Here is a 144,179-nt window from a genome sequence, read left to right on the forward strand (position 1 = left end):
GTTTCGGCAAAACTACCCTCGCGTGGTTTGGTTTTGGATTTTTAGAAAAAATCCTAAAATATGCTAAAAAACACATAATTTTGCTCTTTTTTTGTTCCTACATTATTATTAACCTCAATAACACTAATTTCAAGTAATTTGCAGTCAATTTAGACCACCTCACAGGTCACAAAATTATTTTCATACACTTTCGGATAAATACTGCAGCGATCTGGCTGGATGCTAAGCGACAGAGCAATGACACAAACACACGGCAGTTCATAGCACATCTAGGACACATTAGCACACAGCAGTGACAGAAAAGAAAAATGGGGGTCCGCCCTCCCACCCCTCGCTATGTTGGATCTTAAAAAGGAATTCAAAACTCGCAAGATCCGAGATCTGACGACAGCACAATGACGTTTTGCCTCGTTTTCGATTTCGAGGGCGTGCGACAGGGCCTACTAAGTTCGGGTGTGTTCGGTTTTCCAGGAACCGAGCCTGAGCATCTCTAGTGCACACACGTATTTATCGGTTATACTTTGTTATATTTTGCTATTAAATCTCTTTGTGCGTTGGAACCACATTGATCGCATCGGACAATCTTTATTGGTGACGACAGTTACAGACAATTATTTACATCTGCCCTTTTCAAGTGCATTAGCTAAAAATGGGAGGTTTGAGATAGTTCTATAGCTAGCCAAAGACTGTGGGTCCAGAAAATACATTTTTAGGAAGGGTTTATTGGCTCTTTTCATTGGTGATTCAAGGAAAGTTGTTGGCAGAGAGCAGTGAGCTATTTTGTGATGCGCTGGGGTGCTGTGATCAATGCTCTACACTAATAGCCAGCTGGACCTGAATCCAGACCACAGGAAATTTGCTGAGGCCTTGAATGATTTTTACAAATTATTCCTTGCCCTCCTAGTCACAGTTTGTCCATTAATGCATGGATTTATTATATTTGAGGTAACATCTAATTAGAGCATTAAAGTTTGTTTAAAAAAAAAAAAAACACAGGTAATGTTGACTACTGGAGTAACTCACACAAAAGCTCTATTAAGAACAGAGCAGAACATGTTTTGTTTGTTTAAAATGACATTTGCATTATGAATAGTATTAAATAACATATATGTAGTGATGACAGATTTAGCATGATGTTGTTTCAGTCACAACAGTCCTGGATGTATATATTTACATGTCCACAAAGCGTCATTTCCTCGTCCACGTCTTAGACCACACTATTAAAACCCTGAACATGTAGCTACATAAGTTAGCATTTTAATTTGTATCCACAACACGAGCATAGATTCATTTTCCAATGATTAAAATTAAAAGAAATAAAACAATTCATGCAACGGTGCATAAAAAGAAGAAATAAAAGAGTGAAAAAAGAAAAAGGAACGAATAAAATGTATTTTAAATACTCCCGGACCACAAAACTTGATTGTGTTCTGAAAATTCCATATTCATTAATAGAATTAACCACGGGCTGATAAATACAGTTATAATAAGTGAATGGCATCACTTATATGGATGATATAAGGACTGCAATCTTCATAAAAATGTTCCCAAACAAGGGGGAAGTGTTAAAGTACAGCAGCAATTTTCAATTTCTGTAGTATTATTGTGCTACATGCAGTGGGCAAACAAATTACAAAGAATGGCCATTTTGTGCCCCATTAATTGTTGAAAAAAAGCTTTTATAACTTGTTCACAACAGTGAGGCATTCACCTTGGAAAAAGAGCCCTTTCATTTGCCTTCAGTAATGATAGACTCTTTTACATACAATGAACTACTTCCAGCGTTATGAAACTTTATACACCTTCCTCACACACAAATCACAGTGAACTGCACTTCCTGCAGACACACATGTAAGCATAAGTATCTCATATCAAATAATATTGTTCTTTCCTCTTTAAAGGGATGGAGCCAATATCTTGATACTACAGGCTGAGATAACTTGTCTAAAGGGTCAGAGGTCTGTTCATTGGACACATCTACAAATGTCCATGTCTTGTCTACAATAGCCAGACAAACTGAATAACACAGTGTGGTCTAAACTATTGATACAGAGCATTAACTGCATCTTAATTTATTATCTTTTATGTATCATTCGTCAATTGGTTACACAAGTGATTTGCCTTATGAGTCCTATATTTGCTAGAGGCTTGTTCATATTTAATAATTTACTGCACATTGTACATATGTATTCTGTACTGGAGTCTGGGCTGTCCACAGGGATCTATTAGTGTATGTTCTGTTCCCACACCCAAACACATAGCAAATCATCTCCCATCTCTCCTAAAACTATCCCACCCTAACAACCACTTTCTTTATATGGAGGCTTATAAAGAAAGTAATTAACAAATGATTGTTCTCAACTTCACAGTTACAAAAGTGATTGGTTGAGACCACTTCTATGTTTAGGCACATACAAAAACTTACAATAAAAGCACTACATATATATATATATATATATATATATATATATATATATATATATATATATATATGAAAAATGTGAGATTTTGGTGCTTTCCTACGGACGTCACACACAAGGCTCTTCTAATAAGAATAGTTTAGTATAAGCTAAAGCAGATATCTAGTATCTAGTACTGACTCTATTCCATAGATTTCTAATTTTCATCTCTTGTTACTATGGCTCTAAGCATGCCCAACTCTTTCTCTATGCTGAATAATAGGTAGACAGAAGATACTGTAGTATACATACTTGTCTCTATTCCCTATTGGAATTTCGGGGCAAAGCAGCGTCGACGGCTGATGCAGTCAAACCACATCCTTTTTGACCCAATTCACAACATTTTGTATGGTTAAAATGGAACAGTGAAGATTTGCATAAATAATGTGATCTTTCTCAAATACACATAGAAACATCAAGTCTTGTGCTCAAATTATGGTAATATAGCTTTCCATGCAAAGCAAAAAAAAATAGAAGATATTATTTATAACAATATACACAACGGATGCATTAAAGTGGACCTCTCACATAAGGGACATTGGGATTTTAATTTATTTTTTTGCAAGTGTTTAAATATATTTTTATAAAGTCTGAGGATTAGTCCCCCAGCCGATATCACTGACGTTAATACGTCTAATATGCAAGTATGAAAATTGGGCAATTTTATAATTTCCAGCACTGCCTCCACTACTGTCAGACACAAAGTCAACTATCTAGAAATATAATATATATATATATATATATATATATATATATAGTGCTGCCTCTGTTCACTGTATATTACACAGATAAAAAAGAATGACCACAAAAACCCTTTCAAACTGGTCCAATATCATAGATTCAATCCTATGGAGAAAGGAAATCTGAATGATGTCAATATTCCTATTTATGTCTCTGCTACATCATAATATTCCTTCCGTGCCATTTGCTGGGTTCACTTATTAAGCTGAAATGTGATGATTCTCATCCTAATCTGTTTTACTATCCTATCAGGGCACAGGAAATGAATCCAAACAAATTACAAATAGCACACGGAAAGCTGCCAAAGTCATTTCTAATTTGTGCTAATCCTTTGCAGACTTTGAGGGCATCTCACTGAATAGTGGAAACATGCCACGGGAAATGATTGAGAAACATGACAATTGACAAGATGGCCAGACGGGCATGAGCAATATCAGCTGTGCGAGAGAAAACAAAGACTATCTTGCCCTCCTCTTAATGTTCAAAGCAATTAAAAATTGGATGCATCCAATGCCTCGCCTACAAGTCTAGGATGAAGGTGTTTTTTATTGACAAAAGCCTGTCGTTTTATTTTTGGTGCAAATAGTAATCTAGTAATAAAATGCATAATATGACCAAATGAGAAGAAAATGTCACGTTTTATTTCAAACTGCACTCTATGGTGGACATAAGACTTTATTGACTAATGTAAAAATCTAATTGTATGAAATGTGAAAATTATGCTTGGGCAATGTAGGTTTGTAACATCATGGATTTATTCTGCTATACTGAGAATAATTGTAGAGAATAGAAAAATATGCTAAAATGCTGGAACAGTAGCATTGTTCCCTCCTGGGCTGGTGTTATACAGACAAACCCCGGCAGAAAAATGCAACTTTTTAAAGCTCCCATACTGACACCTAGCAGGGAATGAGAAATATGGTTTCTCTGTCACACGAGGAGTTTTCCAGCTGTCAGCATTCTGCATGCAGCATTTTAACAGCTAAAGTGTTCTCATGTTGCGGAGAAACTTCTCCCATTCACTGCTGTCTGTCATTATAGGAGCTTTAGAATGCTGTGCCCGTGTGACACCAACCTGAGCTTTCTCACACAAGTATAACTAGCATTCATACATATACACTGGGGAGCAATATTTTTATTTTATTTTACCTTGCTGGAAAATCTTTATCTTCTTAAACTGATGGCACTTGAGACTTTTCTGTTTTCCAGCTGCCATCATTTTGAGCTTTTGGATAAGAGAATTACAATAAATTCTTAATCAAGGGTTAAAAGGTTTAGTGTAAACCAGACTGAAGCTAACCAATCACATATCGTCTTCCAGACAAGATGCCCCACCACCTTTCAAATCTTCTGTGGCCTGATTGCTCTCATGAAACAATGAGTCAAGGGAGGCCCATGCTATCCCTTTGACTTGTAGCCCCCCTGCACCTAAATGTGGATTATAATAGGGTGTTTTTCCCCATCCACCCCATACGTGGTGAGCATCCTCAGTGTCTCCTAGTCAGAGATGAGCCCTAACCCCCTCAAATGATTAAAGCCAGGGATTCTTCCTCATCATGTGCCTACCGCAAGTGGCCAGTGTGGGAAAATGATTGTGGTTGTTATTTTATATTTAATAAAATGAACAAGGGTTTTATGGACCTGTGACATTATACTAGATTGGCAACGCTGCCATTCCAGGAGTTCAAATCTTGTTAATTATTCCAGCATCCAAAGCCCTGAGACCACCTGGCCATGAATTATAGTTTCACATGAATTTTCTCTGTTCACCTCTAAGCTGCTTCAATGCACACATGCAAAAGCTGCTTCCCTGACTTCCATATATCAAATGACAACAATGATCAAGGTGGTGCCTATTATAAGGGAAACTGAGGCTTTTGTTACAGGAAACAGTTTTGGGGGAGGGGTTTGGGGGTTAACAAAAAATGTAGTGAAGTATGTTAAAACTCTTCTATTCTTGCTTCAAAAATCAAAATTAGTTGTGGCTGACTTCTTTAATTTCTTGGTGGGAAAAATAATGACTAATGACAATATTATACACAAGTGATGCTAATATATGTATAAACTCCTGGAAATAATATCTATATAAACGGTGAGTTCAAATGTCACTTGTCTTTATTTGGACATAATGTGCATTATAAGGACTAACATGCTCCCTACAGTAGATTATTATGCATATTAGGAGTTACCTTGGAAATCTGAGACCAGCATAAAAATGACTTGGTCTGCCACCTTGTGCTTTTATAAGGCCACGGAATTCCTCATTGACTTATAATATTGGGCAGCACAGTGGCTAAGTGGTTAGCACTTCTGCCTTACAGCACTGGGGTCATGAGTTCAATTCCTGACCATGGCCTTATCTGTGTGGAGTTTGTATGTTCTCCCCGTGTTTGCCTGGGTTTCCTCCGGGTGCTCCGGTTTCCTCCCACACTCCAAAAACATACTGGTAGGTTAATTGGCTGCTATCAAATTGACCCTAGTCTGTGTGTGTGTGTGTGTGTTAGGGAACTTAGACTGTAAGCCCCAATGGGGCAGGGACTGATGTGAGTGAGTTCTCTGTACAGAGCTGCGGAATTAGTGGCGCTATATAAATAGCTGATGATGATAATAGTCTTATAATTTACAGTAGGGTGTACATTGTCACATATCGCTCTCATTTATAGCATACCCCAACACATATACATACTGCACTGCAATGAAAGCTTTTGTAATGGAAACAAAACTGCTGATGTCAGGAGCTCACACAGATGTGTTGTGGGTCTTACATTCACAGTGTTTATCATTGTCAGGACGTTTTCCAATAAAGATGGATTCAAACAGGAAGACTTGTCTTATTAATCACTATTCATCTTCAGAGAGGGATTAGCAACCACAAACCTGGTACTTAGGTATCTCCAGCATCTTAGAAACCATAGTACAACTGGATTGTTTGCTCAGGAAAGTATAAACAGGGTCCAAGAGTCAGCCCTCAGGGAATCCTGCTTTTCCCATTTACATTCACAGACTCTGTTTTCTAAAGGAACATGAAGGAGAGCCTTGAGGGCAGCTGAAGGAATGCCATAGACACCTGAACATCCATACAGTATGCACACGACATTTACTAAAACACGGGTCCCTGGTGAATTCCCCTCATGAATTTCCATGTTGATAGAGATGAAAAGCAATGTATTATTTGAGAGTAGTTAGTAATACACAAGTGACATGAAAATATGTAAAATATGTCTGTACAATTGTTGAGTAGTGATATCATCACTTATAAATGGGGAGTAGTGATGTCACTTCCACAAAATATAAATTCTATGTGGAGAGTAGTCACGTGCTTTGTGTCACATGACTCACTTGGAAGTGTTCCATAATTGAATACATAACTTTCAGTGAAGATAAAATACACCTGAATACATGGATCACCTTATACAAATTGAAACTTATGTACTATAAGGAATAATGTACTTCTTTAGTGTTAAATAGAAATGCTATTAGAAGTCAACTTGGCGTTCTATGACCCCCACTGCAGACTCATGCGCTTTATGCTTTTATATAGTCATTAAACTCCCCTGCAGCTTATGTTCTATATTTTATAGAATTGAGTAAATTAGCCCCATTGCAATGTTTGATTAGCTGCAAACTGATAACCTGATTCCAAGTGAGATGAACCCAAGTTTGTGTAGTGTACCTTTCCATTTTTTACACGGTGCATGCGCAGAAAGTGATTGGCAGATGCTTATTGAGACAATTATGTTGCTAACATAAAATAAAAGGGTTTGTACATGTTTGCAAGCTAGTTGTAAGTTTCTAAGGGGTGTGACTGTGGTGAAATGGACGCATCTGTTGCTCATTCAGACCTGAATCCTCTCTCCAGCCGAAGGCAGACCTTTTTGTAGTTGCTAGTATCAACCTGTTCTAATCTAATCTCCCAGATTAATTGGAAGCTCACTAGGGAAGGGGCTTGATAATGAAGCTAACATAGCAGTCCTTTAAATGTTTTCCATAAAGACATATCCAGTGTTTGCATTAGAGTTAAAAAAATATATATTTGAAGTCAAATTATAATCGATGAATAGTGAAATTTAATCTTCTGTATTAGGAACACTTGTATTATAAGGAAAAATGCATTTTTTCCATAACAAGAATATTTTGGCTAATATTATCACTGAGGGCTTTAGCAACTGCCCAGGGGCAGATGCCCCCCCCCCTTGCCCTTGGGCTTGGGGCAGGAGCGGCATCTCTCCTCCAGGCCGGTTCCATAGTGTGCTACCTAGGGCTGGATCACCTAGCTACCTGCATTTTCTTTCCTTTAAAATATTCCTAATAGGCTGCTGAGACGAGCCTGACCCCTGGGCTAAAATTTGATAGACAGCCCCTGAGTTGAATATATAAGTTGGTGGCTTCCGTCTTGTGTCCATTCCCTTGACCATATCACGACACTGCTCCTGTCATTAACATAATCCCATGAGTGTAAAGGTCATTACAAGAGAGGGATGATCATCAGCCTGAAGGAGAATAAAAGGTTGAGGTTTGAGAACAAGTCTGGTAAAGGCTTATACCCATTAACGGGTTAAGGGAAGGGGGCATGACAGGATGCTCGGATACTCCCATGGTGTGTCACAGTGGGAGTTGCTTAGCTGGCACGGATATAGATATCCTGCTGAACTTCTGACCTTCCTCTTTGTTCCTGTGCAATTTTCCCGCTCTCTTATCCCCATTTTGTTGTCTCCTGGTGTGGTGGCTTTTGTGGTTGCCCCGGTCATTTCGGTTGTCTGCTGGTCGCTGAGCACTTTGAGTCCTAATGCTCAGTTGTGGTAGATGGTGAGTGCTGTCGCTCAAGCCGGTTGGACCTTGTGTTGCAGCGGTTGCAAGTTGTTTTTGTAGGCTGACAAGCATTGGCAGCCAGAGGCCAGTACCTGATGGGCGCACGGTTATTTAGCTAAAGAGTCCACATCCCTTCGAAGTGTCAGGCTTTGGGTTCGGTTTCAGTCACCGCTCTCGGGGGCGGGTTTGTTGTTGCATTACATCAGCCTAGGAGGAGATGCGGGTCCTCTAATACCTTGTTGTTTTAAGGGTGCGCTCCTGGGACAATTTATATCGAGAGGGTGGGTAACCCCCATTGGGCTATTTTGGTATTGGATCTCACTGGCTGATCATGCTTTCTCCTCCACCATATGATTTTATATTAATAAAACTGACTTTTCCTTTGCCAAAACTTGGTGTCTGTGTATTTATTTTATGTTATGGGGAATTATGATTGCGGGAGTCATGGCATGGTTAAGTATCAACCATTAAGCCTTTTATTGTCTTCCGCAGCATCACACTCATTTTCCTGAAAACACTATGCTGCTGTGAATATTACAATGAACTTATGGGCTACAGGTTGCTCTATATCCACCTACTTTAAAACAGGGCAATCCAAATGAGCAAGCAATGAAAACTGATATAAAATTCACCTCGTTTTACAATGAATAATGTAGCATTACTTTGAATTACAGTATATTTAAAGCCACCTGTGAGTTATATTATCACAGAAAAATGATGTGACCTCTAATACCCTTAGATTTCACAGTAGGTTGTGCGTTATTCCATATATAGCTTTTATAAAAATCTGTGTCACATTTCAGTCAAATTACTAAAGACAATTTATAATGCCGCAAGAATCTCAGTGCCGATAGATCCATGCTCTGACAAGTTGTCAAGAGATCCCCTGGTGGACCCCAATCAGGAATTAGCATAAATAGCATAGTTGAAAAAAAGGAAACATGATGCCTCTGATAAAGAACCAAAATAGGTCTATGATGTTGATCACTGTATTTGGAATATAACTAGGAACTCGGTCAGCCCGGTTATTGGATTTGGAATTGGAATTGAAATATGCGTTGGGTATGAGGGACCAAAGGGGCTTTTTTTGCGCATGTGCAAACTCCGTTGGGCACTGGACATGCCAGCGCCAGCCCTGAAAATAACATACATGTGCTACATAAAATATTTTTTTTCAACTCTACTGCAAACACTGGATGCAAAGCAATTAGTAAGTGACTGCTTTGCTAGCTTCATTATCAGGGCCCCTCCCCAGTGAGCTTCCTATTACTCAGGGAAGCTCATTGTAGAAGGGCCTTGACAATATAAAAAAAAAAATTCTGCCTTGAGCTGGAGAGAGGATCTCCTGCTCGGACCCTTACAACCATCACTTGACCCTCCAGAACAGGGGATTGGTGTAAAGCTGATATTTCTGATTTATGAGCATATATTTTAATGTGATATGAAGGCACACTAGTAACAATTGTTAAAGGTAAATCCTCTTTGTATAGAAATACATTGTGTGGGATTCTAGCACAGGGAACCGTTTGAAAGACATATTAGATGGTCTTCCACAATTGTATAAAAATGGGATATTAAGAACCTCACTTTAACTTCATATATAGTGCTACATATAGTGCTTCTTTCCCCTTCCCTGCCTCCGTCCCTCTACTCTCCCTCTCTCCCCTGTGTTTCTCCGTCTGTCCACCCCTCCCCTTAGATTGTACGCTCCTCTGAGCAGGGCCATCTCTCCTCCTGTTTCCACCACTTCTAACTCTGCTCTCCAGCTACTTTGCCCTCCTCCTCGAGGGCCCTCCTCCCCCCTCTAGGGGTCTCCCTGTCTTCCGCGCCCTCCTTTTGGGCCCCGTCATTTGCGGATACTCCCCCCGCCCTCACTAGCTGTGCATTGAGCTTACTGAGTTACTGTGCTTTATGTTTACTGTACTGTGCTGTCTCACCTTGTATTGTAATTCGTTTTTGTCCCTGTACGGCGCCACGGACACCTTGTGGCGCCCTATAAACAAAAATTAATAATAATAATAATAATAATACATAGCAATGTACAGTATTTATATACTGTATATCATATTTCATCCCTTATCTTTTTATATCTATCCTCTCACTGCAATGTAGCACATTTTCTTATATTAAAATTAATAGGACTGTGTGAATTATGTGAACCAATCCCCATCCTTAATTTTCAGACATATTTCGGTGTTATTTTCTAACTGTACAATTTTTACAGTTTCTAGCTAAATAAGATCCATGTATCTAGTATAGATGTTTTATTACACCAACTACTTTCTTTACTTTTTCCCATAACGACTCCCCATATAGCCTATAATGACCGTTGCTAATATTACTCTTTATCAATCAGATGACATCCAATTCTTTGATTTTCCTCCTTTGATGAAACTATTAGTCATTTTTTTAACATTATACAAGGTCTTGTTTTGTCTGTCTTGTGCATAACACACATTTAATTAATGGTTACGACAACTCCTCCTTAAGCAAAAAACAGTCCTTTTTCTGTAAAGAAAAAACAGTATTGTTTTGTAGTGATCTATAGTGAACAACATTACTGTGGATAATTAAATCAAACTTGTTAACCATTATTAAAAGTTATATGAGCAATGTTACTGCATATATTGTGGACAAGTGCCCTGTAGTAAAGAGGGCTAATCACATTACACAGGTATAGCTTTTTCTGTCAAAATATATTGATGCCAAATTATTAGTGAGAGAGGATGGTCCCTAAATCTAGCTGCTGTCTTAGCTGTGCATTCTAAAATCTGATTACCCTTTGTATGAAAAATGTATTCTTACCCCAAATCTAAACAGCTCCATTACCTGATTTAGTTTATGTCTTATGTTCTATGATCTGTGTCATGCTTGAACAAGTCCTAATTTGTTTCCCTGTATAGTTCACTTATATGTCTATGGATCATAAACATGCCCTTATTGAACTCTCTTTTTCACGGCACGCTCAAAGCCTGAATGTTTCCGTATTTATTGTTTCTTTACTGCCACTTACAGGGTTCAACTCGTATTTCTCTGTTGTCAACATTGTTGTTTTCTTTTAGGTTTTTATTTGTTTGCTTTTAGTATGTGTCTACGGTAATTATGGTCTGGTGTTGTAGAATACAGGAGATGACGTGTAGTGTGATATTTTCTACCCAGCACGTAAGGGCCATATATATGAGCATATCTCCTGTGCTAGATGTTTATTTCTGTATGTATTAATTTGAATTGTTTTCCTTTATATAAGAGATACAAATGTTCTTTTATGTAAAATTCTGCATGGTAACATTGACAAAGATATCTTTTAAAGATTTTATACTTAGAATTTAAGATAGAAGACAGTTTTGCTTTTGAACTGTTGTAGCTTGACACCATATGAATTTAAATAGTATATCAGCTTTTTAATTTGAATGCATGTTCGTCACTATTCACATTATGGGGGACAATACAATTCGGCGAGAGGTGTCTCCGGATCGTCCGTGGAGACACCTCCCAACAAAGTTCTGGCTGGAATCTACGATCATTTTTCCTTGCACCCCAAAGAGGTGTAAGAGGTGCAGTGCGATGTCCACACGTAACGTCGTCAGCAATTGAATCTCCTCCTATAAGCGATAAACAGTTTTGCCTTCACATTCCTAGGGGTAAATGTATTAACATGCGGGTTCTTCAACACCCACGAGTTTGGCGTCTTCAGCGCTTACATTTAAAGCGGCGCTGCCTTGTAAAGGGAAACTTCCCTTTACAAGGCAGCGCCGCTTTAAATTTAAGCGCTGAAGACGCCGAACTCGCGAGTGTTGAAGAACCCGCATGTTAATACATTTACCCCCTAGTATTTATTGTGCATGTGCTAATCAGTGAACAGCATGGTGACGTAGTTCAAACTAATATATTTATCCATAAATACTTACAGTAGCTTGATAAATATTATGTATCTGATAAACTGAACATTCTATTTGAATGAATGGGAAGCTCACAGGACAAGGCGCTTCGACAACACCAATGTTTGCAAAAGGGCTTTAATAGTCAAAAGGATAGAAGCATCCAACCGCTGGAGCTTTGAACTGTGTAAATGTTGGACAGTGGATAAATAGAACTCTTTATTTTGTCATAACTCAAAAAAAAATCCACCCAATACTTAAAATTCTTTATCTTCCACTGTTGGAGACAATAACACCTACTGTCAAAAAGGGTAAAAATGGTCCGTTTAACAGGTTATGGAATGGCAAGAAACTGGGAGAGGGGGTTGCATTTATAAGATCCAGTTGAAGATATGTATCATGAAATTATGTAAAATATTAGACTTCTTCACTTACAGGTATATTTACTAAATTGCGAGTTTGAAAAAGTGGAGATGTTGTCTAGAGCAACCAATTGAATTCTAGCTCTCATTTTGTAAAATGTACTAAATAAATGATAACTAATTTCTGATTGGTTGCTATAGGCAACATCTTCACTGTTTCAAACTCACAGTTTAGTAAATATACCCCTTACTATTATATCTTAAATTGGAACCAAAAAATGCAGATGCAGTTTCAATGTCAAGAAAATAAAAACTTATGAAAAAAATTATCCTATCCATGGTTGGATTCTTCCTATCTTTGGTTGGATTCTTCCTATCCATGGTTGGATTCTTCCTATCCATGGTTGGATTCTTCCTATCTTTGGTTGGATTCTTCCTCTCCATAGTTGGATTCTTCCTATCTTTGGTTGGATTCTTCCTATCTTTGGTTGGATTCTTCCTATCCATGGTTGGATTCTTCCTCTCCATAGTTGGATTCTTCCTATCCATGGTTGGATTCTTCCTCTCCATAGTTGGATTCTTCCTATCTTTGGTTGGATTCTTCCTATCTTTGGTTGGATTATTCCTATCCATGGTTGGATTCTTCCAATCTTTGGTTGGATTCTTTCTATCTTTGGTTGGATTCTTCCTTTCTTTGTTTGATAGAAAGCTGCATACTGTAAAGAAATGCTAATAAAATGTAATAATCCAGATTAAGCTGAACAGAAGATCTCTCCAAATCTCTATTGTTAGTTTTCTTTTTTGAGACCTTTAAAGGTCTTTTAGTATGAAGATATTTGTGAGTTCTAACTTGACAACCTTATCAAAGGGTGAATTGTTTGTTTTCCATACAACAATCAGAGATTACGCCTATACTAGATGCATTTATTTGGATTTAGTTTTTAAGTACATTTCATTAGGGTATGAGAACCTATTGCTTTATTTTTTTTCTGTTTCCTGCCTGTATGTGAGCCAGCTTGAATTGGAGGGTGGGGCTAGAACTGACCTGTAGCCAATCAGACTATTAGAACAAATAAGAGTTACAATAAGTGAACTCACAAATAGTGAGAATGATTGTTGACACTATTCAGTGAACAAAAATGAAAAGCATGTGTGTCTTTGTCATTCTATATATATCACGTTCATCCAACTTGTTTTCAACCTCGCCAACAATGTACATTTTGTAACAAATAAAAAAGTCTCTTTCATTCACGTAAAGTATGCACAATGAAGCAAAGAATAGTTAGAAGTTTTGTAAGACACTCTGATGATAGGTACTTAACCTCTAACCACAGGCAAGAGTATCCTCCATGACTACAAAACTAGTGTTTAGAGTAATTGAGGTTTCCAAGCAATCCGTACAGATAAAATAAGATGAAATAAAACGCACAGAGATCCTTGTGTGTGTTTTTATTATTATTATTTCTGATTAAAGAGGAATTCATTTCATCTCTGCCTCCTGCCAGGGGCTGAGGTGCCACCATTGAGGTTAACGGTGCGGAAGAATACAAAAAAATTTCATTGAGGAGGATTATAAAACTTACTAGCTGGAACATTAACAGAAGAGTAACTTGTAAAAAATGCAATATTACAATATTCACAAGGACTGTAGAGCGTGGTGGAGCTATAAAATTCAACATTAAAATCTTCTGCAGCCTGGATAACCTAGTTAACAAATATTGTGTGGGGGGACTACTTTTCTACACAGCTGGGGGAGCAGCACTGGAAGTAGTTCTGTAACGTCAGGACACTACAGGCTGCTATGGATAAGTAAAGAGAAAGTCATGTTTAGTTTGCAATTCTTTTTCCCCGTTGTTCTTTATAATCTAATCACATATTTTTCTTCATTCTCATTTGTAAGACGTACAGCTTGAATAAAAATGTGCCACCTGTTACCTTCATACTTTTTGCAGCTGTCTGAAAATGTAACTACAGGTACAAAGGGAACATCTTTTTTGCAGTAACATTATTTATTTATTTTAAACAATATCCTATATTCTCTTTGTTTATATTACTAAGAAAGTTTTCAGAACACTGTGCAGCAGAGGTGGTTTAAAAACATAAACCGCAGTATGTTTGTCACTGCGGTGCTCATGACAGCACTCTGCACGTGTGGCGCTAAAGCCATATGTGAATAAAACAAGTGGCTTTACTATGCAGTTTATTTTTAAAATAAGTAATTAAACAAACCCCCAACCTCGACACCCCCCATAAAATCATAATCCACAGTGGTAGACAGCCTGGACTGGTTTCCATTATAAAAAGGAGACCGTAAACATTGGAGCCCCTATATCCTAGTGGAAAACAGTCCCAGCCTGCTCAGTGCAGGGATCAGCAGCCTCTATGAGAAATGGGGCCTCATAAAAGCAGTGTGTCCCCAATGCTGACTCCCTGGGCTGTGGCACCTGGATAGCTAACAAGATTGGGGCCCCTTGGTATAGAAAGTTTGCCAACCCAGCGATCCCAGAAATATGTACAGGAGTCCCTAAAACCCATTATTCTTATGCCAAAGATGTAAGAAATAAATATAGTATACAAAAATTGTAAAACAAAGATTATTTGAATAAGACACTCCCCATAAATAAGGTGATCTTTTTTTGCTCTGGATCTGATGTAATCCAATGCCTTAAAGAATACTCCACTTGAAGACCAAAGTCACCAATCACTACGGACCCCCGCCAGTAAACGAATATGACAGAGAGTAACCTGGACACCCTTTAGTCGCCAGCCAAAAATTTTGCATTTTTTAATAAATAGTAATGATTGCAGCTTCTGTCTTTAATATTTCTAATACAGACTTTACACTATCCTCTCATCTCAAGGTACTGCTATAAAGTTTTAGGATTAGTGAGGCTCTTCTGTAAAGGTCTATTTAACATAGACACCTGTAGTGCATCTAACGATCAGGAGGTGGTTACTAACGATGAAACTTTCCCCTGATTGGTAGAAATCAGGTGTGAAAAAAGATTGGACAGGATGGAGGTGAATTTGTATCTGTCAAGTTGTCAACGTTGCAGTCCTTAGTAAAACACCCATTAAGAGATATCTGTAGAAATAACACTGTTTTGCTGTATCGCAATGTTGTACTTATGATATAAGTGTGTTACTAAGTCTGTTACTATACCATTTGGTGGTAACTGTTTGGGAAAAGTTAGCTGGGAGTGCTGCTTGTTCACCACTATCACTATAAAATTGCATCTGGTGTTCAGCTGGGGTTGCAAGATAGACGTCAGAGCCCAGACAAAAATGGCTGCATAGAGCAGCCCTACAGTGAGGGGAGCTCATATCCTACCCTGATATTTCCTCTTTGGCCTGTTACACTCAACTGCTGCTGGACTACTTTATAACAAGAGTCACCTTTAATGTTCACGCTGATACTAGGGTTCATAGCAATGTATGACTTATCCTGGCTTTCAATCATTTGCTGTATTTTGACAATCATGTTAATAAAATATTCTTGCAAAGATAAATGTAATTGAGCACTGCATTATACTTAACTAGAAAATAAATTTGCTTAGTTTTTATTATCTTTAGTGTTTTGTTTTGATGCTCCTGCTCTTTAAAGCTTGGTCTGACCACCAGAATGGAACAGTAGTCTAATTGGGCTACTGTAATTTTATATATTTTTATATATATATATATACTACAACATAGGGAAAGAAACTTTGTTGCTCTCTAACTCTGGATACACCCCTATTCAATCATACTTCAGATGCAATGTCTCTAATGGTTTCACCAACGACTGAAAGTCCCAATGAGTATGGCGATTCATGCATATACACCTACACGATTTACATTCAGATATGTGAGCTTTGTCTCTCATAACCATCATTAACATGACTTCATCCATCGTTGATCGTGATTTTTAGGAAGTTTATAGAACCAAATAATCAGATGCAATGTGTTTATGGGAGAGTACACTCCTGCAATATCTGACCAAAGATGGCTATTTAAATTGAAAGTAATCTAAATCTATATACCAAGAGTGTAACTATATGGTAATAGATGTCCCTATGTCACCCGCCACCTTCGTCCCTCATACCCAATGTGTGCAGATGTGTTCACCAGTGGCACATGGTCATTTATTTGTTTAGGGAACTCAGCGCTATAACTGTTGCCAGAGTTCACAGAGTGAATTTGTGTACATGAGTGATGAACTCAGTAGTTAATTTGCCTGAGGAAAACACACCATGTACGTTGTTAGAAATTTAGAAGTGGTGGTATGGATAATGTAAGTGACTAGCATTTAAAAGTTTTACAATCAAAGCAGCAGAAGAAGTGGTGGTAGGGCATAACACTGTATATCGCCCCACATTGGCCACTGTCTACAGGCCTGAATTTCGCTACAACTCTAGAGCATCCAAACCACATGGGTTTTCACAGCTATTGTTGCACTCATGATACATAAATAGACATATTTTAACATAAAACGTCCTGATACAACATGGATTCCACTCACTTATAACCTTATAGCATTTGAACATCAATCCATACAAGCAAATGTTTCTTATTGTCAAACCTTCCACTGCACGGGTGTGGGTTTACAGTGGGACAAATGCCCCTTGAGCCGCATTTGTTTTTGTTCATTTGGATAGGTAGGTTAGATATCTGAGAAAAAGCTGTGAATCTGTGGAATGATTTTTTTACCTATGCACAAGATACATTTTGCCTTTAAAAGAAACTTGGTTGAAAAACTTTTATTGAAAATCCATATTTCCCAGTTGGCAATAGTGTGATTTTCAAATTATTGTTGATAAATTTTCTGATGCCTTCTGGTAGCAAAATAAATATATACATATTTATGTTTGTCCTAAGCAGTTAGCCTGTGACCTAGAGAGTTCATCTTTAGCTGGGATATCTGTAATGATTGAATGTCCCGATGAACATGCCAATTTATTCACCTACACAACTTTTCTTTAATCCATCTCATAATTATTACCTGAAGTATCCGTAACTGTCTTGGCATTTTCTTTTTCCTTGTTCCATACATTCGGGCAAGATCCAAACCCTGTTTGCTTTCATTATTTTTAATAGATCCAAAATTCCATTTTTAAATCCTTTCCTGTATCTATATTGTCTCTTTTCACCATCAGACATCCTGAATTTATTGGTTTACTGACTTTTACCAAATATATTTCTTTCTGGCTTCCTTTTGTAACTTTCACCAAGACATTAACATCTATTTAACAGCACTGTTACATAAGACGTAGCTGAGTTTAGCTCTGTGCATTGGATACAATTGTTTCCATAGAGCAGTTTTGCATCATGTCCAAAAGCAATTAATATAAACAAATATATTTGGTAGATAAAGGCCTTTTAGCAAAAGGAAAAAGCCACAAAGTCAGAGCCATGTATCTGTTAAAAGTTACAGGGGACATATATTAATAAATAAATTAAAATTATAGGTGAAAGTCCCTTTAACTCCTGCTCCGACGTAACCTGCTAATCTGACCCTCTATTCCTTCTTTATGGCATACGTGTCCTCCATTCTGGTGCATTGTGCAGGGGGAAATAGCCATCGGTGATCCCTGTGGTACAAAGCCTGTATACACAGTACTTTATCAGAAGATGTATAGCAGGTTAGTATGGTGACACCTTAAAGCCGCTGCCCTGTGACATCCCAGCAGTCCATCTGCCATTCTTTGATGTGTGGTGTGTGCATCTGTCCATGCTATGTGCAACACTCTACATGGTCAGGACTTTGCACCAATATGATATAAGCACAGATCATGATCATATTACAATTCTATTACACTCTATGTAAATATAGGACATTGTACCCACGTAACAGGATACAACCACTGGCCATGATCACAATGCAATTCTACTGCACTCTCTATAGTTGTAGAGCATTACACCTACCCCAGGACATACACATAATACAATTCTCTCATATCCTAGACAAGAATTCAACACTATATGTATCCACAACATGATATGACCATTGGACATAATAATAATACGATTATATTATATTGTAAACAGACATTGTACATTACCCATTACACCCAGCATGTCCTGACTACTGAGCATCATTGTAATGCAATACTATAACACTGTATAACGACATAGGAAACTATACCTGCCCAATGTAAGTCAACCTCTTAACATCATTATAATGCAATTCTGTAACTGTCTATACAGAGGTAATACACTATACCTACCCATCATGACCTAATCACTGGATATCTCCAAAATACAATTCTATTACACTGTATACAGACATAGGAAGCTATACCTGCCCAATGTAAGTCAACCTCTTAACATCATTATAATGCAATTCTATAACTGTCTATGCAGAGGTAATACTCTATACCTACCCATCATGACCTAATCACTGGACATCACTATAATACAATTTTAGTACACTGTTTACAGACATAGGAAGCTATACCTGCAAAATGCAACTGGGCAACTGAACATAATAGTAATTTAATTATTAATACTCTATACAGACCTACCCAGCATGACTGGACCACTGAACATGATAGCAATACAATTCTTTTACACTCTACAGAGACATAGTAAACTACACCTACCCAACATGACCGAACCATGGGATATAGTCATACTATATTTCTACTATACTGATTACAGATCTAGGACACTACACCTAAATGGTATTGCCTGACATAATCATAATACAAATCTATTGCACCCTCTACAAACATCATACACTACACTCAACTATCATGACACAGCCATTGGACAAAATAATAATATAAATGTATTATATACAGACATATTACACTTCACAGAGCAATGTCAGCCTATAGAGGTGGGTCATGAAATTGCATACATCTTTTCTGGAGAAAATGTCCAAAGCTTCTTATACAGTAGGTCCAAAGTAAATAAACACTTAAATTTTTTTTATTTGAAAACATTATTATTCTAATAAATATAAACTGGTGGAATAGATTTCTTTTTGTATAGACAATTGTTATAGACAGACACTATAGACTGTCTTTTTCTTCCAGGCTGGGGCAGTGGGAAGCAGCGAGTGTGAAAGGGACAGCGAGGGAAGGAAGAGTGATTTTCAGGCAGTAACAGATCTCAGTGAATTCCTCCACTCCCCGGGGACTCTGTAGACACTTTGCAGAGATGTTACTCTGGAGTTCCAGACTATGATAAATATGATAATTTGTATAAAATTTGAATGGGTTCTTGTTTTCAGGGAGAATGGCTCAGATGATGAATGATCATGATTTTCAGATAGATGGCTGATAAAAAAGTGTATTGAATTGTTGAAAGCGATTTTAATTTTAATTCTCTACCTGCAGATGTCTGATAATAATAATGTCTTCTAATAAAACAAGAAGGTGTCAGTTTAAAAAGCAGTATCTCGCTTCACTTCACGCCTCTCATCCCTAAAGTGTAGCAGCATTAACCTCTTCTGGGAAAAAAAAAATCACATTACATTATTATACTTATTAATTTAATTAAAAAAATCTGGAAATGAAACATTTAGAATTGAAGATTATCTGTTTGTTTGTTTGTTTGTTTGTTTTTTAATAACTGTCTGTTATTAACCTATTTCTAAAGCATAATAGATTTCAAAAATTATTTCGCTTTTTTGCATATAACAGAATAGTGTTTAAAACACAAAAAGCTGTAAATTGTGTGATTGTTCAATTATTTACATGATGTATGGAACCAACCCTCACATATATTGTTACGTGCCAAAATAACTCACTCATCCAGATAAAATACAGTTTCATCGGCCACCTGCAAATTTAATTCTTTAAATATCAACAGTTCAAAAGAGATATTCATGTTAGTAGTTATATATGTGTTCCCTACCACTTGTTATATATGCAGTGTTCCCTACCACTTGTTATATACCCAGTGTTCCCTACCACTTGTTATATACCCAATGTCCCCTACCACTTGTTATATACCCAGTGTTCCCTACCACTTGCTATATACCCAATGTCCCCTACCACTTGTTATATACCCAATGTCCCCTACCACTTGTTATATACCCAGTGTTCCCTACCAATTGTATTTTCCTAGAAGCAGTTGCCAGAGAAACTGAAGGAGGACGTCGTGAGTCAAGTACCACTTGAGCTGTCAGCCTGCTGACCAGGAGCTCATTGCATCTCTTGAGATCTGGGTCAGTTGGAAAGAAAGAAAAGACATAGCTCTTAAACATAGGATCAAGCACAGTTGTCAAAATGTAGTGATCCGATTTCATAATGTTGATAACTCTTGGATCCTGGTGAAGCATATTAAGTACTTAAGCTACAATTCCAATATAGTTAGCGGATTTGCATTGTTTCATTTCCTCCTTCAATATCTCTAGCTGCTTCTCAAAAAATCTAATTAGGGGAATCACTTAACTCAAGCTAAGAGTGTCTGTACTCTCTTCACACGGGACTACTTCGCTGGACTAAAGTACATTCCCCCTCAAATTCTATTCTTCTTGTAGCTTCTGCATTCTCCTACATGCTGTTGCAGAATCCCAAAAATCACCCTAAATATTTCGGGACACAGACAGCATCTCCTGCATGTCATTGTCATTTTTTAAAAAGTTCTGTTCCACCAAGTTGATTGTGTGAGCAAAACAGGAAATGTGATGGAATTCTCCCAGCTGTAATGCTCTAACAATATTGATGGCGTTATCACATATCCTCAGGAGAGTCCAAGCATAACAAGCCATGTTGCAATGACATCCCTTAGTTTTTCAAACAGGTTGTCAGCAGTATTACCTTTGACGTGCGCCTTGTCTCGTCTCTGATAACCACCTCTCATTCCTGCCTTCAAGACTTCTCCCATGCTGCTCCCCACTAATGACATTCCCTACCACGCTCAATCAGACTTTCCCACAGCCTTCAAATCTTTAAATGCTCTTTGAAAACCCATCTCTTTTTCAGTGGTGACCTTATCCTTGATAACACTATTCACACTAATGCACCCTCACAACTATCCCAATCTACACTATGAGCCACAATCGCTCCTCTTGTTTCAGCTGTGCCCTCTTCCCTTTAGAATGTAAGCTCTCTAATGAGCAGGGTCCTCCATACCCTTTGTTTTCATAACTCCATTCATTTTGTTTCCCTTGTCTGTTCATGTTTTAACGTATATCTTGTTCTATATATGCCCTTGTCTTCCCTACTGTGCGGCGATGTGAAGCACTGTGGTGCCTTACAAATCTACAATAATAATAATAATATGCCTCTTAGTGAAGCAGATGATACACCGAGTAGTCAGCCTGTGACGTATTTGGGCACATGCTGCTGTTGTTCCTGCTGGTGAAGGCGAATCCCCAACCCAGTGGGCTGTCATAGTCATATAATCTTCAGTTTGCCCAGTTCCACTTGTCCACATATCTGTGGTAAAGTGTACAGTGGGTAGAATGGCATTTTGTAACCCAATAATTACATTTTTACAAACCTTCTGGTAGAGGTGAAGAATAGCTTTTCTAGTAAAATGGTGTCTTGATGGAATTTGGTAACAGGGACACCAGACCTCAAGTAATTGCCTGACACCAGCTGCATTAATAGTGGATATTGGACGCAGATCTATTGCTAGCAAAGTCGTCATGGCGTCTGCGATCCGCTTTGCGTCTGGGTGACAGCTTTCATACTTGCGTCCTCTTGCAAAGGATTGTTTAAAAGTCAATTGTTGTAAACTACTAGTAGTCCTCTTCTTAGTCTGCTTCTGGTTTTTAGATCCACTACCAGCAGCACATAAGTTAAATACTGACTGTTTTTTCATGTAGCACACAAATACTTGATAGCTTATTTGTACACTGAAATTTAAAGTTGATATTTGTGTCAGGCCCCAGAAGTGGATTTTTTGGTCTTATGCCCAGGCATGACAATGGTCTTCTTCTTATCACGTGCCAGAACTGCTTCCACCGACGCAAGACTTGTACAAACAACATCATACTCATCAACATCCTCATTAGCGCCCTAGTCGGCTACACAAATATCCCCCTCATCCTGTTGTTGTTGTCCCTCAATTGGTGTGTCACGGCTACACTTGGGCTGTTCAGGCACACATCTGCAGAAATGCTGAAAGGGGCCATCCAGGGCCATCTTAACAACATTAAGGGCCCCTGGGCAAAGCAGTGCACCGGGGCCCCTATATATATATATATATATATATATATATATATATATATATATATATAGATAGATATATATAGATATATATATGTATAGAGATACAGATATAGATATATAGAGATAGAGATAGATAGATGTACTTGCTCAGTGACCCTTGAAGGTTTTTTATGCAGGTTTTGTTTTTGCAGGATTATTTATTCTAATTTAGAGCCCTGCCTATGGGGCCTCCTTGCCCGTGGGGCTCCCGGGCACCAACCCATCGTGCCCAATGGAAAAGATGGCCCTGGGGCCTTCTTTATGATTACACTATCAGAATGGTCAGGATTGCACATAGCAATCGTGGATAGACTCTTCTGAGGGATTTGTGCATTTCTGAATCTGAATATACATTTTCCTCTAATGCCTTACTTCTGGAGTCCAAATGAAAGGTCTTGCTTGGCCACGACTGACCTTACAGGAAGATGCCTCTGTGACAGTTGCAGAACTCGCATTCATAGAGAAAGGCGAAGGCCTCATTCTTTCTTTGCCACTGCGTGTGTAGAAAGGCATGTTGGCAATTTTATTTTTTTCTACAGATAACTTTGCCTGAATTACAGGCCTTTTTTTCTTGACCAAGGTAAAAGGTGTTTTTTTACATTTTTATTTCCCTAACTTAAAAACACTATGCACTTTTACATAGGCTTTACCAGATAACGGGATTACTATCACTATCATCATGTCTGGTGGCAGCAGCTGCTTGGTACTCCTGCTCTTCTGTGTACTGATGTGAATCCATTTTGATAACACAGTACACTTTGACTGCAAATTCAGAAGAAAAGCCTGCCAGCCCTAGTATTTGTATTTCAGCAATGACAATTAGCAATGGAGCAATGGAGCTGTCCTGAATGTCACTGTAGACTTTGAAGAACAGTGCTGCCCCCTCCTCTTTCTATTCTAGCTATGTTGCTGCCTAACTGCTCTACAGACTGTGCTACCCCTTCTGTGTCCCTTTGTGAAATGGCGCTGGATCACTGTGGAGGAATCCAAAACTCACAAGATGTGACGGCGTAAAGTCAGAAGAAAAGCCTGCCAGCCCTAATATTTGCATTTCAGCAATGACAGATAGCAATGAAGCAATGGAGTTCTCCTCTTTGTGTGTAACCTATATAACACTCTACAATTTGACTGCAAAGTCAGAAGAAAAGCCTGACAGCCCTAGTATTTGTATTTCAGCAATGACAATAAGCAATGGAGCAATGGAACTCTCCTCTTTGTGTGTTAACTATATAACACTGTACATTATGGGACTGCAGATTTAGAAGACCAAGCCTGCCCTATTAATTCTATTTCAGCAATGACAATTAGCAATGGAGCAATGGAGCTCTCCTCTTTGTGTGCTACCTATATAACACTGTACATTATGGGACTGCAGATTTAGAAGACCAAGCCTGCCCTATTAATTCTATTTCAGCAATGACAATTAGCAATGGAGCAATGGAGTTCTCCTGAATGTCACTGTAGACTTTAAAGAACACTGCTACCCCCTCCTCTTTCTTTTCTACCTATGTTGCTGCCCTACTGCTCTACAGACTATGCCACTCCTCATCAGAAAGAATTTTATTCTGAGCAGATCTAATCCTCTCGAGAACACCTGAGATTACAATATGGCATAGAACACAGAAATAGTTTTATATCACCCTACAGATCGTGATATATTTTTAATTGGAGAATCTGACATGTGAAGCAAACCTTCAGGAAATTGGGCATTCAGTGCATGTCTCAGCTGTAGATCCTGGGAGAATTGTTTGTTGGGTAATGGGAAGGTTGCTCTCAATTGTTCATATGTAGCTAGTTGACTGTCTATATAAATTTGACTAATGGTATGAATTTCCACATTCTTCCACATCATTGAACCCTCCAGCCCCACCAGCTTCCTAAAAACAGTATTAAACCACAAGGGAGTGTCCAGTCAAACCCTTCACCTACCATAAAAGCATGTGATATTGTCCAAATCATTGATGCGGTCATATTATAGGAGCCGTTTCACTAGGTCTGTGCTTAGATAACAAAACCTGTAAAGATCCAAGGGAGGGGTCCGTCTGCTCACCCAAGAAGTCTCCGAGAGTCGTTTACTGCGTAACATCTAACTAGGAGACCAAATGTGTAAGCTGGGAAGCAAGATAATACATTTTATGATTGGGTAGGACCAGTCCTCCTGAATTTTTGTTTCTACATAATATGTTAAAACACACCCTAGCGCTCTTACCGCTCCAGATCAGAGAAATGAGAAACCTTCAATGATAGATACACCGGGGAGTGTTGGAGTGGGTATAAGTACTTCGGTTGGATCACCATTTTAATTAGGTTGATCCTACCAGTGACTGTGAGAGGGAGCTTACACCATGTGTGGCTTTTGGTCTTTAGATATTCTGTTATTGGGTCAATATTTAAAGCAACACATTCTGATGCATGGGCTGTAATTCAGATACCTAAATATTTAAACCTGTTGGTCCACAGAAGTGTTTGACAGTACACAGCACCTGGCGGAGGTTGTCACCCCATCGGAAAAAACACAGTTTTGTCCCAGTTGATCTTGATTCCTGAACCACCTCTAAAAGGTAAGGCACAGACCCATCAGTCTCCTCAAGGAAGACCAACATGTCATCTGTGTAAAGTGCTATGTTGTCAGTGACTCCTCCCAACTCTGCCTCTAATGTGCTCATGGAAGGAGTGTATCTCATGATGGGTTCAGAGGCGTATGAAGGGGAGGAGTTGGTGAAGGCTCTGTAGGTGAGGGTGAATTGAATTCTGAAAGTAATGTGGAGCCACTGTAGGGTGCAACGGATGTAGAGAGGCAAGATAGTCTCACCATGGCACTATGGAAGGTTTGTAGAGAAGAAAGATAGGTAAATAAAAGGCCAGATAGCAGGAGTTTGCAGTAGTCAAGGTGGGATATAATCAGAGAATGGATAAGAGTTTTGGTAAAGTCTTGACTGATATCTGGAGAGTGAGAGGAGTGAGAGTGAGTGATAACTGGAGATGCAGATTAGTCTTAATTTTATTTGTGTATTCAATAAACATTAATGTATATAGCTAAAGAATAGAGACATAGGGAGAACTGATCCATGGTACAAAACAAGAGATTGAAAGTAGAGAGTTTTTTATATATACACAATAAGAAATTATATTGTTACGTCCGTAACTATCGTCTGTAATAAAGATTCTCCAATGCAATCGTTGTGGTTCCAAAGCACCAAGGCTTTATTAGCAAAGAATAATAAGGTAAAGTTTGACATACATACGCAGGCACTCGTTGGCACCAACACAAGCTTCAATCAGAGCGCTTTGGGGTCCAAAACACAGAGTTCAACAATTTATACACTGTGCAGTTGTAAATGTAATGACATCACAGTGACACACAGCTTTAGTTGTAAGGTCTTCATTCTTTGGTGAAGGATCTTGTGTCAGGCGCCGTCCCCACATATTCACTCTGTGCCATAGACAGAAGCCTGCTTTCCTGTCTGCCCAGCGCATCCCGTTGCAAGGCAACAGGATGGATGACGTCCTTCCACTTCGGCCGCCGGGCGCGTGTCTCTGTTGCTAGGCAACAGAACGCTTGTCAGTCAGCTGCTCGCTGACCATCCACTGCCACCAATGGGATCACTGCTGTAACTATCTAAGGGAGACTACTGGTGCCAGAGTATCAAGGTCTTTATGTCTTTTCTGCTCCTGCGTTTTCTTGTGCTTCCCAGCATCCACACTGAGTCATTGGCTTCTGACTCAGCTTTCCCTGACCTTCCTTGTGGATCTCCCTTTGGTATGTACTGCTTTCCTGGTTTGACCTCCGGCTTCCTGACTACCCTTCTGCCTGATCCTATTGTACCTCAATTCCAGCACAGCCTGACCTTGGATTGCTTGACTACGCTATTTCACCTATTACTTCACTGGTGGCTAATTTGGAGGGCCGTGACCTGCATGTCTCTGCAGCTAACTCCAAACTCCCTTGTGGGAGTCCCTGACGAAGACCAGGGGCACGTTTAAACTCCACGCCTCCCTGTTAGCAGTGCAAATGCCAGAAAGAAGACCTCAGTTATTTGATAACGTGACATCTTGCACTCTCAGATACTCGATGCAGCATTGGTGAATTTCGCTGGTCATTGTTCTTAGGAATGCCAGGTGTCCTTACAACAGATTTCCGCCTCTAGACCTGTTTGAACTGGTTCCTTATGATCCTTGTGAGCTAGCTGTTAGTGTTTAAAAAAGTGATATTATTCATAACTAGCGTTCGCAAAGTGCGACAGCTTCATAAATGGCACCGGCAACATTCTCATGCAATTGCAAACTAATACATACCAAACTTAATTTAATTACTTATTATTATATAATCCAACTATTACATATTAGTTAGGTTGTGTATTCATATCGAAATTTACCACATTCATTCAATTATTTTACTTTAACAATACTCAGGGGCTAATTCAATTTGGCCACGTTATTCTAGGAATAACGTGGCCTGCGCACTATTACCACTAGGTATTACCGTTAGTACGGTAATTTTAACGCTGATTTTTGCTCGCACCTCTCGGGGCCACAAGTAAAAATCCGGGTTAAAATTACCATATTAAAGATAATAGTACTAACGCCGCGTTAATCCTAGACTAATGTGGCCCAATTGATTCTGCCCCTCAGAGTTACGCCCAGCATACAGAACAAGAGAAATGGCTCTATACAGATAAATAAGGATGTTTGTGAGGGATACATTGGATATATGTAAACATTTTATGGCAGGCACAGAGTAAATATAAAGCTGATATAATTTGATTATTATTAATATAGTACTATATATTTGAGTCTCAATTTAGCCTACAATTGCTTTACTCTTGTGCACATTGTGCACTGTGCTGCACAAACCGTACAGGAGCAATAGGCAACATCCTACTTGCAAACCAAGCACCAACTTGCTCAATGATGTGTTAACATTAGTTTTAATTACAATCCTGCATGTTTAGATTTATAAAGTTGGTTTTCAAAAAGTGAAGTACAGCCTAATTTTCAATATGGGCACAGATGTGCAGATTTGTTTAGCCAGTTTGGTTACTTTCATCAGATTGGAAAACCATTGTATACAGCATGAGTCCACATCCTTAACAATCAAGGGGCGTGCAAGTGTATGGGAAATACAATAAGGGCTTATTCAAGTAAATGGCCTGATGGACGCAGACGCAGATACACCTGATAGGAAACGTATCTGTTGCAGAAGCTCTACCCCTGGTGTGAAATCTTTCCATACATTTTTTTGGTGTTGATGAGTTGTCAAATTTCTACTAAACCAAATTGTAAAGTAATAGATTCTTATCATAGCATCAGAAAAACAAATAGGGCCTGATTCATTAAGGGACGTAAACAGCGATTTAGTGCGTATAAGCCGCACAATTACTCTGCGCATGCCCAGAAACGGACAATACACCACTGAATGCAGCAATTTTCCAGTGCAATGGACACTTACTACAATTTCTGGGAGGGAACAGGGTAGGGAAGAGGCGTATGCCTGTAGTAAATGTACAGTAAGGACATGCCGATCTCAAACACACACAGCAGCATCCGATTCAATCTTTGGGCAATCACAGGTACTTGTTTTTTTAGCCATATTTCTTGCTTCAGCTACAGGTCTAGTGCTGATTACTAGTGATGACGGCTGTGTATGCATGCTATGACATGTGTGTGCAATAAGGAGTAACTGTAAAATATATTTTATGTACAATAGACATTCAGAACCTACTAATAAATGTATTCATGGAAAAAAAAAAAATCTATATTGTATCATTAACGCTTATATTATTAACAGGTGATATTAATTGAATAGGGTTTATTTTCCTGTCCGTTCTTTTGTGAATTTATATTCCACATATGTATTGGACGTATCCTGCTGTGTCAGGTCTAGTAGAGCAAAGCAGACCTACACCCGTATTCATCACCACATGTATCTTGTTGAATTCGGGTGCACATATACCCGATTTACCTGCGTTTTAAAGTAAATGCATATTGCACTCAGTAACTTGACATGCTGAATGAGAATTTTATATACTATAGCTACAGTGGCGCACGCAGGGGGGATTTCTGAGTCTCCAGAAACCCCCCCCTGCGCTAACTAAGTGGCCGCTATAGCTGCCCTGTCCTATACAGCAGCCGCGGCGCTGTCAAAGAAGCGTCCGCGGCGGCGCTGTAGTGTATACAGCACCGCCGCGGACGCTTTCTAGACAGCGCTGCGGCTGCTGTATAGGACAGCGCTGAAGAAACGGAGCTGCTGCGCATGCTGCTCTCGCGGGGGGTGTTTTTTTTTGGGGGGGGGTCGGGGAAACCCCCCCCCCCCCCCCCGACATTTCTCCGTTCGCCCCTGAGCTACTTAGCCTGTTCAGGGCATAGAGTTGCAGTGTGAAGCCATTGGTGTCAGGTATTAGGGCAGCTTGAGTGGGTATGATGGAATCAGGGACAATAAACTATTGTAAGATGAAAATATGACTAGAAGCACATAATATATAACACATGTTCGCCTTGTTATAGTAATTTATAATACTTTACAGACAGAATTCATCCATTGACGTTCTGCGATGAAGAGGTTAAAGTATGATCAGGGTTCTCTAGAAATGATTACTGATGTGAAAGCTGGGTATTAAGATTTAGGTCATAGATTTATTGTATTGTGTCAGTGAGGTTTTATAAAGAAATTACAAGTTAAGAGATTGATTGAGGAAGGGTGAGGGAGAGATATTAGAATGAGGAGATGTGAGTAATGACACCTAGGAAGAGGAAACAGTGTATGCTTGGCAATACGGAATGTACTGTTCACAGAGGTCCGAGACAACTTTATGACTTAATACACGATCCTGGGGGGCATCTCACTTATAGAGCTCAAATAGGAAAAAAAAACAGCCGTCTATCTTTAATCACTGACTTCAGGGCACATTGAACATCTTCTCTGAAATCTGCATATTTTATGAACTGGTCAAAACGTGTGCTGTGTGGCTAATTTTTATTCCTTATAGCATTAAACTGAGTAATGAGATATCCAAGGAGACTTAACCCTTTGTGTCATGCAACATTTCAGAGTTCTCAATCAGACAGTAGTTTTGTCTGCACAGCAAGTTGTTCAGTTTTCTTGTGTTATGTTTTCTGTCTGCGTGTTCTCTTTTTAACCCCACTACACCTCCAATTTATTGAAATGTTTTTAATGTCATTTTAAGATATCAGTATCTGTCCTGCTTACAATCAAAACTTTGAAATCATAACCCCTGTGAGATAAACCAGACTGGGGCAGCATGGTGGCTTAGTGGTTAGCACTTCTGCCTCACAGCACTGGGGTCATGAGTTCAATTCCGGACCATGGCCTTACCTGTGTGGAGTTTCTATCCGGAGTTCTCTGAACAGAGCTGCAGAATTAGTGGCGCTATATAAATGGCTGATGATATTAGCTTATATGTATACCAGTTGATTTGGCCAGGTGAAAGTTGACATGTCATGCCTGTAGTTATTAGTAGGCGGTCATACTAATTGACTGTAGGCCAATCTAACTTGTACTGGCAAATCACTTCATAACAATACTTTAAAATGTTTATTACTTAATTTTAACATTATCACCAAGCAAAATGTATCAAACTGGATCATCCATTTCTGACACAAACCACACAAACTGCGATAAAGCCAACCCAATAAGAGTTGCTCTGATAATTTTCTCAAAAGTAATTGGTTCCAAAAATACATTCAGAGGGGGATATTCTATTAGATTGGAGGAAACAGAAAATTGGGTAAAATTGCATTTAAAATGGTGTTAAATTAAGTTAATTTATCACTCTTTGAAAGACAATTTACCACTGTACCTCTACTTTCTGCCTCCTCCACTATTACAGAACTCTCAGACTATGCATATACATGCATACCCATAGATTGTAAGCCTGCGAGCAGGGTCTTCTTACCTCTGTCTGTATTACCCAGTATTGTTTTATTACTGTGTCTGTTCCCAATTGTAAAGCACTACGGAATTTGCTGACGCTATATAAGTAAATGTTCATTTTAATGATGATTCTAGATTCCTTCCTGAGCATGTATACTGGGCCTGATTCATGTTCAGACAGAAGTCCGTCTGCGTGCTGTATCTTATGTGATATAGCTCTGCTCGTGCTCAAAAATGGAACTTATGAATGAATGCAATTGCACGCAATTCATGTTCGACTGCCTACGACTTGAAGGGCGGAACATGTTTGGTATGGGTTGCATGGACGTAGGCAATGTACAGTAAGGGCGTGCCAATGTGTGCCAACGCAGATGCGGGCGATTCCAATTCTGGGCTTTTCATAAGTACGCCTGTTTTCAGACAAAATCATTTCCACCAGCTACAGGCCAGGTAAGTGCTCACTGATACTGATGACTGACATGGCATAGTCTTTGTTTGGTAAAGTACAAGTATGTGTGCCACTAGTTAGCACAGAGCATGCAGTAAGTAAGATAGACTATAAAATTGCATTGTATGCACAGTACACATTAAGAACATTTTTTTTTTTTTGTATTTTTTTTTTTTTTTGTATTTTTTTTTTTTACTGCTTATAACATCACAAGGGAAATAATGTGGAAAAAAAACAGACCAAACAAAGGGCAAGTAATTTCATGCAGAACAATATACAGGATCAAGAATAATCTGGACCTTGGAACATACATGAATAAAATTGATTTCTGTTATAATGTAAAATAAAATCTAAAAAATATTTTTTTTAAACCAAACACATTTTATTACTGATTATACTGTTTACAGTTGTTCAGTTTGATTTTTTAATATAAATCTGATTGTATGCTTTCCGATGTGACCTTATATTGCACATATGCTTGTGTGTATACATGCATATGCACTCTGTGTGTATACATGCATATGCACTCTGTTCTGTCTGCTAGTGCTATCATCAGCAAGTACTGTGCAGGCAGAGCGTACTTACACACAGATTGAAATAGAAACACATCTTGAGATCCGCTTGGATTTGAGTGTGGTCGTAACTACACTAATGTTCAGTGCTCTTTTTTAGCCGCAACTTGCATGGCAGTTGCTTTGCTTTTTTAATCAGGCCCACTATGCTTAAGCATACTTGCCAACTCTCCCGGAATGTCCGGGAGACTTCCGAAATCTGGATCAGTCTCCTGGACTCCCGGGAGAGCAGGCATTTGGCAAATACCTGGCCAAAATAATGCAATTCATTTTGTCCCTGCCCCCTGCATCAAAACATAATTTTTGCCGTGGGGGCGGGCCCAAAATGACACGTTTGGCCATGCCCGCCCCTCCCACCCTCTAGTCACGCCCCCTTTCCGGGATCTCCCGTACTTAAGTGCCGAAAAGTAGGCAAGTATGTGTTTAAGTAAATCATGAGTTCATATGAATACCACTATAGAACCAAATTACATAGCTACCTCAACCCTGTATCACTTATCATATACCGTTCAAATAAACCTACCAACATGGAAGTAAAAGTACAAATTTGTAATAATATAATGCAGTATATTATAAATCTTTAGCCTTTGTCTATATTTATCACTCTTATTGTGTGTACCCAGACCAGAGTTTTATTGAAGAACCTTGAATAAAAATTGTCAAGTATTTGCTTCTCTTTGCACTTAAATATTTAGTCCATAAGAGGTCAGTCCTTTCTGCTGCAAAGACTGTGCAGCCTAGGTCCATGATTTATTAAAATTCCCCTTGTCTGGGCATAAGTTTAAATTGCAAATGAACGCAAGTTGCTAGTTAATGATTTGAAGGGACCTTAGACATGAAACTGCTATAAGTGGAGTTTGCTTTCAGCTCATTGTTTACTTTATAAGTTGCCACAAACATAGCTTTTTTAGTGTTTTTTTCTACTATTAAACTACACATTTGCTTTATTGCTTTATCCTAATCCTACATTAATTGTGTGTAAATTATTTTAATAAACCTTTTTTAGATGTTTATAAAAAGCCAAGAGATCAGAGATTGTTTATGGATGTTTAAATGTATTTTCCTTTTTTCATGAATGTCTTGAATAATTATTGGGTTGTGAAATTACTGTGTAGGTAATGGTATGGGGGTTTGCTAGAAAAGGGGTTTATCCATAATTTTGAACACCATGACTAAAGTATCCTAAAGTACATTTTAAAACTAAAATTTAAAATGACCACTGCTTCTGACATTTCCCTCCTCATTAACTTGTTTTGCAATGCTCTTCACAGTGGTTGTAGAAGGAGGCAGTTAATAATCAAGTCTCTGTGTATGACATTATCACTATTAAGCTGGGCTGCCATATATGCTGGTGGCTTGTTTATGTAAGATCTTGGTGATCCTGTGCCTGCTTGTTCATGTGTATCACTACACACTTTCCAGGTAAACAAAGGACAAAAGACTCCAGTCTCCTTACTACTTTTCAGCAAAAGCATTGTCTCACCAAATCTGTAGTTGTGCAGATTTGTTTATATTCATTGCCCTGGATGTCTGCTGCCCTCTCTGCTTTGGGTATAATGGTATACAGAGAGCAGGTTTGGAGAACGGAAATAAAGACTTCTCTCGACGATATATAAATACATGGCTTAAAAAAGACAGAAAAGAATCAATTAGTAACTTGCGCTAGTGATCGAGCACCCACAAGTTTCCCGTCTCCTGCCAGGCAGATATGTGTCTGAGGGGTATATTTGCTAAACTGAGGGTTTGAAAAAGTAGAGATGTTGCCTATAGCAACCAATCAAATTCTGATTGATTCATTTTATAGAATGTACTAAATAAATGACAGCTAGAATCTGAGTGGTTGCTATAGGCAACATCTCCACTTTCTCACACCCGCAGTTTAATATATATACCCCTGAGTCTCAGTCTACATTGGCATTTGCTCTAACATGCCTTACCTGCCCCCTTCTTGTCCTGTACAACCTCTTCAATCATAGGGGGCCCCAAGTGGCCTTGAGCACAAGATGCCACATATGGCCGCAAACGTAACTAGTGCTTTGTGGGCATTCGCAGAAGTAAAGAAGTGTATAATAAACTGAAAATGCAGTTTGTGTCTACAACTCTACATGCACCCCGCATAGCAGAGCAGCTGTGAAAGGAAGACACCCCCCAATGTCCCTGCCCACGGGAGAAACATGTCCCCAGCAGGACAGCAGGACAGAGCTCTAAAATTGTAACTGTCCCAACGAAATCAGGCCAGTTGACAGGTATGGAACTGTGCTACCTGAATGAATATATAGTAGTCCATCATTTCTTCATCATCATAATCATCTATTTATTTATATAGCGCCAATAATTCCGCAGACATACGTTTTGCTGTAAACCCTGAAATACATAATTATTTTCACCAATAACTTTGGCACTAAATATTCAGTTTTATCCTGGGAATAGGAACACATATATTCATCGGGGTCCATCCAGCATTTGGAGGAAACGCAGGGAGGATATTTAAATGGGCAGCATAGTGGCTCAGTGGTTAGCACTGCTGCCTCATAGAGCTGAGGTCATGGGTTCCAACCTCAGCCATCTGCGTGGAGCTTGTATGTTCTCTCTGTGTTTGCGTGGGTTTCCTCTGAGTGCTTTTGTTTCCTCCAAGAACACACTGGTAATTTAATTGGTTTCTGACAAAAATGAAACCTTGTTTGTGTGTGTAGCAGGGTAATTATACTGTAAGACCTAACGGTGCAGGAACTGATGATAATGATTAAATATTCTCTGCTGTTAATTATGATTGGCACTTTATAAATAAACACTAATAATAAAGTGTCCCTGTGATCAATAGAATACTATCTGGCTGTAAATCATACTTGCCGACTCTTCATTTTTTACCTCCGGGAGATCCTGGAAGAGGGGGCCGTGGATGGAGGGCGAAAGGAGGCAGGACATGCCGATTGCATCATTTGGCCCTGCCCCCGCAACATAATTGACATTTTGTTGCGGGGGCGGGGCCAAAATGATGCAATTCCCCGCAAATCGGGTCATTGAGGCTTATCCTGCCCACTTCCTACCTACCCGGAATTGGAAAGTCTCCTGGAGATTCCAGGAGAGTAGGCAAGTATGCTGTAAATACAATCCCTAAGACAGCTGGCTCTGTTTGCCTTATAGCAGACATACCCTGAATAGCCCCATGAAACAGTTACATCTAATGTTTTTAAGTGAGGACTGTGTGCAATACATGAGAGTTTCATGTCGTATATAAGTTTCAAAAAGTTGTCTTAATCTCCTTTCTGTTATTTTGCATTGCATTCCTCATTTATGTCACGAAAACTCTGACGAACGAACTTTATTGGTGACTTAAGTAGTATTTCTCTTCTATAGCGTTTTTATGATGCTAATTATAAACATTACACCATTTAGTTTAACTGTGCACTAGGACAGCTTAAATCAAATCATAAAAAAACAGGAATAAATGGAACAGCAAATAAATGCCAGTGTTGTCTTTCTCTCCATGTATTCTCTAGGGAAGTTTGCTTTGTAAAGTTAACTATTAACTTGTGGCAGGCAGTCAATTTTCTCGGGAATGCAGGTAATTTCCCTGTGTACAGTGAGTGAACGTGGAGGGCCGTAGAAGAGGGTAGACTGATAGATGGATGGTCTTATAGCTGGAGATAGATTGATCGGTCGTATTAAATAGACCAGCACAGGCCAGGACATATTTAAATGAAATTGAAACATGCATAACATTTCAGACACTATCAGTCTTACTTAATAAAGTGTCTTTGTGCAAAACTGGTGCAAGTAAAATTTGCAACTGACCGGCCTGTCTAGTAAAGGGTGTAATGTGCTACTCCAACAACAACAAAATAATACATAAAAATAAAATCTTTCAAATAGTACAACATTTGTACCTGATGTGTCCTAAAAACACAAAGAAGTTATGTCATTATGAATTAATCTGTAAGTATTTTTGTAGTTATTGGAAAATTCAAACATTACTAAAGCAACATTACAAAGCAACCCATGTCTCATAGGTACATCTAAGTCTGGCTGCACGTTGATTTATTAATTTAATAGTTAGTGATGCAATAAAGAATGTATATAACGCTTAGGCTTGTCCGTCAAATTGCATTGTTGGGTATTGTTTTGGGATGAATGAAGATCTTAGCGACTGGATGGGTTAGTAGGATACATTTTTGCAATTGAGCTCAGTGATTTCTAGTTATCCCTATAAAGCTATCTGTAAATTAGACTAATCAGCAGTGTCAGAACTGTAAATTAGACTACTCAGCAGTGTCAGGTCAGGATATATATACGACTTCCCAGTAGATCCAGTTACAAGAGAAAACTCTAGAATCAAAAATAATATTTTATGTAGCACATATATTTTATACTATAAATAGATAAAAAACAATATATATATTGAATAAATGGTTTATTGATATGAAAGAGAAATAAATTAACTTTTCATAAGTTTTTGTTGCATTAAGTTGGCTACTGAATCTCATTTGCTTAGTGGCTCTCCTAGTATCTTTAATGCCCAGTCAGAGCTTGACTCACAGCCCCTCAATAAAGCAAATTATATTTTATGCAAAAGAGGTGGAAGAGACAGATCCAGCAAGATATAAATAGTTTTAAAAGAAATATAAACTTTGCATTTCTGACTGTGGTTGGAGGAATGGAAATGTAATTACATTAGTTTATTAACTGGTTTTACATGGCTATGACCTAAACACTTAAAATAAACGTGGCAATATGCAATGTAAACTTTAATTTAAAGTAGATGTTGTATATGTGTGTGTTACCTCGCTTCCTGTGGTTTAAAATGCGTATGCAATACATGTATGTAAACAGATTTTTATGGCCATACCAGAAGAATTAAGAAATATTGAATTAAATCACTTATGGCAGTTTTTGTTATTTTTTTTATTATCTACCTTATCATTGTGGAAAAATAAAACTATAACGTATACTTATGTTGTAAGGTTTTCTTGTCTCATGATACTGAGAATGAGAGAATTATGACACTCACCTAGGTACTGAAAACAAAAAAAATAAATTTTGCTGGTAATGTATCAATACAACCTCAAATACTTAGGGGGTATGGGGCAAATGGAAGGTTGTGCCATGTACTGTAATCAACCAGATATTAGCTATCATTTTATAACATTGCATAGAAAAATGACAACCTTATTCTGATTGGCTGCTATGGGTTAGATTTGGGGATGTTTAATTACATTTTGTATTGAATATGTGACTTTTGCATTTATTTGTAACTGTCAAGACACTAATCTCTCTTGTGTATATGACACTTCATTACATTACTGTTTCGCATACAATTAGGGTAATGTGACTTTAGCACAATTAGCATATTTAGATATCAAGGCGTATATCTATGCCATCATTAGTTTTAAGCATACACACGTGTTTGCTACAAATACTACTATTTTTGACCTGAATGCATCCTGAGAAATGACTGACTAAACAATCATGTATATGTATGCTTTTTGCTGCATTTGTCCCTTTTTGCATATGTTTGGAGAACAAATGTGTCCAATTCTAAATGAGCTCCTTGGTGCATAAAAATAACTATGAAAAGTCTTGGAAAAGTTCTTTTTTTCTGTATATAATTTGCAGAAAATAAAAAGATACCTAGTCCACGATGCTGCTAAAAGAATGCCCTCTCCGTGAGAACAAACAAAACAATATAAAAAGCACTTGTGTAGACTAAGAAATAATTAAGTATTTCCCATGAAATGGAGACATCACCAAAACATGAAAATTGTTCTGGTTATAAAAGGGTGAAAACTAACCAGTCATGAAATAGTTAAATAATTCTCATGTGTATGTGATATTGTCATCATATTTTCATGGAAGTATTAGAGATGTGAAGATTGACATTGTTTTTATAATGTCAAAGTCTTCCAAGTGTCTTCTTCCCATAATAACCTCTTACTTACCACAACTATTTCAAAGTTTGTTTTTACTATATTTAGGTAAAGGGACCTATGCCTAACCTTATACAACTGTGATATAAAAGGTACTTAGTAGACATGCTTGTATGTGCTGTACTAATGCAACCTGTTTCATTACTGCTGCTGCCTGCATCCAGGCCGAGCCAACATGGTGTGGACCATTTTTCTTGTTGTGCCCATATAATGCTTGCTTATCTGTCTGTCTTCTCCAAAGTATTAATGAGGAACAACCATACAAGGAGAGGATGGGGAGCTAACATGAACAAAAAAGAAAAAAAACCTTTTGAATCAAGTGGCGGGTGTTCTATGTACTTTTATTCATAAAATATTAATTTTAAAAAATAAGTCCAAGTGAGAACTGGACCAAGAAATATTACCAGAACAACTAGTTGTGGCTGTCAATTATAAAGTTGTAATGGTACCAAGATTTGGGACCTCATTTAGAGTCGGAAGCAAAGTCAGTTTAAGAAGTGTAGGAGTGGGAGTGTGCTGCAGCTTGGTAGGGTATTATGAGTGGCAAGCAACCCCAGCTGCGTTCCATTCTTAAAACCCTATCGAGCTGCGAGCAGTTCCTGCAGCTAGCTAACGCTTGCGCCACATAATTCCTGCCGCACAGCTTTAGCCCTTTTTTGACGTGTGTTGCGTCTGCGCCTCACTGTGCCTAGGATGTATTTACATGGTCACGCCTTCACAAATCCGTGTTCCTCCCATTCTCTCGTAGTGAGTCGCAAGCTGTCACAAGTGTTAATTACGTCCAAGATGCAGGCGGATTTGGTGCTTTCTGCACATGCGTGGTAGTGTTTTTTTGCTGGATGCGCCTAAAACGGACTTTGCGTCCGACTCTAAATGAGGTTCTTGATGTCCAACAAATCTGCTTCAAACTGGACTCTCAATGATTGGCACACTTCTCAGGTTTGATATCTGTTATGTTACCAATTCATCAGGGCTGGAATACCGCTTCTTGTTTCATTACATAGCAACATTGTTTGCCTTGTGGCATCTTATATTCCAGCAGGCAATTTGTAATTAACAATATTTTATTGGTTCTTAATTTGCTTCCCTGCTTATTATATATGTATCTGTAGTTCAATTAAAGTGGGAGGAGCTGGTGTGTTGGGGCACATGTCTGCCCACATAAACAGTATGCACTTTTAATTACTGTTAGAACACATTTCTCTAATACAGATGGGACATGTTAGAGGTTGGGGCATAGACACAGCTATAGTGTGCTTTGCAATTGTGGTATAGGGGGAAGAAGTCATTGAAATCTAGTCCCACTGGATGTGTGTATCAAATGGAAAGCAGAAAGCAAAACAGGAAAGTAACAAAGGGGGTCATGTACACAGTTGGATGCAATTTCTGTCTAAAATGCAGATGTAAATTGCACCCAAAAAAAAGACACATATTGGGCCTCATTTACACAATTTACACTGAAATCATAAGTGTAAATTGCATCCTGTAATTTACACAGTATTTAGAGTGGCAGGGATCTATAGATCTATAGATGCTGAAAGCACCCGCAAAAGATACGTCTCTTAGAGACCAATCTGCAGCTGCTTTCAACTCAGCATAGCAAGTGCAGAGCGTGAACACGCCTCTGCATTACTAGGCTCGCCCATTTCCTCCCCCGTTCCACCTCTTTAAGCAGGGTGCACGGGGTAATCTGTCTCAGTCGGAGTGCAAACAGAGACTGATCTTTGGCCAAAATTGCTTTTTGCGCCGAAGAAAAGGACTTGTGTCCAACTCTATATCAGGCCCATTATGTGGATATGTTGAGCCAGACACATCTAAGCTGATCATCATCATGATCAGCTTGTAACGTATACCAGTGGATCACGCACCTGCAAGTTTCCCATCTCCTGGCAGGAGGGTATGTCTCTGCGTATCAGTCTACATAAGGAGCATTTGCACCAACATGCCCATACTGAATTTTGCTTTTTTGACCTTCAATTGTAAGATGCCGCCAGTGGTTGTGAGAGCTACATGTGACCCAGTGAATTCTTCATGGAAGGCAGATGTGCAATGGATTCAGTAAGTGATTGAACAAGTGCCACAAACATCCAACCACAAGGTGCATTCACATCCACCCTCCAATCTATAGATGGATAGACTCTCTCACCCTGTCCAGTCCTTTATGTAGAGTTGGATTAAATCTCTGTATAAAATGCTATGGTAACTTGCAACCCCCAAAAAAGACACATTCTACAAAGTATGATGAGCGGGAGGCATCACAGCTGTCATCATTATCACTGCATAGCTTACACCAGGGGTAGACCACCCATAACCCAGGGGTAACATACCCTGACAGGCCTATCCGAGTCTGTGCCCAGGTCAGAGGTCTTCATCAGTCCATTTAGTTATACACATCCTAATTGCACTTTGCCTACGCTTGCATGGCCCTTGCCTCCCCCAATTCCTATTTATAAGGGCAAAGACTAGTTTACTCAGGATACATACAGACTCAGGTGTCAGTCTTTTTGTGAGCATGCACAGTAGTGAAATCTGTATTTTACCCTATGCAAATGCACTTCTGTCCAACTCTACATGAGGACCTCAGTGCTTAAGTCTCTCCATTCATCCTTCCTGGAAATGGTATAGACTGGTGGCGAGTGTCGTGTAACAATGGGAATCACAATAAAACATTGATCCAACCATATTTACTTTAAAGATAAACTTTAATGCTGTTTCATATCTATTCTCGTTTTTTATGTTAAATAATAAATGTATTTTTCAAAAATGATGAAACAGAATATATATTTTTGCATTTACAAAGCATTAGGAATGGGTGGAGGTTTATTGGGCCCCCCATTCTGCTGCCTGTGTATAGGACATCTTCTATAAACATCCTTATGCTGGAAGTTATCTGACCTCATAGACAGCAAATACACCTCTGTGGATAAGCCCTTAATCCACCAGTATTGATTACATTAATTAGTCAACATCAGCATTTACAACTCTTTTGGTTGTATTTCCATATGTAATCTCCTCGGCACACATACTCTCTCTGTATGTTTTCTTCATTCTCACCTGTATGTATTGTATTATTTTCACTTTCCTCATTTTAACTTTTTAGTGTAGATAACATTGCAGCGATCAAAAGCACAAATACGGTGTACGAACACAGCCAAAGTAGTGAATAACTTAATGACACACATCTTGCTGTTGTATTTGTTGGAAAGGGTCGTACGTTTGGTTTTATGGGCGTCTGCAACCTGAATTGCCTTTTCCTCTTTAATTTATGACAACCATTTAGATACTACAGCACAGGTAGACTCAGTGCAATTAATGTGTATTGTTACTGTTATAAAATCCAACCACGCCTCCGTCTGCTAATTAGGACACATTTCTTTATCAATTTAGCTAAATAATATAACGACTTGTTCGGGATGATGCGGATTTTCTTTCCCAGGTGAACAATAACATCTCCAGCAACTTCAGATACTACAGTCGTGTCATTTACCCCTTTCCTGTCTCCTGCTCTCATCCTCCCCCAGTGAATTTCACCTGTCTCCTGGTCAGTGATAATAGTTTATAAACTTCTAACTGGTCTACACCAGGAAGATCTCCCTCCGTGTTATCTACTCTCCCATGACCGATTATACATCAACTGGTTGAATAAAAATTAATATCAACTTCTAATGTCATGTTGTTTATAGCTAATGAACTGATTAGGGGATAAACACATCAGCAAGACATTTTTGCTCTCTGTCTTCTGCCAGAAAGATGGTTAAATTGGATTAGAAATCTCTCTATGTCCTTTTTAACTCATTAGTAACCTGCTCTGTCTATATAATTCGTAAAATGCACACGAATTTATAATATAGTATAAACGTGTTTATTACTTCTACTAATGCTATCACTAAACATTTGCATATTAAAGTAAGGGTATAGGTATTATACCTATGCTATCCGGTGTTAATTAAATATTAAATAAAATTCACATTTAAGATAAACTCTGCAAAAGCAGTTTACCACAGTAGCACACAAACGTAACTTTGAATTTTGGTCGCAAACGCTTACAATTCTGCCCCTGTAACCTAGTCTGCAGAGAAGAAAAATAATGTAGGCTTACAAAATAGTAAAATAAATTATGTATTTTTATTTATTTTACTTTTTGCACTAAAATATAGTAGATGTCAATTTTTTTTTTTCTTTAGCAAAGACTTTTAGGTAAATTGAATACATACATTTATAAAAATGAATAAATAAATAAACAAATTACTGCTGCACAAAAGAGGTTGATGTGGTTTGTAGATACTTTGATCGCGTGTTAAAAAAAACTATTTTTAGGAATGCAGGTCATTTTACTGGAAACTTTTATTTTTTTATATTAACAATGAAAATAAATAATTGGCTGTTAATGATTACAGTTTAAGTATCATCGTCCAACTTAATGTGTATGCATATTCAGCTTAATACAACTCCAACCTGTAAGCAATGCTTGCCCAGAAGCTGCAGGTCTGACAATAAACTTAAAGCGCAAATAGGCTTTTTAAACCAATTTAGCAAATGCATAAATGCAATTTTAATGAAGAATCAATGTGGAAATAGTTCATTTTTCTTAAGAATCCATTTGTGAACCTGACACAGATTCTAATATCGTTAAATCAATAAAAAAAATCTTTAGGTAGTGGAGAAGCAGATTGTCCTGGTGTGTTTTAGGTCTGGAGATTTGTCATCCCTCTTGTGTGCTGTTTTTAGCATAGAGATGGCCTGCTGAAGTCATGGATATTTATGTCTAGTCTAGTATTTAATACTATGGTCTTTTTAACGACGTGGCTGGAAAAGACTGTTGTGGCAAGTAAGTGGCCAACAGTGAGTACTGTGTATGTGTCCGTTCTACCGACTTCGTCTTCTCCAGCAAACAGGCGAACTCCCGCGACTTCCTTAAGAATCTGCCAAACTTTCACCGTCAAAACTTTTTCATTTTTCTAGAATTATCCCAGTTCCTAAAATAAACGTTTAAACAAGAGAGAACATACAAACAAACCAGCAAGTAACAAGGCTTCGCTAGCAACTCGTAAAGTATTTAAAGCATCTCCAGTGTGAGAGGTCCAAGTACATAGGTAGCAGGGATTGCTCCCATAGTCTTATACCTTTTGAAACGGTTTATTTATCTTGATTGTTATTTATCTCCCCCTTTTGCCTTTATTAAGTCGCACTCCAGTAGAACAGCTTTTTTTTTTTCTTTGACTTTTCTAGTTATCTAAACCGTTTAGTTGTGGATGGTTGCTTCTAGTCCTTAAAAAACAGCTGGAAAACCAGTGCACCCAGCTGAGAGGAGAACGCGGGAGGCTGGACATACCTATTGGTCTGATACTGTGTGAGAGACGGGCCATTAACCAGAAGGTGTATGGCTCAGAGCACAAAATACTCAGGTAAGAGCCACACAGGATCCCTGACCATGCTCTCTAGCCTGGCAGGGCTAAGTCTTTATACTTGGTGTAGGAGACGGACACTTGCGCAAGGGCAAGACAGAAATTGTATGGTCCCTAGACTACCATTAGGGTCACAATGTTGGTTTAGCCTTTCCAAACTTCCCTACATGTTGGAAGTGAGTGATAAACATATCTTTTATGAGGGTTGCTTTCCCTCTCTCTTTTCCTTTGTAAGCTACAACCTTTAAAAGCAAACAGAATGTAATAGGTTGAAGGGTGTACCCCTTCCAGTACATTTTGCACTCTTCAGTAATCTTTAGTTGTTCCTTTTTTCCCAATTTTCTTCTTTTTATTTTTCTCTCAGCCAAACGTTCGTTTTGCGATCATAAGTTATTAAGATGATAAATAGTGCTTTATTTATTGCTGCTAGTGCAAAAAATATTGTACCCCCGTTTACCATCCCTTTACACAAACACACATATACACACACACTCACATACACACTCACATACACGCACACTCACATACATACACACACACACACACGCACTTAGCCTCCTTATATCTGTCTATCTACAATATGTAAAAAAAAAAGTTTACAATAAGTTTTGTCTGCGCGCAGATCATTGATGGTGGTGATTATGTTATCTTGTTCTTACTAGCAGCTGTTATGGTGAATGGAGGTTAAATTTCTATTTTATTCATGTAGTAAGAAAATAATATTTTTACGCAAAACTTCAAATCTAAATTTATCTAAAGCCTATCCCGATATGTGTGTTAGTATATTACAGTTTAAATGTTTTGTTTGGGGATATATATGAAATTATTTTTAGTACTTCAATGTGTATATGTATTTATTTATTGTTTACTTCATTGTGCAATTTTGTTATTTGCTTACTTGAGGGATCAAGCGATCTTCATACTGCAACATAAATAAATATACCATTGTGTCAGAATATTACCAAGAAACATGCCCAGTCGGTGTAAAGAAAATATTGTGAGAAATGCTAATTGTTTTGTCAACGCTTGGTCCAGCTAAACTTTCTAAATATCCCCTCCCTCTGTTAGGATCTGGTGAAATTCCCTTTGCATTTCAGCTTTAAATAGGGAGATCAATAGAAAACAGTTGTAATGATACAATTAATTATGGCAAAATTAAAAGCGAGTAGAAAATCAATCTCTGATGGTGTTGAAGATGAAATTAAATTGATAGTCCATCTGTTCACCCCGCAGACCGTATAAATATGCAACCCAAGGACAGAGTTAATGGGATCAGCCTGCCTAGGACTCCTCACAGCTCCCCCTTTTCCTCTCCTCCTCTTTGGAGTGCAAAAGGAAATTTTTACTATGCTGCTTTTTGTCCGTTTTCTTCTGTTTATCTATTGTTTCCTCTATTTATTTAAACCTTAATGGGAGTTCCTGAGACCATACACCTTGAAACAAAATGAAAATGAATTATGTATACACACACAAAGCGGAGCCTACATTTATATCCCATCGCTTATTTAAACCTACTTTGCTATACCTTGAAACAATATTTTATAGGTATTGTGTTTTTTTTTTTTTGTTTTCTCTGTATGAATTTCATACTCATAAGATGACCACATCAAGCCCTGTATTGCATTAACCCCATCGTTGAAAGAATGGGGATCTGCTTTGGATTTGGGTGCCATGGTGGTGGGGGTCAATGTTGTGTATACTGCTTGTATTTTCTGGGTTTGTTTTGATTTCCATGAGAGGGATACGAGCTGTCTCCTCTTTCTTTTGGCTCTAGTGACATGCTGTGGAAGAGCTATACAGATACAGTACAGCCAAACTCTTTATCGCTGTATGAAACTTATAGGAACATAGAGCGGCTGGGGCTATTAACTTGTTCATTGCTGGGTAGACTGCCAATGTCGCCTATTTTCTAAAATGGCAATTTCTACTATATCAAATGAAAATGTATCGATATATAGATACTGAATATATTCATACATACACATATAGGGGGAATAAATAAACAACTTCAGACAAAAAAGTCGTGCTCTTAAATAAAAGAGGAGAGGAAAAGCAATATCGCATTTGTATTATTATTAAGTATTAAAATGAAATCCCGAACTTTCTTTAATACACAGAAGTTTTACACGAGTGTATGTGAGTCACCTGTCCAGCGACACCCGCTGATTAGTGATGTAACTCTTGTTAACACTGACTAGTAACGTAACACTTTTAAACACCATATAATATGGACCCCGTTTAAATCCGACATCCAATATGCCTTTTATTCTTTAAGTGGTTTGTTGTCAGGATTTTAGGATAAAGAATTGGCAACTGATCCGTTTGACCCCCTCTCCTGCCTCCTTTCACATACAGGGAGCCCGGGGCCACAAAAACTTAACACCAATTGGGTATATTAATTGACGTATTAAAATGAGTTGATTGTATACTATATATGCTTGAATTACGTGAACCTGTTTAGAGCCCTTTCCACAATAATATAAAACGAAAAACACAACACCGTCAAGGCCAACATTGTAAACATATGCTATTTATTATTATTTTACACTTACACTATTTCACACGCTATATACATAAATAGAAATTAAAACAAAAATGAGCAATGGATAAAAAATACAGAGATTAGTTAATTGGCTTTAACAAACGAACCAAAATTCAATTTCACTGCCTCGCAAAGTAAATGTTATAGTAATGTCTCACTATATGGAAAGTTGCAGCTACGAATTGATCTGATGAAAGCGAATAAACCCGAATATATATATATATATATATATATATATATATATATATATATATATATATATATATGTGTGTGTGTGTATATATATCCACGAACACGAATACGATTTTGTGTATTTTATATTTATCTATCTATCTATCTATATATATATATATATATATATATATATATATATATATATATATATATATAAATGGATAAATATAAAATACACAAAATCGTGTTCGTGGACATTTTTCCTAGATGCAGGTATTGTGTGGACGTGGAAAGATACGGAGGAAATGCTTGGATGTTAGACTTACAGAAGTGGTGGATAAGTGATAGGAGACCGGTCAGCAGGGAAGACTTTTATTGACTGGTGACATAGGAAGACCTGTAAGGGACATAGAGTTTCATGGAATGACAATCAATAGTGATATGGAGATAGACAGCATAGGGGGAAGAAGCTGAAACAAATCTTATATAGAGGTTAAAGCAAACCTTAGTAGATCAGTGAGCAGATCTCTCTCCGAGATTCCCTGTGTGTGGATGTTGTGTCCACCTGCCTCTTTCAGAGTCTTCATCAGGCTCAGCGTGCTGGGAAAGGACAGGGCTGGGAGGATATGATGGCTGATCACAGTACACGTACTCCCTCCCCTCCTCTCACTCACATCCCCACATCGACTTTAACTCACTGTCCCTTCAATGTTTCTCTGATAAACCATTGGAATATTTCATAGTACTTTACTCCAGTAATATTCTACCCACACTTCAAATAAACTGCATTTCCCCCCATTATTCCCCCCTATTTTCGGCTCAGTCTTTCTCCATCTCTCCCCACCCTGCTCTCTTCTCTCTTTCAATAAACCCAGAGGCCATTAACAGCTGATGTTGGAGATGAATGACTCCCTGCCATTCTAACAAACCCCTTTTAATTACACGTCAAACTTAGTCTTTTTCACTTTCAAAGGGGGTTAATCATTATTAAAAAAAATCTCCTAAATAGCTTTTACTGCTACACTAGGGGGAAAAAAATAACTAGATCCAAAAAAAAATAAAAAAATCAATATACATATATATATATATATATATATATATATATATATATATATATATATATATAAAAATTACATATAAATATACACACATATATATATATATATATATATATATATATATATATATATATATATATATATATATATATACAATATATATATATATATATATAAATATATATATATATATATATATATATATATATATATATATATATATATATATATATATATACACATAAATATAGCTTGCGGACTAGTAAGTAAATAGCGAAATTCGCCTTACAAAAATGTATTTCGCAATCAACACTTGTTCTGCTATTGAGTTCTAGATCATCTTATCTGAGTTCTAGATCTAGATTAGCGGTCACCGACCGGCCTGTCGTCTGTCTCTCTCTCTCTAAGTATATAGTATATATATATATATATATATATATATATATATATATATTTATTTATTTATACTCTGTATTCCACTCTTCATATATTATATTCCTGTATACAATGTGTAGTGGTATTTTTCTCTTCCTTGTCTCCACAACTCTGCCCCGTGTTTCCCTGTGAGGTTATATAAATGTTATTTTTGTGTGTGTCTGTGAACATTTGTGGCAGGGCCTGCGGCGATGTAACCTTGGAAGGGCAGAGAGGGATACAGGAGGAGGATCCTTCATTACTGCTGATTAAAAGGGGGCTTTTAATAAGGCGGATAATTCACTCATTTGCACTTTTATGGAGAAAATGTATAGAGACGTAAACACTGGTTCTTTCCAACGCTGTAGATTATAATTGGAGACAGTGAAAAATCCTTTATATTTTTAAGGCCTCAATTGCGGTCAACGATCAATATATTTTCAGTTTACATTTATTTATTTTCTTGTGTATTCAAGTTTAGTGTATTTAATGCACAATTATTTTATAGATTCTCACTCTTTGGTTTACAGCGAAACTATCACTATAGTCAATTTTTAATAAAACCGCACCATAGTATATAGCTGATGTAATGGTTGAACAAACTTGTGGTTAATGATTAAATTGTGTGTTGAGAATGTGTTTTCTAGTGTAATGTTGTGTCTGTGTGTTTTTGTACTTTTAGTAGCTGTGTGCGAGTTGTGTGCTGTCTTTGTTGGTCCAGGAAAGTCCTTTCCTTGTCACACTGTTGTCTCTTGTGTTAGTGGGGCTGTAAAGGACTCTCCTTCTTGTCTGTATTTGTAGAAATGTCTCGTGTAAAGGCGAGAGGTTAAAGTGTCGGGTTCTACATAAAGAGACGTACACGTGGCCCATTTGCCATTCAGGGCATAGAAGTACACACAAACAAAGCCTGGCTCTCTTGATGATCTAAACGCTAGCCTGGTCCAGTTTTCATGTATGCGATGTATCTAGCAATACCTGCGTCCTGCATGAGACACTGGGATCAAATAGGCAGTGGCATTAAAAGCAAGCAAAAGGAGAGGAAATAGGGGGTCTTGGATGAGAGAGGGAAGGGATAGCTTTAGGGTAATTGTGCTGTGGAGTGTGAAATTGCAGCCTGTGGTGTTCCGTATTGTACCAGAAGCTCAACAAAAATTCATCCTTCCAGAGGGTCTCACACCAGCTTTTCCATTTTTTTCTTTGCCACAAATGTATGGTTATAAATGAATGGGGCGACATAAATAGTAATGATCTTTTCCATACACCTATTTTATGCGTGTGTGTGTCTAAGAACTGCTCTCGATTGGAGACATTATGATATCCTCTAATCACATCAAATCATTAATAGCAAAATACTTTATCCCATTCTGATGGCTTATTATAAAATGAGCAAAAAAAAACAACTTTCTCTTGAATCTAAATACAGGACAAATACTTTAGAATTACTATGTGGAAACTTTATTTTTTGCCCAAAAAAAAAAATCTGTTGATTTCATACTTTTAAAATTCATATTTTATTTGTTTCAAATTTAAATCTTATTAGACGTGTATAAGTACAATTCGTAGTTTTCTATACAATCTCATTATAACTCTGATGAGATCACTGTCATGATAATATACTAACCATACCACACCATTTGCCAGAAAGGCCCTTTCTGTCATTGCAACATATAGTATCAAATGAATTATTGAGATAATAGCATTAATATTGTGTGTATCGTAATAGAAATGTTCATATTATCATATTAAATAGCCCTGAAGTTTTTAATTTATTTAAATGAGAATTGAGGTTTTTTTTTTAGTAATATTACAATGCATTAAACCATATCAGACCTAAAAGTTATCATGCTTGTAGGGTACTACTGAAAGCGCCTATATCGCAGTTTTCTTAAATGTGTTTTTTCCCTATGAAATGGGGATATTTGCATTAAATAAGACCAACAAATTGTGTATTTTCACAGTATATGTCGTTTTGCTATACAGGGGCATGAAATCAATGACAGTTAAGATAAGATCATCATTGTAAAGATAAGTCAAAGCCAAACACTAATACTTGCTTCCGAAACACATTTAGCAGCCAGGACAGAGAAAGAAACCTTTTCTAACTCTCTTAGCCAAAAAAACAAGGGAGGGGAGGGGGAAACATTGTTGAAGTCATGATTTTTATTGGAATCAACAGATATAATTTATTGGATTGATGGCAGAAAGAAAGCTAATGAAGCGAATCCTGAGATCAGTATCTTGTATTCTCTGGGAAAAAGTTTATTTTTTTCCCTTTAAATTTCCGCAGTGAGGCGGGGAACCTTTTTGAAGTGTAAATTTTTTTGAAACAAGTGACTGAAAAGTTCTCTGTAGAGCGAGAGAGAGAGAGAGAGAGAGAAAAAGGTTAATTTAAAGTCTGGTGCTAGGAACTAAGAAAACCAATCAACCTTAACTAGAAAAAAGGAAACTGGATTTTTAAAGAACAACATAAATCATTCATAAGGTGGAACGTTTCACCAATATTTACCAATACTGATATCGTCAGACATCCAGTTTGTATTACTGTGGACAGCATTGTTACTTAGTATATTGTGATCGAGCTGGAGATATTATAAATAAACATACCTATGATGGACCTATAAACTTACACTTTATTATTAGCAGAATAGTGTAATTCATGTGGATCTAGCCCCCTGGAGCTACGAATAACTGAGGCCGCCTTCAAAGACCTTTCAGGCAAAAGTCTGCATCTGTGTGAAAAATCCCACATTTAACCTAAATGAGGATTTGTATTTCAGTGTAATGTGTTTTCCTTTCACACACAATCAATAGGTATAAAGTTGTTTGTAAGGTTGTGAGGCTGCGTTCAAATGCTGGTGATGTTTGTCTATACATCCATACATATGTACGCACTCATTAAAGACAGATATGTCTTTTGCTATATAATAAACATGTCGAAATATATATACAGTACTTTTTTAAAGTACATGAATTGAGTATATATATAAATATATATATATATATATATATATATATATATATATATATATATATATATATATATATATAGTTCGTGTCAAGTTTATATGGTCGACTTATGATATGTGCCAGTGTGTAATTTGGAGTGAGACACTGAAAATTAATTTAGACAGGATGCTACAATATGCTTAAACATTGATGTGAGTTGTACACAAACAAATATAATAGCAAATTTACAAAGAAAGACAGATGAATTATTAGTATATTCCGAAGAAATTCGACACCCAACGCTCTTTATTAATACAAAGAACTTATTAAAGCGGAAATGTACACCTTTTAAATTAAATTAAGATTTAGGTAATACATAAAAGAACAAACCTGAAATTAGTGCCAATGCATGTTTATCATCATCATCACCATTTATTTATATAGCACCACTGATTCCGCAGCGCTGTACAGAGAACTCATTCACATCAGTCCCTGCCCCATTGGAGCTTACAGTCTAAATTCCCAAACACACACACAGGCAGACAGAGAGACTAGGGTCAATTTTTGATAACAGCCAATTAACCTACTAGTATGTTTTTGGAGTGTTTACTGGTGGAAATTCCTGACACTGATGGTTCATTCTTACATTGTCGAGCTTTTTCCATGCTGCTGAACTGGGTGAAAAAGGTGCTCTAAAAACTTTTTCCTTTTTAAAACTAGACCTGAGAGCGCCATCTACAGATAATCTTGATACAACATCAGATAAGGCTGCGCAGGTTGGTCACACTCGTCTTAACTGAAGCTGGCATTTAAACCACTTGCTAGCCACTTAAATCTATTTACTGGAGACTGAACAAGGCCAAGAATGATATACAGTATATCAACAGGAGGAGGAAAAACATACGCAGGGAGAAACATATCAGATTTGTATTGTATCAGTATCGTGATCTCAGCTTGGAGAGAGGGGAGTCTGCATGTTAAGGGTGACTGCTCAAAGGAGAGTTTAGTGTGGACAAGCAACATGCACCAATGGCTCTGTATGAGTCTTCAAATGACTAATAAGTACGTTGTCTAAAGGGAACTGGACATGTAATAATGTTTCATTAGAAAACGACTATGTGATGGGGAAATATAGACCTCTGCTTGGTGACTCCACTGAAAATTATACTGCTTCAGAAATAAGAGTACACGGCTATTATTAATGAAAACACTAATCTCACTTTTCACACATACACATACACGCATACACATATATTTTTTATATGTACATACACTCTTTGCACACACACACACACACACATATATATATATATATATATATATATATATATATATATATATATATATATATATATATATATATATAAATATACACACACACACACACATATATATATATATATATATATATATACACACACACATATATATATATATATTTATATATATATATATATATATATATATATATATATACAAACACACACACACACACACACACATATCATCGTCATCATCTTCATTTTTATATATATATATATATATATATATATATATATACACACACATTTCAGCCTCCACCTGCATTCAGAGATTGGGATGGCATTAGCACAACTTTGAGATATATATATATATATATATATATATATATATATATATATATATATTCTAGTAGTACTGTTAGTGGCATCTTTATCGAAATTACATGTTCAGTTTGTCTTCTGCCTATAGTGAGTGTGTATTTATTTTGGTAATTCAAAAATGTATACAAATACAAAACCACATATTGTCACAAAACAAGTAACTATTATATATATATATATATATATATATATATATATATATATATATATATATATACATATATTACACACACAAACACTCACACGCATGTACCATGGAATACCATGAGCGCTACACGCATTTTAATCTGATACCTGTGCCAGCTACTGTAAAACTTTGTACAGTTTGCAGCATCCAGCAGCTACCCCCTGTTGTGCTTATTACTAATGAAAGAAAATAGACATGCACTTTCACTTCTTCTATGCATTTGTTATTGATCCCTGCACAATAATGATAAATCGATATCATATCCACCGCAGGGAATAAATAATTTAGTTTTACAATGAGCTCAGAGAAATATGAACTTTTTTTTGTAGCAATGCCAGACATTATTTTTAACAAGAGCATAGTTATAGAAAGGAAGCCCTTTGTCATTGTAATGTGTTTGTAGACAGTAAATGAAAGTGTTAAGCAATAGAAACTATATTATCAGTGTTAAACAAATAGCCCGGATGGTACATGAATATCCATTTGTCACATCCTCGCTTTACTCTTATCTAAGGGTTATCTTATCTGCTAGTTTTCTTTTCTGTGTAGTTTTATTCCTAAACTCTCTCCCTCTCTCATCATTCTGTGCCCCCCCCCCTCTCTGCACCCCCCCCCCCCCTTTGCTTTGCTTGGAGTGACAGGGTAATGCCAGGGACCTCCTTACTAGAGCTCCAGTTTTTTTGCGCTGGCGAATCACCGAGTGGTGGAATCTATTCCCTTTGTCTGACAAGTCATCCATCTCCCAGCTAAAGGGGGAGGGCAGTATGTGTGAGAGTGTGTATGTGTAGAGGGGGGGGGGATCTGGAGGGGGCTTTGCAGCTTTTAGAGAGACACACACAGGGAGAGGAGGCTCCATTCTCCAGCCAAACCTCCTAGCACACACATCCCACCTTAAAGTGACAACTTCTGCCAGTGTCTCCATTTTAGAGAGATTGTTCTACCCCCCGAAAATTTTACACACACCCTTGGATTTTTTTTTCTCTCCTGTTTAACTTTGCTTTGAACTCAGAAAACTCTAGCCAAAGACTTGGAGGAAAGCAAACTCTTACTTCACTGCATCCACCTTTCATCATCTGCTGCACACAAGTGTCTTGTAATCTTCCTTCTCTGCAACACTGGTCCAGTGAGCTCCCAGACTCCAGCCAGCAGCAGCAGCCATGAGAAGTACATGCTGCCCTGAGATTTGCTCCTCTTCCCAGGAAATCTGAAGGACTCTACCTACCGCGAGTTTATTCATCCAGTGCTTCTCCAGCCAGCTCCTGCCCAGCTGCGGCTTGTCATCAAAACTGCCGCCGTCCCTTGGTTCCTGCTCCCAGCCTTCAGCAGAGGGGGGAGTGGGGACGCAGCTGAAGCCTGTAAACAAGTGCAGCTTATTTTCTTTAAGTCTTGAAGTTCAGTCCAGAGGCGAAACGGCGACTACAGCCGAATACCTCCCTTTCATTTGCCTCCCCATGGATATGCATTGCAAGGCAGACCCCTTCTCGGCTATGCACCGTGAGTACCGGAGCCCGGCTCCTAATAATTCCATTGCATCCTGCATACCCTCAAACCAACCTTTCACCCCCTATCCCGACCCATCTACACACAGCGCATGCTGTTTACCTATAATCTAGGCAGCTTCTAGGACCTAAAATCCAACACAATGCTAGGTTTTTATTTCTATTAAGTTAATTTCATACAATTCTGGCAATATCAATTCCGACAGTTGTTCTACAACTGAACTAAAATAATTGGCGTCATATTATGTATATATCGGCAGCTGTATGATTTAATATTAATGTTGTAACCTCAGCGTTGTTCTTTAATGCATATTAATACTATGCCTTAAATTCCAGCAATATTTAATTTGATACAATAATACAGATTTGCAACCGTAAGTGAATGAGTGTTACCAAGAAATAATATTTGGTTGCTAGAAATAGAGATCCAAAATATTGCTACAAGTGGTAGTTGTCCAATAACAATATAATATTTCAAGCTATGAAAAAAATATTTAGGCAAGTACCTACTCGTATATTATATTGTATTATATCATATGATATATATATATATATATATATATATATATATATATATATATATATATAGAACTTGGTTGTCTAGTTTAAGTGAAATTCATATGATAAAATGCAGGATAAAATATTAGCAGTGTTTTATACTGACTGGCCGATACTGATTTACCTTACAGTGGAGTTCAATATTATACCATTGTGTTGTGTCTTTAATAAAATTGTACACCGCAAAAGTAAAGTGAGCGTAATTACGATTTGATTCACAAAGAGAATTATGCCAAATGAAATAGACTTTTAATCTAGGCAGCTCCACAAAGTTTTTCATGCCTTGTTTAATTTAATGGCATAAAGAAAATAACAATATGCCTACACAACGCTAATTTAATTGTGCAGTTACACCTGTGCAGCTCACGTTAATACGACTTGATACATATGCTAAGTGGATCACTTTGGGGTAGATTGGAGAATGTAGAACAGGAATAAAACATTTTCGAGAAGCAGAATAAAGCGGGTATTATAGGGCCACAAATGTGATACACACACACACACACACACACACACACACACACACACACACACACACATATATATATATATATATATATATATATATATATATATATATATATATATATATTCATTCTACAAAAACAACACCACAAAGGATGCATTGAATCCAATATTTAAATTATTAATTTCTAATCTTTTTTGCATCTGTTGCCTTTTAATAATATGTAATAGGAGTTATCAGAGGTATGTTGAATTATTTATCACAGAGGTGCTGAGAAAATTGCTGGCCTGTAACTGTATAGCTAGCGTGTAGAGAAGGAGCCGGATACGGTGAGAGAATATCACTAGCCTGGCCAGGACAATCTCACACATATATTAGAGTCAGACATTTACACCTACAAAATAATGCCCAGTCATTGCTAAGAGGACATGAGGGGGTGTCATGGTGAGGAAGGCGATCTTTGGGAAAACTGTATTTGTGCACAGTCTCGGATCGATTTAAGGGCAATGAGAGTTTCCTCAAGTTCAGAGTCAATAAGTCACTGTCAGTAGCAGAGGGGATAAACTCACCAATATAAATACATCATTTTTCAGGGAACTGGAAAGCTTCCCTGAATCCCAATTTAATAGAACCTTAAATAGCTTTTATCATACAACCACGCAGAGGTACAACAATGCGCATTGAAGTGTGCTTATTGAATGCGTTCATCTGATATATATATATATATATATATATATATATATATATATATATATATATATATATATATTTATATATATATATATATATATATATATATATATATATATATACACATATATATGCTCTTGGTAAGTATGTACACACGCATACATTTGTACACTGATTTGGTATTTTTATTATACCTTTTGAATCTTCAATAGGAAATCACATAGCATGTAACGTACCTTTTAATATAAGATGGTGTCCAGTTTATCCGAACACATATTTACTAGAATGGGAATATGGCAGCACTTTCACAATTGCCTAAAAAGCAATTGTATGATTAAATGAGCAGAGCAGAGCGCATGCTTGACGCTATTAATGCTGATTGCCACACTTGTGGTCACGTGCATTTGTGTGATCTTCCTATATCTAGGTGAAATTGGTGGGCACAATACTCGTTATTCCAATTTGATCAACCTTTATTACTTGCCTGTAATGGGTCACATTGGTCCCTGGGAAAAGCCAGCACGTGTTCTCAAGATTTCGTTAAATGCAGTAACCTAGCATGGAGCTCATATGTGCAGTTATTTCTACGACATAAGAGGCAAATATCACACAAAAGAATAGAGACAATCAGCATATAAGATTTACAGTTTTACAGTACTTATCAGAACAAATTAATATTAACGTTATAAATATCAGCAACTGCAGTGCAATGTTATTGGATCCGATTCAAGAACACAAAGATTTCAATTATATTGATTGCATCAATTGCAAAACATGTAACGCATGTATATGTATATATATATATATATATATATATATATATATATATATATGTGTGTGTGTGTATATATATATATATATATATATATATATATATATATATATATATATGTGTGTGTGTGTGTGTGTGTGTGTGTGTGTGTGTGTTAGTATAGATCTGTTATAGATCTGTCAGGTCTGTAGCGATTCATCTCATCATTCTATTTCAGAGCATGATGATCTCCTCACACCTCTACTGTCTATCTAATGATGTGTTTTGTGTTTTTCTCTCTTTCTGTCTCCTTTTCTCATTCTCTCTTTTTCAGCAGGGCATGGGGGTGTGAACCAGCTCGGGGGGGTATTTGTCAATGGCAGACCTCTACCTGATGTGGTGAGGCAGAGGATAGTGGAGCTGGCCCACCAGGGCGTGAGACCCTGTGATATATCCAGGCAGTTGAGGGTCAGCCATGGTTGCGTAAGCAAGATCCTGGGCAGGTAAGGACTTCCGACTTAAGTTAAATGTTAAATGTCTGAGTAGAAACCGCTCCTCCAAATGCACCACACACCATACAATACACATTTACACAAATATATATATTATATATATATATAAAATACACTTTCATTTTTATTTTCACGTAATAGCCCAATCCATTATGCTAATGAATTGACGTCCCTGTTCATTTTCTTGGCTGTACTTGTGTCTCAGATTAGCCGATGCTAGATGTTATATATTGTGAATTAATTTCAGTGTCTCGCAGGATAGTATGTATTATTTGGGTGACAGGTGACACTGGAGGATGTTAGCGGTCACAAGCTAATGGGTAATGAATGCACACCTTATTAATAATCCGATGGTAGAATAATTGCTGCGTTTTTACATATATCTATTGCACATTTGTTATTTGATACACAGTACCGGTTATAATGGCATTACAAGACTTTAATAGCCATTATATATTGATTTGTAATTCAGCTCACACACATCTAATTATAAAAAGTACGTCGCAATTAGTATCATTATTATTTATATGTACATATTACTTGTAACGGGGAAAACGTATAACCAAGACTAAGTTATTGGACATTTTAATATATATTGTAATCCTAAATTCAGCTATTCTAATGCCTTCCTTAAAACGCAGTATTAAGTATTAACTGCTGCTATATTTGTTTTAGTGTGCGCAAAGGAAGCTTAACTTGCAAATTATGACATCTTCAATTGTATTTAATACGTTAATTATGTGTTGATTTACTATATTTAATATATATATATATATATATATATATATATATATATATATATATATATCAGTTTCTCAATGCAAACGCAAAAAAGACGTACTAATAAACGTATGTCATGATTGTACGCGCGTACTGGAGTGCTTCGTATGTTATTTGTAGGTGCAGGGTGTATATTCCCGGTCAGCACAGTGTATAGAATATAAACGTGTGTACGGGTGAGGGTCTCATTGGGGTTGTGTCCCTCCATGCAGGTACTATGAAACAGGCAGCATCAAGCCGGGAGTAATTGGTGGATCGAAGCCTAAAGTAGCTACGCCGAAAGTTGTAGATAAAATCGCAGAATACAAGAGGCAAAACCCCACCATGTTCGCGTGGGAGATCCGGGACAGATTGCTGGCTGAGGGCATCTGTGACAATGACACCGTGCCTAGCGTGTCCTCTATAAACAGGTAAGACCATTACTATGTATAGCATGCTGTCCTTTATTACCTCACTGGTTTCTGTACAAAGTATAAGGTCGTCTGCAACTTTCATGTCTATTATTACATGAATTAAAGTACTTGTTTTAACGTTATAGTAAACTGACAGTGACTATGCATGCAACTACTAAATATTCAATCGTTTATAAAGTTGGGTGTTTGCGGGAAACGCTTCTTTTGCATCTTGGTACTACTTCTGGAAAAACGTCAGTTTTGCTGCCTTACTTTTGTTTATGAGTATTACATCTAATGTTTTCAGTCATTTTAGTGTTCTCAGTAATTAAGAATTTAACAGCTCCCAAATTTACAGACAATCACCAGAGCCTAGCTACTGAACCATTAAAATACCAATGTTTATTTATCTTAACCAAACAGACTTTCAGAAATGCAAACGCTTCTCACACTTGTAAAATACTCCAGGATTATAGGGGATTGAGCATGTAACCAAACCATTTTTACTAGGAAAACATTCAGTGCTGACTCTTGCTCTTTACTGAGCTCTCAATAATTACTGGTATTATAGGATTACACCTGTATATGTCCTTTTGTTGTCCTCTTGTTCTGTCAAATAGCCAACATCATTTAAACAATATACCGATATAAAATAGGCAGCATTTTAAATCTAAAGCATAAATGTATTAAAAGGATAAATACTGGATTTATGGCAAATATTAAGTCAACATATCCCTCTAATAACAAATTAGTCAAATATATACTCTACCTAAATCTATTAACTTCCATTTAAAAATGACTCCTGACTTTCCCAACAATTCGCCTAAGATTTGCCTCCTCATTAGATTGTTTAGCAGTGCTCCTCACAGTAACTGTAAAAATAAATACACTTAGTGGTCTTGACTGTATGTATGACAAAACCACCAAATAGCAGCAATAAGTAGCTATATTCCCTCTGTGCTTTTTGGACAAGGATCTCAAGTAATATATATCAATTATATATATAAATATCCCAACATTGTATATACAGAAAGACAGATATGCGTGAATGTGTGTGCTACCACATTCACAAACTGAAGTGCATACGTGTACACTTTTTCATCTTGAGACATAGGTACTGTACAAAAATGTTCTGTCCTAAGATCTGTGACATGTTATTATTTATTCAAAGGATAAATAAGGAAACAGCACAGCTATAATTACAAATGTGATACAGAAACACAGTAGAAATGACAATTTAGATATTATCTGTTGCAATTTCTCTGGCAACCTACGTAAATGTTTTTAATATTTCACAAATGACATGGAATTATCCCAAGTCATCTTGCAAGCAGCAGGTAAAATTAACTGCTGGAATGTACCTTGGCTCAAAAAGAATCCCTGAGACACACATGTACTGTAATATACTGCTGGGCCACTTGACGAAACGATCCCTGTGTGTGCCATCTGTATTAAAATGGTTATTAAGATATGAACATGGTAACATAATACTGATAGACTAATTATACACCTTCCTATAAATTTCCCATATTCATTTTTTTCTAATCTTGTTTCAGTTTGGCATAGCAAAAATAAAGAGCTAGTTGACATTCATATATACCACAAGGCAGGGAAGCACACACAGACGTGGAATTGATTGTCACAGAAATGAAGATCACATTGGTTCAAACCAAGATACATTTTGGTTGCTTGGAGTATCTGCCATTATTAAACCTTGATCACAATCACTGCATATTTGTTTGGAATTATATCTCCATTCAATCATTGTAAAACAGGTTAAATATTTTAGCACCATAATATAGTTGTAATTGTTAAATTATTGTTAGCAGACAACTTTTTTGTGGTTTATGGTACGATCCAGTCCTTTTTGTTAAAACTCTGGTTAATGCAATTCTGATTTAGGAAATAACAATCGAAATTACAGATCCTTCCAAATATGAAACCATGCAAGGCAATACAATGAATTGGTGATTTGAGAAAACCTGCCTGTGTATGTGTTTTCTTGGCATTAGTATAGTGGACTGTGTTTTACTTATGTTTAACATTATGTGCGCATTGCTTCTGAGTAGACCAGGAAAACAGCGGTGGTGGCGTAATAAGTGCTGAAAACTTTCCGCCTTCCTCTTATCACCTTGCTAATATATAGTTAGGTAGCTTCAAAGATTAATCTCAGTGGGGCCTACAAAGTAATGTAGCAGAAAATATCACTGTCAACAAAAGGGTTGCAAGATCACACCCAGATTTTAAAGTATCCCCCCACCCCGGCCCTTAATGAATTGTGACATTTGATAAACCCATTTTTTGCCCTCTGATTTGAAATGATTATTTAGACTCTGGAATTACAGTGTAAGCTAGATAGGTATCTTTAACTACACGCCATGACATCATGTAGTAACCTTTGTATTCAGAGCGGACCTGGGCAGGGGACTCTCTTTAGGTAGAAAATACTTCCAAAAATGGGGGCATATGAAAACAAATGAGAAGAATTGTGTTGCATGAGAGGTGTGATACATCTTTGATCTCAAACCTTGTCCTGCTGTGGTCGGTTTGTGTTCCCTACTATTGAAATGTACGTTGCTAAAGTTATTTGAGATATCAGCTACATAACTGTTATTTGTTTGCATTGTCTAATGCTGTTATATCATTATCGGAGATGACAAACACTTAAAAACTTGTGGTTTTGTCTGAAATGCTCTATGTTGATACATGGCTTAATAGGTTTTTACATTTATCAGGAAATTGAAAATGTTAAATGATTTAATAAATTGCTACTGCTGTAAAGTTTTGGCTCCTTCTTGCTAAATATTAAACTTTAGCACGGGCTTCTAGTAGTATTTCAACTTTACCATTTCAATATTAATTTGTCGATCAGAAATGAATTGTTCTAAAATATACATTAGTGACCGAAAAACAGTATTTAGTGAAAAATGTATGGGCGTCGCAAAGATTAATTACTGCACTCTGATTGCTGGAGGAATTGATTTTTTTAAAAACATTTTCTATGTATTTTAATTGATATAAATGAGTGTTTGGTGCCATACAGTAGTTGCGTGTGCATTCCATTGTGTTATATTCCTTTTAAAACTAACTTGAATGTAAAGACAGTTTCAATCATTTGTTTTAACTTTACATTTGTACTTTTTCAAAGACACAAACTTCTCTCTGTGTCTTTTTTTTGCTCTTTTCTGTTTTTAGATTTGTATCTTAATGGTTTGGGTGTACTTTCCACATGATTTTATGTGTTTTTGTTTTTATTTTAAATCTAATTAACATAGTTTGATAGTAAATGATATAGTGAGATTACATTCTGACTACAGGCCAAGCTTTTGAACTTTTTTGAGAAACCTTTAGAGATAAATAGATAGCTATGGCAATGTGTTTAATAAGAAGCTTATTGAATATATATTATACACATCAGAACATTTTTTTGGGCCAATTCCTAGTAAACCCACTGCCCTTGATGTACCGTTGGCCCTATATATATATATATATATATATATATATATATATATATGTATACACACACACATTTATAATTTACTGGTAAATGAAACATTGACTATTAAAACTTTGCATTCTATGCAATGTTAAATGATATTCGCTATCAATTCTCACTATTAGACAATGCCAGCCCCTTTTTTAGCTCTTTTATTGAAGTTTATTGTACAGAGTTGCCGTATATTTTTATTGGAAACAAGAACATCCCCACTTTATTAAAATCAACTCTTTCTTTATGAGGCCAAGTGCCATAAAACAGTATTTCTACTATATATATATATATATATATATATATATATATATATATATATCTGTGAATCTACATACACTAGAGAACTTATTTTGGGAATATAGTCATCCCCAATGACAAATCTCTTTTGGCAAAAATAAGGGTTTGTCCCATGAAATGGGGACAAAAGGGGAAAAAAGATGAACCCTATATGAAGTGGCAAATTTGAAAGCTGGATAAGTAGTAATCTAAAATACAAAATATTTTGGAGTTGAATTGACATTCCTTCATTAGGGGAGGGTTGTAAACATTTACCACGAGGGCAAGTAAACAAACTTTGGTATCGTAGCAAGTTTGCGGAATACAATACAATATAAGGCTATTACAGGATGGCGTGCACACTTAGAAACTCATGATGAATTTGTAGCTGTATCCTCCAGCAGGGTCATTATGACCATGAATATTTACTCCCTTAAACCTTGTGGGGAAAGTTGTATTCCAGTATTCCATTGCTTGTATGGGCTAGTGAGGCTCAGTCATAAGATAACAGCCTCATATGTGCTCTATACAATGACTGTTCACTGCTGAGTGCACTGCGTGGAGGATTTACTAAAGGGATCACTTTACTCCATTTTGTTCACTTTAGCTCAATCAGGATGGGATAAAATGTATAAATTGTTGATGTTTTGGGGGTTTTGGAAGTAAACACAGATATGTGCTGACATTAAACTTACACATTTAGCAAATCAGAGGCTAAATACCTCTCAGCATCAGTCCTCATCAGGGGCAGATCATGGGCTCCATAGCAACATCTTGTTACAGGCCTGGCAATGCCATCTAGCCTGCTGAGCTCCTACTGTGCATGTTTGGTCAGGTGTATGATCCAGATTAGAAGAGTCCTCTCAAAAATGCAGAGCGGATGACCCGTGTGGAAGATGGTGCCTCGTGGGCGGGCAGACAATCTGTCATTGTTGGGCTCCACCAATCACATTTGGGCCCAATCGCAGCTGCACCCCATGTAGTTCCTCCACAGGTCCTCATCTGTAATATGACGTGATCCAGAGATCATTCTTTCCCCCGACCTTTTTCACAGGGGCAGGCTGGGCTGGGGGGTAGGTGGGCATATGCCCCCCGATCCGGTCCCATAGTGGGCTACCTTGGGCTTGGTCACTGGGCCACCTGCATTTTTTCCCCTTTAAAATGTTCCTAATAGGCTGCTGAGTTGAGTCTTAGCCCCCCGGGCTAAACTTTGCCAGTCCTCCCCTGTTTGTGCCAGCGCTCCCATGTGCTTCATGTTTTATACTTTATTGTAGTTCTAAATCGTTATCATCTCAGTTAGGATTAGGATTAGGGTTACTAAGGTTACAACTTTTTCTACATCTATAAAGATAGGTTTTGATACGTACATATAGTTAGCAGTAAGGTTAGACCTTATCTTAAATTTGGTGTATCCAACCTACAACACATCTATGAACGATCATTCTTAGTATATTCTGGTGGGGCGTTTGATAAAAAAAATGGGAAATATACATTCCCTGCTGAGTACATACAAGGAATCGTGAAATCTTTGTTAAAAAAGTAAAAGTCCATTGAAAATGGCAAACCTGTCTTGTCATGTGCCTAGAAATATGTGCCTAGGTCTAGGGAATACATAAATACATGTGAGATTAGAGATACACAAACATGCATTTAGCATAGCAGTGCATGCATGTCACAGAACACCTATATACTATCAACTATATAAGATGTTAAAATAAGATATAAGCGTTATAAATCCATAAAGTGCCAGGTAACCTCTCAATTCCTTTTGCTATCCGCAACCTAAGTCCATTTATTAATGTCCATTCAGAGCAGCGTAGTTCATTGAGGGTGGTCTTGTGTGCAATCCTATCCCCCTGCTGCAACAATCGGCCCATAGAGAATCAGATTTAGATCAGAGAGCAGCACAGACCCATCTGTCTGTATGAAAACCAATCAATAACCTGGTAACCAGATCCACTGCCACTGGGAAATGCACAGCAAAATAGTTCAATACTGCTATGATACAATGGCATTGTGCACAGGGGAGGATGGATTCCAATGAATATATGGAAACCATACAATATGACATATATAACGCACAGAATCCCAGCTGAATGTGTCTCATTGTTGTACTGAAGCATCCAAAAGAAGCATAGTCATCAGGTCAATTTTAATAGACTTTGGTTGCAAACACTAATAGAGACGACACAAAAGAGCACTATTCCCCAAGAGACTAATTTTCCATCAATAAGCCATCCGCCACTTAATCTAGTCAATGTCTTAAATCTATCCAAAATATTCAATGATTAGCATATAATTATATAAAGGAAGTTAGACTTTGTTTACAAAGCAGACTTGCTTCCAGGTATAGTAAATGGCACCTGGTGCATTGCCTAATGCTTGGGGCAACAAAAATACATTTAGTACTCCGCAAGTGCTAAGTAACATCTTAACCTTATAAGTCAGTTCCTAGTGAAAAGATAGAGCAAACCATTTTCCTAAAAAACTAATAGTAGTACTAAAAATGGTTTCACTTAAAATTTGATTATATGTATAGAAAACAATGGTCCTTTTGTTTATAACATGCAATGCTTTGCTAGGTATATTCGCTGCACAAAACTACATTAAAATATATTTATACCATTGTGTATCATCGTCTACCACTCCCGCTATCATGACAGTGTTTTAATCTAGTGGTATAACAAGAGAACACTGTATTTCTTAATACTATTTAATATATAAAAGCCTATGAGCGTGCTAAGCTTTTGAATAGAAATGACATACACATGTATATAATGCTCCCATACCTAGGAGACATCTGGAATCCCTCTGATTGATATACACACACACACAAATACACAGACACAGACACACACACACACACACACACACACACACTTATATATATAAGATTCTGCTGCTGCTCTCCTCTCTCTCACAGTGCTACTGGCACAGAGGGTGGAGAATGAGGAGTCAGGTGCAAATCCCACCCATCTGTGCAGAGCATTAATGAACTTTGCACTGTAACTAGGGGTCACTGTTCCGTTACACTGGCATCAGCATAACATTTTAATGAGATGTTTAGAGAGCGCGAACTGCCTCACAAGAGACAAGCACACACACACACACATACACGCACACACACACACACACACACACAAAAAGTGAAGAAAAATTCATTTCATGCACTGTGGCTGCTTAAGAAAGGGCAATTTGAGCAGGATCCAGCATATGTATGTGATAAATGTTAACTGTGCATTAATCGTATTAAAGAGGCACCTATAAACTTTTCATTTCTAATTAAATTCAGGCTGGTGATTTTTTTTTTTTCTTCTTCTAGAAACCCAGCACACTATAGGCCTATTGTTTATGTGGAAAATTAAAATGCAAATACAATGGGATTTATTTCCATTACTGGTATGATATGCTAGGTTTCTCTGTTTAACAGCCTGCAATTATTTCAAACCAGAGTGATCTTTTTGTCTGGCTTTGATGGGACATTGTTCTGTTCTGCAAGGTCATATGCCCATTGGTGTGCCCAAATCCTTGCTAGAAAGAGGGCACACCGTGGCAGCTGTATGGCAAAGCAATACACTATAACTATTGCTTTGCTGATTGTTGTTAAGTGAGTTAGGTTAGGTTTCAAACAGACCATAGAACAAAACCTCCATGAAATACACATTACAGCAAATTACAAAACTTAGTTGCCTGCTAACACTGTGTATCAGTAATAATAATAACAATATGAAATTGGATAATTATAATAATGACAATACTTACATTTTTATGGGGCTAGGCTTAAACTGAAAACTAGCACTGCCGAATGAACATATCCTCTATTTGTCTTAAAGAGATTCAAGAGGCTGCTGCTGTCCGCATAATGACCTCAAAAAGGATTTTCTTGCTAATATGATATTAAATTGACATAGAGCAATGAACCATAAAAAAGGCACAGAGGTATATGTATATTGTATAATAGACGCTGAACCTATATGGGGAGCAGTGAGATATATTCCAGCAGACTCTTAGCTTTTTATCTTTCTAAGGCGCCCACCCATGCGTTACGCCACTAAAATATGGAAATGGGTGCCAGGTTAATTTCGCCCTGGCAAAATGCTGTTTGCATATAACATGACTCTGTTGTGCCTTTCAGCATAACACAGTTACACAGTAAGGAAGCATAGGGGCAGTGTTGTGTTTATGGATCTCCGACCAATAATAGTTTATGCAAAAGCATTCAGGAAAAAGGTACCTACTCCAATTATGGATTTAGTGGGCTAAATGGCTGTAAAAGTGCCCAGAGACACCCATGCCACTAGATTGTGAATAAACAAATGAATATAATAGTGTTGGTAATAATAATAATATAGCATTGGCAGCACATGTAGATCTGGCTACAGTGGCAAATTAGTCAACACAAATCCATTCTCCGAAAACCTTTTTATGCATTTGAACATTGTCCTCCGTAAAGCACTCTCCCAGGAGTATTGATAAAGGACATTACAGAAGCAAATGTGCTAGGTAAAAAAACCAGGATATAACCGGGCAGTGTGGCAGTCTTTATTTTATGCGTACAGTCCCACTGCACAGTGAATGTTATGGCTGCGATAAAAGGAAATCATTTGTTCATATAACACACTACCAGATATTGTTTTTACTATTACCTTATCATTTAGGATTTACTTAATAACATGGCAAGCATAGATCAGAACCATCATCACCGAAAACGGCTCTATATCCCTCCTCATAGACCGATTGTAAGATATTTTATTTTTTCCACAGTATATTATTGCTTACAATATACAGTAACATATGCCTTAAGCTGACATTTTTTTTTACATCTATTGTTACCTACAATAAACATTTTATTAGCTGGATGAGATCTTAATGACTATGTTGTATTTAGATTTATAGCACTCCCAAGGTTACCTTTGATCTCGATTTTGGGCATGGGTTCTTAACCTGTGGGTTGGGACCACAAACATGGATTATCATCCTATTTATAGGTCTCCACATGACCTCTCCTTGCAAATTTATTGAGTATTGCCATGCTATATATTCCTTATTATACATGTATTAATATTAATATTTTTCCACAAACCTCCACCTTCAGATTCATTATATTTTGAAACAATAATATATATAATTTGTAGACAACAGTAAAGTAGTTGAGAGGATGCATATAACTAATTAAAGAACTGGACTATTGGCCAAAAAACGGATTCATATACATTATTTGAGTCTTGGACAAAAAGCTTATATATTATTTAAGAACCCTCCAACTAAATCTCTGTAAATCTGTTCATTACATATCTCATATCGCTTATGTTGCTCATTTAACAGACTTTTAGATCATGGCTTACTGCCTGAGACATTATTGAGATTGTGAGAACTCAGTTATTTAGCTTTTCAGTAAAAGACACACAATAAAAGGACAATCTTATATTTGTATCATGAATTTTATGGATGTAAAAACATATTGTCTGTACACAAAAATGGAGGTAGAGAAGTATTGTATAGAACAAATAAAAATGGAGTGGCTTTTTGAAACCACTGCATATGCCGATGCATACCCCATAGACACATATTGTGAGGAAAGACAACACAATGGAAAAGCCACATTAAAACGTAGTTTACATTATCTGCAGATGAAAGAAAACCTTATAGAAACCAGCTTTGGTTTCCTTGGGTTGGAGAGCACAAGCTGCATTGCCACACCTTTGTCATAATTTATGTCAAACACATAGAAAACGGTAAATGTCACACACACGCTTAATGAAAAATGGAACATTCACTGCACAAATTAATTAAATAGTAACTTAGCCCATGAAATGTTAACAGCAATGATCAAGCATACAGCAACAAACAAGCTAAAGCTACGTAGACAAATATGGTTTGTAAACAGCATAGTAAAGAGTTGAAACATGTGACAAGGTTTGCTGCTTGTCATGAGTCAATGCTAATTTTCTTGCAGCAAAAGTCAGCAGTTGTTGGATCAAATGATGATGGAAGTGACACAGTTTACATTACATTAATACAGATGTTGATGTTGATTTGTAGGAAGGGGGAGAGTGGCGCCGTTTATCTTGAAACCTCAGGTAACAGAATGGTTAGGATCGTTCTGCTCCTTAGTATATAGGGAGGTACAGTGATGTGATGATTTGACTACACTCATAAGAACACATTTATTGAGTCAGTTGTGATCATTTTGAACAAGTTGCTCTTGTTCTGCTTCAGAACAACAGCAACTTACCTGACAGTCATTGTTATTTTTGTCATCTTATAACTGTCAAAGTGAGGAACAGTTTTCCGTCCAGTTTAAGCAGAATTACTTCAGTCTTTTGTGTACAAAGCGGGGTTATATCACTGAGAAAGGTGGTTACGTAACAGGGGCAAATGCAGGATTTGTAGGAGGGGTTTACACGCTACGCTGCTGGTGGGCGTGACCAGCATGCATGGGGGAGTGGCTATATTTTTAGACAGTGCTTGGGTGCACTCCAACTCTTCCTATCCCCATCATATACACAGGCAATTCCTATCCCCATCATATATATGGGGCAAGCCACCTCAAGCATACAGTGCCCCATGCTGGGAGGGGATTTCCAGACACTAGGAAACCCCCCCTCGGTTTGCCTATGCGTAATGACTTGACTGTGTCCGCCTTATGTAGCAGCTCATGCTCATGAAACAAGATCCTCAAGTGCTATACTTTATCACTGTTCCTTAAACTTCTTCTTGAACAGAACAGGGAGAACCATGGATTTGGATCTCTGAGAGCTGGATAATTCTATGGCCTATGGACTGCAGGATTATTCTGCAGCTCTAAGGAGCAGCTGCTCAACCAAACTATGTATAGTTCCTTCTCTGCTTAAAGTGAAAGTAAAGTCACATTTCGGCATTAATATATTTTAAAAATATATATTACTGAGCTAAATAATATACCAGAAGCAACTAATGTGTTTTCACTTAAACAAATCTGTCCTGCATGTTGTCTATCTTTTAGATGAAGCAGATATAAAAAAAAAACTCCTTAGCTAAGGCAAAGTGTCTTTATCTTTCTTTACTCTGATGCAGTGACAGCCCAGAACTTGTGTGATTGGTTTGTAGTCTTCTAGGTAAAAAAAATGTTTCATGCAAACTGCAAATACATGGATTTCCTGTCAGGACATGTATCTGTTGCTGGTGCTCTATCCCTGCAAGTTATGAAGTGGTAATGATGACGATCAGATGAGATACTATGTTAAATGTGTCTTTTTTTTCGGACGTAATATACTCCTGTGTTTAATATGGAAATTGTGTGAAGCCCACATTGCATAGGACGATCAAATAATCTTTAAAGCCTATTTTAAGGGCTGGGTCTATAAGGAGGCAGTCTGAGACAGCTGTTTTGGGGAGCAGCATAATGTAGGGAATTAATTGAAAAATAATGTAGTAAAATGCTGTAAAAGTTTTTATTTGTGGTGTTTACATGGCTGGCACTATTTTCTACCTCAGATACTGGTATGACTAGACGCACCCCCACCCCTGTCTTTTCTACCACAAGCTCACTAAAAGCTCATTCACATTGACATTATTTCATGGGCTTTCTATGTGCTGTATAACGCATCTCAACGGTAATGCAGCAAATAACACAAAATATTTATTGAGACTCCAGACGGTGATGCAGGTATAAGCAGTCAATTGCATTGGTTTGAAAACACTATGGGCCTGAGTCATTAAGGAGAGCAAGGCAAAAAAAAGGGTACATTTAATCCTGGACAAAACCATGTTACAATGCAAGGGGTGCAAATTAGTTTTATATTTTGCAAATAAAGAAATAAAAACTGGCTAATTTTTCATCTAGCACACAAATGCCTGATAGCTTTTTATTTACACTGAAATTTAAAGTTGATCTAGGACATGCCCTACCCCAACTTTACACTTGTCTTCACATTTTATATTTACCTCCCCTCCAATGCAACATGGTTTTGCCAAGGTGTAAAGTTACTCCTTTTTTTTTTTACTTTGCTCTCCTTAATGACTCAGGTCCACTGACTTATTGAATTGTAATATTACCTATTATTATATAATATAAATGCAAATAAAACTTACTTTAACCCAATACTTTCCCTCCTGTTTATGTTAAGTACAATGCCCTATTTTTAGAATGAATGACCTCTAAGTCTATCGACCGACTGAGGTTTTGGCAACTACCATGCAAACTGTTTATTATTACATTAATATCTCAAGTATTACAATATTAGCACAAGTATTGCTATTAGAGATCATTTTTAAAGTGCTGACATTTTCTGAAGCACAGTACTACTGGATTATGATAGACTGAACACCACAGGCTGACCTGGACAATACATGCTATTGACTTGGGCACGCCATTACCGCAGGTTCTGACAACTGACATTGGGCGCTAGTGAACCTCACCGAACAAGCCATATTGACAGAACTAGTGATTTTAGTAAGCTATGCCTTCGCTTTCCATTATTATTTAGAGGTAGCGATTATGTCACAGGCATTGAACCGCTAGTAATCAGACAGGGACACCATAAACATTTGTTGATGCATTTGATCTAAATATTTCTATACGCTTGGTTTCAGAATGATCCAGGGAAAGGGAGGGAGCCTTGTGGGGGGAAAAAAAACCACAATCACTTTTTTCATAAAAGATCAGTTGTTATTGAAATTGACAGACACAGAAACACAGCTGTTCGTGTGCAGAGGAATCCCCTTTATCTGGAAAAGGCTTCTGTGCATATCCATTATAGAGAGAAACCAAGGCCACTCATACTGGGTGTTCAGTAAGTATTGATCTGGTCTGCCAGCAATTTTAATATTTCTTCAGGGACTTTCTAGCAACGGCAGTTAATTCACACTCCCAAATTGCTTATTCAATAGAATGAACATGACTCCTGAATAAAGTCCCTGAATTTATGAGAATGGCACAAGTCAGGCGCTCAGTCAATTCTTATGGACCCAAGTTAATAATATAAATAAAATATTGACTTTAGTGTTTTTATCTATACAAAAATATTTTTTTCTTAGTTTTAAATAAAGTTGTGCCAATTTTATATATATATATATATATATATTTGAAATATGCCCTTGTTACATTGTTACGGTGATAATATTGGCTCTCCCACTGTCCTTTGTACGGTGAGGGCTGTGTTTACACCCACCTTTATTTAGAATGCACACGATAGGTCCTTAGTGACATCTGCTATACTGGTTCCGCAGAACTAAACCAGAATTTAAGTGAATGGGAGGCTTACATCAACACCGGAGGTCTGCTTAAGCCATTGTTATAGTCCATTCATAGGAACACCTTAGGGGGAACTTTCCAACAATGGTCTCTGTTCTCCCGCTTTGCACAAAATGCCTTCTATTCTGTGACAACTTATTATAAGAAGGGCCTGCAGTAAAAGGTGCAGATAAAGCCGCAAAGGCAGGGATATCCTTAAACGTCTTTCCAAATTCATTTGAGATGTCAATGAAAGAGTCCTATACATTTATAGTTCTTGTACTGCACATTGCATTAAGCTACAAGTATACTAGAAATGAGCTCTTCAAAAGTTAAACATATTTAGATAACATTGCTCAAATATACAAATAAACACATATGCATACAAGGAGAATAGCCTTATACATAGGCTATATAGATTTATATGCAGTGTAGCTGAAGTTTATAAAATTTGCCATACTTAAAAGAACTAAAAATAATTTTCACATGAGAATTGAATAATCAAATTTTACAAATATTAAGAAATAGTGTAGTGCCAACAAATCAAATTCCACCATGTAAGTTATTGAGTGAAAACATATAACCACCTAATAATATTAGTCTGTAGGCTGCTTGTTAACAGTTCTACAAAATTGTCTAAAAACTGGTTAATGGAAGCTATAAAAACCAAAATAACCAACATCCTAAAGAAAAGCAATTTTTAATAAGACAACACATAAAATAAAACCATAATTCTTTCTACTTATTTCTAATTTGTAGAAAGTTTTCCTGTAAGCATTTCAGATTATTAAGAAATAGGGGGGTCAAATAAATCCTGTTTTGGAGCTTTTCCAGTTATTAAGTATAACATTTGTGCCAAAAATATCTCTATGTATCTGACACAGGGTAGTCTACAGATTTCAGGAAGGCTTTCAAATATGAAGTGCATCAAAACAAATAGTTAATGGGATATTTTACAGAAGAACGACAACAACAATTTTTTGGATGATACAAATTATCAAGATATTGAGATGTATATGTTTAGAAAAGTTTTTTAAAAAAGAAATAAAAAGTTTTCAAACTTTGAAGACTAGATTGGAAAGGTATTCAATACTCAGCAAATGTGTGACTATAGTGCATGACTACTTTATGGAATTATTGTTGGCTTTCTTTGATTAAGAATTAATTTCATTGTGCTTTAAATACAACTAATTTATATCTGTATTTTATAAATGATATAAGGGATGGATACCAATGATCATTTCAGTTGCTACATGATGCTTAGCCAGTATCTTAGTTGCTATCTTGGAAATGTAGTTCAGAACAGCTGCAGTGGCAACGATTGGCTGACCCTCTTTGTATGTATCACTCTCATAGGTGATAAGTAGACCGAAGAAAAAAAATAATGACATCACTTTTTTTATGACATCATACAGAAAGACTTGGCTGTGATAGCCTGTTCCTTCATGTTTTCCTAATTGCCTAATGCACTCGGAGGTATGAGGAAATCTTTGTATATTTCAGTTTACAGGTCAATCAACCATTGCACACAAATCCATAAGAGAACAGACTTCATTAGTTCAGGTGCTTGACTCACTGAATTTATTGTTTACATGGAATGTATAATAGGCTATTTCCACTACCAAATAAAGAAACCAAAAAGTCTTATAGAATAAATAGAGAACAATTTGGTACATCCACGTAAGTTGTTAATTAATCTTTTACATTGAAATAATATAGATATTCAAAATATATGCTCAACAATGTTATAGCTATGGATGTATTTGCAAAATAATGTTATAATAGACCAGTGATGTTCATATATGTCTAGAGTCCTATAAGTAATATATGTATAAACAGTGAGTTCTGATGTCATCACTTAAAATTGTTGAGTTATGATTATTGTTTATTTATAAACTGCCCATCAAATTACACAGCGCTGTACAGAGAATATTTAATCATTTACATCAGTTCCTGCCCTATTGGCGTATGTTTTTGGAATGTGGGAGGAAAACTGGGGGCACCTGGAGGAAGCCCACACATACATAGGGGTAACAGACAAACTCAACACAGATGGTTCCCTGGTTGTAATCAAACCCATGACGTCAGATTTCTGTGCCCTGCAAAAAAAAAAAAAAAGCATTATAGCCTTGTGATTTAATATGGTCACAGAACTCCTTGGTGACTTTGTAATATACATATAATTTAAAGCATGGAGTGAATTATCTCAATGAGCGAAGCAGGGACAGGCTGGGTTAGGGGGCAGGGGTGCATCTGCCTCGCAGGCCAGTCTGATAGTGGGCTACCTTGGGCTGGTTCACTGGGCCACTTCATTTGTTTTCCATTAAAATAGGCTTCTGAGTCGAGTCTTGCCCTCTGGGCTAAAATTTGCCAGCCCCCCCCTAGAGCGAAGTATGATGTCGACGATTCAGTTATTTTGCAAAATTACACATTCACTACATAATTGCCAAGTTGATCCTTATATCTAAGTGGGGCTTTTCTTGGAACACAGAATGAGTTGTGTGACAAGTGGGCAGAATGTTTAGAGGTACAAACAGTAAGAAAGCCCAAGCAATATAATAACCCCTATATAATGTTAAAATCATGGATATCAATGAATAAAAAAACCTATCAAACAGGGTCTAAACAAAAACACAACAAAAAAGTCATAAAAATATATTTCAGTAAATTCAAAATGTATTTTGTGGGATTCTCCACAATCTGCCAAGATGCTTTGACATGTATGGATCAAGGGTCACAATCAATGATAAAATGAATATTAGCAGCCCAAAGCGTTGATATAGCTGCCCAGTGTCACTGTTTTGCCGATGGCATCTTTTAGCCCTGTAGGTTTATGGTTCCATCAGACATTTAACCTTTTCTATAGTGTCATCAGGCTAAGAGGAGTCTAATAGTGACACAGGACTTCTGCTCAGCACTCTGACACTATTGCTTTACTGTCAGAAATAATTTATAGTTTTCTATTTAAATCTCTTTGCCTGCACCCATCCCCTCCCCTGGTTTAACTGCTCTGGTAAAATCAATGAAGTCAGACCATGGCACTTCAGTGTGTCTTAAGATAGAGTGTTAAAGACCACAGCAAAGGGACGGAAAACAAGGACTTGACACTAAATAGAGACAGGGATGTACCAGGAACAAACATACTCAAATCCCCACAAAGAGAAGAGAGTTTATTACTCATAGACTGTGTAACAATGTACAATAAATAATAAACCATTTTCAACTTGTATTGGCTCCAGTGGAGTCTGCAGCCAAATCATTCATTGGACTTTAAGATAAGATCAGTGAGAGCGGATGTTCAGTACACCTGCATCCTCCCTCCCTAAAATCACTTTATTAAACTTTGTAAATTACTCACTGGCTAAGTACGGACTAACCCCACAGATAAGGGATATATGTCTCATAACTGCTAAGGGCTAATGTTCTGCACACAATACATGCATAATTTTGCTGTAGTTATATGCATGACATAAAGGACCTCATTTAGAGTCGGACGAAAAGTCAGTTTAAGAAGTGTAGGAGTGGGAGTGTACTGCAGCTTGGTAGGGTATTACGAGTGGCAAGCAATCCCAGTTGCGTCCCACTCACAATACCCTATCGAGCTGCGAGCAGTTCCTGCAGCTAGCTAACGCTTGCGCCAGCTAATTCCTGCCTCACAGCTTTAGCCCAGTTTTGACGTGTGCTGCGTCTGCACCTCACTCCGACTAGAATGTATTTACATGGTCACACCTTCACAGTTCCGCATTCCACCTATTCTCTGGTAGTGAGCCGCAAGCTGTCGCAAGTGTTAATTGCGTCCAAGATGCAGGCGAATTTGGTGCTTTCTGCAGATGCGTGGTAGTGTTTTTTTGTTGGATGCGCCTAACACGGACTTTGCGTCCGACTCTAAATGAGGTCCAAAATGAGCATAAAAAGGAAAGTGAATATTATTTAATTTCCACTTTGTGTAACATAGGTCAGTGAAGAGTAATATAGGATACATTGAACTAAATCACAAATTTGGGCCAGTGAAAAGCTATATATATATTTTAAACAAATACCCCAAATACTAATAATCTGAACTGATCTAGCAAAAAATATATTTGTGGTCATTATGAACAATCCATACAGGCAACGTGGGTGTTGCTTTCAGAATTAAGGCAGGTAAAAGCAACACAGAAAGCCAAATCAGCTGTTTATTTATCCAGGTGCGGTCTTATTGGTGTTAGAGTCTCAAAGTTGGAGTATGCATTGTAAAGGCAATTCACAGAGAGAACTTATGGAGCATTGTCTACCATAGCCATTGAGGTGTATATATTTGTGTGTTTGTGTTAAGGCAAGTCATGGATCATTAACTAAACAATGGCATTATGTCAAAGCAACATTCACAGAGAAGAAGAAAAAAACTGTGAATTCCTGGTAAATAATGGTGAATGTCATGTGGGGCTTCAATGCAGACCAGAATCTTTAGAGTGGGGCCAGCTTATATATATATATATATATATATATATATATATATATATATATATATATATATATATTATCAGGAGCAAACGCAGGATTTGTAGAGGGGGGTTTCCACACCACTCCAACAGTAGGTGTGACCAGCATGCATGGGGGTGTGGCTATAATATTAGCCAATGCTTGGTTGCTCTCCAACTCTTCCTATCCCCATTATATACATTTGCAATGCTGCGTGTACTACTGTTAGGTGCACGCAGCTCTCCCTTTTCAAGCAGAGCCGTGTGAAGCAAGGGCAGGGTCCAGCCACCTCAATTATAAAGTGTCCCAGGCTTGGAGGGGGGTTTCCAGGCACTAGGAAACCCCCCTCAGTTTGCCTATGATTATGTATATATCATGTGGGCATCATAAAGGAGAGGATTAGATTTCCAAACCTATCCTGGCCTGCTTCCATGAATGTGCAATTGGCTGTAGTAGCAGTTTCCCATATTTTAAAACCTTAGAATTTTAAGATGGAACATTTGTCAGTTTGATATCATTGAAATAACTCGCAAAACCGATTATAAATGGATAACTTGACATTACTGGCTTTGTCTTTGTTTAAAAAGCAGAACACATTCTAGATACTGTAAGATAGGAAGCAGTCTTACTTCTGAAGGTCCTTTACTGCTTAGCAACCTGCCTCAGTTTCATACTTCTACATACTATACATACAGTTGGCAACCTACAACTTAGCTTAATGCTCATAGACTGTTTTGCAGCTTCATTGTCTAGGAAAGCTTTTTATGACTTACAAAGAATTGCCGTCATTAATCTGCTCAAGCTGTAATCATATTCTTAGTCATTAGTATTGTTTTAAAGAGCAACTCTTGTCATTGATATTAATTCTCAAAGAAGAAACTCTAAAGAAAGACTTGCTTAATAATGGGGTGGGAATTGTACATCTATACACTTGTATGTATCCAATCATGTATGCTGTGGGTTTTTCCTTTCATTTCCTGGAAGAACACATAATAAAACCTTGTTTGTTTTCTCTGTTCTAGAATTATCAGAACAAAAGTGCAACAGCCATTTCACCCGACACCAGATGGATCTGGAACGCCATTAAGCACACCGGGACACACCATCGGTAATTCAATCCCAAGATCTGTCTTGTTTCTCTCACCGCAATTACCTTTTTATCTTTTCATTTTTACTATTATGTATGATGAAATATGCGACACTAACTGTATGAGTTTGATAGGGGGAAAATGTAACTAAACAAAAGAGCCAATACAGAGTATTAGATCAAGTTAGTATTGTTTTAGAAAATACATTGAAGCATTATGGATTAAAGCATGGTGTATCCATTATACTCCATACTTAACTGTGATGTGTGCTGACATTTGGTACAAGGTCATCTTCGTTACTTCTCATGTCTTAGTTTAAAATGATAACAGCTAGTTGTTGGCTTAGTAAGTGTTTGTTTGTGATTGTATATAGCAATTTGTATTCACACCTTATAGAAACACAGGGTGAGGTCATTAGTCCTTTCTTAGTGAATCGTCCAGTGAAAACTTTGCAGTGACTCATGTGATCAGTGACTAATGTTTAAGTTTGAAATAGGGCAAAAGGTTATGGTTAAACTATAAATGAGTAACCATTAGTTGCAGCTTTATGCCACTATGTTAATGAAAGTGACATCATGTTGGGGATTCAGAAGGGTGATGTTTTATTAACTGGACATTGTACTTTCTGTAAACTGTGCAGAACTAATGCAATTTCTTGGAGTTTTAAGAAACAAACATAAAATTTAAACTTAGACTTACGGCATTAACTCCAGATTTCCTGTAAGTTATATTTATCAAACACACTAAACTAAACCATTAAAGAGCTGATTAGATTGGCAAACAAGATATTGTCTATACTTTAATTGGTCAAGTACAGGGATTGCAAAATAACTTTATGGGCTAGATTTACTAAGCTGCGGGTTTGAAAAAGTGGGGATGTTGCCTATAGCAACCAATCAGATTCTAGCTTTCATTTATTGAGTACCTTCTACAAAATGATAGCTAGAATCTGATTGGTTGCTATAGGCAACATCCCCACTTTTTCAAACCCGCAGCTTAGTAAATCTAGCCCTATGTGTTGATCTGAGTTAATACTGTGCGGATGCCTGATGGCTTTTATCAATATCTGCTGTCTTCAAATATCCTATGGGCATTATGGGATGTTTATTAGACCTCTAATATAAGTGGAGGAAGAACTGTAAAAATAAGTCATATTAAATAATTACTCTGGACTAAACTTTCTTAAAATACACCAGATCTGATATCACTTACTTATTTTTTTATTTTATCTTTATAGATTTCATTTTACTGCTAGGTAAATTCTAACACATAAGTGTAACTTAGACGCTAAGCCCCGTCCATGTATTGACATTACTTTGAGATCCTGGCACACGAGGTTAGTGTACCTAATACATACCACCACTCAAGCAAAGGTTTATCATCACCAAGGCAGTCTACATCTTATATTGGAATATGTAGTAATATTGAAGTGCAAATGTCACCTACACACAGTGAAAGCAGACATTTTGTGGACAACAAATATTCATGAAAATGCAGCATATCTATTCACTCAGTGACGTCACTGAGGCACTATTTACGGCAGCCATTTTGTGGGTTTTCTGTCCCCTTCCGCCACCAGAGACGGCAGCAAGGTGACTAAATACAATCAGTGAACTAGCGGCAGGAGAGAGAAAATACTGTCTCCTGTCTCTACACCATTCATGCTGTCAGTCACCTTGCTGCAATGACTGCAGGAAAGCGCGCAGGCAGCTTGTGTCACACTGCGCTTCTTCCTGTAATCAATTAATGCGGAATGGTGGCTTCTGAGTGACTGAATAGGCTGCATTCTCATGCATATGGGTCCAGTCTTAGAAATGGATCCTGCCACTATGTAGGCAAAGAGTGCACTTTAAAATGGTATGAGTTGTTCTTGTTGGGGATTTGCTAGGTCATTTCAATACATTTAGCGTCATAAGGAGTGATCCACAGGAGCTGTCTCCTCACAGGCTTATATCTCCTTTCTCATTTTATTCAGTTCCCAGTACAGCATCTCCTCCTGTCTCCAGCGCCTCCAATGATCCCGTAGGCTCTTATTCCATAAATGGGATCCTGGGTATACCTCGTTCAAATGGTGAAAAAAGGAAACGCGATGAAGGTAGGGAAAAAGAGAGAGCTTTATTCTGTATCTCTTGCAAATAGGGTCTGATTTCAAACCCATGCATACCAGCTGCTCTTACACCAGATCAGTTGTAGCGTCTATGCACCACCCTTCTGCTCCTAAAGCTCTAATTCCTCAGTCTCTTATGTCATGGAAACGGACTGGTTACATGTGAACTTTATAGCTTATTTACCAGTATTACAAACATAACCAGGTAACCGTTACAAATCATACCTCATCATACAATAGCAATGATACAAAGTCATAGGACTGCAATGCCCAAAGCACTCATGCAGCACAATCCAGACACATGAGGGGTAGTTATGTGGTAAACTTCCCCCTTCAGTACTATCCAGACACATGAGGGGTAGTTATGTGGTAAACTTCCCCCTTCAGCACAATCCAGACACATGAGGGGTAGTTATGTGGTAAACTTCCCCCTTCAGCACAATCCAGACACATGAGGGGTAGTTATGTTGTAAACTTCCCCCTTCAGTACAATCCAGACACATGAGGGGTAGTTATGTGGTAAACTTCCCCCTTCAGTACTATCCAGACACATGAGGGGTAGTTATGTGGTAAACTTCCCCTTCAGCCCAATCCAGACACATGAGGGTAGTTATGTGGTAAACTTCCTCCTTCAGTACAATCCAGACACATGAGGGGTAGTTATGTGGTAAACTACCCCCTTCAGCACAATCCAGACACATGAGGGGTAGTTATGTGGTAAACTTCCCCCTTCAGCACAATCCAGACACATGAAGGGTAGTTATGTTGTAAACTTCCCCCTTCAGTACAATCCAGACACATGAAGGGTAGTTATGTGGTAAACTTCCCCCTTCAGCACAATCCAGACACATGAAGGGTAGTTATGTTGTAAACTTCCCCCTTCAGTACAATCCAGACACATGAAGGGTAGTTATGTGGTAAACTTCCCTCTTCAGCACAATCCAGACACATGAAGGGTAGTTATGTGGTAAACTTCCCCCTTCAGTACAATCCAGACACATGAAGGGTAGTTATGTGGTAAACTTCCTCTTCAGAGATTATTGGACTGCCATTCGACATTCCTGTGTTCCATATACTTATCATTTCATGGCTTGTTTTGATCCTGTAAGTCATCGTAGAGAAGATTTATGAATTCATTCTCAACTGTGTATTATATATGTAACGGTTGATATTTATTTTGGAAGACATTTGTATTTTCACTTTATGTTATTGTAAATGTCAATTGGAGCAATTTCAGTTTTGCTGCTTGAGCTGTGAGACATATTTGGGGCACATTTATGACAGATCAATGAAATGAGTGTCTTCTATGTTTTTGGGCATGGTTGTAAGCTGTGTCCATAACATATTTGCTTAGCTTTTCCTGCCTGGTGATATGAGTCTTTGCACACCCTAACTGAGCACCATTAATGTACTTGTGAACAGTTAAGGGTAAGCACAGTTTACCTGTCCCTATGACCCACCCTCTTCAGCAAAGCAACTAATGTTATTTAGCTGCTTGACTAAGTCTCACATTGGAATTAAACAAATGAGAGGAATGATGAGACCAATGTGCTGTGTGTCATTCATGTGTCAGAACAACCCCTGCTGCAGGGGTGTGGTGTCTATGGGTCACGGAGGTAGCGGCTGAAGCCTTCACTAGTCCGTCTACTGTAGAGGCTCCCACCTCACTCTTGTGTGCATATGAGGGGGACATACACAATGAAGCCCCATTCATATGTACTGTATATGTTACTGCATACTGTATGTTGACATGTTGTTGATGCTGACTTCACGATGTAATATCACAGCGGTTATATGGATGCTTCTGGGATATCTCTGATATTAAACATACTTAAAATGTACCTGTTCTTTGTGAGATTAACCAATACTCATCCTTTCAAATCACTAGAACCCAATGACTACTAGAACTACCTGTGTGAACTACCCATGTATCTCTTTCACTATATAGATCAAAAGCTAGCAACTGGTGGCTGTCCATTTGTTGTGGAAGTACATATCCCGACATCTTCCGCTGACAAAATGCTGAGACTGGCAGTTCTGTACAAGCTAGGGAGCCGCTAACATGACATTTATAAGCATTGTCATTTCACTATCAGTTCAATTCCACTTTATTTACAGCTTTGTACAATACACCATTCAGTGTAAATAATTGTACATCTGATAACAGAGGATCAGCATATAAATGTACTCTTGATACAATGTGATTTGTACAGAGGAGGTACATTGGTTGGCAAATACAGCCAGTAGATAACTGCATGCACATGCTGATTTGGGCAATCTGAGGTCATCTTACCACCACGTTTAAGAACATGTCTGATAATGATTCAGTCAACTTCAATAGAATTATCATCAGGCATCAGGGTCATTTTCAGACCATACATAGGGCAATATGGCCATTTGACAGGCATCAGACTGAACAGAAATGGGGGTGGAGTGGGAAAATAAGAGACACTTATGTGCTATTTACAGCCCTGAACAGGGCCGGCGCCAGCTCTGGGGCAGACCCAGGATGCAGCCTTCCCTCCTTAGACATGGCGCTCCCTCCCGCCCATGCTGCTTCCTGCCTTTGAAGTTGGAAGCTGTGTTCAACATCCTCTGCTCCTCATAGTGGGTTTGGAGCTTGGTTTTGACATCATAGCCAAAGGCCACACTGCCAGCCAATCACAGACCTGGATGAGCAGCAGCTGACAGCTTCATAGATAATAAATAAGCTGCATGCTAGTTCTCCTCCATGTCAGCAGGTGGCGCTCCTTGTGGGGGCATTACAAACACCGGATGAGTGACATTATGTCACTCGTTCAGTGGTTTAGGTGCCCTTTAATCATTGGTGCCCTAAGCAGCTGATGGTAGCTCCAACCATACTGGTGAAGCTTCATTTATCTCTCAGTGCTGGTCCTCATCTGTAAAAATAAGAGTGAACTGGGGCAAATGCCCCCTTTGCCAGCCCTCAGCAGATTTCCTGCAGTATATATGCGATTTAAACATGAATTGAACAAAGTGAGGGTGATTGACTTTTACTTTTTTTCTGACAAGGCTGCTTGCAACAAGGTATAAATCTAACTGAATATAGATACGTTGTTGCTAGTCCACTTGCTGTTAGGCCATTCTATATAAGGTGCAAAGCCCTCCTCTAGTCTGTCATCTTTGTTGCTGCTTTCATTACACAGTAGCAGTGGCACGGATGATTAAGAAGAGTGGAGATAATTATGTGTCAGGATGATGTAGCCAAACTCTCTGGTTGGGTGAAGGCAGCAGAGTGATTCACAGCATCAGCTCTGTGCTAGTGAGAGCGAGAGAGAGGCCCGAACACTTCTATTCTCCCTTGTTTATTGAAAGAGTTAAGGGAAATCAGCCAAGTAATTCTCCTTTGCACATTTTCCCGGATTCCAATGTTAAACAGAAACAAGCACAGGGAGGTATCTTAAACAAACGGCATTTAATCACATTCTAGAAGGAAATGATTATTCAACAGCGACCGGGTTAAAATGAGGATTTGGTGGCATACCCCGGCTAGGTCGTGTAACAAATGTATTATTATTTTCATTATGTTTCAGGTTTAGTGCCTTATTTTTGGATTTACAACCAGCTTAGTATACTGTGGTTATTATAACTGACTGAAGTAGCATCATTTCAGGCATTTGTTTTCTTCTATATAGATGTGTTAGGTTTCTGCTGTGTTGGCAGGTTACCCATAGCTGTGGTATGAGGTTTTTCATTTTCATCTTGTGACGTACAATTTTTTCGCACCTAATATTATAAACTGCTTTTGAGTCACATAGTCCTCTTTTAACCCTTAGATAGTCCCAATTCAGCTAAGATTGGCCAGCATGGTCTGTAAACAGAACAGTTGTCTGCATCCATGCCATTGGGATTGGTGCTGAACAGGGATCAGTTATAGGACTTTTAGGTCTCCAAATGAGTCTCCGATGACAAATTCAGTTTTGTGATGCTTGGGTTTATTTTTACTAGGGGCAGTAAGAACTACATGGACTCTTCTAGAGCCAGTGAAGAGTAGTCTCCAGAATGTTGCTGTTGGGTATTAGGAATGCTATCTGGGATAAAGGCACATATTTAATACACCAGTGATATTTCTGCTGTCTGAAGCACTGCAGCCACAATATTTTGTCTTTGGCTAAGTATGGCTGCACTTCTAGGTATTGGCTTCATCGGCCTATTCTTCTGGCAGTGTCAGTATATGTCTCGCTGGCACATCTTTCTATATCTGGCATAATAAACATTCATTATCCTACTGGATTTTAAAAGTTGGAAATTTGTCGCTTCTGTCCCTCCAATGAATTTGTGACACTGGCACCGTCGCTGTTCCTCCCTGGTGCTTCTCTATCCTGTCTCTTTCATTTCCCCTCATTATACCTTTTGGAAACAGTGAAGCCTTTTCAAGAGCTGCATCAAACGGTATCTGTTTGCCATTTGGAAATATTAGCTTTTAATGTTGACTTGGAAATAGTCACCATATAAGTGGTCTGTATATATAAATAATATGTGTGTATAGGAACATTTTTACAAGTCTGTGCCTTTTGGCTGTATGTAACCAAAAGTATATAGCCAGTGGGATATCAATTAATATTTGTAATCAAATGTACAGAGCCCTAATGTTCCCAGAATACTCATTGACACAAATGATGGATAACACTACAGAGGCAGATATGCCTTTAAGATACAGCCTGTTCTGCAAAGGTCTGTGTAAACAGTGTAAACCTCTTCAGCATGGAGCTGGTTAATTATAACAGTCTAGATGAATCATTAAACAGATTTTAAAAGTAAATATGCACCGTCAGCCATTTTGCCGACTACAATGATGGCGTGTGCTTGGATTGATGATGTCTTCTCATTCCAGCGCTTTCTATAAAAGACATCCGAACTTAGAGAGAAAACAGTGAGATTAATTTGAAAACCTGTGAAATGTCTTCTCATAAATAGATTTTCTGAACCCCTAGTGCTACAAAAAAGAACAATTATTTACACACAATTTAGCACATACTTACTCTCATATGTCTAAATGTTTATCTCCCAGTATTTATGTCTGTGACACTTGCAGCAGCTGTCTGTCCCTCTGGCATTCTCACTGTCCGTCTGTCTCGCTGGCACTGGCACAATCCTTGTTCTCCCTATGCCACCCTTTTGTCTGACTAAAAACCTGAAAAGTCTCTCCTCACTGAGCGTTTAGTTTAACCCTTCACTGCCAGAGGACCTGTGTCCTCACTGTTCTCTGGCAACTTTCTGATAAAACCCATGGAAACACGTGTTGTATTTGGACGCATACAAAGTAGATGGAAAAATTATACAGCTTAAAAATGTTATATGATATGATATATTTTTATATTTCTTCTTAAAGAAGTGCTGTTCTTACTAAATATATTCCATTTGTCAGAAAAGTTTTAATACAAAAAAATAAAAAATACTTTTATGCCAATATAAATGACCATGTGTACATAAACATGTAACTGCTGCAGAACCTCTTTGAATGCAGGCTTATCATTGTTGATTTTTATACCTTAATAGCAGAGCCCTGGACTTTCTGGAGGATCTGCAGAAGCTGTATGGTCAAGTGTAGTGGATTTATTGGTACAGCCTACATTTAGAATATTTCTGTCACAACTAAACACCCTGAGATGTTGACTAATTATTATTATTATTAGCTAGAGAAGTAATGTCTAGAAACACACACAAACACACACACACACACACACACACACACGTATAACATCATTTAAAATAATATTATATAAAAGCAGCAGTAATTAAAGAAAATAAATAAAGACAGACCTGGCATGTGATTTATTTATTCATTGCAACTTTAGTAATTTTTTACCTGTGCATTTTCTATCTATTGTAAGCGTGAAAATAAATGTTTAAGGTAATGGAAAATGGAGAAGACAATATGAGATCTAGGAACTTTAATGCATGACTATAAGATTAAATATAAAACTGATTACTGGGGGTTTAAAGCAATATGTCCTAGAAATGATGAATTTGCTGTGTGGTACTGACACTGCCATCCAGTGTCACTCAGGCACAAAATGGCGTCTGGATCAATAGACTTCTTGGGGTATATTTACTACACTGTGGGTTTGAAAAAGTGGAGATGTTGCCTATAGCAACCAGATTCTAGCTATTATTTATTTAGTACATTCACAAAATGACAGCTAGAATCTGATTGGTTGCTATAGGCAACATCTCCACATTTTCAAACCCGCAGTTTAGTAAATCTAGACCCTTGTCTTTCTGCCACTTCGAAAACAATGGAAAAGTTAGCTGTTGTTGTGCTCTTGGACATTTCTAGAAGTCAGCACTTATATTTTATCCAAGTGTGGATAGAAGGAAGAGGAGTTGTTGTGCATCTTTGTGCATGGCAGAGAGAGGAGGGGTGAGAATAAGTCTGGTATCTTGTCACTGCTTCTTCGGCAGGCCAGCCAGAGTCGTTGTGTTAGGTGACATTTGAATTTACAATTCCGCTGAGAAAAGCTATTAATTCACAAATTAACATTTTTCCCTCTCTCTCTCTCTCTCTCTGTCTCACACTCTCTCCCTCTCTCATTCTCCCCCTGTATCTCTCATGGATGTGCAAGCAATTGAAAAGACAAAGGAAATCGCCTTAAGGAAGTGGCTTTACTGCTAGTCTGTCTGTGCAGAGATTGCTACCACTGCTTCTAGATATATAAACCAATTACCTGAACAGCTTTGTGCATGGCAGTCTGCTATTACCTCCTTGTGTAGGCTGGGGAGCTACTGGCAAATAATAATACCCTGTATCTAGTTAATATGAACCAGTATCACCCTATCTACAATCACAGTTCATTACAATACATTCTCCTGGTCTCGGCACAATTAACCTGTTGGCTTGGTTACATGACATTTTCCTATAATGAAAATATGACGCTCTCAAGTTAAGTTCTTTTGTGGCTGAGGGGGTGATGTAACTTAAATGTGACTTGTCTGTAATCTTCAATCTACATAATGTTGCCTCATAATGAATAAGTTCACTGGTTGAAGCATTTTGGCCTGTTCAGTTCAGGGGTGTGGCCAAGAATAATGAACGGTTCTGTGTTTAAAATTAACTTTGTAGTGTCCATGAAATCCGCATATAACAAAACATTCAATTAACCGCAAAGTGTCTCTGGAAAGTCTGTGAGACAATTCATGGCGGAGATTTGACAGAAATCTCCACTTATTTTTTCTCAAAGAGGTGTGAGGAAGAATGAGCAAATATTTCTACCTTAATTGGCGGCAATGTGCGCGGCGCCATGTCCGTGCGCCACATGGTCAGCAATTGAATTCCCGCTATAGACATTTTGATTACCTTGCTGCTCCCTACAGTGTAATTATATAAATAATAAAAAGCCTTCATAGAACAGTTGGTATTCACATGTCAAGGCTGAAAAACAGCACTGCCCAAGAAATAAAACAAAAATAAGGTTTGAACTTTAGTAATTGTGAAAATTGTTCCTTATGGACCTCATTTAGAGTCAGACGCAAAGTCCGTTTTAGGCGCATCCAACAAAAAAACATTATCATGCATGTGCAGAAAGCACCAAATCCGCCTGCATCTTGGACACTTGCATCTAAAACAGACTTTGCGTCCGACTCTAAATGAGGTCCTATATGTCCCTTTAACACCATGTATCCGGAACCACTGGTTAAGACCACAGGCTCCATCAAATATTTAGAGCTAATTTTTTCTCTCCAAGTGCATATGTTCGAAAAAGGTGGGAAAAGTGCTTGGGAGACACGGGTCTTCAAGGGGACAGACTCTTGTACACCCCCGGCTCAGAAGGCTCCAACGGGGTTGAAGGTCTTCCCTTTTCTCTGGCATCTGCTGAAGCTTCAGCAACGGCCTAACTCTTCAGCTCCCCCAGGAGACAGAACTTTCCGAAGGGACAGGGAAGTGCAAGCCACTAGGTCCACACCACCTCCATAGATCTCAGGGAAGAGTTCAATAAGGGGCACCCATATCATCATCATCATTTATTTATATAGCGCCAGCAAATTCCGTATCACCACCCATATCCCAACAATCTGTAAAAAATGCAAAAATGGTGCACAATGACATAGAAATATGTTAAAGGTGAAATAATTCAAATAAGTTCTCATAGGGTCCCAGCTTATCATCCTGAATGTTACAAATCCTTCTCCATGTACAGCCAAAATGCCGTGGCAATGACCAAAAGTGATTTGTGCGAGAATGGCCAGAAGACCAGATGATGCTGCTGGCTGAAGACAGATCAAAACTTGATCTTAGCCAAGAAGCTGAAAGCCATTTATACAACTTAAAAATAAATGTCATACTTCATAGTTGGTATAATGGTTGAAATCAGCCTCAAACACTATTGAGTAGTCGCATTCATGAGACTTTAAAATATAATTCTATTCTTAATTTGCACAATCCCTTAGATATTTTGATATGTGTCTAAAAGAATAATGCTATTATGGTAAAAGAGATTTGTAACTACATGTCCAGACTTAGTAAGCACAGAGCTTTTACTGTAGCCAGAGACATGAAAATGAGCTGTAAATACTAGTTTGTCTCCAGTAAAGTCTTATTCTATTCTGCTCCAGGTACAGTGCCTTTCTGAGCCCTGTATCATAACTACACTGTTATCCCTGGCTAAGAGATGTGCATTAGATACTTGATTAACACTTGATAAAACTTTAATGGTCTAGATGCAACTTTTCAGAAGCTTTGTAAACAGAACCCTTGGGATCAGCGAGTTTCCTTTGGCCTTGTCAAGGCCTAGTCATTAGACAGGAGTCTCACTTACCAAAAGGAAATCTGTCCCGTTCCCAGGATCACTGGCATCACAGATGTATCACTCATCAAAGCCCAAAATTATTACCCCTCCCCTGCAAGTCTTACTTATTTCGGCTCATTGTGCTTCTAAGAACTTTTGCAGTTCAAGTTAAACAGAACAGAAAGCACTAAGTAAATTCTGGACTTTGACATGAATAAAATACCTCATATTGCAGCCTGTTAATAATGTTTGTTTTTGCTTACAGAAAAGGCTGTATTGTCCTATTAAGACTAGTAATAAAAACTCACCTGCTATTTAGATGAGGGGTGGAGGGGGCAGTGAGACCCTCCCACATTCCTGAATATGCTGTTGAAGTTTAGAGATCCCCTGACTTAGGTGAGTTATCTTCCCATCCCACACACTGTAAGAGATGGATAAAAATCACCAAAGGAATCAGCAGGCGGTGCCAGTAACTCAAACCGCTCTGACCGTTCGGTGAACCTAATCCTGGTGACCTTGACAGCACTGGAAGGCAGCCTCAGAAATCCCAACCTTTTCAGAGATGTAGACTGACTGTGGCTCGTGTTCCCTCTTGAAGAGAGCACCAGAGGAGACGAAGAACCTGACTGTAGTTTTCCATTCTTGTATATAAACTGTGCCCCATATCAATGCTTATGTATTTATTTCCTAACAGTTTCCCAGTTACAATAGCAAACCAAGAAAACAGTCTGTTTTAGAGGCAACATTAGTGGAACAAACATGGTGTAGAGACATTTCACAAAGTAGTAACTCATACGCTGTCACAATACACATGAACACTGCGGCCAACTGTGCACTAAATAATATGGTCACTGATTTTATACTGATGTTTTGTATTTCAAAATATTTGTTTCTTTTAAGAGAATATTGAAAACAGGAAGGAAGATTTGTTTTGGCCTATTTTTGCTACCTAAAGAACCTCAGATTCTGATCTTTAGAGCTTACACTCTAATGTGTTTCTCAGTGAAGAACTGTGCTGGAATTAAACATTTAGGGCCTGATTCATTAAGGATCTTAAATGAAGAGGTATCTTATTTCAGTCTCCTGGACAAAACCATGTTACAATGCAAGGGGTGCAAACTAGTTTTCTGTTTTGCACATAAGTTAAATACTGACCTTTTTTTCATGTAGCACACAAATATCAACTTAAAATTTAGTGTACAAAAAAGCTATCAAGTATTTGTGTGCTACATGAAAAACAGTCAGTATTTAACTTATGTGCAAAACAGAAAACTAGTTTGCACCCCTTGCATTGTAACATGGTTTTGTCCAGGAGACTGAAATAAGATACCTCTTCATTTAAGATCCTTAATGAATCAGGCCCTTTGTTTGGATGATTACCAAAATACCCAGTTTGAAATGTGTTGCAAATGTCAATTAGGGACACTTAGCAGTAAACAGAATATTTGCAGCACCGCATCATTTTCAGCAATCAGTGTTGTACTGTATCCACGTCATATATAGAAAAGACGCAAAAGCTAATACGTGTCATGTTCTTACCGTCGACTTCATTCCTCAGCCCACTTTTACTGGCTTTAAATACAAATAGAGAAGACTCATTGCCAATGCCCACAGAAATGTTTGGTGGCACCCACACAGTAATGGAAGATAGGCAGTGTCAGCTATGCACAGAGAATATAAAATAATATGGTTTGTAGAGCAGTGCGCATTAGCAGCATTCCAACCTGACACATAGTACAGAAAAGAGATTTACAGGTAGCTGATTATGAAGTTTGAGTTTTCAAGATAAGGGCCTCATCTCTGTGTGTGTTCATAGATGACAGCAGACAGGCAGAAGGAATATTCTAGTGATTGAAGAACTTGTTTGTTGTTCTTTTAAGCTGTATCTTAGATGATTAATCAAAGAACACTAAGTTAAAACTAGATTGTAAGCCTTCTGGTGTAATTTTTCATTTGCTTTTTATATACTGTATATTGTTATTGATATTTTCAAGAATTAATTTTAAACACTGGCTGTTAAACTGGGTAATATGTGCACTGAACAATTGCATGCATGAATTGTAAGCTCTTGAGAACAAGGGATCTTTTCAGATAAATACAGTATGTGATAATGATGCAAAAGGCACCTAGATGTGAGGCACGTTATATTAGTTGCCCTCTTCCCTTTCATTAATGTATTATACTCCGCTGAAAATAGAACTTAAAGTAGAAAGATTGGTCTGGCCCAGGAGGACAGGTACTGTGGTAATTGTAGGTAATGTGGTAATATGTGTGATAGTTATCACTGGACCCGCTAGAAACACGCTGACTTGTTCTATATATGTGAGGATCTTCCACCTAACTAACTCTTCAGTGCTTGGTATGATAACTATATATTATGTGTATGCATGGATAGTGTCACACAACATTGCTGTAATCTGCTATTTCTGTCTCTGTCTGGAATTATATGGCGATTGTATCAAGTGTTTGGCACCTTTTTATTTATGATTGAATATAACACAACCAGCTTAATCTACTTTATAAGTAATTATTTCTTTATATCTCTCTGTGGTAAAGACCAACTATTTGTCAGTTTGAAATAAGTACTAAAACCATAACTAGTTTATGCTTATGTTGGCATGATTCATATGTAGCTGCATAAAATGCTATGAAATATGACCTAGTGTATGTTATAGTGTGGGTTCTGTTTCGTGAAAAAGTTTAATTATCTGGGGTCTGATTCATTAAGGATCTTAACTTAAGAAACTTCTTATTTCAGTCTCCTGGACAAAACCATGTTACAATTACAATGCAAGGGGTGCAAATTGGTATTCTGTTTTGCACATAAGTTAAATACTGACTGTTTTTTCATGTAGCACACAAATACTTGATAGCTTATTTGTACACTGAAATTTAAAGTTGATATTTGTGTGCTACATGAAAAAACAGTCAGTATTTAACTTATGTGCAAAACAGAAAACTAATTTGCACCCCTTGCATTGTAACATGGTGTTGTCCAGGAGACTGAAATGAGAAGTTTCTTAAGTTAAGATGCTTAATGAATCAGGCCTCGAGTTGTGTTCTGTATTTGTGTGATGTTACTGATATCCGCCATGTTTTGGCTTCTTATCTCTATATGTATCATATGATCAGATCTGTACATAGTTTGGTCTCACTCATTACAGCGTATTTGAGCAGATCCGGCCGTAATTCTGCCCATTTGCCAACAGGCACCAGTAGTGCAGTCGGATGGACTGCATACACGGTAAGATGTCGCCATTGTTTGACCAGATTTACCATCTGTTCCGACCGACATCTGACAGATCCCGTTCAGATGTTGAATGGGAATGATGATTTGCAGATAATTAGCTCTAAAACAGCCCAATTACATGTCAAAATAGCAGCATGCACAGGCCTCTTTAGGGATTAAATCCAATAGATGACTGTGATGAGCCAAGCTAGCTGATAGTGTTAAAGATGACCATTTTATGCGTCTATGTTAAAAAAAGACAGCCCTCATTCAAAACCGCAAATCAATATTAGCAGAAATAGTTATTGAGGGGACCAGTGTTGCTCTGTGTACAGAAAAATAAATGACACATGTCTTTACCAGACAAAATTAGTAACAAATGAAATGATATACAATTTTATTTTCATAAACTAAAATGCATCATGCATTAAGGACTAAAACACAAACAGTAAAATGCTAAACATCTGCAATTACGAGTTTCCACATTTTGTTTTTATTTTTTTCTTCAGTAGCAGTGAGACAATAGGAAGGGGTTAAATGTAGAAATTGGTTTGAATTAGATGGATATCAGAGTGAAGTCCTGTTGTGTTCGCCCGGGCCTCACAATTTGCCACTGTATGTCAGACAAGCAGAATGAAGTGATGAAAAAAAAATGAAAGTGTGGCAGTGTCAGCTCTCGCCGTTGTTCGACAGTGTAAAATTAAATTAATAAAGCCCCCAACACAGGAAAACATAACAGGAAATTAATGGCCCCTACTGTCGCTCTTGATGCAGTCATTTGCAACCCTGCTTTCCGCACCAAAGACTTCATAAATGCAAGCAGTTTCTCTAAACAAGCATAGTTAGAGCTGCATGCTATGTAATTTTTCGCCTTCCTTCAGTCCTTCCAGCTAACAAAGCTGGCATTTGAGATTGGCTTGTGAGGTTCTCTCAGGCTTACTCGTGTTCCACGTTGTTCCGGCCTAAAGGTGCATAGTCACTCAACCTCATGGGTCACAAACCTCTGTGTTAGCTTTTTTGTTTGTGCTTCTACAATCAGTTTAACTGACAGAATTCAGTATAGATATTTACCAGACTGTGGCAGGTCCCAGAATTCCCTGCTATACTGGTGGAGCGCCTATTTTTTTTTTTTTTAATGCCTATATTTGCTGAAGTGGTAGGAGGAACAGGTTGTTAGTCAGTTATTCGTTTCAGGAATCTGTAAATTAAATACATGAACACTGTTAAATTTTAAACGTTCAGAAAATATTAACCATGGTCGTATTCAGGGCCATCTTTTCCATTGGGCACGATGGGCAGCTGCCCGGGGGCCCCACGGGCAAGGGGGCCCCAATGGCACGGCTCTTAATGAGAATAAATAATCCTGCAAAAGAAAATAACCTGCAAAAAAAACCTTCAAGGGTCACTGAGCAAGTACATCTATCTATCTCTATCTCTATATATCTATATCTGTATACATCTATATATCTATATCTATATCTATGGGCCCCGGTGCACTGCTTTGCCCGGGGGCCCATAATGATGCTAAGATGGCCCTAGTCATATTAGTCAAAATAAGTCATTTTGCATTTCATAAATAGACATATACAACAACAACAAAAACACGCAAAGTAACCATGAAGCATATCAAATAAATCAATAACGACTTTATAACAAGGATTTTTTCTTTTGTGAGACTACAAGTTTTTACAGATGGCTGGAGGTACCCATTCTGCGTCCCCTTTGTTATTTAAACAGCTGGAATAGAATTATATTTCCTATCTATTCAGGCCTGTAGTCTAATATACTTTGGTGTTTGTGGCACAAGAAAACAAAGTGACTTCTCCAAAGTTATACGTTGTTATACTGCTATTTGAACCAGTTTGGCCAGCATATTACTGTCATTATTATAAAGTCAAAGCTCTTGACCACTGAGCCAACTAATTCCCCTGAAGTTAGCCACCTTGTTCATTTTATTAGAATATAGACTACAGCAATTTAAAAATCCTGCATTCATGTCCCTTAAACATATGGATAAGTGGTAATCAAATGTGACAGTGACAACAATGTAAAATATAGCAATCAAGCAAGACATCCACTTGTTTACTCTAATTAAATGAGTTTATAACTAACCATCCAGATGAAGAAGAAAGGAAAGTTCAAGTAGTAGAGCATCAAGGACTTGGCCACAGTGACGTTGTGGTTCAGTGGATCTGAACCTTGTTTGTGAAGAAGACTAGGTGGTAATGCTGTCTAGAAAACACATTTATTTCTGATCTGTCACTTCTCTTCACACAAATATCATTTTATACTGAATTCTCTAACATTAACTGTACGCTTTTTATGGTGTGTACATGCTTCGTTCATTTTCCCACAGATAAATAATGTTTTGTAGGGATGTTTTGGAATATCCCTAATGTGTAGTTGGTGAAGCTTTACCTTGTTTGCTGAGCTACCTAGGTGATAGCATACAATTTGTCTTCATGCATAACTTATTAGTCTTCTCTGCTCACTCACTGTAGAGCTTGGTATCCTTTATTCAGCCTTGTTGCATCATCACGCAGTTAGCTGATTCAGTGTTGCATGGACCATTGGCGTCAGTTAACTTTTATGTGATAATGAGAAATATTTTCGGAGCACTGCTTAGAGTGAAATGTCTTCGTGACAAGTACAGATGGAGTAGACTTTAGCTCACTTCATGTTTTACTGTTGTCGTAGGATATCACAGTATGCCCCTATTTCAGTCAATGATGGCAATAACGATCTCTCCAGTTGGGGCAGCACAATGGCTTAGTGGTTAGCACTTCTGCCTCACAGCGCTGGGTTCATGAGTTCAATTCCCAATCATGGCCTTATCTGTGTGGAGTTTGCATGTTCTCCCCGTGTTTGCGTGGGTTTCCTCCAGGTGCTCCGGTTTCCTCCCACACTCCAAAAACATACTAGTAGGTTAATTGGCTGCTATCAAAAATTGACCCTAGTCTCTCTCTATCTCTGTCTGTCTGTGCGTGTATGTTAGGGAATTTATACTGTAAGCTCCAATGGGGCAGGGACTGATGTGGATGAGTACAGCGCTACGGAATCAGTGGTGCTATATAAATAAATGGGGATGATGATGATGATGATACTAACGAGTCTGGTGACCAAAAGGATGCAATAAAGCAGCTCCCTGTGAAACTCACTGACAGTGGTCTGAGAAAACTTCACAAGATCTCAAGCTTTCATTTTCAATTGATATATCAGGCTGTTGCTACGTTTTCCATGAGGACATTAAGGGGGGGATTTAATTCAGGAAGAGGTGCCGCTATGAGTCTCCGGAACAGTCCACGGAGACACATATCGCCAGAGTTTTTACTCAAAACTCCGCTCATTTTCTATTGAGTTCCGATAGAGATGCGATGAGAAAATGAGTGGAAATTCTGTATTGTATTAGAGAGGCGATATCCGGCAGCACCTCGCGGCTAATTGAGCTCCTCCCCAGGAGTCCATGAATTGTCACCCAAGTTAGTAAGACTGATAGTAAAGCTAGGTATACACTACACGGTTTTCGTCCAATAATCGGCTCAATCAGCTGACATACGACCACTCGTTCAAAAGTCTGGTCAGTGTGTGTAGTGACACAATGGTCTAAAGTCTGCCCAAATGGACGATTGTCGCCTCATTTGGTTGGTCGTACTATTTAATATTTTCGTTCCAATCTCGTTTCCGTTGTGTAGTGTGTATAAACTTCCAATCGATGTGTATGAAATTGCAATCATTGCTCATGACAACATGGCTGTAAAAAGTCGATAAAGGGACGTCCGCTCTTCCCTTTATCTTCTAAAACAAGGCTAGTGTGTATGCAGTCCATGGACCGAGCGATCGGACCATCGATACCATGTAAAATCGATCGGCATAAAAAGTTGGTGGAAAATTCTGTAGTGTGTACCCAGCTTTAGTAAGCGAGCACCACTTCTCACAAAGAACTGACTTCAATTGTTATGCAGTGTTGTGCATGATGTAAAAGGGCAGCTTAGCAGTTAAGTGCCTATTTTTCCCATAAACAACAGCGTCCATCCTCTGCAACACCCGCCAGATGCCTGAGGTTGCTGGGAGTTGTAGTTGGAGTAACATCTGGTACAGCCATAGGCTGCATACCCTTGGCCTATATCTTCTATGCAGATTTGCAACCATAGCCTTTAAATCTATGATTAATGAGCTTAATAACTGTAAAGCATTTATGAAAGCAGTAACTGCTCTACAGCATCCCCCTGCATAATGCCGAGCCAATGCTGCGTATGAGGGGCTGAAGAGTGATGACTGATGTCAGATTTCACAACCAAAGCTTCCTACATCTTTTCCCTCCGCTCTGACCGAGAAAGGGAAAGTCATTTTCTGTTTTTGAAGGAATGAATTATCTCTGTGAAGAAAAACACTGCTACAGTATTGATGACTAGTATTATGATTATATGATGTTGTTGTGCTCTGTGCGGGTATTGGTTTAGCTGTTCTCCTGCTCGCTCGCTTGCTGCTGTGAATGACAAACGCTGGGTTATTGATCGCCTTCTGAACTCAGCCCAGCTGATAGAAGGTAATTAATGACTCCATTTGCCTCAGTACCGACGAGAACAATTGAGTTTGAAACTGCAACAACTGCCAACGCTATGAAAGGCCCCCAAGGGGGTGTCCAGGAAAGATGCCTGACACCGGCAGGTTTCAGAGGGAATTAGGAAGTGTGCGGCACTGGTGGGGGTGGAAGTGCAGCAACTACATGCCTTAATAGAACCAGACACAATGTTGCAATTAGATTATTAATTAAAAATAAGATATTCATCTGGGGAAGTCCAGGAGCTTAACCCTGTCATTGCGGTAATGGAGTTTAAAAGTGAAAAGGTATTTAAAAGTGGAAAACAGCATGATATCTTTTTAAATACACAATGCCATGCTTGCATTTCCATATTACTTTTAAAATAATACTTTATAAAATGTGCCGGATTTTATAGAAAAATAAAATTGGGATCTACAGGGTGTATTAATATCAAACGCACCCACAGCATTTTTCACTCAAACTATGTAGCCCAGCAAGAACTTTATACGACCTTTCATTTGTTTGCTTAACTTAACTGTATCATTAATGGAAAAGTACACCATGTGCCAAATAAATGTTACAAGTGCTTACATTTTCTTTTTTACATAATGTTTTTAAATGTACAGATTGTTTCTGTATGTGTTTATTGCCATCTATGGGGGTGTCACACTGGCACTCTGAACACTAGTGGGTGCTAGAGAGCATAGCGCTCAAACTGCTCTGTGCTAACACACGGAAGTGAATCAGGGACGCACTTCCTGTGTAAGTTTTGAAGATGCTGCATCCACCGTTTTTGGAGCGTAAGCACTTCCATGAAATAGGAGATGAGCGTTCCCTAGTCACTTCAATGTGTCCGCATGAACTATGAATACTAGCATTTTTTAATGGAAAGACGCTAGTGTTCAAAGCATTAGAGTGACGTCACCGTTAAACTCTTTTGCAAAATAAATGGTACACTTTCTTCTTTCACTTTTTTAAAGCAATATAATAACACTAGACGAGGTAAAATTGCAATGTAAAACGCAACATACTATAAACCACTATAAAATATATAATATACCCTATGAATTTTGTATAGGCAGGTATAGCCCATTAATGTCTCACTGCTCCTATAAATAACAGCCATATATAAAACTGTATGCACAATAAATGTCCTAGCTTCACAAGGTTAATTACCTTGTTTCTCTCTTTTCCTGCTCCCTACCTCTTTTACTTGGCATTGCATTTTATATTCCCTCTTTAAACCATGCTCCAAACACCAAGTCCACAGTGGGTAAAATAAATAAATAACTGATTGGCGTGCAGAGCAATAACCCCTAAAAGAGCACTATCAGTGGAACATGATTGATCAATTGAATTCCATAGCGGCTGAAAAATGTGGGATTAAGTAGTGTATTATACGCACAATGAGTTGAGGCATGATGTTCATTTCAAGTTCATTTCGCCGGCCCTCTGCCACCAGATCAGGCAATCAATAGGGCTAGCACATATCATATATCATCGCTCCCCGTGCAAGAGAGGGAGCGCCATAATCTCTCGCAAATTTAGACTGACAGATTTGTCGAGATCTGAAAAGGCCCCCTGCATAAATATAGCAGGGGAGGGAGCACGGCTCTGTGAGAAGAAGCCAGGCACACGTACACATATACAAGATCAGACGTCTATCTATTGGGTCACGGCTCTTTTAAAAGCTGATCTTTTCATTTTAAATGCGTGTTAAAACTGAGGTGTGTTAGCGGATGATTCTGACTTTCCAGGGGTCAGTTGTATTTAACCCTAGGGTTATAGTATGTTGCAAGATACTGATGATGTTTCAATCCTACTATAGGGCTTTTATAGAACTGGATTGGATACCCCCTCACCTTTTTTTTATTTTAAATATACTGCACCAAATTATGTTTGCTTTATATTATCCAGAATAAATAATAGGCCTTCAATTTAAAGTAGAGTTGAACGCCACCTACCCCTGGAAAGGGTGTTAATTAACTCCTTATTTTGTGCTGTAAAACACTTTGTAAATCAGGGAATACCTTCAAGTTTGTTGTACCTCATTTCAACATCTTGTGCACATACATAGTCAAATCTTGCTTTAGCTAGTTCGGCTCACACACTGTATTACTGTGGCTAGATTTTTATTCATAGAAGTGTCCAGGTCGTAAAAACCACGATAAGCAGTCACATCAGGGAAAAAATATTTTCCTCTATGCTAAACTGTTTTAGTAACGTTGTAAATGAACTCCTATATGTAAGTGCATTAAAGTGCTAGGGGAGCTTTGAAGATGGAATCTCGCTATAGCGTGTTTTGAAATCTAAGAGTGACCGGTGATCAACTGCACTTTTAGTTATATATTTGTTTCTGACAATATAAATCAGACTGTTCACATGTCCAGTAAGGATTCTTTAGCTATAAAGTGAATATCACTTCAAACTGATATTTGCAGGCTGTGGTGAATAAATCAGCTCTGGGTTGTACTCAAGTCATAAACCTGCACATACTACATATTTTTATTGGAATATGCAGCAAGCTTGTCACCATAAAATAATTGAATCTCTTGTCTAGGACATACACAAGTTTGAATGATGATGGTCTGGACCTCACTAAACCTGTGGGCCCTAAATTGCTGCCCCTGGTCTTAATATAATCTGCAAATGTTTGTAGCTATCAAATGCTGCTACTCCCAGACTTTGAGTTGTGTATAGCTTCCTTCATAATCAACCAATGTATTGCACAGGGGCGCACACAGGGGGGATTTGTGGGTCTCCAGAAACCCCTCCCCTCCGCTAAAGATGTGCCCCTACATAGCGGCACTGTACTATACAGCAGCCGCAGCGCTGTCAAAGAAGCGGACGCTGTATATTACAGTGCTGCCGGAACGTAGCTTCTGCGCATGCTCCCTCATTTTTTGGGGGTTTTTTTTGGGTGGGGGCCCCTGTAGCGGTGTATAGGACCACTAATAGCCCTGTAGTAAACAAAAAAATACTGTGCTGTCTGTGTACCAAAATTAAACAAACTTAAGTTTAATTATAATATTCAGAACCCGTTGCTAAACATTTTATAAAAGAGTAGAAAGAGGAATCAGCGGAGACTATTTCTTCTGGTGTGAATGAAATGATCCTTTGTTACAGGGTCAGGTAAAATGCTGTGGACTTCCTCTAATCAATATCTGATATTTTACATTAGCTTATGAAGGATACTGCTCCATGCTATATAATGTAATATTGATTATATCATATCCCACAATCACCTGCAAAGAATAAGATTTATCGGCCTTAATGTAATCTACCAGCGTTATTCCCACTGGAAAAGATTGGGAGAATACTTGTGCAGTAGATGAAATTTATAGTATGAAATCTAATATACAGCAGTGAACTATGCCTTGCCATACTTTGCAGACATTCAGTCCAAGCTTTGTACCATAGTAAACACATCAACTGAAGAACTAATATTTACCTATGTACTTATATGATCCTGTCTGTATAATGGGTGCTAGATACAGATTTGGTCAAATCGGTAGCACCGAATAAAAGTCCCATTATAAAACACGATGAAAGCTAGCACCAAAAGTGTCTCACTGTACATATCCACCTGTATTCCAAAGCTTAGTATTTCATTTGCTTTCTCAGTTATCTAATTTGACTTGTACATGTCACCTATATATAATGGAGATAACCATTTTGTTGTCTGAACCAATATTCATGAGAATCCAGCCTATAAATTCATTAGGTACTAGTGTGATCACTGAGGCATGAGGTCGTTTGTGCCTCATTCCTTAGGGTTGTCACTTGTTCCTAGTGAATTGGTATGCTGAATCGTGGCTCAGCTTACAAAAATAGCTGCATTCACTGTGTCTCGGTGGCAGGTACCCTTTAAATGCGCTTTGATATAGACTTGATATACATTACGGTAAGACAACGCTCATTCCTGTGCCTTCTTTTGTGCTATAGATGGGTCTGATGGTTCAGTTCCAAACGGAGACTCTCAGAGCAGCGTAGAGAGCTTACGGAAACATCTACGTGCAGACAACTTTACCCAGCAACAGTTAGAAGCGTTAGATCGAGTGTTTGAACGGCCATCGTATCCTGACGTTTTTCAGACTTCAGAACACATCAAATCCGAACAGGTAATGTGATAAACAGAAGGCGATATAAAATAGCATTTATATATGTAAAATAATCACTCACTTGTGAAAAATAGAAAATGATCAGTTATTAATATGTGATATGAGGACCAGAACATTGGTCCTTTCCTGAGCAAGTGAAAGAATAAATATACCTAGGCCTTTAAACATCACAGGCCTCAGATCATTTTAATAATACAATAATGCAAATATAACTCCTACTCCACTGTTTAAACAGCATCTCTGTATGAAGTCTTTGAATGCTTCAAGTATATCCTGGAATTAAATTCCTGCAAAACCCCATGGGGAACGCTCAGGTTATTGCCTTTAAGAATTGTAGCAAGCAACATGCAGCCAAGAAATCTGCCCACAGAAAGATAATAACACAATTTTGTCAACTGGATCTCATCTCCGTGATACTGGGATGAGTGCTCATAACAGGCACTCTCACCTACTTGCTGCCCAATACAACATATGCTTTACTACATTAAAACCAGCTGAATCACAGAATTATCTAAAACCAATCATGATTTCCCAAGAACATCTTTCCTCTGGCTCCCCCCCCTCCCAGTAGGAGAAATATAATGCCCTCACGCAGGGGCAACATGAAAGTGGTGGAGGAGCCACACAGAGGAAGGATGGAGAGCACAGTGCACTCCCTCCTCTTCTGGGTAAGTCATGTGACCTTCCTGCGCTGTGCAGAGGAGGTCACATGATGTGGAAGTCGGCTGCCCTCGTTCTGATATTATCAGAAGCAACTTGACTGGGGGGGGGGGGGCACAGGGGATTGATCGACGGGCTGTCTGTTGCCCACCGCTGCCTCACAGTTACCTCAAAGGATTTTCAGATGGCTGGAGAACTATGATATCATAGAAAGATTCAAATATTGTCAGCACTGCACTGCCACTCAAGGCAGCAGGTGTAGAGTGGCCATCCAGTGAGGTTACTGCCTTCAACTCTGCATCTATTAGTTTTAAATCTCTGTGTTCCTTCTGTTCTCAAGCTGCCTGCAATACTTAGCTACAAAGGATGTTAAAACATGGTTGCCTACTCTCCTGGAGTGTCCGGGAGACTCCCGAATTTCTGGAATTCCTCCCTGACTCCCGGGAGAGCAGGGCAACCTCCTGGATCCTTTCCACTTAATTAGTTAAGTGGTGGGGGCAGGCCTTAGGACACGATTCAGGCATCATTGTGGTCCTGCCCCCTGTTGTTATAAGCCAAAAATGGTTATGACAGTGTAGGGAGTGGGGCCAAATGATGCAATTCGATGAGCCCCCCCCCCATGCCTACCTGCCCCTCAGGCCTCCTGTTAGACAGATTGCCAAAGTTGGCAAGTATGTGTTAAAGTAGAAATATTAAAGGAGTTCTAGTGATGAGGGCAGCATGCCTAAGAGAATAAACTGTAGGTAATCTCTTTTACCTTCTCTGTACAGTTCAGTTCAGATTTGACATTTTTCTGTTGTATCTGTGCTTAAAAAAGAGTGACATGATATAGAATATAGTAACACATAAGTATTTTATTGTAAACGCAAAAATTATTGTTAAACTGTGTTACTCTTATATCAGGGATTACTAACATTGTCGTGCACTTCCTAGTCACTGATGCAAACTGCTGTGTAGTACAAGAGAAGGTCTAGGGGAAATTAGTACTACAGCAAGTGTGGTAATACTCCCACATACTAGGGTATCACTGTCTGTTCACTCGAACAGAAGAAGTAAAAATTAGGACCCCCGCCCCCTCCTGTGTTATGAGGCCAAATATGAAAACTGAATTATAGTAATTAAAAAGAATCACAGGGTTTTGGCTCAATGACACCCACAGCAACCATTTTCTCTAATCTTAAATGTTGCTTATTTTAATAGAATATGAAATAAAACAGAAAAACAAAAAAGTCTTTTAAAAATGACCCAAACTGTAAAACGTGAAATGTAGAAAAGGCCTATCTGAGAGTGCATTATTTTCTTCTCCCAGAGTCCCAGAGTTTATTACAATGGATAACCTTTATTTACTTTCATTAGACTATTAAACGCCAGCACAGTCATTTTTTTCCCCCTGAAACTTAGAGCAGGGCCCATAAAGCAAATCTAAAGCCTAATTGAGTTCATTTTAATTTCTCTCCGATCACAGCGAATTACTCCGGTGATAAATCAGGGGGCAACTTCACCCCCAGTAGAAGGCCTAATTTGCAGCTAATTACGAAACTGATTTCAACAGGAAGATCAATACGAAAAGGAATTGGAAATGACTAGGCTGTGGCGTCCAGGCATAGAGGTGGGGGGGCGTGGATGGAAAAAACGGGGCAAGAAAGAGCAGAAAATCAGTTTTAATTTAATGTAATATTAATCAGGCACAGTTTTTCCTCTCTTTTTTTTTGGTTGCCCTGTTTATTATCCCTTTGAAAAGGCAGCTGTAGAGAGCAATGTCTGTTCCCGAGAAAACCATAATAAGAAGGCAATTACTAGATTGTCTTGGACAGGACACCTTTTCAAATGCAATGACTCCCCTCCCATCCTTCTGTTAGCCATGTGCTCTGGCCCACTCCCCAATTTCATACCCCACTGCACAGGAAGAGGGAGAAAAAGACCAGGGTGATGGGGGAGTGGTCCTTCCTTTGTATTTAATGAAGCACATCATTCACAAACTCAAATGTTGATGATTTAGGAAGACAGGTGATTTTATTCCTATTTCTATATGTCACCAGGCAAGCCTGTGAGTGGGGGACTGGGCGATCTTTGGCACCCCAGCTGTTGTTCACGTCTCGCCTGAGCTTTAGCTTCCTGTTCTGAAAAGGAAAAGTGCAAAGGAAAATTGCAAAAGGCAAATATATTGCTGGAAATGACTTAAGTGATTACATTACAGAAGACGTAAATGATAAACATCACATTAGAGGGAATACTTGTCACCACAATTTGGGTGTGCCTAACCATTCTGCCTCCTTTCCCACCCCCTACATCAGGATTATGTCTGCAAATCAATTTTGCAATCCAATTTTCAATTTTTGTATTTCCTTTTCTACATGGGCTGCTTACCTCTATTTTGGCTCCTGACACATAGGTTAAAACACCAAACGGTGCAACATTAAAATACAGATATTGGCACTTTAATCAGTATTAGGTCAACCAACAAAGTAGAAGACTATTACGATTTGTAGTAAAACAAGGAACACTTGTAGTTTATTCACAACATTTTTATGATCCTACATACAATGAGATATCCGATTTAGTGTGCCTTATATAAGACACACCACGCCCCCTGCGTGGTAAATATAAATGCATATATTAAAAATATAAATATAGTCACATGACTGCATCAGACATACAATGAGATTTTTGAGAATTTCTATGAACACGGTGCTCTCAAAAAGAAATATCAGCAACAGTTTATGATATTGACAAACACTTAAACAGCAAAAAAGATCTGTTGCCAATGATAAAAAATGGACATGATAAATTGTGATTTCTGCCATTTTAATTTGCTTTCTGTTGGTTAAAACCAACTTTCAAAACCTCTCCTTCCAGGCTCAGTTCTGAGGGATATCAATGTAATGTAGTGCAGGTTTTCTGCATCACATTAACAGTCTTTTACATTATGTACAGTTTTACCTTGCTGCCTCTCTACATTCTGTAAAACTGATTGTTTGTTATGTCTTTTCACCATCAGAACTGCTTTATGCTGCACATTGACACCTATGGCCTTCACTAAGTGTTATATCATCCTTTGTTGTTCATTAGGCTAATGAATACTCCCTTCCAGCACTAACCCCTGGCCTGGATGAAGTCAAATCTAGTTTATCAGCCTCTGGTAATGGGGACCTTGGAAGTAATGTGTCAGGACCTCAGAGCTACCCAGTGGTAACCGGTAAGCTAAGCTCTGCAATGTATCGTGTTTGGTCTTAACCTAATATCCTTCCAATATTATGTGAGCCAGTGTTCATAACAACACTGAAAGTGTTAAAAGGTAATTCCCCCAATTGGTCATAGTCTTTCTGTTGAACTCTGGTGGAAATATAAGCATATATTAAAGCAGATTCAAACTTATCCTACTTATATACTTGTAAGCTGTATATTCTAGTCAACATGTGAGCTTGGAGTGATAGTGACCCCCATAAATACCTACTCACTACAAATGACCTTGGCTGGCAGAAATGGTTGCAGCAAAGTTTTTGCTTTGTGGTAGACGCATCTGTTTAAATGGTGTTTTCCAACCATATGGCCTCAGACATTTAGGACCTGATTCATTAAGGAAAGTAAGGCAAAAAAATGAGTACGTTCTCTCCTGGACAAAACCATGTTGCAAACCAAGGGGTTCAAATTAGTTTATTATTTTGCACATAAGTTAAATACTGGCTGTTTTTTCATGTAGCACACAAATACTTGATAGCTTTATTTGTACACTGAAATTTAAAGTTGATCTAGAATATGCTTCACCGGAATTGTAAATCTGTCCCCACATTTTAAATTTACCTCCTCCTCCAATGCAACATGGCTTTGCCAAGGTTACTCATGTTTTTTGCTTTACTTTCCTTACTGAATCAGGCCCATAGGTGTTATTCAACATGCATTCTCAAAGACTATTAAATATGCAAAAAAATGATGGTACACGAATGGACCTGACAAGTCTTTGCTTTTCTTTGCTTGTGTCAATTTCAAAGTAGCCTGCAGCATTCAAAAGTATTAACAGGGGTTCTATAAGAATTCTCATTTAAGTACAACGTATACTATGCTGCAGAGAAGCTTTGGGTCGTGTTAATGAATGTGTCACTTATTATGCTCTGTTACTGTGAAGACAAAGTACAAAGTTTCGCCTATATGTACGAGTTCTAAGACAACAGAAAAACAAAAAGCAAACCATCTTATTATTGAATGGGGAATAAAATAAAAAAATGTCATCTCCTTTAATAGGGTATAGTATATGAAGTAAGCATTGAATTCAGTTTTTGCAACTAAACTGAAACAGACATTTTAATTTTGTATAAATTTATCTACTCATCATATACTAAAATATTTGTTATATTTGCGTAACATTATTGCTTTTTTGGAGTACGATATAAAAACCTGGTTTATTTTTTCTAAAAGCCTGCAAACATGGTGTCATACTAATTTGTATCATGATTCATATTCCGTATGTTCAGCCAGTTCACATACTGAGACAAAAATAGTATTTTTGCAATTATATGTAATAATGAGGATTAATCTATAATTTATGGGAAGTGAACATACTGTTCATTATTATACAAATTTCAGAGCAAAACTATATACAACATTTTCCAACCAAATCCTACTTAGGTTTTATGTAGAGTTATAAGTTTACATCGGTGAAAGTTGTGGAAAAATAGTTAACTGTTACCCAGTTGGTTGGGTTAGGAATCAGGTTAAGCCAGTGGATACCAAACTTTCTCAGTTCTAGGCACCCTTAGGGTCTCCATCACTTTTTTAAGGTACCCCTTAGCCAAAATATTTACCAAGAAGTCCCCTGCCTTGCTTACAAATGGCCCTGCCGAGTCACCCCTGTGAGTTTGCCGCGACACCCCAGGGAGCCACGGCACACAGTTTGGGAACCACTGGGTTAAGCTATAGTTTACACAGGTGGATCATTCTAAAACCTGACATATATGTAACACCCATACTGATTGTCTATACTGTCATTATTTCAAATGCATATTGCATGTCTTCACACTCTGAACTGCATGTAAGCCCACTGCAATACACCCATTCAGCATGTGTGTTTCATTGTGTGTGGTTATCATCGGGTTACCCTATCTGCAAGTACTCCCAACCGATCGTGATTGGAGAATTTTCCTTTATGATTACATGTGAGATAATCATATGCCTAGTCAATTAGATGAAATTATCTTTATGTGATATAGGAATTCTTCAAAACATGGTCTTTGGGGAGAGTCAGACCAAGTCTAGCTATGGAACCATTATAAGGTAGAAAAAGTAAAGTCTTGTGTATATGAAAAAATTGTTGTATTTCAGCTTCTTAGCAGTAACACACATCTGTACAGACTGGGATGTATTAATCCATTACTGTAGAATTAACACATAAAAGACTTGTGTGATGCTGTAGTCAATGGTTAGCTATACATAGCGTTAGTTAGGCACATAGTACAGAGATTGTTTTGAGAATATAGTTGTATAACCAATGATACGGATTTTCAGTTTTGCATAGGTGGCACATTGTACATCTAAACTATATCATAGCTGCTGTTGAAGATACAGTGTGTAGAAAGGCAGGGACTGAAGTGTGGCTTTTATGTGGTGGAACAATGCATTAAGCGAGTAATAATAACTCAGCTGTTATTATCTGCTACAGTTCAGGAGTAGGTCATGAACCACTGATACAGAGGGTAAGGTGAATTACCCAAGGTCACAATTCACTGTATATTCATGTAAGCTGTGCTGTTTCCTTTCAAAAAGCAGATGTACCTTAGCAATAAGCCCTCTTGCTATGTAAAGCGTGCTAAGAGTACTGGGGTGGCAAAAAGAGCGTGATTTGTTTTATCGAGTCTGATTGCATATTCAATAGCGTAGACATGTCAGGCCTTTCTGTTCGTACTTTTCAATGTCATTGAGATGCCTCCGCCTGATCCATCTCGGTCCAAGTGTGAGGAAAGTTCATTGCAGACTCAGCGTGATACTCCCAGGTGGCACCTTAGTACTAACATGTTCATCTGTATGCAGGATTTCAATCAGAGAATAGAGGAGCGCAGAAACACTCATTAAGACTCAGTGCTGTTTACCAACAGTAATGAAGGTAAACATTTTAAAGGACAGATTAAGGAAAAAGCTTAAGAAGAAGGGGGGGCAGAGGGAGTAGGGAGGTGTCTTATTTTCCTACACTTAGGCCATGCTCCAATTTTTGGAATAATGGCTTCATTAGCCAAAAAAGGTTGCAGATCATGCTTAATCTTAAAATGTTTTTCTTTTTTTTTTTTTACGAGCAATTAAATGCCTGGCGTTATTGATCATTGTTGATTTTATGTCCTTCTATTTGCATAATCTATTAAAGATGAATGATTCATGAAGTGATTATTATAGGGAAGGGAAGTGCAGGCGTCCCAGATAGTTTTGTCAAGGTGAGAGATGCTGCAATTTTTTAGCTATTAAAGGATAATCTCATTAAGTATCCTTAACCTAGAAATAGTATGTATTTGGATCAGAGACTCACTTTGCATTGTTGGAGCTTATTCTGGCGTTTGCTGATTTTTTCCCCCCCTCCTGAATCATTTTTCCAACTTCAATCGTTTTATTTGACAAAATAATTTAAAATGTGCAGATTCAATAAGGACTGCCAGCAGGAAATAACATAATAATATAATTTGGTAAATTAAACTGCCTTGTTATAGAGCTCTGGGTGTCTTCTCTGTCCTGCAAAATCCATTTGTTATGTTTCATGGGAGAATCAATTCTAGTGATGGAACCTAAAGTATGACTACATCAGCTTTCTACAGCTAGACATTCATCACACCTGGCAACAACTATATCTGTACAGATGAATAAGAGACACATAACATATACTGTATATGGTATATCAGGTGGATCTTTTTCAAGGATGTTGAAATTACTTGCAAGATCATTTTCATATTAGTATATCATCAAAGACTTTAAAGAAGACTTTTACCTCAGTGGCCACCATCACTGGTTGTCTGTAGATTGATAGGTTGCATTTTCAGTAATATCGGTTGAGCTTACAAAATGGCTGCCTCCACTGTGTGTCAGCAACCGGTAAATGGTAAAATAACAGTAGCAGCTACACATATTTTTGGCATTGTTTATAAGGAAACAATGGCAGTCTATCATTGATTGGGGAAGTGTAGTCAGTACGGTGCTATGACACTGAGGGCTGTGCTATATACTGACACTGTGTGTGTGTGTGTGTTAGGGAATTTAGACTGTAAGCCCCAATGGGGCAGGGACTGATGTGAATGTGTTCTCTGTACAGCGCTGCAGAATTAGTGGCGCTATATAAATAACTGAAAATAATAATAATAGTATTGTTCTGAGTTGTAAGTACCATTGTAAACTTAAGTTATTCAGTATCTTCATTGAAGCAGCTACCCTTGGCCAGGGAAGGCGTGTAAATAGAGACCACCTTAGGTACCATGGCTGTCTGCTTGTATCAGATCACAGGGGTGTGCCAGTATTGGAATGCACTTGGGGCGCTATCTTGGTCTGCGGACCACATTTGTCCCTCCCACCAAACGACACTCTCAAGAATGAAATATTGTACTTGCAGGATGTTATTATTTTTTTCTGTGGATTGTTTTTGTCCTATATCTTAAACTGAAGGGTCTTGTGTTGTGCATTGAAGTGTTAAATTCACAGGTAAACAATGTAAGGAATTATAAGCAGTGTAATTCTTCCAGTTATTGTTCTTGCAGAACATGTCTGCCTTACTCTGAAACTGTATCCTCGGTGCCCTGGCTAAGTGCAAATCCACATCCAGATCAGAGTTTGGAAAGCTGAATTACAAAATATTACCAATTCGCTTTAACTTAGTCCCCCCAGAAAGGTTGATATTTAGACAGGATTACTAAACATAAAACCTGTTTGTTTAAAATGGACAGGAAAAGACAGCTAGAAGGGGACTGTGTAACCTGTAGGTCTGTTTTTTTCTTTACAAAAAGGGAAACAAGAACTTAAACATTAGCTCATACTCATTGACGCCCTTAAACCAAACGTCACAACCTCCCACCCAGATTTTTTTTGTGTTTTCATTGAATTTCACAGCTCTATAGAGATATATACGAACAGTGTTCTCCACTTTTATACAGCTCTATAGGCAAGGTAATCATTTTAGAAGATAATGAAACCTATATAAGGATAGTTAACTTAAATGATTCTTGCCTTAATTGTATAGATCCCTTTGTGTTTTTTTGTAGGACGATGTAATATAGCTTCCATGTGATTTATAGGACACATGACTATAACATGTTGTTGCAGCATATACAACGTAATACAATTATCAGGGTGCCAAATCAATTATAGAACCATTTTATTTACTTATTTTGAACCCACTTTATTTTTATTTTGTTGTTTTATATCATTCCATTTACATTTATACATATATTTTTTCTCTTTCTTTGTTCTACCCGACCTGTGTCTGTCTGTCCTCTGTCCATCCATTTCCTTCTTCCTCACAGAGAGTTTCTCCTCTCACCTCTATGTAAAGCAAGAGCCTCATGAAGCTTCCCTTACACCCTTCACCCCCTCTTCACTGGCCAGCTCGGGGCTGGCTGATCTTCAGCCTTTCCAGATGGCCCTCACGGTTGATGCGTCCACACCTACGTACAGCTCCTTCACCCACCATGGCCCTCCCTACGGGCATTTCGGCAGCCAGCCACTCATAGCAGGTACCAAACCTACCCTCATGCATAACTCATCTACGTACTCAAATAGGGAGTTTATCTGATAACTGGACAATATTTTGACAAACAGACCCCAACTAATTACAGAGCGTAAATCAGTTCAGCAAAGTAATAGCATATATTCCCTGTTTTGAGTAGAAGGGATATTATCTACTTTTAGAGCATGCTTTGTTTTATAAGACATTAATGCTTTACCCTAAAAGGATGCTTGGATTGAGAGTCAGGGGGCTCCTTTCACCCAGGCTGTTGACATTGTTGATTCGGGTAATTATTGGAAATCACTTGACTTTATAAAGATCTATAAAGAAAGTGTTACATAAAATCTTTTAAAAACTGCCATGGACAGAATTTGTTAAAGCTCAACTTCACGAAGCAAATAAATCTGCTATTTTATAATGTGGAATGGAGGCTTCCAACCTGCTTGTCAACAAACTCTTCAGCAGGTCTTTAAGCAACCCAAACCAGACTAAGGGGTATATTTACTAAGCTACGGGTTTGAAAAAGTGTAGATGTTGCCCATAGCAACCAATCAGATTCTAGTTCATTTATTTAGCACATTCTACAAAATGACATTTAGAATCTGATTGGCAACATCTATACGTTTTCAAACCTGCAGTTTACTAAATATACCCTAAGTTTGCTTAGAAGTGATTCAAGCACATAAGTGGGCACATTTTCACAGGGTTATATATTTAGGGGCGATCATGTTTAGTAGTCTGACTCTGCATAATGTTATGTACAAGCTAAAAAGCAGATCTTGCAGAGCCATCTTCGTTGCTGTCAATGGCAGTTAGCAGAAAAAGTCCAGGGGATAAATATGTTAAAGTGCGGATTTTGCAAGTCAGCAATATTTGGCGACTTTGTAGGGGAAATTTAAAACGGCAATGGCTTTATCGGTAAATCTGCACTTTAATATATTTACATTCAAGGTTTTTTTTCTCATCATATAGAAAAAAAGCTTTTTACCGTCAAAATGAAATAGAACTTTCTTATTCTGGTGCTAAGGCTTGTGTTACAAAACAATGAAGACGTATATAAAGTTATCAGCCAACAGACTAATTGTTCCATTTTAATTGTCTTGTCACGCCAATCTAAAGAAAAACAGTGGAGATGATTTTTTTATGTTTAAACTATTCCTCTATGTATATTGAACATACTTTTTAATTTACCAGCAAGCAACCTTTGGCCACATACCTACTGAGGTGGCTTTTGTGTTAGACATGCATTTGACCTGTGTTTGTTATTGGTGTTTAGAGCTCATTGAAGTTTGACCACAAAGCATCCCGAGAACCAGAACACAAATGAAGCACTGGTAAATTCACAAGTGAGCCTGGTGACACTAGAAACAATGGTTCCTAATGTCAGACCGGATTACATGTGTTTTACTAGCGTTAAAAACTGTGTATAGAAACGTCAGTGGATATAAGCCATTTAAGTGGCTGTGATCAATGTCCAGATTAATGTTCTCTAAACCCGTCCATGGTGTTAAAATCGTACAGTAATCAGAAACATTATATTGTTGAGTTCCTGAGCTGGTCTTACCAGGAGGTCTTGTATGGAGTTAAAAGTCAAGTATATATAAGCCATAATGTTATAAAAGTAGTGTAGCGTTAGTATAGTAGGCTTAGTACCTCTGCTAATATTTGATGGAACCTGCTAATTAGTGCTGGCAACCACCATCATCCGCACCATGCGCCAGTCCTCAGGCATACGCAAGGGATTTGGCAACTGAAAGGCCTATCTACATCTCCGTGTGGAACTGTCTAAGTTGCAATTACAAACACACTCCCTTACTGTACTCAGACTTCCTTTGCTTGCCCCTTCCCTCCCCAGTCCTACCTCTCCAGTCGTAAGGGGCTGCAAGAATGAGATCTGGATACGGACGTAGGTATAGGCTTTATTTGTAGGTATGCACGGTACCAATTTCCGTATTTTTTGATAAACAGATGCACGTCCAACTCGGCATCCGCCCCCTAGTGTCTATTGTAATATGAAATCTACCACACCACCTGGTATGAAGTCACTATAAATTGTGTATTAGCTTAGTGATTTAATAGGAGTGCTATATTCCTTAAAATATGAATGTATATTTTAGGTAAAAAGGTCTAGAATCCTGGTGGATGTTAATGTTATCTCTCTTCCTTGGCTAAGGTCACCATTCCTTTACTGTAAAAAGGCTTTGCAGGGATTTTCTGCTTTGAAATAGAATAGGGGTGAGTGTGAGAACTGTGAAACCTGTTCTTGCTCCTTTACAATTTTTTTGTGTTTTTTGTGGCTCCGAATGACAAACTTGTTCGTATTAATATTAGTGGTTATCTGACTTTAGACTTGGACACAGAGTTGATAGTTTTACATTGGTCCTTCTTTAGTGGAAGGAACATGTGTATTGTTGAGTGTCTGACTGACAAGTAGGATTACTGTATGGGCATAAAAAAACAGTTCATTGAGTGTGTTTGACATCAGTAGTTGCTGTTCCCATGCTAATAACGGGAGAATTCCATATGAACAGGTTGGAAGAATTTGGAATTCCCATACAATTATGTTATATATTGACTAATAAATATTTTTCTTTATGCATGTGATTTTCACAATCATTAACAATTACTTTAAATTTATTTGTAGGTCGAGACATGACAAGTACAACCCTGCCCGGTTACCCTCCTCACGTTCCCCCAACGGGACAAGGCAGCTACCCAACGTCAACCCTGGCTGGAATGGTGCCTGGTGAGTCTTTCATTAAAAGTACAATTGCAGTATTAGAGTTATCAGCATCAGTGACATACACAACATATTTTGCTATTATAATCTACTATACAATTATATCCCCGAACACACCTTCAGACTTAAACCAAGAGCACATGTGCACAAAAGGATAGTAATGAGAAGTAGTAGTTATATAACCCTCAATACTGGAACATAAATACATATATAATCAGTGTATAAAGGAAAAGTATTACTGCTCTAAACAATTGTCCCGTTGCCTCTTATGTGCTGTTAGAGACTAGGGTCAGCTGATCCTGGTGGTTGCTGTGATATCACACAACCAACAAGTACAGTTTAGCAAAGAAGCTGACTGACCGTACTAAATAAAGGTACAGGGATAATATTGCATCACACACAGAGGGCATATGTATTTTTACATACAACGGTACGACCCTTCTCATTTTTGCATACATATCACTAGTTAACTAAGCTTAGAGCTTGAGACACATAGTACGCAGCACTCCACAGGTCACTGGCAGGGAAGAGGCATCTCATTATCAATGCATTGACAGGCACCAACGTTTCGGTCCACCATTCGGTCCAGCCTGTGGAGTGCTGCTCATGTCTGTCCAGCTCTAAACCATGTCTGTTTCACTGCAGGACTGGGAGTGGTGAGTCTAGCACATTGTGCATATCTGTCTGTTGTGTGTTTTGCCTGTGTTGTCACATTGTCTAATGCCATTAGTAGTCATAGTGGAGAGAGGTAGTGTACAAATCCAGTGTTATACTATGGAGCCTAGGTATGTATTGTAATTTGATTTAGCAGCATGAATATTAGGCTCCTCCCCACTTGGTCATCTTCCATTTAACTTGCACTTTATACAGCACGGGGAAGTGTGTAGATATTTATTACTAAACAATCAGTTTGTACCATGTATAATAAAGACTGATCTTGCCAGGTTTCCCTCCTGTAGAACAACCTTGCTTCCTCAACTGCTGTTGAGCTATAAATTCCAGTGTCTGGCCCAGCATAATGGGACTTGTAGTTCTACAACAGGGAAGAAGCGTAGGATGTTTCTCTCTGCTTTGTGCACCACTCCACACATCTGAAATGTACCAAGTGAATACAAAACCTTTTAAATGCCGATGTTGTTCTACAGAACCAATAGAGTGAAACTATACCAAGAAGATGGTCATTTAAAGCAGGAGGTTTATATTGGCTCTTCCTTACAAAGCCATGGTTACTATATTCCCAGACATGATTCTGTAAATCCATAGCTGGAATAAGGGTTTGTCCACATACTATTAAACTTCTTCTATAATGCTAAAGTTCATATAATCTAAGAAGTGCAGCAAAATAGCTGTCACCATAGATAGGATATTTTTATATATTTATCCAGAAGTTGAGTAAGTCTAATTGGTCAGTACATGTTTCCAATATACTCTCATACATATCAGTTGGAGCATATGATAGATACAGTGTATTAATCTAACAGAGAAAGAGCACAGCTCTGACAATGTATTAATGCCCCAGTTTATTTATTCTGAGATATATAACACAAGTAAGACTAAATGCTCCATTAAATGCCATTGCATAAAGATGTAGAACAGATCTATATTTCTCACCCCTTACACTCTACTCCCTAATATACAAGAGTGTTAGTTTGAGACATTACTTTAGAACGTAAAGAAGAAGGAGTCCAGATCGGTGCAGTGAACCGCTGGAAAGGGCTTGCGGCCAGGTGAGCAGATAGGGGACTATGGAAATAAAATTCAATGCTGATGAGGAAATTACACTTGTTTCATTAGCGATCGGGGAAAGAGATAGCTCAGTTCCTCTTGGTCACAGTTGAGCTCAAAAACTCATTATCCTCCTGTATGCATGCTTTCCCTTCTCGTCAATAAACACTTTCCACTGTCCACCGCGCTGTTCACACACCTATAGACACGTGTAATGCTGCACTGTGTCCTGCACATTTTACCGAAGACATATTCATAACATAAAATACCTGCTTGCGATAATATCACTACATATTATAAACTGTTTACATTTCAATCATTCTAGAATCCTGACACAATCTCCTTGGGGAATCCTATTGAATACATTAGAATTAGACACAGTTAGACATTATGGGCCTGATTTATTAAGGAACTTAAATTAAGAAGTTTTTTATTTCAGTCTCCCGGACAAAACCATGTTACAATGCAAGGGGTGAAAATTAGTTTTCTGTTTTGCACATAGGTTAAATACTGACTGTTTTTTCATGTAGCACACACATAGTAGATAGCTTTATTTGTACACTGAAATTTAAAGTTGATTTAGGACATGCCCTATCCAACTATAAATATATCCCTACCATTTTAAATTTACCTCCCCCTCCAATGCAACATGGTTTTACCAAGGTGAAAAAGTTAATTTTTTTCTTTACTTTCCTTAGTTAATCAGGGCCTGTAAGTGGTTTGGTAAAATGTTTTGTTCAGTGCTTTACTTTCAGAACAAAATTCTACATTTTTATATAGGTAGGTTAGGCATTATCTCTCTACGGGCAGTTCCAATAGGTTTTATAACAGAGCACACTACTGCCAGCCTGGCTAATCTGTGGCTCTCCAGGTGTTGTGAAACTACAAGCCCCAACATGATTTGCCAGAAGATAGCCAGCTGATAGCTGGCAGGGCACGCTGGGACTTGTAGTTTCTCAACACTCAGAGAGCCACAGGTTGGCCAGGCCTGCACTACAGTCTGTAGTCACTTTGGAACCAGATAATAGAATTAATGTGGAGTAAGGATGGGAAAAGTTATCCATATAAAACTCCAGCCCATGTCTAAATAAGATCTTATTCCTGTGGTCAAGAACTTCATATTGTCTTTGTTTTTGTAAATTATTTTTTTCTGTTTTAATCCAGGTTCTGAAATACATTATGGTACATAGTATTGTAATTTACAAGTGCACCACTTTTTTTGTAAAAATGTAATTTACATTTATGTAACTTGTGTACCCAGTTGCAATTTTATAGAGGCTGATCCAAAATTCATGAGAAATCAGCCTATCAATTCCCTGGGAACCAATGATATCAGTGATGCATAAAGTGGCTGAAGTCCCATGAATAATGGTAAAAAAATGACTACCTACAATGTGGCTCATTTGCTAACTTGGCATTTAGGTGCAAAGGATGCAATGAATCGTATCAACCAATCAAACACTAGCTCTCATTGTCTTGTTTGCACTAGACAGATAAAAATGAATCGCTGATTGGTTTATTTTGCTCATAGTAAACTTTGCACTTAAATGGAGCCCCACTGTGGGTAGACGACCAGTGCATTTTAACAACCTAAACAAAAATCTAACTATGGAACAACAACTATATTGTTTTTTTATATATTTGCATTCTAGGAAGTGAATTTTCAGGAAATCCCTACAGTCACCCTCAGTACACGACATACAATGAAGCATGGAGGTTCAGCAACCCAGCATTACTAAGTGAGTAACAACTTAACTCATTGGTAATGAGGCCAGAAGGCATTTTAATGTTGACTCTTTATTCAAGGGTAAGAATTAGGAATGATTTTATATCCTGTGGTGTATTCTAAGCTCTGTGGGTATGAAGGGCATGAATTACCAGCCAATAGAGTATGGAATATCATATCATGCCCTACTCCCTTGGCCAGAATAATAAGCCTAGTAACTCAACAAAAGAACATGGTGCTACCATCAAAGGTGCGAAGACAATATATAGTATTTTGACATGTTCCATTAAAATAGTAGGCTGTACAAATGACTCTTAGTCCATGTTTGTGCACCATGTATATCTCTTGTACTTCATGTTGCTGCTGCATGAGTGCCTCACAATGGATTTTGAACTTCCCTGAGCTGTAACTTAGAATTCTAGCGCCTGGGGCAAGAAAGGCAAATGCCGCCCCCCTAGCCCTCAATTTTAACCAAATGTACCTAAAATATTCCTAAATTGCGCCCCCTTCAGTGTTGCGCCCTGGGCGGTCGCGCCTGTCGCTCAGCCCTAGTTACGGCCCTGGAACTTCCTGTGCATTTTTTGAAAAAATAAAAATGACTTGATTAAAATTTAAGCCAATGACAAGTTTAACAGCAACACACATGTACAGTTAGGTGTTAGTTGTTATGGCCAAAAAACACAACGTGTTGTTCTAGGTATATTTGTCCTTGTTATTTGTGTCAGTGTTTTTGTACACTTGTTGTCCTTTCAACCAGTCCATTCTTCTCCTGTGTTAACTTTCAGGTTCCCCTTATTATTATAGTGCCACATCCAGGGGCTCCGCACCTCCCACTGCTGCCACTGCATATGACCGCCACTAGTTACCATGGAAACCACATGAAACTACATGGCGACAACTTAGGCCTCCATATTGTACCTGTGTGAACGTCGTCATCTTGGGAAGAAGAGGGCCTCATCTCGTGCCTCCTGAAATCACTCCGCTACAGCTACTGACTCTACTCAGCTGCAATGGGTTGACGTTCTCTCTTCTGCGAGTCTTCTTGTTGTTACTTTATACGTACGGTAGCTAAACGAACACCCAGCAAACACACCTGACACTGGAGCCCTTTTGCTGCAAACGACAGGCCCGCAAATTAATTTATACTATGGATTTTGGGACCTTAGGGCAGCAAAGTGTTAAATATGTTAATGTTATTGTGTTAAAAAAAAAAAACAGCAATGCAAATATCAAGACATTTTTCTTAGACTCCAAAAAACAAATATGTATTACAAAATAGGTGGAAAGCATTTGTACACGAGAAACGGAAACAAAGGAGAAGGCTAACCATTTCCCCCCTAAAATGCGTTCCATTGGTGACAGCTACTAAGGAAAGTTACTGGACTGAGTAGTTGTGAAACGATACGCAATCGGAGGACTGATGAAATGAAGAGTTTCATTAAAGTTGTCTCCCCATCCCCTCCTTCCTTGGACTGGATGCGGTCCTCTCCCGCCCCACTCACTGTGCTGGCATGTCACACAACTCCACCTGGACACCAATCCTGTGAGAAAACAATCAGCCCAGAGAAGACAGGAGGACGTTTTAAAGTCAAAGTCAAAACGACTAAACAGAAAACAAAAGAAATAAAATATATGAATATATAAATATATATATATAAAATACACTGTTTTTATGCTTTATCATGAAGGTCTGTAAAAAAATTACAATAGACAGTTTTCTATAAAAAAAAACAAAAACAAAAAATGCTGAAAATGGAAGAAAATGTCATAGGATTATGTAAAGAAGGCAGTTCTTGAATTGTTGTCCCCCTAGCCCTTTTTTTTTTATTTGTTTTGCACTAGTGTGTCACAGTCTGATATTGGGGAGGGAGGGGGAGGGTAAGGGGGGGTGTTATGTCCCTGCATCAAATCATTGTAAAAACAAAAATAATGAAATACAAGATGTGGCTTTGTAAATTCAATATTTTTATTCAGATTTAAAATGGCACTTACGTCCCGGATTTCAGGTTTACAGACAGTTTGCATTTAGTGGCTTTAACTGTAAAAGAATGGGATGGACCCGGCCTCTAGCAGCCATGCCTAAATTACACATTGTTACCACTCTATGCTGCGTTTCTCTTGCTGCCTGCTTCTTGCCCCAATTGTAGCTGAACGCCCTGACCCTCAGCTCCATCCTGTCCCATAAACCCTGTGTATGAAAGAAAAATAAACATATTCTACCAGTAATTAAAATGACCATTACATTCGTTTATGCTGACTGGCATACATACAAAACTATTGTTCTAAGGTGATAAAACAAAGTGTAGGTAGCCTGCCACCTCCAAAACTCTGCCACCCTAGGCCAATGTGGCTTTACCACAAACCCAGGCCTGCTAGAAGATCCTGCTCTCAGCCCCATTATGACCTGATAAAACACATCACATGTTAATAGTGATTAGTATCATCAAACTCCTTCATGAGAAAGCTCATTCAGTTATACGTGTATTTCTGCATGATCACATTGTTTGGGATTCAAGACACAAGATTATAACTTCATTTATGGGAGCTCCTCACATTTGGAAGTGTGGTCAAAGGGGGACACCCTCTAAGTAATGGAGGTTAGATGAGATTACGCAATTCCCTTTATCTGTACTTACTATATCACCACCCGAAGAGTAGGCAAAACAATGGTTAATAAACAATAATACGACGTTTGCAACCTGCTGCCAATTTGTGGACCTGTGAAAAAGACAAATACAGATTAACAGATTAGTTAAAAACAGATTTGAAATATTAAATGCTAAAAAAAACTAGCAATGAAACCTTGTTGGCTTTCAATTAAAGGTGGTTTGCTATATATATATAATTTCTTAACAGCATTATATGTTTCTGAAAATATACTTTATATTACATTGGTTAAATCTTAACAAAATACAAACTTACACCCATTATTCTAAACATAATAGTAATTCATGTAGGAGAAATATTGGATGGTCTAGTGCAGTAATGGCTAACCTATGACATGCCAGGTGTTGTGAAACTACAAGCCCCAGCATGCTTTGCCAGTAGATAACTAGCTGATAGCTGACAAAGCATGCTGGGGCTTGTAGTTTCACAACACCTGGAGTGTCACAGGTTAGCCATCACTGGTCTAGTGCCATCTGTACTTAGAGTACATGCAGTCTACATCCACACTGACACTTTGGAAGGCATGCGAGGAGCACTGGAAAGATGCACAGTCTCCATGCCCAAAAAAATGTCAGTGTGGACAAAGCCTTAATTTTGCTCATTGTTAGCTCTAGCCCTTCAGCGTTTGTCCTATCCTTAAAGTGGAACTAAGCTAAAATGCACGGACGTTAAAGCACCTGTATATGAGGAATCTAATAATATATGTGAAATTGATAAATGGCTGGTTTAAAATCAGTTTTTCAATTTGCTTTTTATCAGACTGGGAGCTGAATGTTTGATTTGTGTTACAGTGGGTGGTGTTGTTCTTTACAGGGGCGGATCCAGAACTTAATTGTACCGGGGGGCGATTTAGGGGGCGATTTAGCCCCGCCCCCTTTTTGACAGAGAGAGTTAGGGAGAGAGTCCTGCCCGGCTGCTCTGATTGTGTCAATCAGAGCAGTTGGGCAGGACTCTCTCTAACTCTCTTTGCCGAACGGACCTGCACATAGTGTGCAGCCTCTGGCAGCAAGCCCCCCCTGGATCCGCCACTGGTTCTTACACACTGCAGGTGTGAAATATACACAGATGAAGGAGGTAAAATGTACCATAAATTGTTACCATCAGGACAGCTAATTAATTGACTAAAGTCAGTGACTAAGAACGTGTAACAAATTTTAACAGAAATATGGCAACATCCTTTTGCCAACTTCTGAATAATCAGTAATGAGAAGACATTCTCATTCAAGAGAAGACAAGGCAAGATAAGTCATCCTTCTTTACACAAAATCAAATTTTTTTTCCTGAGTTTAGTTCCACTTTAACTACCATTTTGTAACCCTCCTTCTAGGACGTGACCTGCTAGTTAGAGCTCCGTGTTTGTCATGTAGGTCTCAGACTTCACCAGTTCATGTTTTGTGGGTGTTCTCACAGGAGTTAAGGTGAATTTGTCAAATTGCTTAATATTTTCTTTACTGAAGCTTGGGCACAAAACCTTTGAGCAACATCATGTTTATAGCCCCTCATGAATAGCTGAATATCCTTGTTTTCTAGGGTTCTTCCTACACATCTATGTATGCATTCTCTGCTCCGTTGTTCCACTGATTAGCGGTGCATTGAATGGTATCAGAAAACAATGTATCAAATAAAGAGGACTTTGTCACTTATGGAGATGCCAATGTCAAGTGACTGATTAACCCAGACAAAAGGTGTATGCATTGGCTTTGGCACAGACAGCTGGTGTGTACAGACTAGCTGATCTCCATAGGGAACAATGATCCCTATTTTAATGCCGCTCAATGCACTGCAGATCAGCAGAACACAAATGCAGAGAAGCTGCCCATATGTACGAGCCCTTATTTCCCAGCTAGCACCCTAAATAATGGGTAGATGGAAATGCCCCTAATCATTTGGCTGGATCCAAATCCAGAAAATGGTGATTAAGCATCATATAAATAGTATATTTTTAGAGAGGACGTCTTATGGTTCTTTTGATTTGTGGAACATTTGTTTTTATTTTTCTTTAATCTTAACATTTAATGTTGATATTACTGGTCCTTTAACAATATCATCTCTTTCCCCCATGTCTTCAAGAAAAAAGACATCTTAATTCAGTGCACATTTTCCATTTACAAACTTCACAGGAATCACATTGCAGTAAAGCAAAAACTAAACCACACAGAAGAATAGAAGACTTATTCTAAAGGAAGGAAAATACAGGACAATAATTTAAAATATTATTACAATTTAAATATTAGGATTACATTGAGTTTGACTGGTCTCTGAACACTTTTTGGTTTTATATTGAATTATCTCAGTTTAAAAAAAACAACCTAAAAAACAAGACGCATTCCTGTTCCCCCCACCTTTGTTTATTATGTGATGCATATGCAGTATTATGCCTGGTTTGTGTTTGCCAACATAGAATCTATATGGTACTATTGTATGGTAGAATCCAATGTAACATGAGCGGATTCCACTAAATTGGGCCCTACAGGAACACTTAACAGTGGCAATGATTTTCGTTTATTTTATACATCAAAACAGTTGCTGCTTTGTAGAAAGATGATGTGTGTAAAGTGAAGGATATTTTGTCTTGTATATAAATTCATCTGCATTTCATTACACATGCTATTAAATGAAGCTTTCATCATGTAGATAACAACAAAATGTCTGTATGTTGCAAGTCTTCTTGTGCTCATTGGAGAAAAAAAGGAAAATGATGTTTCAAATAAAGCACAGCATGAACATTAGCGACTCGCCAAAGTTTGCGGGTTTTGCAATGAGCCTTATACTTTTTTTGCCTCATTTTTACAGGACAGAAGCTTTTATAGGTGTACTATGCAAACACACTCTTCTGCATGTTGCCCTAGCCAGTGCTTTCCATTTCCTGCTCTTTTTCACTTTGCATATTTCCAACCTTGTTTTATTACAGGTCAGAAATGCTAGTTGTTTTTTTTTTTATTACATGCAATTCAAAGCAAAATGTCATCAGTGATTCACAATGTCAGCCAAGGACCTTAAAGTTTGGCTTGAAATTCTCACAACTGGTTATTTGTTTCTACCATTTAGTGTTAGATCTCTACTGTCGTTTGGAGTTTGTGTTATAGAGAAGGAGGCCCGAAATGCCATCGTATTATAACCCACTATTCTGTAAATCCCTTTAATGTGCTAATGACGATATGCACACAAGCTTGTTTCATTGTGGAAACGTCTGCATGCTTTATCACACTTTGTTTTCCAATGGTCAAAAATAAAGGTAAAAAGTCTTCAGAATAACATTCAAAATATATGGATATTTAGAAAACAAGAGTTTCTATTTGTAAAACGTCCTTTTAGACAATCAGATTCCCTTTATTTGACCAATGCAACAATGGACTGAATAACAGTTGAGAGAGGAAGTTAGCACAAGGGTAACATTGGCATGCGACAATGCTTTCCTGGCAAATTAAAGTACTATTTATTGATTCTGCAGCTTGAAGCTGACGAAAATGTATCTAAAAAGACATTTGTAAAAGGGAAAAAAAAAATGTAATGACGCAACTGCAGCAAACAGCGTACTACAGGTAACTCTGCCTTCTTTGACTCGGGTACAAGAGATACGTCTCTGCTACAACATTTGATCAGACATGTTTGACTGAAGCCAAAATGGCTTTGATCATTGCTTCAGTTGTTCAACTCTTTTTTTTTCGTGCACATGACAAATAAATTCTTTTGTATGTCATCTTGTGGGTTCATTCTTTCCATACATTTCAGCAGATCAATTAAAAAGTTTTTTTTTTTAAATGATACTAAATTGAAATCTGATTTGCTAAAATTGGACACAAAGCTATGTCTATCTGCCCCTTGGTTTGGCGTAATGTAAACAGAGTGGGCCGATACAGCGTGGGAAGCATGGCAGTTTATGTAGAGTAGCTTGCGTGAAATCACTCTGTGCATGCACAGAAAGTGGGAGTGCGCATGAGGTCCAGTGTGCATCTGACACGCCTGCCAATGCCTGAAGAGGTGGGGCTTGGGAGAGAAGGGGCATTCTAACATTGGCCGAAGACAGTAAAGGCGTGTTTATGCAAATGTAGCTCATGCAGACCCGATTGGGACCTGACCCAGACAGTTTAACAAGGTGTAATATTCATATTGAAGGTAAAAAGAAGGAGTTAAAGAGCACACCAGATGGAAATCTGAAAAGCTTTTATTTAAAGGAATTTTCACATCTTTGGATGATGTTAATTTATTGGGCTGTGTGCCATCATGCAATTTTTAATATAACTTTATATTTTTGTTTTCTTACTGCTTAACTTTGTGTTTATAAATGTATCCAATGCACAAAGTAGAACTGAATTGCTTCATATCCTAGGAAAATTAAAATAATATAAAGACTGAAAAAAGGAACCCAATGTTGCAGAAGGGAATATACAAGCTAATTAATGAATGTAAAGGTGGGCAACACTTTTAAACATATGCTCACATCGGCCTAAAACTATTTTCAGCAGATCCGCGCCCTTTGGGTTTTTTTAGATCTGGGTCCTTTCTCGGGAATCGCTGACCCTGTCCCCCACCTGTTGAGTGGCTGAATGGTCATTTCAAATAGCGTAGACATTGCAGCTCCTAGAAATATATAAGGGAACAGACTGAACAAGCAATGTACTAAATACAGGCGACCCCATTAATTTTTATAATATAGAAAATGCAATTAAAATAAGATAAATGCATGTAAAAGATTATTACTACACAATAAAAAAATATGCATTGTAAAATACACCAAGGACCAGAACTCAGCAATCTGTTATATGGAGCCTCATTTGTTTCTATTCAATTTACATTTACTGGTCCTTGGGGTATATTAACTAAAATGCAGGTTTAAAAAAAAGGAGATGTTGCCTATAGCAACCAATCAGATTCTAGCTGTCATTTTGTAGAATGCACTAAATAAATGACAGCTAGAATCTCATTGGTTTCTATAGGCAACATCTCATAGTTTAGTAACAATATTGCAACTGTTATGCCTCTTTTGGCTTAGGAGTTGTAATGCATGTAGCAGTTTACAATAATTGTGTTCATCTTACTTAACTTTTGGCTTTTGCATAATACGATGTTTGTAGTAATCAAGTCATAATTCTAGTAAATTAACAAGTAAACAGTCATTTGACACATATTTAATATATCCGGTAGTGTGTTTACTGTGCACATAAGTCGTTAATCCTGTATGTGTTTTGTTGTCTATTAGTGCACTATCGCAAATGGAAGTCCAGTCAATGATACAGTAAATTACATGTAAATTTTAGGATATTTCAAAGCTGCATAACTCAGAAAAAGACTTTTGAGATAAATATGCTTATGTCATCAGCTTCAACGATAAAGTGCTTGTATACGTTAATTATTTTATACACACACACACATACATATATATATATATATATATATATATATATATATATATATATATATATATATATATATATATAAAAGCACAAAATCGATATAATAAGGCGCTAACAACCACAGTGTAACCACCAATGTATAAATTATTGGTATAAAAATGTGCCAGATGATCAGTCCCGTAATAAAAAACACACCTAGCTCAATTAGGAGCGGCAGCCACAGATGACTTGTATCCAGATGGTTAATCCGAAGGATTGTAGTGACTGTAGATAGAAAAACAAGTAGGGCGCCCAATGTGTAATATCAGATAGAAATGGGGACGGTGTAATAAACTGCGTACTGTAAGGATTCAAGGATCATGTAGTATGGTAGGAGTTCCTCTTCAGAGGTAATACCTCCCCCTCGCCCGCAGGATGACGACAATGTGGAAATATAGAAAACACATATAGTGTAGTATTATCATATGATGTAACACCAATTGTGATGAATCCTCCACCAATATCAATAGTGGAAGCCCAAAAGCCAATAGACTAAGTATTAAGTATACACCTCCAAATGAAAGCAAAAAAATCTGCGTACCAGAAATCCTGTTATGCAAGCGATATCGGTATACTCAAAACCAACAATCCGTCATTCAGAGATCGGTCAGAGAGATGTTATATGCATACAGAATGGAATACAGAAATGATGCCAGTAGAATCAATAGCTCAACGCGTTTCGTCCCAACACCGTGGGACTTCCTCAGGAGCAAATGTATAATGACCGAATCAGTCAGAAACACCGGCTTTTTAACTATATATATATATATATATATATATATATATATATGTATATAGTACTTTTTTCCAAAATAATAAGTTATCAGCCACTATGTGCTATTATTCCAAATAGCTCCGTATTTTCACCTTTATTTTAATTTTGAAGGAAAATTAAAAACAATTAATACAACTCATAATAAAGAACTGGAATATGGAAAGTGACATCCTAGGTTTCTTTTTCAAAGTGCACTGTCAAGAAGCAACAGGAAGAAAGCCCAGCAAAGCAGGTGCACTGCCCATGGACTAGGACCAATTTGTACCAGCAGACATACAGAGAGAGAATCGATGCAATCATGGTATGTGGAAATATCATATACAAAAAAAGTTTATTCATATCAATATTCTAATCACTGTGCATCCAAAATACACATGAGAAGTGCATAAAAAAATCTGTTTAAATAAAATTAGAGGAGATGTTTCCATGATTGCTGAATGGTATAATACATTCAATATTAATGAATATACATATTGTATTGCACAAACCATAAATATATCTAGGAATACATTTGTAAGTAATATTACAGCAGATGGAATGTATTGATGCTACATTATAAAGTAATAGTTACTAATTAGTAAAGGCAGATAGTCAACAATGACCTCCTCGTTAAGATACCTGGGTATCTCAGGTAGACAAAATACTATAGCTGTAACACTTTTAGATGCACTCCTGTTACCATGCCACTCATGCTTACCACTATTTTTCTACTTGGCACTATAGAGCATTTAATTGTACTCTTCCATAATATCATAGTTGCCTACTCTCCCGAAAAGTCCAGGAGACTCCTGAATGTTTGGGAGCTCTCCCGGACTACTGGGAAAGCAGAGCAACATCCTGAATCCTGCCCGTTTCATTGGTAAAGTGGAAGGGGTGGGACCATTTGCATCATCCTGCCCCTGCCCCCTTCTATAATAGCCCAAAATTGGAATTGTATAGCAAGGGGTGGGGCCTAATGACATGATTAGTGTGACCATGCCCCCAAGACACAGCCAACTTTGGAGATCTCCCAGAGGGGTGATCTCCAGAGTTTGCAATATGTCAACATTTTTATAATGTTTGTTGCCAGCTTTGTATTTTGAAATGACACTATAAAGAGGAAGTACGCATTGTCCTTAATAAAGACAATAAAGATTGAAGTCAATTCAAAGCAAAACCCCTCCGTAACCTTGCGTGATTTGCACCTGCACACACTGACAGGTATTACGGTAAGTAAAACATTGCTGACTTTGCCCTAACATCCAGCGGACCCTCATCAGGAGAGGCTTCAATGGGTCATCGCCAGGAACTGAATGCCCCCCAACAAATCAAGAAACTGTCTAATTTAGCAGTATTTTAAGACATTTTAAAAAAGCTTCAACTTCTTTCTTTGCTGCAAAAGTGTGAAAATTGTGGTTTATACCTTGTTGATCAATCTAAGAATAAAATGTTAAAATATGTGTTACAGAGTATTTCATATGCTAATACAAAGCTTTAGTCAATCTGTGCACTGACTGATTAGCCAAGTCCTCCAATCAGCAGTTGGCTTTCATTAGCATTAATTCATTTCATTAATGTTTTAAATAATGGGATAGGCCAGTGCTAGTGCTTATGAATTGATCCAATCAGTGACCGGGGACAGCAGAAAGCTTTTTACAAAAATTTGGCAGCCATCAGGGAGCAACTACTGTTTGAACAATAACATAATACTACTTTTCTTCTCCAACAAATCAAGACTTTAGCTCTGGCATTATTTTCACTTTTAAATAATTTTTTTTTAAAAAAAATCACAATTTCTTTTGTTTATATTTAAATTATCATTTCCAAATCTGTACTTCTTTGCTGTAACATAAATAGGATATTAAACTGATAGATAGTTTGATACCTGCACACATTGATACCTGCACACATTACAAAAACAGCATAATAAACCAGGTGGACCAATCTCTTCATTTGTCCATGAACTACAACATAGCTGTATAGAACGTGGTTAGAGTTTCATTCTATAACACTGTTTGTATTGGCAATAAAGGACACAATAGGCTGCCACTACCGTGTGTTATGGAGGACAATGTGTGCGCTACACAGTGCACTGGCTGCATAATTATTGACATTTTAGCAATCCAGCACTATGTACAAAGCAAAAATCATAGCATGATTCAGTGGGTAATGTTATTCTAAATGCTCTGTGATTCTAAACCAATTTTGTATGAGTATATCCAACCCCAATTATATCTCTTGCAAAATTCTAGCAAAAGACACAAAAAAAATACTGCCCACCTGCATCAGGAAGATGGTTTGCCCATTTTCCTTGCTTACCCCACTACCACTTTCAGTTGGAAAATTGTTAATTGAGAGCCTGTGGCTAAGAAATTGACCAGATAAGGAGTGATACTTTTCACTATCCAGTGTTCTAGCTTTCCAGACTGATTCTAATTCAATTTCTCTGCTATTGTTTAGTTCACAGCTCCCCTGTGAAGCGTCAAATGCTGATGTTCCGTCAGCTCCGAACTGTCGTTTATATTTGTCATTCAGCCCTTGTTAAAAAAAATAAAACAGGATTCCGCCTGCATTCGTGCTCTCCGCCAGAGAATTCCCCATAGTAAAATTAGTCCATTTAGATGGAAACTTCTGTGTCACTCCCGTCTAAATTGGCAGATCTGGCTCTTCCGCAAAAACCAATAAAGTGTGAACCTTGATGCATCTGCCAATCAAACTCATCTTTCGTGAGCAAAGCCAGATGACAATAAAAGAGCAGGGATGTTTCTGATTGGATCTTCTCAGCTAGGCATGTCAGCTTGCACCTGCCATGCTTGGTGGTGTTCTCTCTCTAGCTTGGTCCTAATTATGGGGCATTGGAGTTTTCAGCTTGAAGAAGTTATTTGCATTCATTTATACTATTTACAGCTCTGTCATTCTGAAATTTGTCAGGCAGACAAAGTGTTCTTACCTCATCTTGGCTTGGTGTCCTCGGTCCATTTTTAAAAGTAAGAACAGTCTGTTGGGTGTATCTGATCTGCGTCTTAAGTACACGTATTTGAGCCATTTGTATGACACTCACTTTGTTTTATGTTGGCTACACATGCTGCAATATTGCTGTGTGGCTCTAAAAGTATGCAATGCCCTATAACGATCTAAATCAGTGAGATCATTATCAGGTTTGTTGGTAAATGCAGATCACTGCCATCAGCCTGCGACCGCTATAAACCTCAGTGACACCAGAAATCTGGTCAATCTGGTGTTGGTTAGTTGGATTGCTCCTTGGCTCTTAGGCTGAGCAGCAGGATTATATAACTCATTGAGAACACCCGAGACTAACTTGTCACAGCTAATGAGATTACATGCCATTATTAAAAACCAAATTAATAACGACTTAATTTCTATAGCTGCAGAAGGACTTCTTTTTCCTATACCTCAGCAAGGTTTCACATACAAATTAACTCCAATTACTATAAAGTCATAATACTAATATACAGGGTTGATCAGTTGTTGAAGTGAAGGTGTAGAGGTGTATATGGTGGTATGGTACCGCCACTTCTCCCACTGCCTTCATTGTAAAACTATAAATTACATTCACTTACATCCCCATTACATCTTTCATGCCGCCTCTTCTCAATTTCCATAGCACCATGTCTACATTTCCAGTCTGACCACTTTTGTAGATGATATTTTAAATGTAATAGACAAATCAGAATTGTTTGGGAAATATTTGAGGAGTTTATACATATAGATCTATACATTAGATGGTCAGACCTAATAGAGAGACAAGAAGATTTGGGTCCAAAGGATGGAGAGTGAGAGGAGACTAATGTATATGGAGATGCTGGAAACTTTGGTATATGTCTCCTAGGAAGCACCACATAGGGAAGTAAGGGTTATCAGAATAGCAGAGATGAAATAAATGCATGATATTGCCATCCCTCTCTACTAGGCTGTCATTACTTGCTTGGCCTCATTATGTACATAATTCAGACTTACATAAGCATAGCTCCCAACTGTCCCTAATTCTGCGAGACAGTGCTGATTTAAGGGCTCTGTCCCGCTGTTCCACTCAGAGACAATTTTATCCTACAGATGGGAACATTGGGGAGTATCTTACGTTCACAGCGGGTTTCCTGCCCTTGTTATTGGTGTGTGCTGCTTCATAGCGCTAGACAAACCTTCTGTGTGTGTGACCACGCCCCCTGTCCCGATGCAAGTTACTCAAATGACCCTAGTTGTGTAGAGCAGGCTGCTATCATACTGTAGTGGCCTAGGTAACTTAGAAATATTTTCCTGCTGACATCCAGTGCTTGACTGCGCAGAAGCTGCAGACATTGTGATTTATCACAGTCATCTGCATTTTTGATTTTTGTGCCTCCTCAATGCTGATCAATAGAGAAAAGCGAAGGACAGGCCACTCTACAGAAGATGTCATTCTGACCATATATATATATATATATATATATATATATATATATATGTACATACACACTGTGTGGACAAAAGTATTTGGACGCTTGGAAAGGGGAATGATTTCCACATTATATAATCTTCTCACTTCCTCCAAACAACCCCGCACCCCTATCCACGAATTCCGGTGGGAGGCTGACCTGGGTAGACCGCCAGATGAGGATACATAGGAGACAATCAGAGAAAGGGTCTCTAAAACTTCCATTTCATCCCTTGTTAAGGAACACGCCTACAAAATCTATTATCGCTGGTACCTGGTCTCGTCCCTGGTTCCTACCTGGCTGAAGAAAATTTACGGGTCCAGTTCCTACTTATGTTGGAGGGGCTGTGGGGAACAAGGGTCCTGTAACGGATTTACTGGATAATAATACTAATCATGATTTACACTGGCTTACCTGAGCTGCGGAGTCTAACAATCTCCCCGGTGTTCACCAAGAAACGCCGCAAGGTGGGATGGGCTTCGCTGCCAGGAGTCGCAGGTCGCGGTCCTCAGGTTCACCCTCAAGATGTAGTATAACGGAAGTAGGAGCCAGGAGAAAGCGTAGTCAGACAGGCCAGTTCGGTACACAGGGTCACCAGAATCAAGAGAGGTCAGCAAGCCGGGTCGGTACACAGGGGCTGGAGAGGCAGAATCGCCAACAGGCAGAATCAATACACAGGAGGCTGACAGGAATCTGGAGACACAGGAATTCACGAGGAACAGGAGCCAGAAACAGGTAAGGTTGCTCTGACACTCACCGAGTGTCAGAGTGAATGTTAAATACCAACTGGGATTCAAAATCTCCGCCCCCGGGTTGCGGTCATGTGACTGCAGAATCCGGAAGTGCGGCTTCTACTGAACAGAGTGGCGAGAATAAGGTAAGTCCATAACAAGTCCTTCATCCACACCTGGTGGTCTTGCCCGGGAATAGTCTCCTTCTGGGATGATGTGGCGGCTTTGATTAGTGCCGTTACTACCATCCATGTTTCAAAATGCCCTTGGTCCTTTCTTCTTGGCTCCCCTACCGAGGTCCTAGACAAATTCACAGGAAACTGTCTGTTCAGATTAGAGATGCTCACTGACCCCCATGTTTTGGTTTTGGTTTTGGATCTGGATTACCGTTGTGTTTTGGTTTTGGTTTTGCTTTTGCCAAACTGCCCTTGCGTATTTTGGTTTTGGTTTTGTTTGATTTTGTTTTGCAATTTTGTTTAAAAATCAATGTTTTTGGGCATAAAATAAACGAATTTAGTGCTCCACCTGTTTCTTGGATAAGTAATGTAATTGTAAAGCTAATAAATTATCCAAAAAACAGTTTCATTTCTGGTAGGCCGTCATTAATTCTACACACAAACCAGATTGCCTTCCTCTGCATCTATGCATATTGGCAATGCAGCCATCATCTTTGGGTGTATATTACACCCTACACTTATAGTTAAATATCTAAAGAAATGGACAAAGGTAGTTTGGTTTCTGTCTCTCTAGGCCCCCCTCCACTTGTAGAAATACTAAAATATTCAGCCGTTATAGACTGTATAATATAAATAGAAATGGACAAAGGCAGTTTGGTTTCTGTCTGTCACGGGCACTAGGAGTCTTTACCCAGGGATCACCAAGTGATGGACTTACCAGAGCAGTATAGATGGTAATATGGTACTCTGGTAGCGGGGTGATCACGGAACAGGAGACAGCAGATGGTAGAGAATGCTCATGGAAAGTCTATGACTAGCAGCACTGGTAATATATAGGTAGTAGTACACGAGGAACTGAATGGACAAGGAAACGTGAGGGTAGTCAGTGGTCTGCGGTAGCAAGTTGTACCACTGCTATAGTGAAGAGGAATGTCCAGAAACAACGAGGAGGTGATGAGAGTCAGCGGTCTGCGTTTAGCAAGTTGTACCGCTGTCTAGGTGAAGGAATGGAATCCAGGTGGAGGTATCCGGGAAGTCAGTGGTCTGCGTTAGCAAGTTGTACCACTGCTATAGTGAAGGGATACTGGAACAGGTGACTCAGGAAACAGGGATCAGTGGTCTGCCTCTAGCAAGTTGTACCACTGAATATATATGTGAGGAGGAGCACGGGGAGAGAAATGCAATACAGAGTATACACGGGCACACTGAACTTGATCCCACGATGATATGCACAATATAGTAATGACTGAACAGCACTGCACAATAATACAAAGTCACAGGAACTATCCGGGCAAAAGGTAACACAGTCAAATGATGGCAATAGTCTCAGCGGATAGTAAACTCCAGAGGAGAACAACTCAGTCCAGCAAGATATGCAATACACCAGCACAGTCAATGAGAAGTATGCATACCGTGGTTCAGGAGCAGGCTGTCAGACAGGAGTGCAGAGATACCTGAACGGCTGGAGGCTGGCAGGATGCGAAGTCCCAGGAGGCTGGAAGCGGTAATCAAGTAGGTGCAGCGCACAGGTAGGTAGACCAGCAGGGATAGAAACAAATACTCAGGAAGCAGTAGTATGTAGAACTGGACTCCTGGAGAACCCTGAAGAGTAGAGATGGTCTAGACGAGATGAAAGCAGCGAGGCGTTGATCCGATGCAGACTGGCGAGTTGACACCGGCAGGAACACTGTAGAAGCACGGAGAGCGGATCAGCTGCTGCAGACACGAGTAGAACTGAAGGGTAGCGGCAAGCAGGACACTGCAGGTACACGGAGGTAGCGGATAGGAATCAGCAGATGCAGTCACGATGAAACACGGGAGAGTAGAGCTGAGCTGGAACTGTTGAGCACGGAGGCAGCAGATAGGAATCAGCTGGTGCAGTCTCGATGAAACACAGGAGAGTTGAAGTGAGTAGATAACTGTAGTGCACGGAGGCAGCGGATAGGAATCAGCTGATACAGTCACGATGAAACACAGGAGAGTTGAAGTGGTCTGGAAACCACAGGAGAGTTGAAGTGGTCTGGAAACCACAGGAATCAGCTGAGCTGAATACACGAGGAAACACAGGAACACCTTCAGAGGCTCATGGGGAATGAGACTCCAAGATCAGGCCACGAGGATAGAACTCAGGTGCTTTAAATAGGGAGTGTTGCCTGATCAGCCAATTAACTAAAAGGAACAGGTACTGAAGGTTTGAAAGGGCTGCGCATGCGCAGACCCTCAGGATGGTGGACGGCCACGGTTCCTAAACACACGGGAAGAAGCACTCACAGTCTGGTGAGTGACACTGTCTCTATAGGCCCCCCTCCACTTGTAGAAATAGTCAAAAATTCAGTCGTTCTAGACTGTACAAGATAAATTGAAATGGACAAAGGCAGTTTGGTTTCTGTCTCTATAGGCCCCCCTCCACTTGTTGAAAATAGTAAAAAATTCAGCCGTTATAGACAGTACACTATAAATGGAAATGGAGAAATCCAATTTGGGGTCAGTCTGTGTATGACACCCTACCCTTATTGAGAAATTGTCAAAACAGCAGCCTTTCAAGACTGTACGTGATATAGAAATGCCCCAAGTCCCTTTCCTATTTGGGGGTAGATTGCACCCTACACTTATACTTATACTTATAAGTATACTTATTCGTTTTGGGTGTGATTTTTTCCCTGATTTAAAAAAGACTATGTACTTTTACATAGGCTTTACCAGATGACGTACTGGGAACACTACCATCAGGGCTGGTGCCAGCACCTGCTTGCTGATTCTGCTCATATGTGGACTGCTTTGATTCCATTTTAATGAGCCCAAACCACTTGTAGTGCAAAATATTGTATAGATAGATACTGCTGCTAAATATGACTTTTTGCAGCCAGAAAAATTATTGTTTCACACTGGGGAATATGGGACACCCCAAAGCACTTGTAGTGCAAAATATGGTATAAATACTGCTGATAAATATGACTTTTGGCAGCCAGAAAAATTATAGTTTCACTCTGGGGAATATGGGACACCCCAAAGCACTTGTAGTGTAAAATATGGTATAAATACTGCTGATAAATATGACTTTTGGCAGCCAGAAAAATTATAGTTTCACTCTGGGGAATATGGGACACCCCAAAGCACTTGTAGTGTAAAATATGGTATAAATACTGCTGATAAATATGACTTTTGGCAGCCAGAAAAATTATAGTTTCACTCTGGGGAATATGGGACACCCCAAAGCACTTGTAGTGCAAAATGTTGAAAAAAAAAAAAAAAAAGCCTCCTCTATCCTCCTCTTTTCCTGCTCTAACAATTGCTAATAGAATTGGTAATAATAATAGAATTGAATAGATTAGAATTGAAATAATAATACAAAGAATAAGGTGTACAATTATTGCTCTGTCCCTGCTCTAATACAGCCTGTGACCTAACCCTACTCTCTCCCTCTGTCAAATGGCGATGGATTGCTGTGTAGGCGGGTATTTATGCTTTTCAAATATCGCGAGAACCGACCTCTGAGATCCGACTACGTCATGATGACGTTTTGCCTCGATTTCGATTCCGAGGCGGGAGAGTACCGAGCCTGCCCATCTCCATTTGTAAACATGTGTGATATAAAATGGGTCGTTCTGAAGAGCTCAGTGACTTCAAGCGTGGTACTGTGATAGGATGCCACCTTTGCAGTAAGACTATTCCCTGCTGAATATTCCACGGTCAACTGTAAGTGATATTATTAGAAAGTGGAAGTGTTTAGGAACAACAGCAACTCAGTCATGAAGTGGAAGACCACATAAAATCACAGCTGATCTCTGATTCCATAGTGAAGAGTTCCAAACTTCCACTGGCATTAATGTAAGCACAAAAACTGTACGGCTGGAGCTTAATAAAATCGTTTCCATGGCCAAGCAGCTGCATGCAAGCCTCACATCACCAAGACCAATGCCAAGCGTCGGATGGAGTGGTAAAAAAACACATCGACATTGGACTGAACAGCAGTGGAAATGTGTTCTGTGGAGTGATGAATCACACTTCTATGTTTGCAGTCAAATGGGCAAGTCTGGGTTTGGCGGATGCCGGCAGAACGCTTCCTGCCTGACTGCATTACGCCAACTGTGAAGTTTGGTGGATGGAGGGATAATTGTATGGAGCTGTTTTGCAGGGTTTGGGCTAGGCCCCTTATCTCTAGTGAAGGGCATTTTTAATGCTTCAGCATACCAAGTCATGTTGGACAATGCTATGCTTCCAACTTTGTGGCAACAGTTTGGGGAAGGCCCTTTTCTATTCCAACATGACTGTGCCCCAGTGCACAAAGCAAGGACTACAAAGACATGGTTTGATGTGTTGGGTGTGGAAGAACTTGACCTGACCTCAACCCCATTGAGCACCTTTGGGATGAACTGGAACGAAGATTGCGAGCCAGGCCTTCTCGTCCAACATCAGTGCCTGACCTCATAAATGCTCTACAGAATGAATGGGCACAAATTCCCACAGAAACACTCCAACATATTGTGGAAAGTCTTCCAAGAAGAGTGGAAGCTGTTATCACTGCAAAAGGAGGACCAACTCCATATTAAAGTATATGTATTTGAATTCAATGTCATTACAGTCCCTGTTGGTGTAATGGTCAAGCATCTGAATACTTTTGTCCAGTGTATATATAGTGTATATTTTGTATATCGGAAAACAGGAGTGTCCTTTGATAATCAAGACTCTTGGGGGGGGGGAGTTAGTTATGCTCTTTGAGTAATGAGAGAGAGTAGACTGAACTCATTTTTATATCTATATTTTTATATATTAATATATATTAATACAGTTCAAAAAGCTGAACAGTCAATTTTACACATTCTGTAAGATTCTTATTACCAGCATTTGATATTTTTTGTGTACATATGATTTTTGTTTTCAAAACTATAATATATAGGTTATATTGGGCCCATTGTGACTTTTATTACTGAAGTCAGAATCACATAAGAATGGTCATAAAAAAAACAACACAAGTTGTTTTTACAGTCTTTATGGACATCGTTTTTAATAATTTTGTTTTTGCTGCAGTATTGATTGAACCTCCGAGTATGATTCTGTTTACAGAAAGAAGTAATTTTCAGTTCACTCCCCAGCAACTCATTTTAAAGAAGTTTTACATTTGTAGACTTGCTTTTGTAATAACAAAATATTCCACACAGGTGACTACAACCATGGTACTCCCACATGTTGGAAATTCAGTACTTCTGCAGATCAGGGGCTTTTTATGTATGCAGTGGGCCAGTATGCCAGAGTAATACTTGCCCCCCTCCCCCTTTTCCCCAAAAAATAAATAAACATCACCTGTGCCCCCCCCCCCCAACCCACAATCACCAGTAACCTCCTCACTGATTGTTGTCTTCTCAGTCTGTTGCAGAGTTCATGCAATGTACCATGTGACTGGAGTCACATGATATGGAGAGGTCACATGACAGATTTACAGCTGGGGAGAACAGGGACCTGACAGAATCCATTTCCTGAGCCAAAAATAACTGGCGGAATGAAGTTGCCTAACATTCACCACTCTAGATAAAAAAAACAAAATGACCTCCTGACCTGTGTAAACTAATAAGTAAATAAATATATGGGCAGCATGCAATCCCCAAAGTTAAATTAGTACTAGACAGTCTGGGCTTCCACTAAAACAGTCAGAGTGGGGCCCGTCTGCCATAGTGCAAACCTGCCCCAGCCTAGACAGAGCAGGGCTGGTTCTTGTATGGGGGGATGGCTTCAAAAATCAATGTGCCACACAGGGGCTACTAGCCCAACATTGAAGAGCGCTGGGACTCTTTCCCGACCACCCGGGCTGTGACTGCCGGGTAGTGAACACTGGAGTAGCAGTTTTGCCATCCCTGTAGTCACTGTCGGATTGGAGCATGAAGAGCCCACCACAGGAATACAATAATAGGGGACCACAGAAGGTGTGTGGCCAGCCACCAGAAAGACAATACAAGCCACTAGAGGGGACGTACAGTGGCCTTGTGGTTAGCACTTCTGCCTCACAGCGCTGGGGTCATGAGTTCAATTCCCAACCATGGCCTTATCTGTGTGGAGTTTGTATGTTCTCCCTGTGTTTGCGTGGGTTTCCTCCAGGTGCTCCGGTTTCCTCCCACACTCCAAAAACATACTGGTAGGTTAATTGGCTGCTATCAAAAATTGACCCTAGTGTCTGTGAGTGTGTCTATATTAGGGGATTTAGACTGTAAGCTCCAATGGGGCAGGGACTGGTGTGAATGGGTTCTCTGTACAGCGCTGCGGAATTAGTGGCGCTATATAAATAAATGATGATGATGATGATGATGATGACGTGGTCAACCAACAAAATACTTGACTAGTGCTATAGTGTAGTATATAAGCATAGTCTGGGACAATGTCGTTACTCAGTGGAACATGCAACCAAAATCAAGACTGGCCCAACAGAATCCATGCACTTGGCAGACTGCCGAGCTCTCTCCAGTCTGTTTTTGCAGCTTTCACTACCTGTAGCTGTTGCTGGCATCTTAAGCTCAGTTGCTTTGTCTGGATCCTGGAATGTTGGGGCTCTATTTGAAAAAAGGGATATGTACATAAAATATGGAAAGTCTAACAATGAGTGAACAATCTAGGCCTCCACCAACTAGCCCAGACTTTAAATCAATAGCACCCACATTTAATAATGAGGTCTCCCTCCCTGTAACCAGCTCGGGGATTAAATTAATAGTATTCACATTTAATAAAAAAAATAACTATTTGCCCCCCAGACATTAAATAGTATTTGCATTTAATAAATACACATATTCCTTCAACCAGCTCAGACAATAAATTATTAGTATTTACATTTAATAAAAGCATCTATTTCCCCAACCAACTCAGACATTAGATTAATAGTATTTACATTCACTAAATAAATTTCCCTCCCTAAACAGCCTTACACTAAATAATTAGTATCCACATTAAATAAATAGCCACTCTTCTCCACACACTCAGCCCCACATTCAGTTAACATTAAATTATCCCATCACTCCACTATAAATTAGTAGGCACCACCACTCTGGATCCGGGTGGGTACCATGGATTGCGCAAACTGTGTAGGCCCCATGGATTTCACTGTGTGCACCCTTAGAAAATGGGATAGGGCCCTCAGATTTCCCCAGTACTCTTGGGGGCCAGTTTGACGCTGCCTTTGGTCCCAATATAAAATTCCCAGGTCCCTAAGACCCTACCAATTATATCAAAACATACACACAATTTTACATTAAACTTTAATTGAGTAAAAGACTCCCCAAAACTCTTGATCACCTTTTTTATTAAATATAAAATGAAATCTTCTTTCTTCTTGAAATGGTCCATCATAGTCTTTCTTCTTGACGGTCAGTTATAGTCCAAATGGAAATTAAACTATTTTTCTTTTTTGACCCATAAAATTTCTACCAAAACATCCACACACTAGTGTTGACCACCACTAAATTATCAAAGCAGAAGTCCCCCAGGACTCTCCTCTACTAGCTGCAAATCACAAGTGTTTTCTTATAGCAGCCACTTGTGATTGGATGGTGCTAAAGGACAGTCCTGGGGACTCCACTTTAATGAACACATGAAGTCAATGTGACTGGCATATACAGTACTGTATTATCTTATGTAAGAATGGAGCAAAATAATTATACACAGCATATTTTACAACAAAATTACAGATCTACTGTATATTATAGAATTGTTGCATGGACAAGTGGTGAAGTGGAATTTGTTCATAGGAAAAGAGGATGAAATCCTGCTGGATTTCTAAAAACAGAATAATGCAACAAGCGTAACGATACAGCATAATGGTGTTCTATCAGTGCATAGAGAACAGAGGCGTTTCTAATCTCATCAAGGGGTTTTACAAATGATACCAGAACATTGCACGGGAGTCATAATGCAGAGAATGGACAAGCAGTAAAATATAAGATTAGATGCATGTAGCCTGCTAGTTCTCCATTTATTTCTTGTTTCAATTTAGCATTTTCTCCATCAGTGCATACTTAGAAAGAAACAACACTTTTCCTTGCTGAATAAAACAAGTCTAATGTCCCTGTCTTTTGAATGATATTGCTTGCTAAAGTTAGGTATGTATATAATTCTCCATGATCATGTGGCGACAGAGGTCGCTGTGTCATTGGAGTATGGAGGACTTCAATTTACTTCATCAAGTTCCAGCTGCCATTAGTCTTTATAATGCAGCAATGCAAACTAATGAAGTAAATTGTATAGAATAATAACTAAAGACTACGTATATACCTTATATTCATTTACCATGTGATGTTGAATACTTTTGTGGCAAAAAAGACACAAGTATTATAGGAGTGATACCTGAGACTATCCTATCCAGATGGACCTGCCAGCTTGTCATCTATGATTATTCTGTCATGTGTGTGCTTAAAATAAAAAGCCACACGTTGTTTTATGGTTTGTAAATGCGTTACTTAACTTGGGTTGATTGAGCTAGTTTGAAACCAGTGATGTCATAGGAGTCTCCTATCATGAGTCACACAATAGCCAGTTAACATGTTGTCGAAAACACAAAGAAAAGGTTTGGTCTTCAGACTGCCTCCAGCTGCACTTCTCAAGTACAGGAACTCGGACAGGGTTTCAGAAATATCTCTAGTAGCAGGACTGGGAATAAAGGCACAGTGCCACTAACCAAACCTCTAGCAATTCCTGATATAATGCAATCTCCAATGCATATACTAATACCCCCACCACTAGGGAGAGCAGCTTCTCTCATCAATGTTCACACAGAAGGAGGCTTATCACTTCCAAACCAGTATTATACACTGGTCCTAGGCAGACATAAAGGAGGGTTCTTGTTGCTAAGAGACCCCCGCTCATATGCAGATCCTATTCTCTCCCAGTCTTCTACTGTGTATGTGCACAAGCGGCTGCTTCCGCCAAGACCAGTTGGCTCAGTGAAGGCAGGACTACATGCAGGTACAGCTGGTGTGGCCATTTAGCCCATCCCCTCCTGACCACCAGCCAGAGCATAAAGCTGGGTCCAGCACAGACAACATGAAGGGGGACAGGATAAGTGGCACAGAGAGCAGGGGGAAAACCCCCTGCTGACCCTCGAGCAGCCTGTGAGAAGTGGGTGACAGTGCAGAGGGAGGAGGTAACCACATACTTTAGATGAGGTGAATTCCTGAATAACATTTTCACACCATTAAATGTGACTTATATAACACTGCAGGAGGTGCAGTTACTCCTAAACAAGATTGACAGATAAAGCATCTGTCCCAGATGAAATTCACCCATGTGTGCTACAGGAGCTAAGTTCAGTAATTAATAGACCACTATTTACTACATTTATGGACTCCCTCATAGCTAGGCCATCAGCATAATATTCACAGAAGACAGATGTGTAAAAATTGCTGTTTTTTCATGTAGCACACGAATATCAACTTTAAATTTCATTGTACAAATAAGCTATCAAGTATTTTTGTGCTACATGAAAAAGCAGCCAGTATATAACTTATGTGCAAAATATTAAAGTAATTTACACCCCTTGCATTGCAACATGGTTTTGTCCAGAAAACTGACTCAAATTCTTGCCTAAGTTCCCTAATGAATCAGGCCCACAGTCGGGAATCAAACGCATGACCCCAGTGCTGTGAGGCAGAAGTGCAAACCAGTAAGCCACCGTGTTGCTCATAGTTCATAAGGCTTCCCCATCATTATAGATAGGAGTTCTTTACTATAAGAGTAGTTAAACAGTGGAATTCTTTACCATGTAAGGTGGTGATGGCAAATTCAGTAACAAAATGTAAAAATGGATCTAGCTATATTTAGCACCTTATGGGGGTCATCGATCTAGGTAGATTATCCAATTGCTATTTTTGGGGCCAGAAAATACCCCCCCCCCCCCTCTTCTTCATGGGTTACATTGGCAACAGCCATACCAGAGGTCTTGTTTTGGCTTCCTGCTGGATCAACACAATTAGAATCTAGAAAAGGTTATTTCAACCTCCCTAAATAACTATATGTAACTAAATAACATGCATGTCACTTTTTATTGGACTTGGCTTCTAATCTGCTGGCTAATGTCATACAGCACAATTTGTTAAAAAGTGATGTATTTAATCTTGTCTAAAATTAAGAACATGTCAAGATGTGTTTTCTACCGGCTCTGTTATTATCATCCATTTATTTATGTAGCGTCAACATATTCTGCCTCCGTTTGCAATCAGAGAATTTTATTTGGGCACACATACACATGGGCCAATTTATTTAGAAGCCAATTAACCTACTATTATGTATTTGGGGAAAAACTGGAGCACCTGGAGGAGGTCCACAAATCTAGCACCCAGCATAGCATTGAAACAATGCTATCAACCGTGCATAAGTATGTACAAGCCCTAAAAATAAACAACAGACTTCTATGGCACAATGCTCATTAGTCTTACCATATGTATCCAAAATCAGCTGAGTAGTATTATGCTTGGTTGAGATCATCTTCATGTTTCATGTATATCTTCAGTTTGCATTCCATTTACTTTTTAAGCCCCCATGTGTACAAATCTATAGGGCACGGATTTACTTTTCACTCCTCACTTGCGTTTTGGTCTTGAGGTTTATTCTCAAAATAGTAACACCCCCAATTTATACGTATGAATGAGTAAATATAAATATGCGATGGAGGAATAGAGACGAGGCACATTTTTTTATTTTAATGTGACGTAGCGCTAGGCAGAATTTGTCAGAATTAATTCTGTGATGCAGAAGCCATAAAATCTATGCTTATTTTGTTCTTTCTACTGAGGTGCAAACAACCAAGCATGACTTCCCTGTTTGTTTATGCAAGCCATTCATGCCAAGTCCAAAGTAATGTAAACAGACATGGAGTCAGTTAGTTTCTATAAACAGAAGAGGCAATGTTTTGCTCCCAGAACAATGATCTATTAAGTTTTTTCATATTTTCCCCACTAGTCAGCTTCGCATCACCCACAAAAATACTTATGAAGGACAAAGACCTGTAACTCTTTTGAGGGACTAGAGCACAAGAATAGAACTCGCTGTATTGTTTCTTTACTTGACTAATATTTCACACCGACTTGTCAAGTTTTAAATTGCAGTGATAATATATTCAATGTAATAAAGTAATTTAAACACATATTAGTGGTAGTACTGTAACGCTGGTATTGTAGCAGATGCTGCATGTAGAATTTTGTCATCCATAAGCACAAAAACTAGGAAGGTTGGAGAGATGCTCCATGGAGAGGTCATCATAGCATAGGATCATCAGATAATGCTCAGTGATAATGTCATGGTCATCACTAAGATTTCAGAACCCCTTCTTCGACTTATAGACATTGATCAGTCTGTGTGTTCAGGAAGCAATTTTGTGATGACAACCAATCACTTTTTGTGTCTTGGTTTGACTCCTCTTAGCTCACTGCAGCTAATTACAGTGACTGTGCATAAGAAGTTCTGCAGGAGAGAGCATTCGGACATAGAATCATCATCATCATCCTTTATTTATATAGTGCCAGTAATTACGCAGCGCTGTACAGAGAACTCACTCACATCAGTCCCTGTCCCTTTGGAGCTTACAGTTTAAATTCCCTAACATACATACACACACACACACAGACAGAGAGAGACTAGGGGTCAATTTGATAGCAGCCAGTTAACCTACTAGTATGTTTTTGGAGTGTGGGAGGAAACCAACGCAAAACATGGAGAACATACAAACTCCACACAGATAAGGCCCTGGTTTGGAATTGAACTCATGACCCCAGTGCTGAAAGGCAGAAGTGCTAACCACTTATCCACTAATCGAGCCATTAAGCTGCCTTTTGGATTTTAGAGGTCACAGAGATCTAAAGAATATGGGCCTGATTCATTAAGGCCCTGGGGAGTGGGCAGCACCTTTCTTAAGGTCCAATTTCCATAGGTAATTGCACCCTGTTCTGACTAGGCTGGGGCTACTTTCATGTTAACACACGGGGACCACCCACTGCGGTACTGCCTGGCATAGTGTGACCTGCCCAGCCTGGCATAACGTTGTGCTGGTGGCTGCTTCTGCAGGGAGACTCTACGCTTGTTGCCCCTCCCCCTGCTTTAGCTGTATCTAGCTCAGGCTATGGTACTGGTGCTGGTTACTTATTTTAGGAAGGGGGGTAATCTTTCCAGTTACTCAATCCTTTTTTTTGTTAATACTAACAATACTGCAGGTCTCCTCATTAAGCTGATGATGATGATGATGACTGCTGCATATTTACTCCCATCAAGATATACTGAGGACAGCAAAATTGTGGCATATTCTAAATTGGGCCCATAGAATTGAATTGTAAATTAACTTTTATGTCATTTTTGACATTATGAAGTAGAAACATTTACATTAAGAAGAACATTTGGCTGAAATTCACAATTCTATATGATTTAAGAACCTTTTGAATAAAACAAAACAAAAACAAGGAATAAAAATCCAGACATAAAACCTTTGGATAGTGGTGCCATGAATGACTAATTGCAAAAGATTTAACAAAATGTGAAACTTGTACATAATGAAAAAATGTATAATTATTAATAATTAGTAATGTTGATCTTAGAGAAGCCTTAGCATTAAGAAAAGGAGGAAGGTCAGGTTTCGGGGCAATCGCGCACCCTCCCCTAGCAGCACAAGCATACCTTTAAATTTATCAAAATGGTGGAGATGCCATGGGCAGGGACAACCAATACCAGCCAATCAGAATGAAGGAGAGGCTAAATCACCCTGCCCCCACAAAAAAAGTCTAGCCCCCCCACTCCCTCCGCTTGCAAAGTGTCTGGGATGTAGGTAGTCACATTAACTAGGGAAGACTACAATAGCATGTCAATGTAACTTTCTATTTTCAACAGGGTGAGTAACAAGTGACATTCTTCCTCCTGAATTGTGAATAAATCATGGTAGACAAGGGGAGTTTTTTTAAGGACATAATCAAAGCTATTGAGGGAGAAACATAATTTTACATATATGAATATGGTGTACTTCATCTTAGTGGAAAGCTAATATTTGCATTAGAAATATGTATACGTGTTTTGCTTTATAATTGTATCCCCAGAAATACCTTTGTCAGAGACTTCCAAGAATCTCAGGCAGCAGAGTGGAGCGGAGGTTGGCATTGCTGCCCCACACCTCAGGGGCCATGGGTTCAATTCCGACCAGGGCACTATCTGTAGAGAGATTGTCTGTTCTCCTTGTGTTTGGGTTTTCTTCCAGGTGCTCCAGTTTCCTCTCACATTGCAAAAACATAGCACATATGATAGATAACTTAGATGACTGATGTGAACAATTAATTATTCTCTGAAAAGCACTGCATAATATCTAGGTGCCATATAATCTGTATCCACGTCTGGTTCTTCCTCCACCCCCTCCCCTCTCCCTGTAGTTGTCCCTCAGGGCTCTGTTCTTGGCTCTTTACTCTTTTCACTCTATACTTCCTCCCTTGGGGCTCTCATCTCCTCGTTCGGTCTTCAGTATCACCTATATGCTGATGATATTCAACTCTACATCTCTTCTCCTAATCTTTCCTCCTCCCTCCTCTCTCGTGTAACTGACCGCCTCTCAGCCATCTCCTCCTGGATGTCCTCACGCTTTCTTAAAATTAACATCTCCAAAACTGAACTCATTGTCTTTCCCCCACCCAGATTCCCTTCCCACCATGACCTCTCCATTGTTGTTAACAACTCCACTATCTCCTCTGTCACCCAACTCCGATGCCTGGGAGTCACTCTTGACTCCTCTCTCTCTTTTGCCCCCCCCACATCCAATCCCTTGCCCAAGCCTGTCGCTTCCAACTCCGTAACATTGCCCGCATCCGTCCCTTCCTCTCTCAAGATGCCACCAAAACTATCATCCATGCTCTCATCATCTCCCGCCTCGACTACTGCAACTTCCTCCTTACTGGCCTCCCCTGCTCCCACCTCGCCCCCCTCCGCTCTATACTCAATGCGGCTGCGAGACTCATCTTCCTCTCACGCCGCTCCTCCTCTGCCTCCACTCTCTGTCTTGCCTTACACTGGCTCCCCTTCCCCTATAGAATCCTTTTCAAACTCCTCACCACCACTTACAAGGCTCTCTCCCAGTCTACTGCCCCTTATATCTCTAACCTCATCTCCATTCACACTCCTGCCCGCTCCCTGCGCTCAGCCAATGATCGCCGACTCTCCTCCACTCTGATCACCTCTTCCCACTCTAGAATCCAGGACTTCTCCCGTGCTGCCCCCCTTCACTGGAACGACCTCCCTCGCTCCATCCGTCTCTCACCCAACCTGTGCTTCTTCAAACGGGCACTTAAAACTCACCTGTTCCTTAAGGCCTACCAACCATCCACTTAACCTTTCATCTCTTCTGTTTCTCCCCTGGCCCCATTTTTTTCTCTCCCCTTTGCTTCACTGGCTCCCTTCTGTGCCTGATTTTGTTCACCCTCCCTTAGGATGTAAGCTCATATGAGCAGGGCCCTCTTTCCTCCTGCCTCCATACCTGTTCTTGCACTCCGTCTCTACTGTATTTGCCTGCCCGGAGTTTCTGAAGTATTGGTATTTTATGTTTAATGCTCTGTACTGTTTTATCCTGTATGGTCTACTGTTTGTACTGTGTACGGCGCTGCGGAAACCATGTGACACCTTACAAATAAACGATAATAATAATAATATAAATAAATGGTAACAAAAAGAGTATATTTCTGTCTTTGTATGTTTTCAATAGGCAGTCCCAGGGGAGTGAAAGGCAGTCCCAGTGATATCACTGTACTGTGTGCAATGACTGGGGTAATAAACTACAACTTTCACCTGACCTTACATACATGATTAGCATCAATAAACACTGTCTCTCCCCTGTGACATCACCAAGCTGCATGTAGCCTGATTGCATCGGTTGGTGTCTAAATCCTGTACAATAATAATAACTGCAGAGAAAGTAGCTGAAAATAGGTTTAGAAAAGGCAGGAGCAATGCCAGACAGATGAAATACTGTACAGCAATGTTGGTCACCCAGAAGAAAGAACACTAAACAGCATTAAGCCACAGCTGACCAGGCCTTGCTGTATCTTCTAAGCTACAGCTCAGAGTTACTATGCTGTATTGACAAATATGTACATTTGGGACTAATATATTAAATGGGTGGAACATTTACCCTTTAATCCCAAAATACTTTAGATACTTCATCATCATCATCATCATCATTTATTTATATAGCACCACTAATTCCGCAGCGCTGTACAGAGAACTCATTCACATCAGTCTCTGCCCCATTGGAGCTTACAGTCTAAATTCCCTAATATAGACACACACTCAGACACAGACAGACAGAGAGGGAGACACTAGGGAGAGAAACCGGAGCACCCGGAGAAAACCCACGCAAACACAGGGAGAACATACAAACTCCACACAAATGAGGCCATGGTCGGGAATCGAACTCATGACCCCAGTGCTGTGAGGCAGAAGTGCTAACCACTAGGCCACTGTGCTACTTGGGCGATCTTTTTTTTTTTTTTTAAACATCAAACTTAGACACCCTTCCAACATGAATCTTACTTAGTCAATAAAAACCACCCCTTACTTCATTGAAGTTGAGATTTTATTGGAAAAAAACAGGATTTAAGAAAAGCTAGGATAGATGAATGTACATCACAGAAGAGTGTGTTTGGGAGATAGAGGCTGTAGGACAGGGCTTCCCAAACCCAGTCCTCAGGGCTCCCTAACAGTGCAGGTTTTCCATATCTCCTTGCTGGAGCACAGGTGTAATCATTACTGACTGACACATTGTAACAGATCCACAGGTGGTATAATATAATGTGTCAGTCAGTAATGAATACACCTGTGCTCCAGCAAGGAGATATGGAATATATGTACTGTTAGGGAGCCCTGAGGACTGAGTTTGGGAAACACTGATATAGAGGAACATAATCCTTGTCACCCCTTCTTTCTAGTGGAGTAAAACAAATGTGTAAGTTAATTTTTCATTTTACTTTATTTGCA

At 38.5% G+C, this 144,179-nt stretch overlaps 1 protein-coding gene across 6 annotated transcripts; it reads left to right on the forward strand.

Moving 5' to 3' along the window:
* The first annotated feature begins 52,811 nt into the window (after nt 1–52,811).
* PAX2 (paired box 2) lies at nt 52,812–115,719 on the forward strand. 6 transcript variants are annotated; one of them, XM_075216614.1, is made up of 11 exons: nt 52,812–53,092; nt 55,897–56,065; nt 57,067–57,264; nt 75,710–75,795; nt 77,751–77,870; nt 98,347–98,522; nt 102,252–102,378; nt 110,513–110,614; nt 111,166–111,264; nt 113,986–114,072; nt 114,864–115,719. In XM_075216614.1, the coding sequence occupies exons 1-11, from the start codon at nt 53,050–53,052 to the stop codon at nt 114,983–114,985; spliced, it is 1,329 nt and encodes a 442-aa protein (XP_075072715.1). In that variant the 5' UTR covers nt 52,812–53,049; the 3' UTR covers nt 114,986–115,719. The 6 variants fall into 6 exon arrangements, with proteins under 6 accessions (XP_075072715.1, XP_075072716.1, XP_075072711.1 ...); XM_075216610.1 differs by having other exon boundaries at nt 52,915–53,092; nt 114,845–115,719; XM_075216609.1 differs by having other exon boundaries at nt 52,915–53,092; nt 55,900–56,065.
* The last annotated feature ends 28,460 nt before the right edge of the window (nt 115,720–144,179 follow it).

The sequence above is a fragment of the Mixophyes fleayi genome, chromosome 6 (assembly GCF_038048845.1).
Source record: "Mixophyes fleayi isolate aMixFle1 chromosome 6, aMixFle1.hap1, whole genome shotgun sequence".
Taxonomy (NCBI): Eukaryota; Metazoa; Chordata; class Amphibia; order Anura; family Limnodynastidae; genus Mixophyes; species Mixophyes fleayi.

Excerpts from the sequence above, each read along its gene's own strand:
- PAX2 (XM_075216614.1), top strand. The coding sequence starts at position 53,050 with ATGGATATGCATTGCAAGGCAGACCCCTTCTCGGCTATGCACC. Across the intron at positions 57,265-75,709 it reads AGCGTGTCCTCTATAAACAG|AATTATCAGAACAAAAGTGC; the intron begins GTAAGACCATTA and ends TCTCTGTTCTAG. Across the intron at positions 102,379-110,512 it reads GAGCTACCCAGTGGTAACCG|GTCGAGACATGACAAGTACA; the intron begins GTAAGCTAAGCT and ends ATTTATTTGTAG.